The sequence below is a fragment of the Myotis yumanensis genome, unplaced genomic scaffold, assembly GCF_028538775.1.
Source record: "Myotis yumanensis isolate MYYU_CA2020_CCGP unplaced genomic scaffold, mMyoYum1.0.hap1 SCAF_6, whole genome shotgun sequence".
NCBI lineage: Eukaryota > Metazoa > Chordata > Mammalia > Chiroptera > Vespertilionidae > Myotis > Myotis yumanensis.
Genome location: NW_027223757.1, coordinates 75,697,454 through 75,840,134, shown reverse-complemented (window position 1 = coordinate 75,840,134; position 142,681 = coordinate 75,697,454). Strand labels below are relative to the sequence as shown.

Sequence of the window (142,681 nt, the reverse complement as noted above, 5' to 3'; positions counted from 1 at the left end):
GAGGTTATAAACACTACATACATTTTAATTTGTTGTTCCTTATATAGTACCAGAATGTTTTAAGCAAACAAAAAAATAAATAATTCCCCAAAATTTGCTGAATAAATAAGTTTTTTAAGAGTGTCCAAGGCAAGTATTTTCTTTCTTTCTTTCTTTTTTTTTTTTAAGTATTTTATTTCAAATTCCCTGAGAGGGAAATGTAAATGATCTTTACCCTCTGAATGTGCATGAGAGTAATTCTTTATTATTTAGAACGTTCAGTTCTCATAATTACCATGGAGGAGTGTTTAGGAAACTACGCTATATTTCTTACTGGTATGAAAAGAGATACTGAAAAAGAATTCCTTTTAATACTAGACCATAATCATCAGTGGCTGGGATGGGCATCGAACTCACTACTCAGAGAACATTTGTTCAGAGAAGAATTCAGAGAAGATTCTAGAAATTCATTTCTTTGAAATGCAGGGAAAAAAATTAATGAAGTGATTCCAGTTTCTTTTATCTAGCAACTTGGATATATTCTGAAGATATTTGGTCAGGATAACCAGCAAAAAATTGACGTTTTAATATCTATTTTCAGGTAAACCTCTATTTATATGCATGCTTATGAAACACACTTACTATGCTCGCTGCTCTGCCTTCAATCATAGAGACATTCAGTACATCTCACTCCCTTATTATCTCAGTTACCCCCCTCACTCATAACATTCCACTACCATCTAATCCTCGCTTAGAATTATATGAATCTGTACCACCACTGACTTTCTACTCATAACCACTCTTACAACATAGGAAGTAAAACGAAAACTCATTCAATGCCACTGAAAGCAACTAGGGCGTCAGAGATGACACCTGGGCACCAAGAGCCTACCTAAAAATGGAGGGACTAATTAAATCTGGCTTCCTGGAGACTCTCACACCAGGTCTCTGGCCCATTCAGAAAAGGAGAACTTGAGTTTCATTATGTCAGCAGCTGGGTAACAGGCTATTACTCCGATAAACTGACCTGATGCTTTTATTTAATCACAGGGCTCTGGCATTACAAAAATAACAAGTCCTTTTCTTGCAGAAAAATAAAAGGAGGTACAGGGTTAGATCCTAAGACTGGGGAGAGCAATTGAATGTAAGCTTAAAACATAATAAAAATGAAATAATTTTCCAGTTGGGCAACGTGGAGAAACTGGCAAGATTTTTAGGAGCGACTGCTTCAGTAGTTAAAGAGTATATTTCACTTACATATGAAAGGTGATGCATAATATCTTGATTCTGTATATTTTCACCTCTTTCAGTTGTCAGTGCAGGAGGTTCCAGGATATAAAACTTTCACCAGTCCTTATGTTCTATGTTCCTTATGTTCCAATCTGTTCTGTCAGAAATTCTGGCATGCCAAATTGATAGTGGTCTGTAGTTATTGACATACTAGTAATTGTTGAAGCAAAAGATAGAACTGCAATGTACCCAGGCACCTGGTAAGCCCAGGTATGTGTATTTTTTCTGAGTCTTCAGATAAACGATGTAGAAAATATATCAACTAGTCATTAGAAATGATTTTTCCAGCTCTAACATGTCTCCAGTTTCATTTCTAGAAAGCCACTGCCAAGTTCTTGCACCACCTAGCTTATTAAGATCCAATAGATGAAAAATCCTCTATGTTCAGCATCTCTCTTCATTCCTCTGTGACAAATTGTCACAAGTGATTGATTCTTATTTCATTTTATGCCTTAGGTCCTCCATGTTACAATACTTCTGGGATTTCAATGGGAGACAGATCTACTACTGTGCATGAAAGAATTACATCTATTTGCCATTTATGATCTGTAATCCATATAAATCCCCCCCTTTTTTTCTTTCTAAATTAACAATATACTATAGGCTCCTCAATTGCATGAGAGCATACTTTTATACCAAAAAGGTGTTACAGTCACCTCACATAAGCTTTGTAAGTTGTGGCCAAAATAATTGATGAAATAGGAAAAGTTTATTTTACCAATGATGCTGCAAGGATAAAAGATGCTCTATGTTTGTGCATTGGGATTTAAGAGCTCAGCAATTTAACTGGCTCCACACACTAGCTTCTCACACAGCTTTGCTTTCCGGCCTGGGTGGATAAGAAGATCCTTGGGGAAGATCCTTGTGCTCTGTGTGGGGTGAAGAAACCAGCCCCGTGTTTTTTAATTATGAATAATGTCTTGTACTTAACTTAGTGTTTTAGCTTTTACCAGAGTGTTACCATTAAATACACAGAGACTGAACTTTTCATAAGGGGCAATGATATAAAATTGTTCCACAAAGTGTACTATATGAACCACTTTTCACAGTTCAAATAAAATATTTTAAATATAAATATTGTAACTCTAACAACAACCTATCTACACAGGTGGGAGAGGATGGGATTAATGAAAACCCAGTTATATTTCCATACAGCTCATGTTTTACCATTTAAATAGTTAGTTTGTTTTCTTTTTCAAAATCCAGTTACATATAGCCCATAATTGATAGGCTACTTCCTCTCTAAAACAAATAAACGATCAAAGAATAAAGTGATAAATTATAAGAAAGGAAAATATGTATCATTTACTACATTCATTCCCTGGCTCCAAAACTTAGCAAATATGTAAGAAAAAATGATATCAAGTGGATACACTTTAATTTGCAAAGCTAAATTGGAGCAGATGGGTTAACAATATATACAAGAATAGGTATATGTTATTTTAATATTTCCATGTGAAATGAATGTATTTATTTTTTAATTAAAAAATCAGAAACAATGGCATTAATGAGAAACAATGGCATTTACCAACAAGACAACCCACTCCTCCTGTTATGGCTAAATCCAAGAATTCCAGATGTTTCCATTTTCATCTATGTAAAAGAGTGAGTGAAATCAAATTATTGTTATTGGCTTATATAACCTTCAGGCTATATAAACTTGAAGTTAATGATTCTTAAGGACATAGTTTTATTTGGTGTTCTTCCTGGAACATACATTAGGCTCAAGGTTGCATTTAGTCATCTTGGTATAGGTTTTAGGGTGAGAGTAAGGCTCCCAAGATACTTGCAATTCCTTTAATAGGGAGCATGGCTTAAAGTGCAAATACTTCTCTAGGCAAAAGGACAAGTGATTCAAATTTACGCTAGAAACCAAATGACTAGCATCAGTTCCTTCTTCCAGAGCAGACTTGTATGGTGGAAATACACTGGGGCTTGAGGCATGCAGGAAGAAGGGGCTCAGGGATAAACCAAAGGCATCACCTTGACAGCCCCGGGGTGGAATCCCCTTACTTTCCAGTCAGACTTTGCTATAAGCTTTAGGACGTTGTCATGGGATGCCTTTCAACATCCTTCACTCAGTCATGGACAGGAAAAGAAACTGCACTGAAATATGGAATTAAACCTTAAATCTTTATAGAGTTCTATTTTACAATAAAACCTACCAATGACTATTTTCCGCTTCCTAAAGAAAGAGAGGGGGAAATAAACTTGTACATGAAGTCACTTACTCACATAAGTGTCATAAGTAATAAGTACTTAAGCAAAGAGGGAACTTCTCAAATGTGGGTGTAACCGCTATACGTTTGGGAAACATGCCACGGGGAAGAGTGCCTACAACGACTCTGTCTGCCCCCTAGTGGCCGCTGAAGTAAATTCTATTTTTCTTTGTTGGCAATGGCCCAGAATTTTGCTTTAAAGAAAAAAAAAAAAAAGGAGGTAGATCATGTCATACCAGGAATTAAAACCATCAAGACGTATGCCTCGATATATCTTAAAATACGATCGTTGCAGTAAATGTTACATATTTTCCTTTGCGCTAACTCAAAGGCTAACCACGAATAAAGAGTTGTTCTTGCCGCGCCTCCGCATCTACCTGGCGTCAGATACTGACTGGCACGGAGGACACCGAGCTGGCTCGGGATTCCCGGGTCACGTGGTTGGGCATCGAGAGGGTGCAGCAGGACACGCCCACGGTGGCCTCGGGCAGCTCGTCGTCCTCCGTCCACTCGTTGAGCTCGGGGTGGAAGCACTGGATGCACTTCTTGTACTTCTTCTGGCCCTCGTTCCAGCCGCCCACCAGGTAGGCGCGGCCGAGCAGCGCGGAGGCGCCCGCGGTGCTCACTCCCACCGGCAGCGGCGCCGCGTGGCTCCACTGGCGGGTGGCGGGGCTGTAGCACTCCACGGCCAGCACGTCCACGCGCTCCCCGCGCGCATCGACTTGGCTGCCCCCCATCACATACACCCTGTCGCCCAGCGTGACCGCGCAGTGCCAGCCGCGGGGCGTGCTCATGCTCGGCAGCTCCTGCCACGAGTCGTCGGCCGGGTCGTAGGCGCACGCGGAGCGCGAGTACGCGTTGCCGATGTAGCCGCCGGTCACCAGCACCCGGCCGTCGGCCACCGCGCTGGCGTGGCAGCAGCGCGCCACCTCCAGGGGCGCCTTCGGCTGCCACTGGTTGGTGGAGGGCACGTAGCACTCCACGGAGGCCAGGCTGCCCTCTATGTTGCGGCCGCCCACGGCGTAAAGGAGCCCGTTGAACACGCTCAGGCTGAAGTGCGTGCGCTTCTGGGTCATGCTGGCCAGGTGGATCCAGGAGTTGAAGCGGGGATCGTATCTGGGAAGGGCAGAGGGAATGTGACAGCCTTGTGGTGGCAGCCAGGAAACCCCTGTTACTCCACGAACCGCCACGGGGGAACTGTGACACCATCCATGCGAGGAGGCTACTGACTATGCGCAGCACCTCGCCCAGAGGCCGGTGTTTCTCTTTTAACCACGGGTATAAAAGTGTGACACTTGGGGAAAGCAAGGCAGGCATTGGTGACCCCCCTCCTCCTGTTGATAAATTTACTTCCTTTCTTGGGCCCCTTGGAGAAGATCTTACAGAGACAGGTCTGCCACTCCCCTTTCCACTATATTCGAATATCTCTCATCCGGCAGGATTTATGGGTGGGGTTAGGGGTGGAAACTGGGTATTTGTGGCAATCAGAAAAGGGAACACTGCCACATTAAAGTCAACTCCACATATCTTCAGGCACCGACATCCCTAGCTCATTCTCATTGCTTAATTAAGACAGGAGTTGACTAATTGGATTTCTCCCTGTCTCACAGCCCCCTCATACATCTGTCCTGGCCATTGCAGCAGTAAACTGAGTTACTCAACCAAGTCTTCTATCATCTGTTTAGAATGAGATCAATGGGACTCGTGTCCAAAAACATCAACAAAGCCTTAACTTTTGATACTTGTCTATTTTCTACCACTTTTTAGTAGGTAATATTATTTTAGTTGAGGGATATATTTTTTTCAGTGTTCAATGTTACAGTACGTATACCATAAGCATTAAAATCAATATTGCAAAAACAGTGATTTGAGTACCAATAGTTGAATTATCAGTGGAGGGAAATAAGTAGTTATAGTAAAATATGCTTTCCTGAAGTATTGTAAACACAGAATTCACTCCATCAGTTTGATGTTCATTCATCTTTGCCCCTTTTAATCCCTAAGTTGAAACTTAACTAAAGTTGTAAATTAAAGGCTAAAAATCCATTAATTGTTTGAATTCATTAAAGTAACACAATGAAATGAAGAATTGTTTCATCATATACTGTACACATTTTCAGATCTTGCTCATTAGTTATATTCGACTTTGTAAGCATGGCTTCCTGAACATTTCATACATGTGGAAGTTTAATTTTTTATCATAAATATACGAAAATAATATGGCACTTGAGGCTTTTCTGAAGGATTTACTATGTTTTTTACTCTTCTTCATGCTTCACAAATACTTACATTTTCTCTGGGATTAGTCTTCAAATAAGTATTTTAAGTTAATTAGCTGCCACTTTTTTAATGAGCTCATTCTATTTGCCAATTATAAATCTGACAGTCATCAATAAGTCACTTAAAATAAATGTATTATTTTAATCTTTCTTACCACATTAGTGTTAAAAACTAAATTTGTACCCAGTGTCTTTCAGAAAAGCAGGATATTGTGAAGAGCCCCAGACTAGCAATGGGAAAATGTGAATTGCCACTTACTAGGGGTATAACCTCTCTGGGCATCAGATTTCTCACATGGAAAAATCATAATCTTCTCTTCTCTACTCACTTCACACTTATTCAGAAATCTACAGTACATGAATGCACTTAACATAATGTGAAGTGTTATATATAAAATGTCACCTTATTAATATTAATTTACTAAGCTAATGAATGAAGCTAACAGACATGACTAATTTACTTCTATGTCAGGGCAATTTTCTCATCATATTGGACCATTTCAGTTCCTAGCAAAGGATCAAGTACCTGCAGAAATTGCTGACTGCATGTTTGGCTTGATTTCTTGCATCATTCTGGTCTTCACCACCAGCCACATAGAGAAATCCATCCATCACAGCCACGCACTGATTAAAACTCTTGGCGGGCATCTCTGTGAGCTTGCTCCATCCATTTTCAGGGTCTCTATACAAGACGTCTCTACTAAGGGACTTCTCAGTAAGGCTTGGGCGTCCCCCAACAGTGATGAGGACGCGACAGCCCCCGCGGATCCTCGTGCGCCTCGACTGCAGTGTGTTTTGATGATATGGAAGTAAGTGGTAATTCATAGCATCCACAAGAAGTTTATGACAATCAGCATCTTGCATCATTCTTGGTACAGACTGAACATAATTGACCAGGTCTTGTGCAGAGATGGTACCAAAGCGAATATTGCTCAAAAGATCTGCAGCATATTTCATTCTCTTTTGGTCAAATTCTAACCATTTGATAGCAGTCTGGAATGCTACTATTTCAGAAGGCAACTGTAGGTCGTCATCTATAAGAAGTTCGTTAATTTGCTCAAATGTAAGTTTCATAAACTGATCTGACTCTGCAAATTCAAGGAAGTTATCCCGGATAAATTTTTGGGCTGCTGCTTTTGCAGTTTTCAGAGAGTACGTCTCAGCAATGTTAGCAATGTACATACAATTCTCAACATTCATCTCTCGTATCAGAAAATCACTGCACATCTTTACAAGGGTGTGGATCTGAAGATAAACAGCAGCAGAAATAATGCTTCCTATTGTGTACAAGGAGAGAGTCAGCTTTCCGGTGTAGGCATATGCAATGACAGTGGCCAGGCCCAGCGGTGAGATATCGTTGAGATCCACCCTTTGAGTAGATGGGTCTTTTTTTAGGATGTTGTAAAAGTACTCACTGCATGAAGCCATCACTGACTTGTGAACATCAAAGGATTTGGTTTTGGTGCCAATGACTAAGTCGCAAAGGAAGCTCTCTTGGCGCATTTTGCTTAAACCTTCCAGGAGGTTGGGGCCATAAGAAGCATCTGTTAATTCAGAAGAAATGCAGCTAAGGCCATTGCCTCCCTCTAGGATCCCATTCAAAGCATTTAGTTTGCTTAGGGGGCTGTCTTCCACAATTATGGTCATCTCATTGATTTCTCCTTTGTTCTTTCTGACAGTCTTCTTTTTGGGGGCCATGTTGGCAAACACACGGTCACAGTCAAGAGCTTGCTAGAAAAAGAAAAAAAGGAATAGTATTTTATTTCATTTATTTTTTATTTCATTTATTGAGATGATGTCTATAATAATAAAAGGTAATATGCTAATTAGAGTGGACATCTTCCTGACGTCCTTCCTGAGCTGGGGCGGAGGGAAGCCAGCCAGGCCCCGGGTGCCTGTGGGTGGCCAGAGGAGGGAAGCAGCCCGGGTCCTGTGTGCCAGAGGGAAGCCGGTGCTGGCTGCCAGGGGAAGGAAGGCCTACTCTTGCACAAATTTTCGTGCATCAGGCCTCTAGTTGGTTAATAAAACTATACAGATTTCAGGTATACAATTCCACAATACATCATCTGTATATTGTATTGTGTGTTTACCACCCCCAATCAAGTCTCCCTCCATCACTATTTATACCCCCTTTCGCTTCTTCTACCTCCCCCACACCCTCTTCCCTCTAGTAATCACCATACAGTTCCATGAGTCTTTCTTTTTTTTTCTTTGCTTAACACCTTCACCCTTCTCACCCAGCCCCCCACCCTCTCCCCTCTGACAGCTGCCACTCTGTTCTCTGTATCCTCAACTCTGTCTCCACTTTGTTAGTTTATTTTAATTGTTCTTTGAATTTTGAATTGCTACATTATGAAGCATGTGTTTTTTAATAAATTAATTTTTTTAATTCTAAAAAATAGATTTAAGAACTTACATTACACTAGATGCATATTTTATTGACAATTTACTTCAGCATCAAGACAATATTTATCTTATTAAATAAGACCACTCCATAGCCATATTGCCAAGTAATTTTATATAACAGAAAGGACCAAATATTCTCTTATCTAGCTGTACAATAATTATGGAATAGTAGTAAACATCATTTGAAGGGCTTGGTTTACTCTCATGAAATAGTGAGTTATAACTATTTTGAAGTTTTCCTCAATAGAATACTAAAATTCAGGAATCCATATAAAATGTAGAATATATATGTAAATAAATAAATGTAGCACTTAAAAATCAATGAGGAAGGACTTGTAATGATAGCATTAGTTCAGTTATTTCTACTCTACATATTCACTGAGATAATTTCCAAATAAGTTAGATATCTAAATCTCTCTTTCTCTCACACACAAAATTTACACATGAACTAGGGCAAAGTAGTTCCCCCCACCCCCCGCCCCCTTAATCTTAGAGTGAGAAAGGCCCTATTAAGTATAACACAAAATTCAGAAGCCGTAAAAGAAAAGACTGAAATATCTGAATATAGAAAAACAATGAAAACTTCTACAAAACAAAACCAACTGTTTAAAAGACAAGCAACAGACTGTGAAAACAAACATTGGTAACATTTCTACCAGAAAAAAGTCCATAGACACAATATTTAAAGAGTTCCTACAAATCAATTAAAAAACAGACAAAAACTATGATTAGGTAACTAGGTCATTTAAAGAAGATAAAACACAAATAGTTAATAAATATTTTTAAAAGTGAACTAATAATTATTAGGAAATTGTCAACTGAAACCCTTTTATTTTTTGTGATCAAATCTTGTTTGATGGTTAAAATATTTTAAAATATCCATAACATCAAATATTGATGTGGTGCTCTCTATACACGGTTGATGAGAATATAATTCATACAGTCTTTTGAATGATAATTTGGCAGTCTATTATAAATAAAAACTATATTTATACTTTGACACTAAAATTCTAAATCTAGGAATGCACCTTATAGAGATATAAGGGCTTTTATCTTTCTCATTAAGCTCAAATTGTCATATTCACATTTATATCCTATATAATAAAAGGGTAATATGCAAATCAACTGAATGGCAGAATGACCAGTCGCTATGATGTGCACTGACCACCAGGGGGCAGATACTCAATGCAGGAGCTGCCTCCTAGTGGTCAGTGCACTCCCACAGGGAAAGCACAGCTCAGCCAGAAGCTGGGCTCACAGCTGGTGAGCACAGTAGCAGTGGTGTGAGCCTCTCCCACCTCCGTGGCAGCACTAAGGATGTCCAACTGACGGGCAGGGAACGGGCCTAAGCTGGCAGGCAGACATCCCCTGAGGGCTCTCTGAATGTGAGAGGGTGCAGACCAAGCTGAGCCCTCCCACCCCCGAGTGCACAAATCTTGTGCACCGGGCCTCTGGTTTGTTTATAAGACTGGAGCACATTTGTCCTTACTCATTCTTTCTTGCAGGCAACACCAAATGCATCCTTATCTTGTGAAACAGATTTTTAACCCACTGACATTTTAGTCTTCAAATGTATTGACTTATGTGGTAAGGGTCCCCTTGTTGGATTTCTCTGAGGAAAATTTTAAAACTTTTGCTCAGCAAGCAGTTATCATCAACACCTCCTGTGTGGGGGCAGCATTGTGCTGGGGCTGATGGAGTAATTTATGTTAGAGAGACAAAAATGACAAGTACAAAATGACAACAAAAAACTAGGTAAGCAAAGCACAGTGATTCTTTTTTCTAAACAGCAGTTTCCACCATCTAGAGTAGAAGCAGAAATGTATCTTTGAGGAAGCCCTGTCTGTTCTGCTGTAAGAATCCCTTTGGCCAACTTTTTATTCATGTCTTTTTAACTGTGCCTCTTTTATATTTCATTCTTTTATCTTTTACTGTAAAATTGCCTTATGGTCAATTAGTTATGTGGCAAAATGTTTGTGGCAAAGATACTCACAGTGAAACAACCTAGAACCATTTTATTCAACTTACTATACACAAAATACCATTTCAAAATGTAATTGCCAGACAATTATTAATGTGATATTTTACTTGTTTTCCTACTAACTCTTCAAAATCCAGAGTGTGTGTTATACTTACAACACAGCTCATTTGGGACTAGCCACTCTTCAAGTGTTTAATAGCCCCAGGAGACCGACAACCATGTATTAGACAGCAGAGCCCTAGAACAACCTCCTAAAGAATGCAAAGTATATCTGAAAAACCAATAGGTAAGTTTAGATGAAATTTAAAAGAGGGCAGGAAAGTTGAAACAGAGGAATAAAAATTAGAGGGGACAAGCTGAAAAATAAGTTAATGTAATCCTAAATCAAATTATACTAATAATTATTTAAAATGTTAATAGATGAAGCATTTTAATTAAAAGGAAAAAGCAAGACCCAAAAATACATGCTATCTACGAGAGACTTACTATAAACACAGAGACACAGGTAGGAAAAAAAATGGCTAGAAAAAGATTTACCACAGAAATAGTAGGCATAAGAAGACTGGAGTGGCTATATTAATAACAGATAAAATATAATTCAGGAAAAAACAATTAGTGGTGATAAAAAGGGAATTTTATAATAATAGATCATCATGAAGATATAGCAATCATAATATATATATGCAAATAATAGAGCTTCAATATATGTGAAGGGAGAAATGGGCATTTCCTCAGTCATATTTTAAAATGTTAATTAACTCTCTCAGCAACTGATAGAATAACTAGAAAAAATATTAGTAAAGGTATAGATTATCTGAACATTATAATCACCCAGATTTAATTGATGTTTCTAGAACATCCTTACCTAACAATTCTTCTCAAGTGTATATAGTACATTCACCAAGGCAGATTCTGTGTTGGGTCTCAAAACATGTCTTAGTAAATAAATTTAAAAGCATTGAAGTCATACAGAGTATATTCTCTGATCATACTGTAATTAAATTAGAAATTAATAACAATGAACTATCTAGAAAAGCTACCACTATTTGCATATTAAATAATATACTTCTAAATAATCCATGAATCAAAGAAGAAATCACAGAGGAAATTAGATAATATTTCAAAGTGAATAAAAATGAAAATACAATATAATATAAATACCAGCTCCACTACTTACCTGAAGTGTGAGTTGCCATAGATAAATTATCTAACCTCTTAGAGTCTCCATTGACCTATCTCTAAAGTGAAGATAATAATAGTGTCTGCCTATAGGGTTGTCAGTGAAAACTCAGTGAACAAATATGCATACAGCATTTGGAAGAGAATCTGGCAAAAAGTGAGTGTTCAAAAAATTTGAATTATTTTCATTAACATCAACAACTCTTGTTCGTTGTTTCTTTGGGAGTAAAGCAAGTTTAAGCTTTGGTGTGAAGCAAATCAGTGAAAGCTGCCGCATCATGGAGAAGCAATCATGAGGAGCAGGAGGTGACATGGGACAAGCGTCCAGAGTGACCCAGCTTGAGAATAGGCAAATGGCAACCAGGGGAATTTCTGGAATATGTAAACATTTCAAAGGGGTTTTTGAAAATACCAGGGGGAGAAATGGAATTTGTGCAATTATATAGGCTGAGGAACAGATTATTTTTATTTTTATATAAATGATAAGGATAATCCTGGAAGTTTGGAAAACCTGTGACATTTGGTTATAGGTTGTATAAGCAAAACAACAGATTACATGGAATAGACTGAATCTATGGATTTAAAGATTCAAATTAAAGGAACTATTTTGATAGCTTGGTGTTAGGATGGTTAGGTTTGCAGATAAGAATTTTGCCAGTCCTGGTGCCAAAGTGTTTTTAAGAGGAATGGATACAGGAGACAGAAGGCCATTAGAAGTGGAGGAGATACCTGAAGCAGGAAGGCATGACTCAGCATAGGATGCACAGACGAAGATGCCTGAAGTCATGAGGGAGACAGTTGGGCAGATAATATTAGGCCAAGACATACAGGCTCTTGTATGCCAGGAAGGGCTGGAACGTGATAAGTTAGTATGTAATGAAGAAGGATTCAGAAATCTCCATGAAGGAAGAGGTCAACCTGATGAAATCAGTGAAAGTTCTTCCATGGCCTTCCTTCTCTTATTTCCTGTTGCCACCTCTCTTCCCTCCATTGTCTGGCCTTCATGCTGACCTTGGCATTGCCATGAAACCCTCATGCCCTTCTCTATCTGAATGTTCTTGCCTGTGTCCCATTTCTCTAGGGCCCTACTTAGTAATACATTAACTAGTCTGGCAAATGATCCACGCCAATCAATTAATGAGCACATATACTCTTCCTCCCAGGTATGCATGCTTTTTGTTGGATTTTTAAATTAATTTATTTTTTATCAGTGTCCTTCTATGACTCACATACAAATTTCCAAGAGTAGCCACTGTGGAATACACACACACACCCACACCCACACCCACACACACAAACACACATAGGGGCAAAAGTAAGTTTACAGTTGTTTGTATGGTAAATAATACAATAATTAATAAATAATACAAGAATAATAATTTTGCATACTCACAATTATAAACCTACTTTTGCCCACCCTTGTATATATATTTTCTGCTTTAAATAATACTTAAGCCCTAACCGGTTTGGCTCAGTGGATAGAGCATCGGACTGCGGACTGAAGGGTCCCGGATTCGATTCCAGTCAAGGGCATGTACCTTGGTTGCGGGCACATCCTCTGTGGGGAGTGTGCAGGAGGCAGCTGAATTGATGTTTCTTTCTCATCAATGTTTCTAACTCTCTATCCCTCTCTCTCCCTTCGTCTCTGTAAAATATCAATAAAATATATTTTTTAAAAATACTTAATTTTAATAATATTATTAATTAATATTTTAATAGTATTTTAATATCTGTCATTATTTCTTCAAATAGGTTTTCAATATCTATTTTTTAAAAATAAGAAAGGGCTTTTAGAGCCCTCAGAATCACTCTGTAGAAATAACTGGCTTCTTTAGCTCTCTCTAGGGGTGGTAGAGAGAGAAGCTGGCAGGAGACAAATGTGATGGAAGACTAGACCTTGGATGGTGAACACACAGTACAATATGATATACTAGCATAGAATTGTACACTTGAAACCTATATAACTTTATTAACTAATGTAACCTCAATAAATTCAATGAAAAAACCTCTATTATCATACAAATTTAAGAAAATAGGAGTGAGTAGGATGTGAGGTTCTAACTTAACTATCTTCAGATTTTTGACGAATTTTTAATTAATCACCATAAGTAGAGGTGACCTATAATCTCATATACTTAGTAAAATAAATTTTTTGTAAATATGAAAAAAGAGACTATTAAAATCATAGCCAGTGGACAACTTCCTTTCCTGGTGGAAGTATTTTCCCAGATACGCTCATAAATTATCTGTCTTTACTAGAGCTGTTATGACATTATTTAAAAAATATTTTTATTGATTTCAGAGAGGAAGGGAGAGGGAGAGAGAGATAGAAGCATCAATGATGAGAGAGAATTGATTGGCTGCCTCCTGCAAGCCCCACACTGGGGATTGAGCCTGCAACCCGGGCATGTGCCCTGACTGGGAATTGAACCCTGACCTCATGGTTCATAGGTCAATGCTCAACCACTGAGCCATGCCGGCTAGGCTACCATGAAATTCTATTCCTAAGTTCGCACCTTGAGGGTGAAGCTGTCCATCCACCTGCCCAGGTGTTCTCAGTCTGTGCCATGTCCCTCCAATAAGGTCACTGCAGATCCCTCAGAGGAGTCTGAGGATCAGGGCCACTTCTTTGAAGCTGGAAAAGCTCTGATGTCCTCCAGGCTGCAGAGATGTTCACTGGCTGCGATAGCCTGGTAAATGCTCTTCCATTTCCCTCTTGGGGCTCCAGCCACCGCTTTTCTCAATTGAAGGAGGATTGCAAGCCAGTAAGAATGGTAAGGGCAGCTGCACTGTGTGCTCCGGGCCCTACAGCAGAGAAGACTGGCTTCCTCACTATGGGGGATCAAAACCCAAGAGGCTCTGTTCTCACTAGCAGACAGGAAGCCCTCAAGAATTCTGTAGGCCCCTCATACTGGGGCCTTTCTGGAGAGTACAGACACAAGGCGTGTCACGCTGGGCGCGCGCGCGCGCGCACACACACTCACACACACACACACACACACACATTCACCATGCCACTTGATCAACCAGCATTTTTCCACAATCACATTTAAATGAAGAGCAAGGGCAAGCTTAAAAGGAAGAAATTATGACAGACAGCCTAGGAGTAGATGTGTGAAAGTCAAGTGGAACAATTTAATTCACTTCTATTTACTCATTTGGTGATGGTGCTGGGCTTTGAGGCTGATATTATGGGCTGATAGAGGTTGAATAGAAAAATACCTGAATATTTACAAAAAAAGTATTACTCAGTCACTAGGTCATATGTGAGCATGCAGTCAAAAGCAATTTGTACAGTAACTCTCACTGTTTTGCCTACGATTATACAAATGTTCACTCTGCACCCCTGGGTCATATTATTAGTGGTCACTAATGATGGTCACAATGATAGTAAAAATGTGGCTGCAAGAAAAAGGTTACAAAAATGATGTATATATTCATATATAACCTAGAGCATAGCCTAGATATTGAGTAATAAATTCTGAAAGCATTTCATTCTTACTGATTCAATTACATATTAACTAAGAATTAGAAGGGGTTTTAATTATCATTGTTGTTTTTTATTTATTTTATTTTTTTAACAAGTGACTGCTTTGTGGCCATCTGCTCAGGGAATCTCCAGGCTTGGTAGCCAGGGCAATCACCATGGTTACCATACCCAAGGGATGGATTTGACTGGGGTTATGATCAGGATGGTGAGGAGGAAAGCCTTGCTGAGCTGCCCATGGCTGGGAGAGTTTTAAGACTGATTCTCTGTTTTCTCCAAAGCACAAAGGGTTTGATTCTCCTTCCCAACCCAGCGGACTCTAATGAGCTGCCTCTTGGAGTCAAAGAGAGGAAGATCAATACAGAGCCCTCCTCCACCTTCCACCCCTCCCCGACTACTAGTGGCTTGCACTTTTCACACGGCCCCTACCATGGTGGAAAGAATTGGTCTGGCCACAGCAGCTGAGGTTGTGTAATGGGACAAGCAGCCATTTGGAGGCATTTCCAGTCCCTTCCTGTCCCTTCCCTTTTTTTGAGTGAAAGAAGAGCCTTACCCAGGGTGCAGAGGGCTGTAGAAGGCTCCTCATGCTACAGGGCTCTCCCTTCATTCTGTGGAGGGCACCCAGAGAATTCTTCTCTGGTCATGGACACCACAGCCTCCTCCCCTCTCTGCTCCATCCACTATCACCTAGAGCAGCTTCTTGGGTCTCCTCCATTAGAAAGTGGGCAGAAGGGTAACAGAGATGCAATTCTATGCTCTCCTGCCACTGCCCACTGCAGATCTTGGCTCTTGTGTCATTTCTATGACGAACATGTCATATATTCAACACCCAATAAATAGCTGGGCAGATATGTGAGCCATCACAATTTTCATCATCTTTTGTATTTTCCAACTTTAAGTATGCTAATAAATAATTCCTATATATAAATTACCAAGCATGAATCTATATGATGAATCAAATGTAAATTGTTACCTCCATTTCTACCTAGAATAATAATTATATAGCTAGCATTTATTAATTGAGGGCTTGCTGTGTGCTGAGCCCTGAGTATTTTATTTTTTTGAATTTAAGTCTCGCTAAATTCTAAAATGTAGTTTATATTAAATTCATTTTACAAATGAAGAAATTAAGGTTCAGAGAGAGTTTTTAAAATGTACTCAAGGTCACACAAGGTCACAATCAAACCCAGATTGAACCCTGACCCCCTCTATTGCCTCCTGTAAACCCAGGGCAGGTTAAAATCTGTAGCAGTTTAAAAAGTTAGCTCTTTCCAATATGAGAAGATAGAGACTGAGTGAGGTAGGACTGAGATTTATCAATTCAAAATTTGAATACAGAGAACATGAAATGGTTCTTTATAGCTCCAAATATTGAAATAAATGCATTGCCCTTTTAAATGTAAGATACATTTATTTTCGGACAAAGAGTCTGTGGATTTAGTTATGCTATTAGGGGTAGTAAATATATGAAACTCCAGCCCTGGCTGGTTTGGTTCAGTGGATAGAGAGTGGGCCTGTGGACTGAAGGGTCCAGGGTTTGATTCTGGTCAAGGACACATGCCTGGGTATCAGGTTCAATTCCCAGTGGGGGGCATGCAAGAGGCAGCTGATCAATGATTTTCATCATTGATGTTTCTATCTCTCCCTCTCCCTTCCTCTCTGAAATTAATAATAATTTTTAAAAAGATATGAAACTCCAATAGGTGGATTAGCCAAAAATAGAAACAAGATCTATGAATTTGTTGACCAGAGAATAAATACTTCCTTGTGTTAGGTTGAATATAGAATTACCAATTTTTGTTTAAAGACAAATAGTATCAATTTTTTATGGTTCAACTTAGCTAGAGGCCTTTACCTAACTTTTACTGATAAAGTATACAGACTTTACACATCAAGTTAATTTCTATTTTCCAACCCTGGATACACTATGCAAGGAGCCAGTGCTAAAGTTTTTGGTTTTGATTTAGTTGAAAATTTTACTAAAATAGCTCTTTCTCTTTCCTAGTCTGCTGTATGTGTTTAAGGTTGGGGAGAGGAGATTGTTGGGTGGGAGGGAGGATTGGATATATCGTTTCTAAGATTAATGTCTCTTTGGTTGTCATAGAACTGAAAATTGGGTTTAAGTGTTCACTTTGCTCTGACCAGCCGATGAACCTGCAGCAAAACACCCAACCTTTTAGGATTTCAGGTTAGCCACCTGCCAAATGAGGAGATGGGTACCTTCCAGTTCTAAAATTTTACACAATTAGAATAAACACTGGGTTTTGCTGTCAGAATTGCCAAAGTCTGGTCCTGTATGACTTCTCACTCCCCCCGTTCCCCAATATGGCCTTCTAGAATGTAGGAATAGACTCACACATGGATAATCCAACCGAGACAGGGGATACTTCACCTGGAAGTCACACATATGCGTCTGGGTAGCCAGATTTAGCAAATAAAAACACATGATTTCCAGTTAAATCTGAATTCCAGATAAAGCACGAATCATGTTTTAGTATAAGTATATCCCATGCAATATTTGGGACATACTTATACTAACAGCTGGTTTATGATTTATCTGAAATTCAAATGTGCCTGGGTGTCCTATATTTTATCTAGCAACCTTATCTGGGTTGGTGAGTCCGTGCATTCCATGACATTTTCGGGAATACTATGAAATAGGTTGTGCGTGTGTGTTTATGTGCATTTTTCTGTAGCTTGGGCCCAAAGCATTCACAAAGTTCTCAAAAAGGTCCACAACCCAAAACAGACCCAGAACCACGATGCTGCCACGAAACGGGTAACATAATTCTACCCTCTTCTACGAGTGGGCAAGTCCATGTGAACGTATCACCCTTGAAATCAAGTTCCTCCTGGCCTGAAAGAGATCTCAGATGAAAAGCTCCTAGGACTGATTATAGAAAAGAATTGTCACTTCATATTTAAGAACATTCTTTTTCCCGCTGCCCTCCACCCTGGCCTCCAGGGAGCGACTACCCAGGGCAGGCGGGAAAGCCATGTGTGCTAAAGTGTCACTGTCACTCCCATTGCCAGAGCGAGCTGGGATCCCAGCATGTCTCCCAGCCAAAGGGGCGAATCAGCTGCCCCAACTCCCGGTCCCAGCCACATTCCAAGCGCTGCATCTGTCCCGACTCATCAGCACCGACTCCCGGAATAGAAACGCTGGGCTCAGGCCCTGCTGCTTGCCATTTTAAGTTAAGTCCAGCATAAAGGGGGGTGGGGTGGGGGGCTCCCACTTTACCGTTTCATTTCCAACATGATTTCTCATCTAAAACCTATGTCCGTATAACCGTATGTGCACATTTAGAACAAAAACTTGTTTTACAGTTAAATTACAAATTTGTTTGTTTTTGCAGGGGTGGGGGGGGTGGTTCTATTTTGTCAATAGGTTATATTTCTGGGAATTTGAAAAGTTTCCTAATTTTTTTTTTTTTTTTTGCTACCAATATCATTACAATGAATTAATTTTATCTAAAATTATTGGGTACCAAATGTGTACCTGGTTCCTGATTTTTAAAAAAATGGAGAAGAAATGTTAAGCTCTGTGAACAAAACTAAAAATTTTAATTTCCCCATCTTTTTTTCTATAAAATAGAGGAAGAAAAACATACATCGGACTTCAGAGACTTAAAATGATTGTTAGAAATTACAAGTAATGTTGCTATTCTAAAGCATCCTCTCATGAATTTCTATGACTATGTAGGACTTTTGCCTAATGTATCACATTCCTTCTATTTCAAGAAAATGGTTTCTGGTTCCCCAATTCAAATCAGGGACCTGGGCGATCTGACCCAGCTGCAGGCGCCTTCAGTGAAATCGCTCTGCAAACACTCAGACACGCCACCCTCTCCCACACACAGGGCCACACACCCCCAGAATCGGGAAGACAGGAATTAGAGAGTGTGGCCCCAGCTCCTTACCCTCCTGTGTTGAGTGGCGTCCCCGACTTGTGATGATGAAGTGTCAGCAGCGGACTCCTCTTGGGAAGCAATCTGTGGGGAGAGAAGGGAGAAGGGGAGCCACCAGCAGCCACCTGACAAGTCCCAGCAGCAATTTTTAGAGTGACCCTTTGCAGTCCCACTGGCTGAAGCAGCTGAGCCTGCACTGTCGCCCCAGCAGCAGTGTGAGTCCTCCTCTCCCTCTTTGGCCTTCAACTTCAGGCTACCCTGGGCAGGGGGCGGAGCTCTGGTTGGAGGAGGGGAGTTGGGTTTCTTGACCTGCCCAGTTGTTTTTTGTTTTGTTGGTGTGTGTTTTAATTGATTTCAGAGAGGAAAAGAGAGAGAGAGATACAAACCTCAATGATGAGAGGGAATCATTGATTCGCTGCCTCCTGCACACCCCCGCACTGGGGATTGAGCCTGCAACCCCGGCATGTGCTCTGACATAATCGAACTGTTACCTCCTGTTGGTAGGTCGATGCTCAACCACTAAGCCACACCAGCCAGGGGCAGTGGAAGGCGGGGGGAGGTTTGATTTTGTGCTTGTGTGTGGTTATTTTTTTTAATCAAGAGCTCAATCAATCTTGGTGTGAGGAAAGAAAATTAATCAGGTGTGTATTTAATTGGTGGGAGCAGGGATTAGAGTGAATGTACTTTATAAGAGAAAGGGAAGGTTGTGGATAAAAATTAGCTTCTAGAAAGGTAAATCACCTGGTGACCTCAGGTCCTTGGAAAAGACTGCGTTTATAAATGGACTGCTCTTTAGAAGAAGAGCACATGTTTAGGAGGACCAGGTGCTGTCTATGGTACCTACATATGGCACTTGCATTATTAGAGTCGATGTCTAGTTCATAGAGTGAAGTTCACGACCAGTCCTTGATTATCCAGTGATTCATAGGGAGGTCTAGGATTAACACATACTGTGGTACCCATGCAGGATGGAAAAAAATATCTACTTTGGCAACACTTCATGTGAAGAAGAAAATTCAGAGGATTATAATTGACCACAAGCTTTTAATAGGCACCAAGAGTGTGAAGTGGATGCTAAAAAAGTTAGCCTGATATTAGGCTGCAATAATAGAAAAATAGGTCATGGAAAATAAATGTTCAGGCCCAGGTCCATGTGGTTCAGTTGGTTGGGTGTCATCCTGTGCACCAAAGTGTTGCTGGTTTGATTCACCATCAGGGCACATGCCTGTGTTGCAGGCTCCATCCCTGGTAGGGGGTGTGCAGGAGGCAGCCGACCATGTTTCCCTCTCACATGGATGTTTCTCTCTCTCTCTTCCTCTCCCTACCTTCTCCCTCTAAAAAAATAAATTTTAAAAAATTAATAAAAGTCATAAAAAATGTTCTGTTTATTCTTCATTAGTCAGATCATGTGTTAAGTATTGCCTTGATGCCTTGGCACACTGAGAAATTATTCTGCACCCTGAAGGAGATAGCTGGAATGAAGAGAACTTCAGAGATGTGCATACTGGGACCATCTGCAAAAAAGGTAGGACTAAGAGAGGACTTAGGACACATGAGACTTCTGAGTGCTAGTGTTTTAGGGGGGTGTTGTACAGCAAGGACATTCATTTACAATTTTTGTGGCTTAAGGTGTCAAAAATTAGGCCCAAGGGAGGGTTTATAGGGGGATGAGGTCACATATCTAAAACCTTAATCAATAAAGAAATTAAAGATTGAAAAAAAAGAAAAAGAAAATAAATAAAACAAATTAGGCCCAATGGTAGAAATTCCAGGGAACTGACGTAAAAATAAGAAAAGAAAACTCTGATGACAACTGGGTTCTAATGAAGAAAAGGAGCCAGTTTCCAGTGACTAAAAGGATGGAAGTAAAAGAAGCTTTGGGACTGGGGTGATACAGAGGGGACTCTCGCTCTGGCTGGGCACTTGCACTGGATCATCGCTGATATTTTCCAAAACTCTAAGACTCTATGTGTTGGGTTCCAGTTCTCCTGACACCTCTCAACTCATTGGATAGCATCTTAGTTACCAGTTCTATTTGAATTATAGCCAGTTCTTTAGTAGGGATAATTATTTTGGTTGTGTTTTTCATTCTTTACTTTCACCCATAGATCTCTAGCTCAGAATGAATCAGAAGTAAATCAGGAGTACTTAATTCGTGGTTTATATCAAGCTAATAAAGAATGATTCCCAAGTGATCCTTCTTATTTCCACCTCTTCAACTCCAGTAAAGGCCCAGAGCATTTAACTCTATTCTGACTATGATAAAAATCAGCCTTATATCAGTATTTATGATAATGCTGAATGATGATGGAAAGGGCCTTCAAAGAAGTAGGTGTTGGAACCAACACTATTGCCTTCAAGGGTTCAAGATGATTACTTTCAGTTTTACTGGAACAACGCTGAGATACTCCTTTTAATAGAATATTATTTGAGGCAGTGTTATGAACACAATTGGAAGAGTAAGTGGCAAAAATGGAAAATCTAAAAAAATATTTCAATCAAAAACACATTTACAGAGTAGCTACCATATGCAAGCATTCAATTACTGCCGTGGTTGATATGCTAGAAATATTGGGGACATGAAACATGGGTAGATAAGGAGCCTGGACAACTGCAATATATTTGAAATTTGATTTTTATCCTTAAAGCAATGGGGGCCTACTTATTAATGTTTATGTTTTTAAAAAGTGTGCCATAATGCCATATTTCTCCCCACAACATTAGAAAGAATGTTGTGGCATTTGGGGAGTATAACCTCAGCAGAATTTAGTTTTATGAAAATCTATATTATAAAAGGCCAGTGACCGTAACGCCATAACACCATAACAACCAAATGACCAGTCACCGGGAGGTGCATTGATGGGTCTTGCGGCATGGTGGGACTCTGGGTCTCATGTGATTTCATGCACTGGGCCTCTAGTATTAAAATATTAGGAAAGTTATTGGGATAAAGTAGGTGGTATCAGTGGTTTGAGGAGGAGAAGGTATCAAATTGTCTAGAAGAGTGAGGGAGAACATGGGCGAGAATGACCAGGCAGGATAGGAGACCCACTTGAGGGTAACCACCATGACTTTTGGTCTGAGACCTGTCAGCTTGCCTCTATGTTTTCCTTAAGCCAAATTCAGCTGCAGACAAACCAGAGAGTTGAATTTAACTGGAGAAGGAATTTTTCAAGGTGGGCAATTTATTTGTTTTCATTGTTAGTGCCTATCTCTCCTTCAGCAACTTCTTACTACCCTTTGCCACAGATAAACTTAAATATAAGCTCCATGAGGGCAGAGATCTTTATCTATTTTGATAAAACTGATGAATCTCAAATGCCTAAAACAGTGCCTGGCACATAGTAGATGATAAATAATTGTTTATTAACTGGATAAAAGGATGAATGAATTAATGAATATTGAATAAGATGAATAAGATGAAGTGAGAGGACAAGAGAGTTGAGGATGTATACAAGGAACTATTATAAGGCAGGTGTAAAAGTGAGCTAAATGAGGAAAATGAAGTCCCAAAGGCAAGGACTTCTTGTTAACGACTATAACCCCAGAACCAAGAGAATGCCTAGCATATAGTAGGTACTCAATAAATATTTGTTGAATAAAAAAATAATACTGACAACAGAGTGAAATACAAAGATGAAAAGTATTGTGATATTTTGCTTTGTACTTATTCTAGTTGCTTCTTATAGCAATTCACAGGGATTCTCTAGCAAAAAACGAATGTTTTTCAAAAAGAAAAGAAACAAAAGTGGGACAATAACCCATGGTCATCAAAATATACCTATCTGCTATAGATTATAGCTCTGATAATTTAGCAATTTCTCAACTCATACTACCAATAGGAAGTCAATTTGTATGCTGTTTCTCAAACTTTAATGTACACAGAAATTACTTGTGAACCTTGTTAAATATCAATTCTCATAAGGTATGTCTGGAGGGGGTCCAATATCTGCTTTTCTAATAAACTCACAGCTAATGCTGATATTGCTGGTCTAAAGACCAAACTTAGAGTAGCAAGGATTTAGAGTACTTGGCTACTCTTTATTGGAAGGGACAGAGTTTGTCAAAAAGGCAATAGAAGCCATTCCGTCAGAATGCACTCAATATTCCGACACCAAATCTTCAAATCTACCTGGAAGAAGTCCCCAATCTTTCCTCCTTTAATTTGTTAAAATGAAACAGCCCTCCTTCTAAACCCAGCCTCTCTACTATTGCTTTTGATTACAGATACAACCTGTTCAGTTCTCCCCACTCACCTGTACTCAAATCTCCATATCTGCTTAAGGTCTCCTAACTCATCCTTTGCATCTTACCTTAAATATCACTTACTCAAGTTCTTGCTTGAATATTTATCCCACATTCTATGCTTCCACAGTGCCTTCTATTTCCTCTTCCATGTCACAATTCAACAACTCCTCAATGGACAATAAGTGATATAAATAACAAAAGCTAGCACGCCAGCCAATTTCTACCACTAATGGTACTCAAACTTTCCTATTTAAAACAAATACAACAAACACAATTTTTAATTTAGTCTACATTCCTTCCCCTCCAGGTAATGCCATATTCCTCTCCACTTCTTCATAGGCAAAATTCTCAGCTATATTATATGTATCTACACCTGCTGCCCCTATCATGTTGCTTCCCATTTCCCCCTCAACTCAATCCAAGCAGGCTTCCCTGTTTACCCTCGACCAAAGTGGGTTGGCCAAAGTCATAAATAACATGGAGTCACTAAGTTTTTTTGGACATTTGCCAGTACTTGACCTTTCAGAAGTATTCCACACAGTTGACTAATCATTCCTACTAAAAATGCTCTTTTCCCATTGGTTTTTGTTTTCTTCAAATGTCCTGGTTATTTCTTCTCAGTTTCCTTTCCTAGTGGAAGGCCTTCTACCCAACTCTTGAAGATTAAAATACTTGGGAGCTATCCTAGACTCTCTTCGATCCTCAAAACTGCATCCGGCAGATGAGCTCATACACTCTTAAATGTCTCACAGGCTCCTTAAACTCATTATTTCCAAGATGAAAGTCATCCTTTCCCCTCAAATATGTTCCTCCTGTAAGTCATTTTGGTAGTAAACAACCCAGCTCCTTTAAGGGTAAATCTGTGTCATCATTTACCTCTTTCTCACCACCCTGCATTTGCATAGCCACATCTGCTTAATCACCACATCCTGTTATTACATCTGTAATACCCCCGCCTCCCCCCCATCCTATCGTTGTGGTCCAAGGCATCACCACCTCTCACCTGGAACAGTGCAAAATCCTCCTAAATGGCCTTCCTGTATCCACTCTTTCTTCCCTGCCATCCATCTTCCACACAGTGTAACTGAAGTGATATTTTCAAATGTGATCATGTAATTCCCCTGCAGAAAATTCAACAGCTTTGCATTTCCTCAGGATAAGATCCCAAATCCTTCTCTGGCTTGCAGTGACTTTCAGCCACCTGATCCTTCTACATCTGCAATCTCTTCATGCTCTAGCAAAACCAGTCCCCTCCAAGTGCTTCAAATATACCACACTCACTGTCCTGCCTAAGGTCTTCATACTTGCTCTCCCAACTGCCTGAGGGGTCTTTCTCCTCATTCTGCTTAAGGTCTCCTAACTCATCCTTTGCATCTTACCTTAAATATCACTTACTCAAGAAGTCCTTGCTTGAATTTTTATCCCACATTCTATGCTTCCACAGTGCCTTCTATTTCCTCTTCCATGTCACAATTCAACAACTCCTCAATGGACAATAAGTGACATAAATAACAAAAGCTAGCATGTATTGGTACTTATTTTGTACGAGGTCTCTGTGGTAGGTAGATTCTAAGATGACCCAAGTGATCTTTGCCTCTTAGGATTCATAGCCTTATGTGATCTCTTCACATTCAGTAACTTGTTTCTCCATAATAGAATACCTCAAAGTTGAGGGGATGTGACTTCTGGGTTAGACTCCAAAAAATCCTGACTTCCATCTTAATAGCAGTCTTTCTCTCTTGCTGGCTTTGATGAAGCCTAGTGCCATGCTGGAGATGCCCAGGCCAGAAACAGCCAGCTGAAAAAAAAAATGAAGCTCTTAGTTTCAAATCCCCCAAAGATCTGAATCCTGCCAACTACCACTGTATTAACTTGCAAGTGGATCCTTTCTCAGATGAGCCTTCAGTGGCCAGCATCTTGGTTACAGCCTTGTGAAAGGCCCTAAAGCAGAGACTTAGTCAAGCTCTGCCTGGATCCCTGGCCCATGGAAATTATCCTTTTATTAAAGGGTAATATGCAAATTGACCCTAACAGCAGAACGACTGGGAATGACTGGTCACTATGACACACACTGACCACCAGGGGGCAGACGCTCAATGCAAGAGCTGCCCCCTGGTGGTCAGTGCACTCCCACAGGGGTAGCTCTGCTCAGCCAAGCCAGGCTGCCAGCTGCCAGCACAGTGGTGGTGGCAAGAGCCTCTCCCGCCTCCTCAGCAGCACTAAGGATGTTCAACTGCAGCTTAGGCCTGCTCCCCTCTGGCAAGTGGACATCCCCCAAGGGCTCCCGGGCTGCCAGAGGGATGTCTGACTGCCAGCTTAGGCCTGATCCCCCCAGGGAGCAGGCCTAAGCCAGCAGGTGGACATCCCCTGAGTAGTCCCAGACTGCGAGAGGGCACAGGCCAGGCTGGGGGACCCCTCCCCCCCGTGAGTGCACAAATTTTTGTGCACCAGGCCTCTAGTGATATAATAAATGGATGTTGTTTTAAGCTATAACAGCTTAAAACATGTTATGTAGCAGCAATACATGTTTTGCAGCAATTGGTAACTAATACAGTACCCTTCTATGAACTTTTCGTGTATCAACTAATGTAATCCTCATAACATCTTTAACAGACAGGATTCCTGTTTTACAAGAAAACTGGAGCAGCTTTCACCTATTCTAGAGCACATGCTGATCAGAGATGGAGCCAAAATTTGCACCCACATTGTCAGGTTCCAGAGCCTGTGCTCTAAATTACTCAATTGCATGATGGCAGTGACTTTGTCTGAGTTCATAGCTGTAGTCCCAACCAACAACACAGTGTTTGGCACATAGTAAGGCTCAATATCTGATTGATTAATTAATTGATTGCTTCATTTAGATTCTAAATTTTAGAAAATTACTCAATGAATGATGAATAGTGTTTCTGTTGTTTATGTAAGCAAATTTTATAAAGTATTCTCAGTACAACTGTGCCTCTTTGGTTTCAAAGGCTTCTTTCATTTTGTGGTATGGGTTCTCCAGGCATGCTAGTCCACTGAAAATTACAGGTGCTTTTCATTCACTCCCCTCCAGCATTAGTTCTGTGAGCTGCCAGTATCCTTTCAAAAGGTTCCTTTCTTCTTTAGTTACTCAGTAGACTAGCTCAGGAGCTCAGCTCTTCTGCATAATAAAAGGAGGGGAACTAAGGGAGAGAAGCTGAGAGGAGGCAGCCTGGAAGACAGGGAAGGATAGAGATGGTGGAATTCCTGAGAAAGTCTGGAAGGGGGGCGGGGGGGCCTAAGCTGTAGTCTGGAAAGTGAGGAATTTTTGATGGCAGGGTGGCTGAAGGACCTGTAACAACAAAGGTGCCTAATGATCCATATTCACCCGCTTGCATTTCTGCACTGTAAATCCTCCCCATGGCACAAAAGTTTCAGTCGAGTCTGTCATACATAAGTGCCCTGCATAGGTATTTTGAGTGGAAATCAATGAAGTTACCCAGGTTGGCACAGAATAGAGATGACAGGAGAGCTGTGGAGATGGGCTATGAGGGAGAGTTCAACAGAGGAGTAACTTGGAGTCACAGGTAATTGCCCAAGGAATTACCCTGGGCAATCCCCTGAAATCCTGGTGAGGGCATGGAACTTCCCAATGGCTATGACTTAGAAAGGTCAAGCCAATTTTCTTTAAATATCAAAAAGGCTTCGAGACCTCAGCTGACTACTGGGTCACACCAATATTAATCTATTTGTCTTCAGTCAGAAGGACTGGCTCAGGGATCAGTCACAGGGAACAACACATGCTGTTTCCATCTTTCCTGGGGGAGTAGTAGTCTTTGCCTGCAAAAGGAGCTATTAGTGACTCCACAAAACGAATGGGACAGGCAGAGCTAGGAGAGCTCATGCCAAGAATGTTTAGATCATAGGCTGGAAGCATTACCTCTTCAAGGTGACACAGGGGCTATGTTTTGTTATTCAAACATAGATTTTAAGCAGGAAGTATTGATTACGATAAGACCAACCCAAAAGCACAGATATGTTCAAAGGTCCCACTCAACTCTTACTTTTGGAAAATAAACAATGAGTTCAATCAATGAAGTAAAAACCTTTATAGAAACTGCAGTTAATTCAGTGAATTTAGACAGCCTATGCCAATAGCATCTAGAAGTGCCAGTTGTGCTTGGGCTGTGCTCAATATAGTTAAGAGGTTCTTGACGTAAGAGGATACTTGCAAGCCACATGCTCTGTTGTGACATTTTAAAGGTAGCAGTACTGTTAGATAAGACACTTGTAAAGAAGAAAACATGTTCATTGCAAGCATTTCTCTTTTTTCTTCTTTTTTTAAATAGAAGAACTTGAGAAACCTTGTGGGGTGTTTTTTTTTAAGCTTCTCAATATTGATTTCAGAGAGGAATGGAGAGTGAGAAAGAGAAACATCATTGACTGGCACAGCCTCCTACTGGGGATCGAGCCCATAACCTGGGCATGTGCCCTGATCGGAAATCAAACCATGACCTCCTGGTGCATAGGTCAACACTCAACCATTGAGCCACACCAGCTTGGCTCATTGCAATCACTTCTAAAAGTATGACGTAATTTTCAAAAAACAGAGCACTGCTCTTCGATGGATTGTAAGTGTATAGTCACTGAGGGCTGCTGTTAGGTATCAAATAAGAACAATCCACATGTGAAACTGAGGACTCACTCTCATTTGCTGTGGCACCATTGAAGAGTCAACCCTCCTAAAATGCAGAAGCCTGTTATGTGGAGAACTTGCTTTCCTGAAAAGTAGTTGTTTTAATAAATGTTAGAGACTGGCTCCTGTGACCATACTGAGTTAAAGTAATATAACTTTCTTTACTGACAGGTTTTAATTGGTGCATCTTTTCCATTGATTATCTGCTTCTCCTAGACTTTTCCTAACCTTCCTCCTCCCCTTTCTGACCCACCTCCCAGACTGTGTTAGGTGCTCATGTTCCTATAATGCCATGGGTATAGCTGTCTCTCATGGCACTTTACACAAGATAATGTGCCTTTCTCCTCCCTTGCTGTGAGATCCTGGAAAATAAGGTTCTTGTAGTATCCATTTAAAAAATGGTGCCTGGTATATGGCAGCGCTCAAGAAATCTTGTCACTCTAGAAATGACCCGTTTGCTTGAATTAATGGCTAACTCTGGAATTAAACAAGATTGAAACAAGATTAAGCAAGATCCTAAAGATTAGATGTTCATCTTTCTCCTTAGTTGTGTTTTTCAATTACCTTAAAAAGTTAATTGAAAAACTACAAATTTGCTTTCCCTCATTGCTCTGGACAAGTGATGGTGCCATTCTATGTTGCCTGCCAACTTCCCCTTTTCATTCACACAGCTATTTGTCTGAGCTTCGACTGCATTAAAATATTTCTCCTTTGTCATCATAATCAAAAGCTATTATCATTATAAAAATGTATAGAAGCTCAAAGGAAAGATGTGAACCTTTAAAAAAAAGTTTTAGCAATCATTTTTCATTCCTTTCTTTTATAAAGAAGGCCTGCAAATCACAAAACATAGTAGCAAGTTGAGGTCAATTATGTGTTGTCTTAAATACTTTTCAGTTGCACAAGTTATTTCTAAACAGAAGAATTTGCAATTCCTACTCTCTAGTATCTTAGGACCTCCAGGTCATTAGGAAAGCTTTGTTATCTACTTAATGGCCACATAGATTCACTGCAGTCAAAAAGGCTTGAAGGAAATTTGCTTCTTGCAGTGCTAACCATAATATAAAAAGTTGACCAAACAGGACAACAAGGGCCCAAAGGAACTCAACAGGAAGAAGAGGTGGTCTGGCCACCGGCCAGAGATCATACAGGGGGAGCCTGGCTCTGGAGAAGCGTGGAATTGGCCATGCTGGTGCGGTGCTCAGCCTTGGGAAATGTTGCTGAGCCTGGGAGCATGGACCTGGAGAGCAACCTCCTCATGGCTCCAGCAAAGAGGTGCAGCATGTTGAGCAGCATGTCATCATATGACCAAGACCAAAGTAATGATGGTAATGGAGACTTTGGAATTTCTCATTTTCTCTGCCAGTTTATAGGAGTGATGCCTTCATGAGTGATAAAACCATTTTGATTTGGAAAATCTGGGAGTTTGAATGAAGAGAGGGCTAAAGAGAAAGAACCAGATTGTAGCAAAGGCATATACTTAACCTCTCTTAACGTGCTTTCCTGCTTTCCCTTAATAGTAGCATTAAGCAATTTTTAGCTAGGCCCACTGCCACCTAGAATAAAGTATCTATTTCCTAGCTTCTATTGCAGCTAAGTGCATTGTGTGACTAAGTCATTTAAGGGGAAGAGAAAAACTCATTTTTAAAAAAAAAAAATGTATTGGAAGAACTAAAACCTATCCTCCTCAGACTACTACAAAAAATTCAAGAGGAAGGAATACTTCCAAGTTCATTCTATGAAGCCAGTATCACCCTAATACCAAAACCAGGTAAAGACAACACAATGAAAGAGAATTACAGGCCAATATCCCTCATGAACATAGATGCCAAAATCCTCAACAAAATCTTAGCAAATCGGATCCAGCAGTACATCAGAAAGATCATACACCATGACCAAGTAGGATTTATCCCAGGGATGCAAGGATGGTACAATATCCGCAAATCAATAAACGTGATACATCATGTAAACAAATTGAAAGAAAAAAACCACATAGTCATATCAATTGATGCAGAAAAAGCATTTGACAAAATCCAACACCCATTTTTGATAAAAACTCTCAGCCAGGTGGAAATAGAAGGATCATACCTCAACATAATAAAAGCCATATATGACAAACCCACAGCCAACATCATACTCAATGGACAAAAACTAACACCATTTCCCCTAAGAACAGGAACAAGACAGGGATGCCCACTCTCACCACTCCTGTTCAACATAGTACTGGAAATATTAGACATTGCAATTAGACAAGAAGAAGAAATAAAAGTCATCCAAATTGGAAACGAGGAAGTAAAACTGTCCTTATTTGCAGATGACATGATATTATACATACAAAACCCTAAAGTCTCCATCAAAAAACTACTAGACTTAATACATGAATTTGGCAATGTAGCAGGATACAAAATTAACCCCAAGAAATCTGAGGCATTTCTATACACCAATAGTGAACTTTCAGAAAGAGAGACTAAAAAAACAATTCCATTTACCATCGCACCAAAAAAATTAAGCTTCCTAGGAATAAACTTAACTAAAGAGGTAAAAGACCTCTACTCAGAAAACTATAGGACGTTGAAAAAAGAGATGGAAGAAGACATAAAGAGATGGAAGAACATACCGTGTTCATGGATTGGTAGAATCAACATCATCAAAATGTCCATACTACCCAAAGCAATCTATAAATTCAATGCACTTCCCATTAAAATACCAACAGCATATTTCACAGATCTAGAACGAACTCTCCAAAAATTCACCTGGAATAAAAAAAGACCCTTAATAGCTGCAGCGATCCTGAGAAAGAACAAAGTAGGTGGGATCTCAATACCAGATATCAAGCTGTATTACAAAGCCACTGTTCTCAAAAATGCCTGGTACTGGCACAAGAACAGACATATAGATCAATGGAATAGAATAGAGAGCCCAGAAATCGGCCTGAACCAATATGCTCAATTAATATTTGACAAAGGAGGCAAGAACATACAATGGAGTCAAGATAGTCCTTCAATAAATGGTGTTGGGAAAATTGGACAGATACATGCAAGAAAATGAAACTAGACCACCAACTTACACCATACACAAAAATAAACTCAAAATGGATAAAGGACTTAAATGTAACACGGGAAACCATAAAAATTCTAGAAGAATCCAAAGGCAACAAAATCTCACACATATGCCAAAGCAATTTCTTCACTGATACAGCTCCTAGGGCACTTGAAACTAAAGAGAAAATGAACAAATGGGACTTCATCAAAATAAAAAGCTTCTGCACAGCAAAGAAACCATCAACAAAACAACAAGAAAGCCCACTGCGTGGGAAAACATATTTGCCAAAGTCATATCTGATAAGGGCCTAATCTCCAACATTTATAGGGAACTCATACAACTTAACAAAAGGAAGATAAACAATCCAATCAAAAAATGGGCAAAGGACCAAAATAGACACCTTTCAAAAGAGGACATTCAGAAAGCCAAGAGACATATGAAAACTTGCTCAAAGTCGCTAATCATCCGAGAGATGCAAATCAAAACAACAATGAGGTACCATCTCACACCTGTCAAAATGGCCAAATCAACAAACGACAAGTGCTGGAGAGCATGTGGAGAAAAAGAAACCCTCATGCACTGCTGGTGGAAATGCAGACTGGTGCAGCCACTATGGAAGACAGTATGGAGTTTCCTCAAAAAACTAAAAATGGAACTCCCATTTGACCCTGTGATCCCACTTCTAGGAATATATCCCAAGAAACCAGAAACACCAATGAGAAAGGATCTATGCACCCCTATGTTCATAGCAGCACAATTCACCATAGCTAAGATCTGGAAACAGCCTAAGTGCCCATCAGTAGATGAATGGATTAGAAAACCATGGTACATCTACACGATGGAATACTATGCTGCTGTAAAAAAGAAGGAACTCTTACCATTTGCAACAGCATGGATGGAACTGGAGAGCATTATGCTAAGTGAAATAAGCCAGTCACCGAAGGAAAAATACCACATGATCTCACTCATTCATGGATAATAAAGACCATCATAAACTTTTGAACAAAAATAGATACAGAGGCAGAGCTGCCTTAAACAGACTGTCAAACTGCAGCGGGAAGGCCGGGGAGGGGAGGGGGACAGAAGGGGGGGGGAGGTAAGAGATCAACCGAAGGACTTATATGCATGCATATAAGCATAACCAATGGACATAAGACACTAGGGGATAGGGGAGGCCAGGAGATTGTCAAGGGCGGAGGAAAACAGGAGACATATGTAATACCCTTTGTAATACTTTAAGCAATTAAAAAAAAAGAAAACAAAAAAATAAAAAATGTAATGGTGCTGATAATTTTATCTATTTATATGTTAAATCAAGAATCAGTATGAAACTTCAAAGGAAATTAACTAGTCAATCCCCAAAACCTATAGCAGAACTACAGCACCAAAATTTTCTCCAGTGTGGGATTTGCAAAAATCATAGTTGAGCAAGTGATATGTCATCTTTTATTTTCCCTACTGTGAATGAAGAAGTTACTATTTGTTTTATTTCTCATCAAAAACATTTTCTAAATATGATATAGGATCACCTGAACAGGGAGACTCAGATTCCAATCAGCAATGAGGTGACTTAAGCAAGAGAACAGACAAGAGTTATAAGATTAAAAATGGCTCTTGCCACATCCTAGGTGGTTTAAGGGCCATGTTCCTCTGATGGAGTTCAGAGCTATTGCATGACACAGATTAGTAAATATTTGGCCGGACACTTCTTAAACAATTTTTCTAAAGATAGAGCAGTAAGAAACATTAAGACTACTCCATTCTTATGTCTTTTTTATGTCTGCCAGACCAAGTTTTAACAGACATGATAACATAATTTGAGTGAATATGGACATTCAAAGTCAATCTCTACACTAATACGCCCATCAGCCTGGCTCCCTTACCAATCTATCCAGACTAGTTCTGACAGATGTTTCAAGGATAATCTCAACTGTGTTCATGGAAGATAGCATTTCCCTGAAGTATCTCTGCATGGCTGACTTCCTTCTGATGGCTCACCCTCCTTCACATAGTGTTCCCATGTTCAGTAGCAACTGGGTCCACATTTGGTCAGCTAATTTTGAAAGTCACTTCAAAACATGAGTAGTTTCTAATTCATTTGAAGGGAGGTATAAGAACAAACATAAACTCATATTCCAAAGTGCCCCATGTAAATCAGGCGGCCAAAAATCTGTTTGTTTGTTTGTTTGTTTGTTTTGTGACCCTTAGAAGTAATTTAAAATGGAGCTAGGAGGTTGAGAAGAAAGCTAGAGATCAAAGAGACAGGATTTTATGGAGAAGGTCCTTGGAGAGCCATGACATTTCCCACTTTTATTTTTGTTGGTAGAGAGGTGTGCTTCCTCCCTTCTCAACCCATGTGAGAAAGTCTTTGAGGGGGTCACTTGAGGAGCTTGATCTGGGTCCTCTGGAAGTCAGTGGACTAGTGTCTGATCTCTAAGGATGGCTGTTCAGGTTGTGCACTGCACAGCTCTAGACCAGTGATTCCCAAAGTGGGAGCTACCGCCCCCCGGTGGGCGCTGCAGCGATCCAGGGGGGCGGTGATGGCCACAGGTGCATTTGGGGGCGATGAGTAACTGCTATTAAAATTTTTAAAAAATTAATTTCCAGGGGCTGAGTAATATTTTTTCTGGAAAGGGGGCGGTAGGCCAAATAAGTTTGGGAACCACTGCTCTAGAGGGAGCCAGTCACATCAACAACCATGTTTACAATCTGCATAGCTGTACTGGGAAACTCAAGTGTCTGACTCTCCAAGAGGCAAGCTACTGTGGCTAGAGCTGCAGTTATGCAATAACAAGGGAAGCAAGTTGTATTTCCACCAACAATGGGACAGGGAGTTGAGAGTTTCTGGTTGGTTGCGTGGGTCTGTGTGTGGGGGAGGTAGCCTGGGGGCTTCTTAAGGATTCCACCCCTCCTCCAAAAAAACGAGGGTTGCTCAAACTAGAAGCCTGAGGATTGAGGCCTGGCAGTGAAAGTGGACAGGCAGAGGAGTTATCTCACTTGTCCAATGGAGCTTAAAGTGGGGACTCTCCCAAGAGAATCAAACCTGAGCACCCACCAAGTCCAATGAACAACAACACCAGATCATAGATAGAGGAACCATCAATGCAAGACTGTGTCCTTTGTCCTAACCCATTTGCCCAGGCCCAACCCTAGAGGGGTTGGAAAGACAGCTAATGAGGGAAGGTATTGGAAGAGGAAAGATGCCAACCTGCTCTAATGGCCCGTGTGCCTCTAACTCCCAAGACCCCACCCAAGGCTTCTTGGCTTGAAGCAGGTCTCAGTTCAGGGAAGGGAAAAAACTTTGAGTTTGTTTATTACACTACACTGAACATTTTGATTACTGAAACAAGACTTCCTTAAGACCAAGGTAACCTCAGGACATTTAACACCTAAGAGTGCCTGGGAGAGCTGTGTGAGATTTCACACAGGGACAGGGAATGAATCGGCCCATTCAATGGGCAGAAAGGAGGAGAGGGTGGAAAGAACACAATGACCTTTCTCTTTGTACCTGTTGAGAGCCATGCCTTGGGTAATCAGACCGTATGTGAAATCTGTAATAGAAATATCTAGCCATGCCTGAAACCTTTTATTTTGACTTAAAACATAGAAATGTACACTCATCCCCAATCTGTTGGTGTAGAGCCAAGGCCTTCTGTGTGAGCACAGATGAATGGATCTTTCTTAAACTCGCCCACAAAACATCAACTGTGAGTTCCAATTTTGGTTTCCTTACATTGGAGTAAAAATTTTAAGAAACTTGCAAAGTAACCTGAATATAGTAATAAGTGTATACGATTTCTTTGTTTCTTGTGTTTTACAATTGTCTCACCCACGTTCATTTTTAGAAACTTGCATTTATCATGTCTTTTAACAGCATTTCATAGAAATAACTTCTTTTTTGTGCTCACATTTCAGTGATTTATATAATATTTAATGAAATTATGTGATTCAGTAACAAATACAAGTACTACTGGAATAAACAGATTTGGGAACACACCCAGCTGCCTCTGGGCAAACACACATTTGAACTTGTGGGAGCAGAAGCCCATGGGTGTACTCGAGAGTAGCCTCTACCGTGAGCCTTTAAGTGTCCCAAGCATTGGGAGTATATCTCTCAGAGAGAATGGAGAGCACAGGATTATCCAGTGGAGGTCAACTGGGTGAGCCTCTACTTCTGAGGTGCAAAGGTTTGTGAGAATAAACAAGTCATCTTTTCTGTCAAAGAACAGTTTAGACAGCTGCCATTTTGGACTGTGTGACTTGGCAGCCACCACCTTTGGCCGAATGGCTTGCAGCTCCCCTGGGGGCTGCCATCTTGAAACAGCAAAGGCCAATCCCTCCCTTTGAAAGAGCCAATCGTGAAAGAGTGTGTGCCTGAGCTCCAATCAAGAGCAAGGGACAGGTCACTTGGGTCAGGGATTACAAACCCTAGCAGACCACCTGCTCGGTGTGCCTGCGCGTACAGACCATGTGTGCACACCCTTGTACGTATAAGTAAAGATGTTTGCCTTGCTGCCTGGCTCCCAGGTATCTTTTGTGTTCTACCAGGACCTCTGACTTGGGGGCTCACCTTATTTCTAACAGGTTGAAGTAGCCAGCATAAAAAAGCTACCATGTACTGAGAAACTACTATGTGCCAGGCGGGACACTGAGCACTTTTCACAGATATACCCACCCCCCCACCCCCAACGCCACCCCATTTCACAGTTGAGCAAAGTAGAGTGAACTCTAGGCCCATAAGTGAAACAGTCAATACTTCTCAATCTCTAATATGCAAATGACTCACCAGGGGGATATGATTTAAAATGCATATTTTGATGGCACAGGTCTAGGTGGGACCTGAGATTCTGCATTTGTAATAAGCTCTCAGATGCTATTGATGCTGCTGATCTGCAGACCCCTGAGATTCTGACTTACATGTTCTGAGATGGAGCCCAGGCATGGCTCCTTCCTAAAAGCTCTCCGGGGATCTTTGATAAACAGAGGTGAGGTGGTGTGTGGCTTGTACCCCAGTGAGAGTAGGAAAGTTAAGAAGTGGGCTGATACAGAGATACTGAGTTTTGAATACTTAAGCTAAAACAAATATTTGAAAAACACAAGAGTAAAACAATATAAAACAATATAGAAGTTTATAAAATAAAAGGTAATAAACTTTCATTCTTTACATTTTATGAAGAATTTTTTAAAAAATCAAATCACACACACAAATATCAAATCAAGCTGTCTTTGTGATAGGGGCAGAAATAGAATGTTGGGGAGTCAGTTAGAATTGTAAGATATTAATCATGCTTTGTTAACCATGATGGTTTTGTTCTGATTAAAGAAGGCACATTCTAACCTGGCTGGCAGTTACACAGAGGACCTGGGAGCTCACTTGGAAATGCAGCCCATCCTCCTCATTTGGAGCTGCTTATTATCATGAAAAAGATTAACAACTTTGTTGCAGAAACCAGAGCCACCAGCCCTTTGAAGACCCCCAGCCCTTGCATATCACTGGCCCTTTGAAGATCCCCAGCCTTTTTGCATATCTGCAGGCCTTTGCAAATCTCCAGCCTGCTTACCTGTTAACTGCCCATATGGCAAACCCTTTTACATGGGGTTACTTCCCCATATAATCTTTGTCCTACCCAATATAAGCAGCTGGCTTATAGTGGGGTGCAGAGCGGATTTTTGTGGATGACCTGCTGCTCTCCCATATTACTAGGAGTATTGGAATAAACATTTATGGTTCAATCCTGTCTCTGCTTAATTGACTCAAGTAGTGACAGGCAGCACAGACCCATTGATTGTCAGGTGACACTTGCACACACTTATGCAACAATTTCCTAGCTCAATGATGTATCAAGAACCTCTTTCATCGTCAGCACATACAGGTCTACTTTGTCCTATTGACTCTGCATTGTATTCCATAGCACGGAATACCATAATTTATCTCACCAATCCCTCATAGGTGGATATTCAGTTAATTCTAATTTTTTTGTTTTACAAATAATGTTTTGTGCACATACCATGGGTATGCACACAAGTCATTCTGTAGAATAGACTTCTAGATGTAGGATTGTTGGGTTATTTCAATAGCTATTCTCAGATTGCCCTTCAAAATGCTCACTAAATTAATTATACTCCTACCATCACATATAAAAATGCCTCTTTCTCCCACCAGGGGGCCTTATGAAACTACTGGGTATTGTCAATCTTTTCAATATTCACCAATCCCACATATGAAAAATGTTTCATTGATGTTGTAATTTGCATGTCATGATGACTGGCAGAAAGACTGATCTATCAGACTTAAGAATGCCTTCTTTCGTGGATTGCCTGTCTGTATCTTTTGCCACTTTTAGTTACTTATCTTTTTATATTAATTTTTGTCTACTATATATGCCACAAATATTTTCCTTCCAGCCTACTATTCATTTTTCAATTTGTTTAACAGAAGTTTTCAATTTTTATAGAGTCCAGTCTATCAATATTCATTCATGACTTCTCATTTAAGAAAGATTATAAAACATACCCCTGGTTTTCCCACTTACTTCTTGCATAGATTTGTCATTCATTAATCCATCTGATCATTAGTCCATATGCAAAATGCATATTTTATTTATGACTTGAACTAAAGCTCTTATGCTTCTTTTCTTTCCACACACCATTCTCAACCCTATTTATTGAACAGGCATTGTTATTATTCTGGGATTTGAAACGCCTCCTCTATCATATAGTCAATTACACATACACAGGCTAGTCTCCTTTGAACTCTCTCTGTCTTTTTTTTCTGTGACTGTTCAAAGCTGTCACAATTTCTGCAGCTTTACAGAACTTCTGGAAAGACAAGTTTTTCCTCATTATTTAGTTTTTATTCTTTTTTTAAAACAACGGTCTTCTCTACTATTTTCCCCCAGATGGATTTGAAATTCCCATCTCAAGTTCTAAAGCAAATTATCATTGAAATTTTTACTGTAATTTCACTTTAATGGTCCACTAATATGGGAAGAATTGACATTTTTATAGTATTGAGTGTCTCATGCAGAAACAAGGTATTAGCTCTTTATTTACTGACATATATTTTATATTTTGTCATGAAAATAGATCACAAGTCATCATTTAGTAGATTACCAAAAATATATAATAGCTACTGACTTAAATATACTTATCTCCTAGTTATCTTGCTTATCAGACTCATAAGGTCTAACAATTTAATTGATTGTCTATAGAGCTTTGATTTGAAAAAATGCATTTTAAAGTTTCTTTTTTTTTTTAACAATGAAACTAATAAGTATTCAATAGAAAAAAATTCTAAATGTAGAAAAAAATGACCCCAACAACTAAGGACAACTATTATCATTTTACTTGTATCTGTTTTGTTCTTTTTATATTTACACTAGAGGTCCAATGCAGGAAATTTGCGCAGGGGCTCAGCCCTCGAAGCCCTGGCTTCGTCTGGAAGGTCATTCTGCTGTTCAGTCTAATTAGCATATTAGCTCTTTAATATATAGGATAGCTTCTTCTACACGGTATAATTAACTGAGTGTATGTTTTAAAAGAATAAATGCATTCAATATGCCAAAACCATTTTGCTGGAGGTTTGCATGTTTGATAAGGAACCCTGTGCTTCTCACCAATGGGCAGAAATGCTAATGTTACGTCTATTCCTGACATTATTGAGTTCAGTTCAGTCCCTTCTTTTGCTGCCAGTCCAGCTGTCTGGCATTTATCCCACCCAATTATAGTTCAGTGTAATGAAGCCCTCTGTCCCTCGCACCACACATAGCTGCTGACCTCACTGCACACTCAGCCATTCCATTCCAGGCCTCGGCTGGAATCATTCTTACAGCACAGGTGACGTGGAGGTTGCTAGGAGTTTATAATTCCATTTAAAAGGCTGACTAGATCACAATCGATATAAAAGAGATTTCCAAAAACATTAAAAAACACACACATCGTTTCTCTTGTGTCTCCCAGTTGAATTTGGATGAGCTGATTTGTCTTTTCTTTTGTAATGCTTCAAATCTGATTAACTCACTTGCTCATTTTCTTACCTATAAGGATTGCTCTTCTATTCCTTCAACTGTATATTCATTCACCTCACCAAAGAGGATTTCCTTGGCCTGTTTACATAAAATAGGAATCCCCATCCTATCCCCCTGGCCAGACATGCCCCTAACATATACAGGGCCGGAGCAAGAGTGTGAATGGAGACCCACATGTATGTCTAAGCATTAAAAGGCCCAGCAGGGCTTCATGCACACACATGTGAATGCCTGGGCTCCATGTGGACATGACCCTTTGGCACCCAGACTTCCAACCCCTTGGGAAGGGGAATGGCTGGAGGAAAGCAGGAGCCTTATAAAGTGGGGGCCCAGGTTCTCTCTTACCTGAGTCCAAGGATGGTACTGCCCTATTTCCCTTATTCTACTTAACATTTTCTCATTGTATTTATTCCTCTCTGACATTTCATATTTTTCTGATTTTGTTATTTATTTGTCGGTTTCTTATTAAAGTAAGCTCCATGAGAAAGGAACTTTATTTTGTTCACTGCTTTATTCCCAGCACTTGGAAGTGTCTTGAACAAGGTAGATGCTTAATTAGTATTTGTAGAATGAATGAATGAATGAATGAAGTTTGAACTATTTTGCATAACATACATAACATTAGTGGAGGGGATCACACGAAAATCATATGTCTAAGGTAGCCACAGACAATATAATGAGATGTGTCAGCAGAACTATGCAGTATATCCCCTCTCTCTCTGCCTCTGTCATCCCTTAGTTAAATGCCCCACTTTGATGTAACATATAACTGGTGAAGTTGAGAATTAAATAAGACAACATAGAGGTCCAGTCTGATTGTTTTCCAATTGTTTCAATTTATTTGCTAAAAAAAGCAGCTTTTACCACATAAAAGAAATGCTTTCTTAGTAACAAATATTAAATTAACATAAATAGATTCTCATAAATACTATGTACTATTGGTCTGCGTGTCTACTCCTAAGTCAAATACTACACAATTTTCATTGTAACAGCTTCAGAGTATGTTTGATATCCGGGATAGCAGTTGTTCCTTCACTGTTTTTCTCTGTCAAAGTTTCTTACTCTATTCTTGTGAATTTTATCTTCCATACTGTGAAGTTAATCCTCCATATAAACATATTAACAATTTTGAAAATGTTCATAAGATAATTCTCTTGCAAATGTGATTGGCATTATATTTACTTTATTGCTTAATTTGGGGAGTATTGATATCTTTGAATTCTGAGTCATCCAATGCCTTAATTTGTCTCATTTCTGTCTTTCAATAACATTTCTTAATGTTTTTTATGCACTAATGCATCTCCTGGGGGTGTTATTTTTGCTAGCTTTTTAAAAAACCAAATTACGTATTTTTCCATTACTTTATCTAGGTCAGTGGTCGGCAAACTGCAGCTAGGCAAGCTGCTGCTCACGAGCCACATGCGACTCTTTGGCCCCTTGAGTGTGGCTCTTCCACAAAATACCGACTTCTGCGCATGGGCCACAAAGTTTCAATCACACTGTAGGTGCGCGTCCGCACGTGGTATTTTGTGGAAGAGCCACACTCAAGGGGCCAAAGAGCCGCATGTGGCTCGCGAGCCACAGTTTGTCGAGCACGGATCTAGGTGATTGTTGTCGGTTGTAATAGATATTTCTAGGCACTTCCTAATATCTCTTCATCTTTCTTCCTTTCTAGCCTTTCTTTTTCTTTTCTAGCTGAAAGATTACCTTTTCCAAGTTCCCGTGGCCATGTGACTAAGTTCTGGCCAATGAGATGGCAGTGGAAGTTTGATGTGGGACTTGGAGGAAGTCTCTTTCCTAAAAGGAAAAGAACACATCTTTCATTTTAAAGAGAATGTCCTCATTGGAGGTGAATGATCAACTACCTTGTTGTTTTTCTCTGCTGAAGACTGGTTTTCTCTAGTTAGGTATTCCTGAAGAATCTCCTCTTAATTTTTCTTTCTGAGTCTGCAACTTAATTTGTTTATTTGAATAGATGTATCTTTCCTGCCCAGGTCCCTAACAAAATATCAGCGTCTCACAGTGTTTTTGGGGTTGGGGGTGAGTATGGCATATTCCCTTCTCTTCAAACAAATCACATCAATTAATGCCAGTGGGAAGGCAATCATTTGGTTTCCTTGGGGAGCTGTGGCTCGATGGGCTTGCTTCTTGCCACAAATAACACATTGTCAGGTTGGTCAATATGTTACTTGATGCCAAAAATGATAAGGGCATTTGTTAAGAACGTATAGACTTTAAATAAGTAAATTAATCCAAACCGCTGGTCTCGGTGGATCTTGCTATTTAAGGTGCGGTCCGGGAGTCACAAATCATTGCCTGTCCATGGCAACTGTGTTAAGTAATGTGATTTTGCAACATGGCAGCTTGGACACGGTGCTGCTTATGCCAGCAAGTGACATGGATCAGTTTTCCTGCCGCATATAACATGGTGCCTCTGGCAGGTGGGTTATAAGCCTCCAGGTCTACAAATACGACTTTTTAACCGTGATTTAAATGGGGTTCCATGCTTGTGGAATGTTGTCAAGGATTAGGGCCACCAACCCTCACCTTAGAGCAGATACATCCTCGTTAGCACTCAGCATTGTGGGTCTCCACAGGCTTCTAGCAAACCGTAAATGAGCCCTAACTCAACTGTAGGATTCAAGACTGTGGATTCTGCCTGCTTCCAACATATGCCTAACCAGCAAGACATAAATTAACTTCTCTGGACCTGTTTCCTTATCTGCAAATTGGCAACAATAACAGTATGCTCCCATCAGGTTATCAATGGGAATTAAATGAGCTAATACAAGGTAGGCCCCAAACAATGTCAACTGTCCCTATCCACAATGGAGAGATGCCATGAGAGATTAATTTTCCAAATTAAAATAAGTCTTGGATTCACTGGGAGAAAATGTTATTTAAGAATAGAGAGCCCTAACTGGTTTGGCTCAATGTATAAAGCATTAGTCTGTGGGCGAAAGGATCCTAGGTTGGACTCCGGTCAAGGGCATGTACCTTGGTTTCAGTCTAATTAGCATATTAGCTCTTTAATATCGATGCAGCTGATCGATGTTTCTCTCTCATCAATGTTTCTAACTCTCTATCCCTCTCCCTTCTTCTCTGTAAAAAATCAATGAAATATATATATTTTTAAAAGAATAGAGAGACATGTCTAAGAGCACACTGGAAATTCCTGCTTTGAGCAACCCAATCTTTTTGTTGCTAGCCAAAAAGTGACAGAAGCAGAATTACTGTTTTCCAATCATAAGAGGAAGCAAGAAGCCATGGAAGGCATGACGCTGTAAGAAGTGGCCGGTACTGATGGTACTGTCCTGGCACGGGGGCCATGGGGAGTTTGTGAAGGTAAATTTAAAGGAAGCAAACTGACTACACAGAAATAATGAATGCTTATCTTGGAAGAAGTCATCTCTAGATATCCCTGGGCTCCATGATTTTCCAGTAACAAAAGCCTCCAAAGCCCTAAAGAGTCTTCTAGTCCAGCCAATGTGGCTCAGTGGTTGAGCATTGACCTATGAACCAGGATGTCATGGTTCAAATCCCAGTTAGGGCATATGCCTGGGTTGCGGGCTCAATCCCCAGGTTGGGGCATGCAGGAGGGAGTCGATCAATGATTTTCTCTCATTACTGATGTTTCTATCTCTCCCTCTCCCTTCCTCTCTGAAATATATATTAAATAAGGAATCTTCTTCTGAACAGTAGTCCCTCCTTAATCCACAGGGAATACAGTCCAAGACCCCCAATAAATGCCCGAAATCACAGTACCCAACCCTATTATACCATATTTTTTCCTATACATGCATACCTATGATAAATTTGACTTATAAATTAGGCACAGTAAGAGATTAGCAACTATAATTACTAATAAACTAATTATAACAGCATGCTGTAATAATAGTTGGTGAATGTGGTCTCTCTCTCAAAATAACTTCTTGTACTGTACTCACCCTTCTTGTGCTGTTGTGAGATAAACCAATCCTCCTGATGTGATGAAGTGGGGTGAATGCCATAGGCCTTGTGACATAGTGTTAGGCTCCTATTGACCTCCTGGTAATATGTAACAAGCACTTTATGGCTTCTCTTTGGCATATCCAAATTACCAGTCTCGCTACTCTTGCATCTTGGGGCCATTTTTAAATAAAATAGGGTTACTTGAACACAAGCATTGTGATACCAGGACAGTTGGTCTGCTAATTGAGAAGGCTACTACGTGACTCAGGGGTGGGTGACCGTGTACAGTATGGGGACTCTGGTCAAAGGGATGATCCACCTCTCGGGAGGGATGGCACGAGATTTCATCACGCTGCTCAGAATGGCGTGCAATTTGAAATTGATGGATTTTTCATTACTAGAATTTTCCATTTAATATTTTGGACCACGGTTGACCTTGGGTAACTGAAGCTATGGAAAGTGAAGCCGCAGAGAAGGGGAAACTACTATATTAGAGGGTCTGTCTTTTCCCTGTGGTTACTTGACATCTTTCAAATGGACAGTTTGTGGAGGTTTGTGCCCAGACCCTGGAGGTTGGAAATGCCTGGATTTGTATCCTGACTCTGCCTTTCTCTTAGCTTTGTGATCTTAGGCAAGTTAATTAACTTCTCTGTGCCATGGGCCATACAAATTACATCCACCTCATCCAGCTGCTGTGAAAGGAGACAATTCAAATAAAGCATGTCACCACTGACTGGCACTTATTAAGATGCTGTTATTATTCACACCAGTATTTTTTTAATTTATCTTCCATTACCTAAGACCCCTCACCATTTTTATAGATGCACGGCATCATCTGGGTTCTCTTTTCTCCTTACCAAACCTGGTGCTCAGGCTGTGATTTTTTCAGTTAACATCTTCCAAAACTCTGGAATCTGCCACCATGACCCAAAGGTTAGCTGCTGAAATGGATACCATGATAATTGAACTGAATGTCTACCTCAGAGGTCCTCAAACTACAGCCCCCGGGCCACATGCGGCCCGCCGAAAACATTTATCCAGCCCGCCGGGTGTTTTTGCCGCCGCTGCCTGTCCTGCTTAGCAGCCCACTCGTCCCAGGCCCGCAGTGCGCATGTGTGGAATGTCTGAGGGACAGTGAACTGGCCCCCTGTTTAAAAAGTTTGAGGACCCCTGGACATGGTCAAATGGAACATTAACACTTTTACAATGATTATGTGGCCAATACTATTTGAGAGCACCAGCTTGGGAGTCAGATGGACCTCGATTCAAATCCTAACAGCTTACAAGAACGTACACAACATTGTCTCTCTCTGCCTCAGTTTGCTCATCTGCGATAGCTGCTGTGCTGGACATCTTCTATGCGCTCCATCAGATGTCACTCGACCCTTCCCCACCCTGTTCTGTGCCCCAGAGGCATCAATAAGCACTCTTGCCCTCTGGTTCCACATGGGGAGCCCCCAGGGGTCAGTTCACAACCTGACTCCTGGAAGGTCACACATTGGTTCAGACGTCTTCAAACACAGCTCTAATGTCTGAGCACAAAAACTTGCCAGTGGAGGAAGTGTGTGTGTATAGCCTCCAATATAACAGAGCTCCTGATCCGACAGGTATGTAAGCTTTATCTCTTCTTGTTCCTCTTGATGTGTCCTCATGCTGATGAAACCAAATTGCTCACCCGCTATTTCCTGAACTTGCCCATGCAGTTCCCTTTGTACCTCTGCTTCTGCGGTTCTTGGCCAGGACCTGACTGTACCTGACTACATGCTACCTTTTGCTCAAGTGCCTTCAAGGCATCCCCACCCCCCATTCCCAAGCACAGGAAATTATTTCCTTGCAAGAACTCCCATATCGCTGCATGTGTATCTTTCTTTCTGCATTTTATCACTTCCTGCTTGTATTATAACTGCATGTTTATTTCCCATGTTGTTTTCTAAGTGCTATGGGGAAATGTCTGTGTTTTACTCCTCCTGTGCCCCCCCACCATTCCTTGCCCACAGAGGCGAAATAAACACTTCACGAATGACGTGTGTGGCTTTTGTTGGTGAGTGAAGACCAAATGCTGGTTGAAAGAGTGCTGCTGTGAGCTCATGTTAAGGATGTACTTACACAACACTTTCTCACAAGCACTTCTTTGGGGTGTTCTTCAGCTATCTAAGTATTGTGCTCAGGTAGGAGGGCGGGGATGAGGGGTAAATTCATCTCTAGTCTCTCTTTTAGATCATTGCTACTTATAGTTCATGACCAAACACTGTCTAACAAGGTGAGGGGTAACCCTGCATGAATGATGATATTCCAGAACAGATGGCAGGCGCTGGGGGAGGGGAGAGTATGAAGAGAGGGTATAAATGGAAATTATCATTCTCTGCCAACCGGGAAAATAGAATACATCCTCTACGCTGGTATCTTTGCTTCCCCTCTTGATATTAGGACACACCATGATGAATTAATGTTTATGACTCGATAAATTCAGCCAAGATGCATCGTTGTATTAAATTAGCACTGTGTGCCCTGGCCCTGCCGTGTGCTTTGGGGGATACCAAGGACTGCAGGCAGAGTCTCTGCCTCTATTTTAATGCTCAAGCTTATGCCATCTAAACGTCACCGTCCGCAGCAAAGAGGCATATGGATGGGTCCATCCTATGACAACTCTCTGCCCTAAAGCCATTCATGACTTGAAAGTACTTTAATATAATTTGAGTCACATTATATGAGTGAGATTCTCCAGGCCTGAGTTATTCTCTGGAAAGAAATAAGGTTCCTTTAAGGCAGCCAAGGGTAAAAATAGCTTGCCATGGACTTTGAGCTGGGAGCAAGTGTCAGTGACTACCTGCCTTTCTGACTCGACTGGCCCTTTTCTTCTGTCGCTCATCCCAGAAACTCGCACCAACACTGCTGATCTTGGCCGAGTGAGCGATGGAAATGCCCGGAATGGTTTCGGGTCCTATGGGTGGTCTGCGGAGGCGCAGGGGGTCTGCGGGCCGGGGAGAGGAGCAGGGTAGGTTACCAAACACCCAGCCAGTGCAGCACATTGCCTCCTTTCTCCCGAGTTTCCATTTAATTCGTTATTTAAAATTGGTTTACATAGTCTATGACTTCCAAACGAAGAAACACAACTTCACATTTGTAAAGGTCACTTAATCTACTGCTAACTGCTGATTCTATTGTTTTTGCAGCAACCCACTTCACAGGGAGGTGGGGAAGGTGCACTAAAATGGGCTCAATTGCTTAGTAGAGTGAGAGCAGAGTAGGTAACATACTAGGCGTTGTAGATAAAATTCATCACTTGCACTTGCCACTGTGTCTCATTGTATTAACCCCTTGAAAGCACAACATACATTTGACTCCTCCTGGATTACAACCCAGCACAAGGCATAAATTATTCTTTACTTCTATTAAGCCTTTACTACTATCTGATGACATATCCTAAAGAAGCCAATCCTAATATTAACTGCTATATATTAGTCCTCTGCCTTTGCTATGCCTACATATTTTTAATGACTGTCCCTCAATCCAGCACCAGCTGATTCGGGACAGGGAACCCTCCATCTCTCAGCCAGCAGGCTCAGCCATAGAGCTGCATTCGGAGTGGCTCGGGAAGGGCCTTGGCGTTCCCTCATTTGTAAGGTTTTTTAGTCAGAGAAGAACAGACGTCAATTCTTGCAGCTGCTCTCATGGCCCTGCCCAAAGGGAAGCCACCCTAAAAATAGAATCAAAGGGAACAACAAATGGACTGTCTGATAGACTATTCTAAGGGGCAGGTTGGAGGATTCAATAATGAAAGTATGTTATCAAGTGTAATGAGAAGCATATGGAGTTTGGAGAAGTTTGGGGTGTGACTTTAACAAAGAGGCTCAATTGGCCAAGTTCATGGCTATGTTACACCTGGAGATATTAGTTTAAACACATAAAATTGTCAATAGGAGATACAACCGAATGTTTTAAAGTTTTACATGATGCTTCCGATATACTGCAAAGTCCTTGGGACACACTTTTAAGTTTTCAGAGTAAACTACAGGCTATAGGCCTTTAAAATGGTGTTAGTGGCCTGTAAGCTTTTTAACTCTTCAGAGAGCAATTAGGTTCCTTTCCTCCCAGGGACTTCTGGTATTACTGTGGTGCAAGTGGAGTTGTAGCCAAATGTATAATGCTACCCTGGACTTCATCCATGAGCTCACAGCCTAAAGCCTTCCTTGCCTAGTAGTCCCTCTCATTTCTGTGGGCTTCCAATTTCCCATCTCTCTCAGTAAATTGGTGGAGAAGTAAAGCAAATCAAACAGGAGGATGAAATACATACCATTTGAGCGGACTGATGTCATACACAGAAGCCCCTAGCACTGTGTCTGGAGCCCTTGTTAACTTTTTATTTTTAATTCTATTTTATTTTTTTTATTTTTTTTAACAGGGGAAGGTGATAGCCATCTACAAACCAAGGAGAGAGGCCTTGGACATCCAGCCTCCAGAGTGATGAGAGAATGCATTTCTGCTATTGAAGTCCTTGGTACAGTCCTTTGATATCGCAGCCCAAGCTGTTCCAGGTCTCATTCTCCCCAATTAGGAATACAGACTGTAGTGAACATTCTTGGGCATGTGTTTGACGGTGGAAGTCTGAGGACCCTTCTTGATCTCCTGCTTCAGTCTCTTGAAGAAGCTCTTCTGGTCATAGGGAATGAGGCCCATAAAAGTCTTCTTCTTGTAGGAGAACAGCATAAGCATGAGCACCTGGCTGTGGGCCACCCAGGGAAAGTGCACGAAGGCCCAAGAGTTGTTGCCTATAATGCGGAAGAGGCTTCTGTGGGACTCCAGGTCCAGGTTGGTGAAGGAGAACTGGACCATCCTTGATTTCCAGATATAATGGCCCAGTGGGATCAGCAGCCGCAAGGGAAACAACTCCATGATCAGCTTCTGAGGCCACAGGTCTGTTTTTAGGTTCTCACCATGATCCATGTAGACCTGGCAAAGCAGTGATCACATCAGCAGGGTGTTGGTGCCTGGTTTGAGCTTCTCCTTCCACTCGAGGACCCCGCTCCAGGCCAGGGATTTTTTGGAGATTGGCTGCTGCTCACTGAGGGCCAAGACCCCTAGCTGGGCTGGTGAAGGGCCACTCCCCTCACCTTGGGGTACCGTGCCCACCATGGATAGTGACCCAGGCTGTGCAATGGGGGGCAGGCCCTGACCAGGGGTCACTGAGGACTGGTTCTTTTTTATAGTTTCCATGTCCTTTTTTTATGGTTTCCATGCCTTCTTTTGTGGTTTCCATGTACTTTTTTATGGTTTCCATATCATTTTTTTAATCCTTACCCGAGGATATATTTTTTATTGATTCTAGATAGACTCAATGTGGCTTCTTCTTTAAATCTCTAGTTGTAGGACTTCTCTTCAGCGAGATTTCAGGCAGTTCTGGATGATGGTTGTTCTGTAGTTTAGTTGTAATTTTAATGTGGTTGTGAGAGCCAGGCTGTGTTTTTGTGACCGGGTCCCCCCTTGCCCTTCTTCAGCTAAAATCCCTTGTTAACTTTTTAAATGCATGTTTTTGCCCTGGCCAGTGTTGCTCAGTAGGTTGGAGCATCATCCCATACCCAAATGATTGTGGGGTTGATTCATGATGAGGGCACGTATAGGAGGCAACCAATCCATGATTCTCTCTCCCTCTCTCTCAAATCAATAAACATATCCTTGGGTGAGGATAAAATAAATTAATTAATTAAATATATGTTCTTACATAAGGTTTTAAAATAATTATAGAGGTAATTATACTGTACATAGAGTTAGTTATACTTTTTGCTTTTTCACTTATTTCTTAAGTAGTTTTACCCATATTATATTCATTTCATACTTTGTCACAAAATATGCTCATGTATAAAGATGAAATCACATCGAAATGTGTAATTTAAAATATAAAACCTCCCCTTCCTTCTATATCCAACACCCAAGAGGCACTAATCTGTGTATATTCTTCTAGAGCTTTTTATCTATAAGAGTGTGTGTGTATCCCTGTCTACATAAGCATGTTCCATATAGAATAATTTTTATTTACATAAGTGGGTCAATCTAAACATAAGGTTTGAAAACTTGCTCTTTTTCACTTAACAATGTACCTTGGGTTGTCCAATTTAGCAAATAAAAAAGTACAGGATGCCCGGTTAAATGAGAATTTCAGATAAACAACACTTTTTGTGTGTGTGTGTGTGTAAATATGTCTCAAATATTGCACAAGACATACTTATACTAAAAAGTGACTCGTTGTTGATCTGACATTCAATTTTAACTGGGAGTCCTATCTTGTATATTACAAACATCTGTCTATATCTGCATTTAGTTGTCCCTCCATTTGTTTAAGTTGGCAGTGTTCCACATGCCTAAATATGGCCAGGACATATCTCTTGATAGTAGAATTAAAGATAATTTTTCTCTTTTTTTCCTCATTTGTCATTATTAGAAGTTTGTCGTTGTAGGTGCCTCATAAAGACAGTAGGTCCTGCAGATTAGAAGGCCTCTTTGTCTATACAACACTTTGACTGATGGGCCCATGGAAGCCTGGGAGGGAGCATGTGGAATATTTGATTACTTTGCTCTCTAAAGTGGGAAGACTCCAGGGAAATCCAGAAGGAAGTAGGGGAGGAGAAGTCCAGCCCCGTATTGAGAGGGTCCCACACTCAGGTGACATTCTCAATATCTTCTAAGTCATCCTTCATTGCCTGGGACTGATGGGTTTGGTGAAATCTTCCAGCTGGACACCCTGGGCCCAGACTAGGAATTGATGGAGCCCCAGGTTCCCTATGAGCCCTGGTCCCTATTTCCCCCTTTAGGACACTCCCAATCCTCTAGACTGGTTGACTAGATGCCTGAGGAGCTTGGGGGACTTCATGCCTAAGGGGACCTTGGGGCCTGGCCCTAGTTCCGGAAAGGAAGGTTGGAAAGTGGATCATCTCCACTGTTCAGCACAGAATTTATTACATAGCATTGCATGAGGTTGGGTAGCCAGTATGGGGCTGACACACTAATTCTGAATGATTCAAATTGTTTATATAAACAAGAGCTTGACAAAGAAATATTTGTCCTCCCTACCCACATATCCATCTGCCCTAGGAGTGGCGCTGGAGAAGATGAGTGAGAGGAAAGAGAAAGACATGGGAGAGCTGCAAAAAATAGGATGCCCTGTTGACAAAGGACCTGAGAGAAACCAAGAAACCCAGCTGAGAAGGATTTGGGAGAATGTCTAGTAATAATAATATATAATAAATGATAGCTAATAAACAATATCCTTATCATGGCCAGGCATTTAAGAATTGTGCATATATACTTGTTTAATGCTCACAACCCTAGCGGGTAGGAGCTATGACACCCCCAACTGACAAAAGAAAAAGGAGAGAGGAAAAGAGAGAAGAAAGGAAGGGAGGGAGGGAGGGAGGGAGGGAGGAACAGAGGCCCAGAAAAATAAAAATTAGGCAACTTAGCCAACGTCACACAGTAACCAGGAAGTGGTAGAGCTGGGGTTTGGCTCATTGAGTTGACTCTAGCATCCATGGTCTAAAACACTTGGCTATACAGATTGTGTTTAATAAAGATTTTTTAAGTTGTCGACTATATGGTGTGGGATATGACCACTTCCCATTACCCCCAACTTTCCAGCAAACTCTACTATACCCATGAATGACTTATTATTATTATTATTTCATAATTTTGCTCTGTTTAGAAATCAGGAAAGAGGCTGTTTCTTGTTTAGATCTGTAAAAGGAAGAAGCAGAAAAGCCTGGTCAGGAATGAACCTGTGACCATAAGACTTCCTGGAGTCCAAAGAAATCTTTGGGAACATCTATATATCAGTCAGGATGCCAACAGGGAAAGAAGACATCCCCCCCTCCACACACACAGGGTTTAACCGAGAAGAGTTTAATGGGGTTGGGGAGCAAAGTTAAGGGAACCAGCAAGGGAAGGTGAAGCACCAGGGACTAGCAATAGAGAGAAGCCTTTACACTCCTAGTGCTTAACCAGTTAACTGCCACACATTCAAAACGGAAACCATCCCCACACGCCACGATATTTTCAATTTAATTGCGTCTATAGATGCTTGTGGCATACAAAGGGTTATGGGGTAGAGGGAGGAAACTGTTACTGAGTCCACAGAGAGCTTGGAATCTTGGAAGACAGCTGCCTGCCTGGAGCACTGACTATAGGATATAGAGCCATGGCTACACAGGTAAGAAGCAGAGGGAATGAATATCTCTTCCTCTTTCCATTTCCACTATTTGAGTTCCTGCAGATGTTGTCTTTTAATTGAATTTACTAGGGTGACATTGGTTAATAAAATTATATATCAGGAGTACAATTCTATAATACATCATCTGTATATTGTATTGTGTACTCACCATCCCAACTCAAGTCTCCTTCTATCACATTTATGCCTCATTTACTCTATTCTACTTCCCCATCCCCCTTTCTTTCGGGTAATCACCATACTGCCATCTGTGTTAATGAGTTATTGTGTTTTTCTTTGGTTTGTTTTTTGGGTTTTTTTTTTTTTTTTTTTTTTTTTTTGCTTAATCCCTTCACCTTTTTCTGCCAGCCATCCTTACCTCTGTTTTCTATATCTATGAGTCTGTTTCTATTTTGTTTCTTAGTCTATTTTGTTCATTAGATTCCACAAATAAGTGAAATCATAAGGTACTTGTCTTTCTCTGACTGGCTTATTTCACTTAGCATGATACTCTCCAGGTCCATCCATGCTGTTGCAAAAGATGAGATTTCCTTCTTTTTTACAGCCACGTAGTATTCCATTGTTAAATGTATCACAGTTTTTTTTATCCAGTCATCTACTGATGGGCACTTGGGCTGCTTCCAGATCTTGACTATTGTAAATAACACTGCTATGATCATAGGGATACATATATTCCTTTGAATTGATGTTTCAAGGTTCTAAGGATATATTTCCAGAAATGGAATCACTGGCTCAAAAGGAAGTTCCATTTTTAATTTTTTGAAGTAACACCATATTCCTTTCCACAGTAACACCATATTCCTTTCCACCAGGCTGCATTCCCACCAACATGAGGGTTCCCTTTTCTCCACATCCTCACTAGCACTTGTTGTTTGTGGATTTATTGATGGTAGCCGTTCTGACAGGTGTGATGTGACATCTCATTGTGATTTTAATTTGCATTCCTCTGATGATTCATGATATTGAGCATCTTTTCTTATGTCTATTGGCCATCTGTATGTCTCCTTGGCCCATTTTTTAATTTGGATTGTTTTTATAGTATTGTGTTTTATAAGTTCTTTATAAATTTTGGATATTAACCCCTTATCAAATATATCACTGACAAATACGTTCTCCCATACAGTGGGTTGTATTTTCATTTTGTTGATGGTTTCCTTTGTTGTGCAAAAGCTTTTCAGTTTGATGTAGTCCCATTTGTTTATTTTGTTTCCATTGCCCATGGCAATATATCAGAAAAAAATATATTGCTATGAGATATGCCCAAGATTTTACTGCATCCCAGAAACAGCCTGAAATACCTGAAAAAGAGCAAGGCTGCCACCAACTGGTGGGCCCTGTTCATATCTGCTCTACTGTCCAGTTAAGTATAACCTACTTTTGTATTTTTAGTGCTTAAACTTTGGAAATTTCCTGTCTTTTGAAACAAAAGCTCAAATCTACAACCATATTTTAAGCATTCCAACTGGCTGCCTGTTACTATTCTCCACCAAATAGATACGTGTCGCAGCTCATTGGGAGCCCACTCCTGGTGTTTCGAGAGAGGGTTTTGGTGACTGTCCAATACCTAGTAACCATTAGATGAGTCGAGTGAGAGTCCTTATACTCTAAGGTCAGAAATTCAACTTAAAGTGGCTTACATCCAAAATTTGAGTTTATTTGCTTCTGCAACTAGGAAGTCAGCTCTGGAACTGGTCTCAAAAACTCCCAGCACTCAAGTAATGTGCAAGGGGAGTCATAAAGCCAGATTCGCTTTGTGTGTTTTTTAATCCTCACCCAAGGACATTTTCCCACTGATTTTTAGAGAGACGGGGTAAAAAAAGGGAAAGACAGAGAGAAATACTGATGTGAAACACATTGATAGGTTGCCTCTTGCATGGACCCGGGCAGGGGAGGAGCCTGCAACCAAGGTATGTGCCCTTGACCGGAATCAAACCCAGGACCCTTTGGTCCGCAGGTTGATGCTCTATCCGCTGAGCCAAACTGGCTAGGGCTCATTTTGTTGTTCCCTTTCTCTCACACTCAGCACTCTCACCGAGTCAGAGGTAGCCTTTCCCCAGGAAAGGATAAGGAATGTTAAAGGAGGACTGCAAAGAGAAAGAAGCAATTGGTGTTGATATTTTCAATGCCTAAATTTGAAAATCTCATAATAGAGATTGTGAAAGACAGATCTTTGGATCTGCAAAAGCAGAGAATTTTTGAGAGAAGAAATGATTTTGAGACCCCAAAGAGCTAATCCCTGAAGGAGCCAGGGGATAGGGGCTGCGCCTGAACAGTATGGAGGAGAGGAATAGTTGGCCCGGCCCTGCAGACTGTGTCAGGATTGTCCAGATGTGGAGGTGGGGAGGTCGGGGGGAGGCTTGGATGGACTGTGATCTGGAGGAAGGTTGGTGACCCCACAAGAGGAGAAGAGCACCAGGAGGGACTTTCCGAAGAGGAAATGGGGTTGGCTTTGGGATACTGCCCAGGCTTTTGCTCCAGCAGGATTTGAGACCTGGATTGAATCTCCCACTGAAAAGGAAATGCATCTGTTTTAAACAATCTTCATAGAAGCATTAATTTCCTGGAATAAAGTAAAAGATATTCAAGACAAAAGGTACAATAGGAACATAGAGGGATAAGTGCACAGAAGCTGCTCTTATCAAACAAGTGAATGTGAACTTTGAGTTTTAAGGGACTTGCCAGTTACAGGGTACAAGAGAAAAAGCCCATAAAATAGGAGGCATCACCCTATAAAGCTGGGGTCCCTAAAGAGCTATACTCCTTCTAGGACCAGCTATATAATGTGTGGGCTCCAGTATAAAAGGAAAATGGGGGGTTCCTTGCTCAAAATTATGAAGAATTTGCTCTAACCGGTTTGGCTCAGTGGATAGAGTGTCGGCCTGCTGACTCAAGAGTCCCAGGTTCGATTCCAGTCAAGGGCATGTACCTTGGTTGCGGGCACATACATACCCAGTTGGGAGTGTACAGGAGGCAGCTAATCAATGTTTCTCTCTCGTCGATATTTCTAACTCTTTATCCCTCTCCCTTCCTCTCTATTAAAAAAATCAATAAAATATATTTTTTTAAAATTATGAAGAATTTCAAGATGGCAACAGCAGAGCAATAAACCAAGTAAGGGCTCTTCTGAGCTCATTGCCCTGGGCAGCCCCTTGTGAAAGGGCAGCCTAGATGCAAGCCTGACTCCCACAGCTCCAGCAGGCTACCTTGAAAACATCCACAACCCAGCCTTCATGAGGGTTTGCAACTGAAATTCCGACCATCTGGGTAAACCCAACATACCTGCAGCCAGCAGTTTGGGATAAAGGAGACCTGGGTTGGTGGTGCCACAAAGAACCAGTCTGAAGTAAAGACTAGTTCTCTCTGGTGGAATCCAGCTCCAATCCAAGGGCCAAATCAACCCCCCTGCTTAAAGTTCCAGATTAAAACAGTTCATGCCGGTGGTCTTAGAAGGGTTTAGGAATCTGGAGAAGCGCTGTGTGTAAATTAATCAAGAGTCCAGAGAGGAAACATAATTTTGAAAGGCATTTGGGGGCCAGAGGAGCTTGGCTAAAGAAACCAAGTTCTCCTGGTCTCAGGACCCCTTACTCTTTATTCACACAAATTGTCCTAAGGCAAGGTAGATATACACATCAAAGGCCAGGGCTACTATACAGAATCCATTGTCAGATTGGTGGAAATGCCTACGGCGTTTCAGGTGTTTGGCCAGCAGGAGGCAAGAACATGTAGATTGAAATGCCTTCAGCTGTCTGGCAGCAAGCAATCAATTTATGCATCCTTTTCAGGTTTGGGGAAATACCCTCGGCCATCTCCAGATGATTCAGGCCTGACGACAGGCTGGAACTGGCTTCCCGCAAGTTCACAGTCACAATCGTGAAATACATAAGAAAGCAAGTCACTATGAGCAAAAACCAACAGAAAAAGACGGTATTAAACATACCGATAGAGTGTCGGCCTGCTGACTCAAAGAGTCCCCGGTTTGATTCCAGTCAAGGGCATGTACCTTGGTTGAGGGCACATACCCAGTGGGAAGTGTACAGGCGGCAGCTAATCAATATTTCTCTGTCACCGATGTTTCTAACGCTCTATCCTTCTCCCCTCCTCTCTGTAAAAAATCAATAAAAAATATTAAAAAGAAAAAATTTCGTGGGGCGCCTATGACCACCGGCCCTCTCACAGAACTCACTGTCCTCCCAGAATCCGCATCGGGACTGGAGGAAAACGAGAAGAACCGGAGCCGGCGCACGACCTTGCCGGCCCCACCTACGGAATTCCGCGACTTGGCAAACGGCCGAAAATCGAGTCCGGTGACCGGGCACACTGGGGTACACGCCCGCCCGAGTAGACCTGGCGCGCGCGCCACCTCCGGATCGGGACTTTGAGAAAATGTCGCGAAGGCGCCTCTGACGACGGGACCCCAGGAGCGGAGGCGGACCTGCGGCACGGGTGGGTCGGCACATCCCGCTGACACGCGCCGGCGCCAAAATAAAAAAAAGTGGGGTGGGGGACGGTGGGGAGGGGCTGCCGGTCAAGGCACGAGGTCCCAGCCATGGGCAGGACGGCGTCCTGGTGCAAGCCACCCTCTCCGGCTACGCGCGCGGCGGCGGTCACGGTCTTCCCCGCGGAGGGGCAACAGCGAGGGATGGTGGACCGGTCCAGGCGGCCCGCACACATCCCCTCCCAGCGCACCGCCCCTCCCAGCGCACCGCCCCCCACAGCGCACCGCCCCCGCAGCGCACCGCCCCCGCAGCGCACCGCCCCCGCAGCGCACCGCCCCCCGCAGCGCACCGCCCCGGCAGCGCACCGCCCCCCACAGCGCACCGCCCCCGCAGCGCACCGCCCCAGGCAGCGCACCGCCCCCACAGCGCACCGCCCCAGGCAGCGCACCGCCCCCCACAGCGCACCGCCCCCCACAGCGCACCGCCCCGGCAGCGCACCGCCCCCCACAGCGCACCGCCCCAGGCAGCGCACCGCCCCCCACAGCGCACCGCCCCCGCAGCGCACCGCCCCCCGCAGCGCACCGCCCCGGCAGCGCACCGCCCCTCACAGCGCACCGCCCCGGCAGCGCACCGCCCCGGCAGCGCACCGCCCCCCGCAGCGCACCGCCCCGGCAGCGCACCGCCCCTCACAGCGCACCGCCCCCCGCAGCGCACCGCCCCGGCAGCGCACCGCCCCTCACAGCGCACCGCCCCGGCAGCGCACCGCCCCTCACAGCGCACCGCCCCCGCAGCGCACCGCCCCGGCAGCGCACCGCCCCCGCAGCGCACCGCCCCGGCAGCGCACCGCCCCTCACAGCGCACCGCCCCCGCAGCGCACCGCCCCGGCAGCGCACCGCCCCCGCAGCGCACCGCCCCCGGCAGCGCACCGCCCCCGGCAGCGCACCGCCCCGGGCAGCGCACCGCCCCGCCCCGGCACAGCGCACAGCCCCAGCGGCCTCGGCAGCAACTCATTCCCTCTCCGGAGAACGGACCCGTGCGCCGGCAGGATCCCGACAGCGCCTGGGGCACCGCGGCCGCTTCCCCCAGGCGGCTCCCGACAACCGGCGCGAACTCAGCGGAAAGGATCCGGATCCCGGCCGGCAGGAGCATCCCACCGCCTGCCCGGAGGGCCGATCGCGTCCCGGGCCCCCACCCCCAACCCCCTCTGGGCCTGCACGGCGCCACCGACCGTGGCAGCGGAAGTGGGGGCTGGGAAAATCTTTTTCGGGCGGTGGCCGGAACAGGGGAGCCGGCTGGGCCACTCCGAAATCAAAGAATTTCCCGTAGTCGCTGCCGGCAGGTCCAAGACATCCGGGCACCATCCTCCCTCCCGGGAGGACATAACAAAAACATTTTTGCCGCCAGGGATCTAAAAATCTAAAATCTAAACCAAGCAGTACCCATGGATCCTCTCATCTTCCCCCCATTCTCTCTCCCTCCCACCCCCACGTTGAAATTATTGGGGAGATACCGGGTCATAAAACCATACGGGTTTTAAAATTTAAAAAATGAATAAATAAAAATAATGAAGGTCCTGGTATGACTCTGTGCTATGGTTTTGCAAGAGGTTACCATTGGAGGAAACTGGGTCAAGGATACACAAGATCTCTCCATATTACTCCTTGTAACTGCATGTGACTCCACAGTTATCACAAAATAAAAAGGTTAATAAAACTTAAGAAAACACTAGAAAATATGAACCATGAGGTGAAAGACCAATCGGGAGCCAAAAACCAGGATTACAGGCTTTATTAGGAGAGAAAGACCTGTCCGGCTGTCTCGAAAGGGGAGACCAGCAACCGGTGCAGAGGTGAGCGCACCATTTGAAGGGAGGAGTGGGAATGTTATGCCCAGATTTCAAAATCCCCAAAGACAGACCACTAGGGAGCCAAGTCCGTTGCAAAAGCAGTCTTTATTCAAGCTGAGCTTAGTCCCTCTGCATCCAGTAGGATGCAAGAGAGTCCGAGTCCCAAGAGAACATAGAATTTATAGGGCTTGGGGGGGGGGGGGGGCGGCACTTGGTCGATTCCGGTTGGTTGAGTGAGGTGGGGGGCTAGTTTCCCTTGCTTTCCCATTGGCTGAGATAAGGGCAGGCTGAGTAACTGATAACATTCTGTGGCTTTCCTGGGAGAGGAGTTATCAGTTCCGTTCTGTCCTTTCAGGAAGGAATGGGGGCTTAGGGTATTCGGAGTGCGCTGCTTGGTGGCTTAATGTATGGTCCATATAAGGTACATGGTTAGTCACTCCGGTATTTCTGGACTGCAGGTTACTTCATATTCTGCCCACCAGTTGGGGGAAGGGATGATCTATCATGAGGATTATATATTTTTAATAAAAGTAAATGGAACTTCTAGAAATGGAAAAAAGAAAAGAAAGAAAAACTCATAGGCTGAATATAGAATTAGTAAACTAGAAGAATGTTCCAAAGAAATTTTGCAGAATGCAGTACAGATAGAAAAAGAGATGGGAAAAACCTGTTAGGCTAACAGAGTAGGATAGAGTAAGGAGATAGATTCTCTTCTAAAATCTTTCCATAAGAATAATCCTACTTTGGCTTAAAGAGAATTATTTTTTTTTAATATATTTTATTGATTTTTTCACAGAGAGGAAGGGAGAGAGATAGAGAGTTAGAAACATCGATGAGAGAGAAACATTGACCAGCCGCCTCCTGCACATCTCCCACTGGGGATGTGCCCGCAACCCAGGTACATGCCCTTGACCGGAATCGAACCTGGGACCTTTCAGTCCGCAGGCCGACGCTCTATCCACTGAGCCAAACCAGTTTCGGCAAAGAGAATTATTTCACAAATACAGAAATGTCTACTGTCATGAAGGACCACCACTGAGAGAGGTGGACAATCCTAAGTGTACAGAGGGTTTTCACAGTGAACGTTGGGATAAACAGCACCCACAGAACATGTAAGGCACTCCAGCAAGCCCTGTTAAATCTTAGTCATAAACTCCCCACCCCCATCCCGAGTAACGACTACCTTGATTTCTAACGCCACAGATGAGTTCTGTCCGTTTTTGAGGGAATGGACTATTACAGTGGACATCCCTCTCTACCTGGCTCTCACTCAACATTATGTCCTGAGTCTCATCCCTATGGCTGTGTGGGGTTGTAGTTTATTCACTCTCATGGATATAAGGGGCTCCATCATAAGAACAGACCACACTTCCTGTCCTCGACTGCTCATGGGCATGTGTTGAACCCAGATTTTACAAATCGTGCTGCCATAATTTCTTCATAAGTTTTGGCACACAGATCATGCATGTCTACTGGGTATATAACTACGAGTGGAAATGCTGGGTCATACTTTTAGCAAATGTTTGGGTGTAGTATTTTTCAAAGTCTTGGAATAAACTTACTGTTATAATCTCAATATATGAGACAGAATTAGTGCCAATGATTGCGAATAGCTGATTTTTTTCTGACTTTTTAATTTTAGTCATTCTGGGAGTGTGCAGTGAAAGCAGATTATGACCAAATTTGAATTTGCACTCTGACTAAAAATGTTGTACAATTTTCGCAAATATATTGGCCATGTATACATCATTAACAAGATGGACTGGTCTAATTGTTAATGACTGAATGGTACTCTAGTAATGTGCCAGCATCTTTTAACTATTAGGATCCTTTTGTTATGAATGGATGTGCGGTCAAAGATCTTCATTATAATAGAAAATATTTGATCTTTGCCCCTGGTTCCTGACACAGAGCTCCTAAATCTCTTGGGATCTCCTGAGTGACAGGAGTGTCTTTGGGACGCTAATGAGATGGCTCTTGGCTGAGTAGCTTCAGGCTGGGACTGGCCGCCAGAAAGACCAAGCTTGATCAGAGGGCTGGAACTTTCAAGCCTCCCTGCCCAACCTCTGGGGAGAGCGGCTGGCAATCTATTTCAGTGACTTAATCAATCAGATCTACGGAGTGAAAGTTCCATCAAAAGTCCTTAACAATGGGGTTCAGGGAGCTGCTGAGTGAACACATCCACACGCTGGAGGAAGGGGTGACACATTCCAGCTCCATGTTGACAGAGGCTCCTGCACTCGGGACCCTTCCCCACCTGGCCCAGGTACATCTTCCTCTGGCTGCTCACTTGTACCCGTTATAATAAACTGAACAGTAAGCACAGCATTTTCCAGAGTTCTAGGAGTTGCTTTAGCAAATTAATGAACTTTGTAGAAGAGTCAGACAGAAGGACAGGTAACAAGGGGCTTGAACCTCAAACCTTTATCGGAAGTGAGGGCAGTCTCATGGGACAGAGCCCTGAGAATGTGGGGTCTGATGCAAACTCTGGGTTGTTCTCCTCAAATTGAGGTGAATTGTCGGAAACTGCCGGTGTCCCCGAATGAGAGAACTCAATGAAAGCAATCTCTCACCATCCCACAAAGAAATTCAGAGTCAGAGCAAGCAGGTAGCCCTCTGGAAGGGATGTCATCTATTGGCACTTGTTTTTTCAGCCAAACCTAAGTGCCTACAAAGTACCGACCTTCTAGTCTTAGAGCTTTGCTCCAAGTTTGAAAATTTTCATCCTTATCCGTCTCTCACCCCAGCACCTGAATTCTCTTCCTACATGAGAATTCAACACATAAAGAGACTTGGTGGGAAGCAGAGACCACGTACCTCCATAAAAAAAGAAAACCCACATCCCCCAAAATTCGTGCATCTGGACACATCCCGAGGCACCTGTTGTCCTGACTCGGGACGTGGTGATGCAGAGGCTGGGACTGTGCAGGCTGCACTTGGTAAGGGTGCCAGGAGTGGCAGTAACAGTGTCAGGTGCCAGGAGCAGCGGAGGTGGCAGACCTAGCACAGGGCCCAGGGTCCAGCATCAGGGGTCAATGGTGTGAGCAGTGGCATCGGTGCCCAGCAGCAGGGCAGTGGCTCCTGTGTGGGGCCCGACCTGGGCTGAATGTGGATCAGTTTCTGGCTGTGTGACCTGAAGCCTGTCGTTTTCCCTAAAATATTATTAGAGTTCAATATTATATATATATAGATAGATAGATAGATAAATTAGAATAGAGTGGGATTCCATTGTTTGCTCCAAGAACTGTATCTGGAGAACAGTTTCAGAGAGCAAGCCTTCAGAGATTTTATTATGGAAACCCATGTCCTAAATCTTCCACTTGACTCTACCCCATGGCAGAGAAAACTACAAGTAACTCCCAACAATTATAGCTCATATCTGGTGATAAATGTCCTCCCTTCTCTTTCTGAGGAAAAATGAAACCTTTAAATGTGGATGTAAAACCCCTCCCCACCCTGAGCTCTGGCACTGGCCTCAGTGGTTCCCAGGCTGCCTGAGCCCCAGGATTGCTTGTGAGCTTCTTACAAAACCCCCAGCCTCTCCCAGACCCACAGACCCAGAGAATTAGGCACAGACAGGAACCACCTGTGTAACACCTGCAGGCGAGGCTGACACACAGACACGGAGATCCTGGTCTGGGTTCTCGCTACTCAATGTGGGATCTGAAGACCAGCAGCATCAGCACCTTGGGATAGAGCCAGACTCTCACACTCTGCTCCAGACGTCCTGAGCCAACAAGAGGTCCAGGTGGTTCATGCGCACAGGAACGCTGGGGGCTCTGTGGTCCCTGTGCCTTCTAGACCCGGAGACAGAACTGCACAGCTGGTTCTGGTGTGTGGTCTGAACAGATGGCTCAGCAATGGGTCCTGGGTTCAGTCCTTCCTTGGTCTTCTGTTGCCATCAGTCCCTTGGTGACCTCGTCCATCCTCAAGGCTTTAAATGTCATTTATGTCTCACCACCCAAGTGTGTTTCTCCTTCTGACATCTCTCCTCATCCTCAGAATTGTCTGTCCAACTGCCAATCCGATGAACAAGCGAAGCCCTCGCTGCCCATGGTCCTGGAGATGTTCTTTATTAGGACGATTTACAAGGACTGGTGATGTTTGAGTCCCTGTGAAGGCAGGTCCTGGTCTGACAAGGTTCTACTGAAGAGAGAAGGACAAAGGAGCAGAGAGGTGTCTCAGCCAAAGAGTAACCAAAGCCAGGATGCACTGGGCACAGCCCCGACCACACTTGGGTCTCACAGCCAATCCTGTCCCCACATGTAACAGACTCAGCACAGCAAACACACGGGATCTGACAAGTACTAGGTGCTCACAAATTTTAGGGTCTTCTTTAATTTTTTTTAAAACATGTTTTTATTGATTTTCAGAGAAAGGAAGGAATAGGGAGAGACAGACAGTAACAACAATGATTAAGGAGAATCATCCATCACCTGCCTCGTGCACACCCCCTACTAGGAACCAAGCTGAAATCCAGGCATGTGTCCTAACAGGGAATCCAATCATGACCTCTTGATTCATGGTTGGACGCTCAACCAGTGGGCAACACCAGCCAGGTTTTTCTCCTTTGATGAATCCATCAGCCCTTCATGGCAAAAAGTGTGTGTGTGGCGGGGGGGAACCTCATATATATTCTTATTTCAATAAGGAAGTGAGAAGTTGCAGCCCAGCACACCAGGAAGTAAAGACAGGGATGGGGAGGGCCCAGCTCTAATGGGGAAGTGTGGGGAGGGGTGTGGTGAGTCACAGAGTGGGAGTGTGAATACATCTTCCATCACTCAGTCCCCGACAATGAACTTGCCGAATTCTGTGGAAGAAAATGATCATGAAATATTCAGCTCTGTGGCTGTCAGTGGTGATATTCTCAACAACCCATACAGGCTCACTATATCCCAAAGAATCCCCATCACCCAGACCTGTCCTTTTTGTCCCAACCCCTCTTTATATCAGGGTTTCACATTTAGAAGCAGAGAGAGATTCATCAGAGCCCTGGGCACCATTGCTGCCTGAGGTAGAACAAAACAGGATGGGGTCAGAGCCTCCAGGAGAGGGGAAAGGAGGAACTATGGGGGTGAGGTCGCCCATAGGCTCCTCTATGCACTATCACATGGTCTCAGGGGTCACCCCTCCATACTCACTGGCAGCGTGAGTATAGTAGCTCCCTCCTTTTCCACCTGTGGGAAGAAAACATCCTGTGAGAAGACAGGGAGGAGGCAGGGTCATGAGGTCCTAAATGAATTCTTAGTCCTGGAGCCCAGAGAAGTTTCCAGAACTGTGACTACAGACCCAGGGCAGGATCAGGAAACCCGAGGAAACTACACGTGTGGGGACTGGACCAACCACCCTCCCCAGAGGTCTGTCCTCAGCAGGGACCTTCCTCCCTGACCTGGGAGTGCTGGGAACTAGGCCCCATCACTAGAATCATCAGGTGATGAATCTGTCCCTCATTTCCACACGTGTCTGACTAAAGAGTGAGTGTCAGCAAATAGGGCCCCACATGGGCAACCACACGTGTGGGGATGGTACTTGCCATTAATGAAGCAGAACACACTTCTACCTGGGCTTGCAACCCCCAGTGAGACAAGAAACTCAGGCCCCACCCCTTCCCTACCTGAGCGCTTCCTCCTCCACATCATCAGAGCTCCAGTGACCACAGCAATATTGAGCACAGCTCCAAGGATGGCCAGGCCCACAACCAGGCCCACAGTGGGGATGGTGGCCCAAGGAGGCGGCTCTGGGAAGGGAAGGGGAGGTGAGGGCCCTGACCCCCAGGCCTCCGCCCCGACCCCACTGAAGTCCCCCACAGGCCCCTGCTTCCCTGAGAACAGGCTCTGTGCCCAGAGCCTGTTCTCAGGCTCCTCACCCCATCTCAGGGTCAGGGGCTGGGGCAGCCCCTCGTGCTGCACATGGCACGTGTATCTCTGCTCCTCTCCAGGGGGCACCACCAGGGCCGCCCACTTCTGGAAGGTCCCATCCCCCGCAGGCCTGGTCTCCACAAACTCCGTATCCTGGGTCTGGTCCTCCCCATCACGCTGCCAGCTCAGGCTGATGTCCGCAGGGTAGAAGCCCAGGGCCCAGCACTTCAGGGTGACCTCACGGTCAGAGATGGGGTGGTGGGTCACGTGTGTCTTTGGAGGGTCTGAGGAGAAGGGTGAGGAAATTCAGGGACTTGGCACTGTCAGGGGACCCTCCAGCAGCCCTCATGTGACCACCTGAGCGTGGACAGGGCACCTGGGGTGTTTGAGGGAGCACACAAGCACCACCAGCCTGGACAGAGCATCTGGGGATGGTCTCTCCTCCTTAGAAAGTTCTAGTCAGAGTGACACAGCCCAGGGCAGGAGGCAGGTCTCAGGGGGAGAAAGGGATTTCTGGTCCTGACCTGGGTGGAGGCCAAAGGACTCAGAAAAGTCGGTGTCAGACCTCAGATACACTGGGTGAGGGGCAGGGAGCAGGGCCTGAGAGAGCAAGTCCCCCATGGGTCCCAGAGCTCCTGAAGGGTCAATGGGAACCGCTGCTCAGTTCCTTCAGGCTTGGTCTCCCCTCTAATTGTCCCTGAGAGACTGCACCCCTAGGTGTCCCTGAGAGAAGGGCGGGCGTCCCTGGATCTGAAAAGCCAGGCGGACTCAATCTCCTGGCCCACAGGTGGGGGGTCTGACACTGATCCTGTGTCCTGTCTCCTTGTTGAGCCCCAGTCGCTGGTCTTGGTCCTGCCCATTGAAGGGGACACAGGCGTAGAAGCCACCATCTTCCACAGCCTCTCGCTGATAATCAGAGAACCATCGGGCTACTGCTGGTGTCTGGGGAACCAAGCAGAGTCACGGGGGGCTCCAGCCCATGCAGATGGAGATTGGTGAGGGGGTCTTTTCCAGATGAGAGTGGGTCTGACAGGGCCAGTGGGCAACCAGCTGCCAGCACGCTCATTTACTTGAAGGTGAGGGAGGCCCCAGGCCCCAGGCCCCTGGTACCTGTGCGCTGCAGCGCCTCCTTCCCCATCTCCAGGAATCTCCTGAGCCACTCCGTGCACTCCTCCTCCAGGTAGTGTCTCCTTTCCTCAGCCTCATCACTTGCCTCCCACTTGCGCCGGGTGATCTGAGCTGCGGTGTCGGCCGCGGTCCAGGAGCGCAGGTCCTCGTTCAGGGCGATGTAGTCGGTGCCATCGTAAGCGTACTGGTGGTACCCGCGGAGGAGGCGGCCGTCGGGTCCCATGTCACAGCCAACCAGCAACTGGAGCGTGTGAGACCCTGACCCGCCCCGAGGTCAGTCTCGTCCCCTGAACCCCCCCACCCCCCGCCCTTCCCACTACCAGGAATTGAACCCAAACTGAAAGTAAAACCGGGTCCAAATCCCCGCGGGCTCTTCCAGGGTGGGAGCTGCACAGGGCCCACAGACTCGGGGTGAAGCTCGGACCCCGACACTTGGGGCGACCCCCGTCCGTGGGGATGAGGGTCGTGACCGGCCCCAGGCCCCGTGGCTCACCGTCCTCGCTGTGGTTGTAGTAGCTGCGCAGGGTATGCAGGTTCCTTCGGAAAGTCTGTGCGGAGTCCCTGGCATTCAGCCTGCTCCTGGCCCAATACCGAGGCTCCACCTGTTCCATCCATGGCGCCCGTGGCTCCGCCCTCTGACTCTCGGAGTCGCTGTCAAACCGCTCGAACTGCGTGTCGTCCACGTAGCCCACGATGATGAAGCGGGGACTTAGCTGGTACGGCCGGGACACCGCGGTGTAGAAATACCTCAGGGAGTGGGGGCCTGGGGGGCCGGGAAAGGGGGACAGGACGGAGAAGAGAGGGGTCAGGACGGTGGGGTGGGGGTGGGGTGGTGGAGACGCCCTACCCGTGGTTCCGTGCTCCCTGCCGGGTCCCCTCGCTCCTCCTCCCCGCAGAGGACGGTCCCTCCGGACCCCGCACTCACCGGCCCAGGTCTGGGTCAGGGCCAGGGCCCCCCAGAGCAGCAGGATAGTTGGGGGCTTCATGACCCGCATCTTCCGGGTGTAGGGAGTCTGAGTCCAGCAGACTTGCTAGGAGACTGTGTTGTGCAGTGACCCTAATTGGCTTCTGTCTCACCTGACACCCAATGGGAGTGAGAACTGGGGCCGCGTCACGAGTATCCAGGAAGGAGTGCCCCACACAGGCTGTGACAGGGAGAAATGAAACTGTGGGGAAGTGGGGATTCCCCTACACTGAGTTTCCCGCTTCAGTCTCCGCCCTCGCGCTGGGCCCTGAGACCAGGTCTGGGACCTGGGACCTTGCCCTGACCCCTCCCCCTGCACGGAGAGCTCTGTCACACCGTCTCCCTCAGTCCTGCTCAGGGGCTGTGTGAGAACCAGGAAGAATCCCCAGGCTGGGACCAGCCCTTTCCTCCCCTTCTCCTCCTGGAACCCCTCTCCCTGGAATGCTCTCTGCCTCCCACCCTCACCTCTGCCCTGGACTCTTCTAGAGGAAAACTCTCCCTGAGACCTTGATGCCAGAGAGCGAGCTCCCTGTGAGAGGAGGCGGAGGACAGGGTCTCCTCTGTAATCCTGGAGGGTTTGGGCCTTAAAAGACCAGTGAAGGGCAGGGGGACCACAGTATTGGGAAGCCTGAGCATCAGGAAGCTAATCTGTAAAATGAGTGATTTCAGAGGCTTCATAGGCAAAGTGTCTAAACAGCCCAGCAGCCAGAGTGACAAAGCTCCTCAACTCTCCTTCCCAGGAGTGTGTGACTGGGGGCTGTTACATTGTGAACTGACCTGCATTCCCCAGCCCTGAGCTTGTCCCTGTGAGTCCCTCACACCCTCCCTACAAAGGAGCCCAGGGAGCATGTGTGACTGTGCATTTCAGCAGGAGCCTGTGCATCTTCACAGTCGCAGGTGCTCAGTGGGTCACAGTGCCCTTCACCAGCGCTCCTGCCCTGCCCATCCTTATGAATTACTCACATGGAAGCAGTGAGCACATTTTATCGGGACACATTATTTTTTGAACTGGTTAACATAAGGTGGCAATTACTTTTTAGGCAGCCCCACAGAATGTATTAAGTAACAATGGCAAGGAACATGCTGCTAGCTCTGTAGGTATATTTACTATAGATCTATAAAGCAGATTTAAATCTGAGAGTTCCACTGCTTTAGAATATCTACCTCCACTTCTTTTCCTCACCCCTGCTTCTCTAGCCCTTCTCTAACTCTCATCCCTCAGGCCTCTTCACCCCTTTGTCTCTATCACCCTCCCACCCTAGACTGTGGCATTAGCAGCACCTCCTCACCTGCCACCCCAGGGACTATTCCCCCCACAGGGTCAGCAATCCTGCTAATGTGAGTCAGGTTGTGTCATTTCCTCTCTAAAAATGCACCAGTGACTCAGTCTCATTCTGGGAAGCCTCTAACAAGTAAGACACAGAAGCACAAGGGCTTTGGGCTGTTCAGGTCAAAGTTGTCTCCCAGCACATGAAGCTGCTTCTGGTACATAGTAGACATTAAATTAATTGTTGTTGAATGAATGAATGAATGTCAATTGTATTACATTTTTAATTGTATTAAATAAAATCATAAAAAATACAAAAATGTTAGCAAAGATTTTAGTACACGTATATATAATACTGCTGTGCATATCAGTTCATAAATTTATTCTGAGGGAAAAATGCTGTGTGCTTCTCTGTGGCAGAGTTGAGCCTGTGTATTATATAAATGCTGTGTCACATATAAACACAACTATATAAACATCACCACAGACTTGTGGCTCAAAACAGCCCTCATTTATTTGCTAACATTACCTTAATGGTAAATGCAGGTGTGGTGTGGATGGGTTCTCTGATCAGAGTCACAAAGCTTTGCCCTCATCCTGAGCTCAGACCCTTGTCTAAGCTTATATACAGACTAGTAGCTGAGCTAGTAGCTTGCCAGTAGCTCACTGCCTGACCCTCGCACCCCCTACCCCTTGCCCCCCTACATAGCTTGCTGCCCTGCCCCCTCCTGTAGCTCTCCACTTCCCACTTGCAGCTAGCTGCCGCACCCTCCTGCTGATCCTTGATCCAGTGGTTATGATGTCGGTTGGTCGGTTGGTCGGTTGGTCGGTCGGTCGTTATGCTTCACGGGCAGGTGTAATGACCATTTGCATATTACATCTTTATTATATAGGATTGTCAGCAGAATTCAGTTTCTTCAGTTGTGGGTCTGAGGTCCCTGTTTCCGTGACAACTGTCAGGGAGGAGGAGCCTGGGGAGGGCTGCTCCCAACACCTGGTGGCACCAGCAGTCTTTACCATGTGGCCCTTTGTTTTCAAAGCCCCCAGTGGGGAAGATGGCTCACATTGAAGTCCTCTCACACTTGGTATCTCCTTTGATCAGGAGGAACCCCAGTCAGCTCTCATCTCATTGGGACAATGCCATCCAGGGCAGTCTAAAGGTCAACTGATTTGAGACCTACTTCCATCTGCAAAATCTCTTCCCAGCAGCCCTAGGTTAGTGTTTGGTTGAATGACTGGGGAAGATGAATAACCAGGTTGGTTACTGGGGACCATCAGAGCACGAACTGTCCTTCCGCTAGTGTTTATTGGTTATGGTTGGAAATGGAAGTGCAAATAAATAGATTGTTGTCAATGGTAATAAAATGCATCCTGCCTATTAGCCATGGAAATTCTCCTCCTCCTCCTCCTCCTTCTTAATCATCCTCCTCCTCCTCCTCCTCTTTCTCCTCCTTTTCCTCCTTCTCAGGCTCCCTCTCGCACTCTCTCCTGCTCCTTCTTCTTCTGTTTCTTCTTTTTTCCTACCCACGTAAATTCTTACATCTTAAAAGGAAATTATATGTTTATATATCTTATAATCATTTCCCAACAAATGAAAATTAAAGTGCAATCATTCATTCTCCCTTTGGAATCTGTTTTCGTCATGTATTGCAGCATAACAAATTACTTAACACTAAATATTGTTTCAGGATTTTGCAAGTCAATGCTTCCTTTATCTGATTATTTTCTTCAATACTTTAAATTACACGTTGGAAAGAATGGTTAAATGAGACAGAGTAAGAAGGAACAATAATATTTGTAAGTCGTTTTTAGAGAGACCTTTAGAGGTAATGTTCCCTATAGTAAGTGACAGCACAGTTGAGAACACACAGTAGCTGGATCAAAGAGTTTAAAGACTGGGCATCTCAAATAGGGGATTCCTGTTCGTGTTGAATTGGTGCCATCAAATAACAGTTGACACTCACAGATGTAATCTCTATCCCATCCCCCACATGTAACCTCTATCCTGAGTCCTATGCTTCTTATACTCTTGAGAATCTCTAAAGATTTTCAATAAGTGTGTACTTATCTTCAAACCGAATGTTATTTCGTTTTGCCAGTTTTTAAATTTCCTGTACAGAGGACTGGTACTGCATGGACACACTGAGACCCAGCATTACCTAAGACAGTCATCTCTCACCTGTGAGGCTGTGCTTACACTTTCAGTGCTGAAGTCTTACATTTTATAGTGAAATTTTGCTATTTTCCTATTGATGAATATGTGGCTATTCCAGTTTGGCTGTAACCAAGAGTGTATATGTCTCCTGGGGCACAAGGCAAGAATTTCCCCAGAGCAGGTGGGCAGGGGTGGGGATGCTGGGCCCTGTGAGGCCTGTATGGTAACCAGACTCCATGACGCTCAGGTGATTTCCAAAGTGCTCCTGGCACACTGTCATTTCTGATGTGGACAGCGTGGCACAGTGTCAGAGGTTTCTCTTTGTCCTTCAGCACAATTACAGCCCTTACTCCACAGACAGGAACCCAATGTGAAGGTCACACCAAGGACCACCTATGCTGATGCCGATTCTGTATGTGGAAAGTGGGACCGTAACCCTGGGACTCATCCATGGAGCCAGCAGTCACACTGGGAGCTTGCATCTGTAAGCCCCGCTGTCATAAGGGCAATGGTGATGCTGTGAGAATCGGGTGTCAATGCCAAGTCTAACCCAATGTGCAATACTCAGAGTTTTGGCCATTTCTCTCCCTGGTGGAGAGTCACTGGAGTAAGGGCTGCATGTCCCCGTGCAGAAGGGTTGAGGGGATTGTCCCAGCACTTACCACGGCTTCTCAGGGGCCGACCTCCTAGGGCAGCGGTGGGCAACCTTTTTGTGAGTGCGTGCCAAAAACCAGCAAAATCTCTGATTCAAAATTCTTCTGCGTGCCAACCCTAATTTTTTGAGAACATGTTACGCCTCCTTGTTATCTCTTAAGGTGTACATATGTGAAGAACCTTGAAGAAATAATAAAATTCATTCGAGCGACAAAAACACAGTATATGATGATGAAAAATACATTTATTTTTAAATGTATACATGTACACTGATAGTCTGACAGAAAACTTTATGACTCCGTTTGATATTATCAGTGGGACTTTTGCTGCTGCACCACTGATGACAGAGATTTTACATCAGGTTTATATTTCGTGACCTTCAGAGATATGCACGAGCTACTACTTTTATCCGTCAGGCTACTCCTATTACGAGACTTAATAAAATTCATCACTGAGAACAAAGATTCACAATTGTAAATGGAAGATTATAAGAGAGGGTTTCCCATGCCAGCAAAAGTTACTGGCGTGCCATGTTTGGCACGCGTGCCAGGAGCTGCCCACCCCTTTCCTAGGGATTTGGACACCTCTTCAGCCAAAAGAGTCTCATTTGAACATTGGCTGAGGCTTGGGTACTCAGCAAGGGACCCTGGCTTTTTATTGGGCCAAACACCCTCAGCCTCCTGCCCCTAATTCTTGCCCTGTTATCTACAGTAAGCACCATTCTTGTGGACTACCCTCCGCCATGGTCTGAATTCATATGTTTAAATCCTAACCCCCACGGTGCTAATATTAGGAGGCGGGGCCTTTGGGAGGCTGGAGCCCTCATGAATTGGATTAGTGCTCTCATAAGAGACCTGAGAGAACCCCTCCCACCTCCCGCCACCTGATGTCACAGCTAGAAGGCACCATCTATGAGAAAACAGGCTTTCCCCAGATCCCAATTCTGCCAGGGCCTTGATCTTGATCCCAACCTCCAGAACTGTGAGAAATAGACTTTTGTCGTGTATAAGCCACCCAGTTATGATATTTGTTGTAGCAGCCAATACGCACTAAGACACAGTCTGTTCTGACCCAAGCATCCCTCTGCATCAGCTTCTCCACAGCTCCCTGCAGGTCCAGTGCCCGCCCTGCCTGCTCCACTGGGGTTGTGGTGGTGGTTGTGGCTTCTGGCTGTGGTTGGTTAACTGTCACCCCTTGGTCCCTATGTCTTCAGGGTCATATCCTTGCCCTGATTTCACGAGCCAACTCTGGGACCACCTTTCCTACTGTCATCCCAGCTGCAGAGGACACAACACCTTGCTGATGGCTGTGGTGAAAGGTGAGCCTTCTGGGCCCCCTTGTGGAGCACAGTCCTCCGGTGGGTGTCCTAGCCTCACATCCTCCACCACGTGCCAGGGAAACTAAGTCATGTCGACCTCCACGTTGCAGTTGGACCTAATTTTTTTTTAAATATATTTTATTGATTTTTTTACAGAGAGGAAGGGAGAGGGATAGAGAGTTAGAAACATCGATGAGAGAGAATTATCGACCAGCTGCCTCCTGCACATCTCCTACTGGGGGTGTGCCCGCAACCAACGTACATGCCCTTGACTGGAATCGAACCCGGGACCTTTCAGTCCACAGGTCGACACTCTATCCACTGAGCCAAACCAGTTTCGGCTGGACCTAATTTTTTCCAGGTTATGAAGAGCTAGCACTGCAGGGAGGCCCCATGTCCTGGGGTTCTTGATAAACCTACAGCCTGTGAAAGTGCCTGACACTTTCACATGACCCAGTCTGACATCCTGGCCCCTTGTTTCAGCGCCCACACAACCCAATCCCAGAAGTGTTCCCTGGGCTCCTGCACGTATGTGCTGCCCCTTCCTTGCCAGGATACTCATTGCACAGAGGGCGAGAGCTCTGTGGCATCTGCCAGCAGAGGGAGGAGCTGACCTTTACTAGAGAAGGACAAGCCTCCACTCCATACCCAGAGAGTGCAGAGGGCATCCATGACGATAAACCTGTTCCATCCAGTTTGCAGAATCCTGGCTTCTGCCCACCAGGGCCCTGACTTTCACATCACAGACCTGCCTTGGCTGAGTATCTAAAATCTCTAGATGTTGTGTGACCCTCAGAATTATGCCTTCAGCTGCCATCCAACTCTACCTGCCCTCATGTGCAGGAGATAAGGTTTCTCTGTGATCCCCAGCAGAGGCTCTCACACTAGCCAGCAAAGATTTGTCCTCCCCCTCAGATTCCCATTGTCCTTCTGTAGGGCCTCAGCACAGCTTGTAGAAGCAGTCTTCTCCCTGTCTTTGTCGGTAGCCCAATCCCAATTTTTTTTCAAAGGCTTCTGTTACAGAGAACCGGAATAAATCAAGCAATGCTCAGAGAGTTTGGAGTTACACTTTATTCACTGCGGTGGGCTTAGAGAAAATGAATTCAAATTCTAAGCAGAGCTACAAGCAGAACTTCCCTTTTTATGAAAGAGCCAGCCCTATGTGTGCTTAGTGGTTATCTCGCTGGTAGCCTTGAAAACTACACAGTTCTATCCAATTAAAAAATGCACCTGGCATGGCATTGAGAGTATGGGCGTATCTAGCCTCTGGCCTACAAGGCTGGACAGCTAAGTTTATCTTCCTCATTATTCAAGTAGGCTAAAGCAGGCTAGAAAGCAAAGTTATTTTTTAGAATAAGAGGCCGTCTAAAGAATAGCAGAGAATTCCAAACAGTAGTTTTACAAAATAGCGGTTAGCCTTCTCACTTCTATCTTCACACCTCTGATAGCATTCCCCCAAAGCAGAACATTGTCTCAGGTGATCACCAGTGACATCTAGCAGTTCCACAGCCACCAAGTGCCCCACCTACCAACCTGGACGCTGTCCTCTTGGTCTGCAGGCAAGGGGTGAGCTAGTCTTAAATCCCCACCTGATGCCTGTGTTCTTGGACCACTCATGATGCTACTTATGTTAGTGAGGGTCCTGTGAAGTGCAGACACCAATGCAGTATTAAATGTGTAAGATATTATTGGAGGAAACACCCACAAGAAAAAATGGGGAGGGAGCCAAAAAGATGGAAGAGCCATCAAATCTCAATGGGTGCCTGCATCCCAGTGAGGGAGAGAGAATGAAGGTTGGCTGAAGGCCTCCTAGACCCAGGGCAGAGGAAGGAAAGAGCAGGGAGGGTGTCCGGGAGCCTGGAGCCCAAGTCAGCCTACAGAGGAGCAATGGCCCTGCCCTAGTTGCCCTGCTGTTCCCAATCTGTGACGGGAAGAAGCCTGTGAAGAGCGAGGTCCCTGAACAAGTGAGGCATCAGAGTTGAGAGCCCAGCAGCGAGACCACCAGTCAGTTATACCCCCCAGGCTTGGGTCTGGGCGCTTGTTCTCATGCTGCCACCTGGTCTAGTGGAGGGAGAAAATGATGAGAGGAAAAGGGAAGAACTGCTGGAGCAGCACCTTTAGCAGACAAGAAGGAACGAGGTCACGTGGACAGCTGACATTTCTCTTTGCTCCGGTCTGAGTCCCTTTGGGCCCGCTCTGTTCTTAGTCCCATGGGGGAATCAAGGTGTTGTGATTGTTTTGCCCGTCTGTTTCATCCTCTTCAAGTTAATCTCTCTCTCTCTCTCTCTCTCTCTCTCTCTCTCTCTTCACTATCTAACATAGTTGTTTTAAATATTTATGCATTAGTGAATGAATGAGTCAGCAAATAAAATGAACTGTGGGCTTGGAAAGTTAATGAAACTCTCATGTGCTTATGAAATGTGCATTTTAAATAGCCATCTCTAAAAAAATAACAAATAAAACAGAAATAAATAAATAACCATCTCTGTTAGCATGTTAAAAAGAATTTCTCAAATTTAAACACCAGATCTAGTGTATACATAACTGCTGAGATGTCACTTAATTGCATATGTGGTGGGCTGCAGATGTGTTTTTATTTATTTATTTATTTATTTATTTATTTATTTATTTATTTATTTTTATATACATATATGTATATATGTGTGTGTACATTTATTATTATTATTATTATTATTATGCAGAGGAAGGGAAGGGAGAGAGAGAATTATTGATCAGCTGCCTCCTGCACGCTGCACACTGGGGATTCAGCCTGCAACCCCTGGCATGTGCCGAATCCGGTAATCAACTGTGATCTCCTGGTTGATAGGTGGATGCTCAGCCACAGAGCCATGCTGCACATGTGTTTTTAAATAGGATGCTCACCTGTTTGCTCATCCCATCCGGGGAGAACTGGGAAAGGGTCAGCCACCCATGAGAAGCAAAGTCCTGCTGCGGCCCAGCCCGAAATAAGGGAGCCTCCCGGAGGGTAGAGGAAAGTAGGATGGAGGTTCAAGGAGCAAGAAGGGGCTGCCTTAGGGGCGATCTGCCTGCTACCTCTGTCACCATAGTGATGGCCAGAATAACTGGTCCATCTGGTGAGTTCTGTCCTTCCTCCTGCCCACTGGAGCTGGTGGCAGAGGGGAAGGGCTGGGCTAGCCTCCGGGGCCCCCAGAGAAGACTTGTGTCTACAGTGTCATTGCTAAGGCGAGATCCCACTTCTTGGCTCGGGTATCTGACCTGCCTCCTCCCCTGGTGCCTGGTGCCCCAGTGCCTGGGGCCACAGCCCCCTTTTTAGCCCAGAAGTCTATCTCATTCTGCCAGCCATATGCCTCTCCCCACCCAACTGCCCAGTTCTCATGTGTTCCCGGCATTGTAATCAGTTAGTCCCAGCTTCTCCTCCACATTTATCAGTCAGGGAACATTTGTCAGTTTAGAAAAATAATTTTGAGACTTTTGCAGGTGACATTTACCCTTTTAGAGTGGAATCTTACCTGCTGTGATGAAACAGTACTAGGCACCATGGGCAGCCTGTGCTCGCCTCCTGCCGGACATGGCTCAGTATCACCCAGACACTGCTCTAGCTTCCTCTCTCCCAGCCTCTTCCCTCTCCAATTCCAGGAAGGGCAAATAGACACAAGTGATGAATAGGTTCTTTGGGTGATTTAAATAGTCATTATTGTACAAGAACAATAGTCTTTGTGGAACCCTTGAAGGAACGCTCAGTTGCCTAGCATCGTTTTCAACGATGTAGGTTAAGTCATCTCTGATTCAGAAGGGAATATTTAAAAAATAACTACTGGGGCTGTCCGAGGGGCGATATGTCGCAAGAGGAACATGCTGCAGGTGTGGGCTCAGGTCCCAGCTCTGCCGCTCAGCTGTGATCTTGAGCACAAAGGACCTAAGCTTCCAGTTCCTGAAATGTCAACTAGTCATAACACTGTAATAACACCTTGCAGGACCACCTGTGTGACATATGTGGCATGTGTCAGCTCCCTTCCCCTTCCCAGGTGTGGTCTGTTCTCACATGTGTGCAATTCTGAAGGAACTCATGGGAGAGATGGACCAGTGCAGCCCATGGCCATGGGAAAATCTCAAGAGGAGGAGCCATTTGACTGGACCTTAGTGGTTGAAAGGTTTTGTTGACTGTTTGAGGGCTAAATCTTCCCGTTTCCCGTTTTCCCCAGTGGATTTATTTACTTGGGAGATAAGAATGGCCAAAGAGTAGGTACACAAAAACTCACACCCACAGTCCCTTCTGCAACTGCCCAGGTGGTGTGACAGGGAGGACTTGGGACTGTGGCCAACAGCCCTGGGGTAGTGAGTGTGGTGAAGGGGGAGCCCCAGTCCAGAAAACTCATTTCAAAGTGTCAGAGCTAAAAGGATGTCACCTCCATGAGTGGTTTCTTCAAGCTGGTCTGCTGCCTCACTTGCTCACTAGGGTTGACCCCCTCCTTAAGCCCATGTCTGCCCTCTGAGGCCTGTTCCCCTCTGCCCTGTCTGAGGTTGGGGACAGAGCAGGAAGGGTAGGTAGGGCGTTGTACAGTCGCCCTGCCCACTCTCCCCACATCCTCCGTGACTCCACCTCCTGTGGCAGCAGGTTCTTAGTGAACATTTGTTCTGGCAGGGTGCTCTGGTAACCTACCCTCATCCCTTCCACACACCTGCTCATTTGCATCTCTTTCTCACAAATCTCAGTGCACTTGCTGCCCCCCACCCATCACCCAGACCCTGTGCTCTCTCTTTATCCCAGGTCGGGGTTTACTTGATAGCTGCCACCACTGCCCATTGTCCCACAGAACAGCTTTCCTGCTTCCTGGCCAGCAACTCCTCCTGGGAACGCACCTTTTCCTTCCGGGCCTGGCGGGGGAAGAGGGGGGGGGGGGGCGGGCAGTGAAGGGATGGGTGGAGAGGGATCGAGGGTCAGTGCTACCCTGGGCGTCCTAACCCCACTGTTGGTCCTACTGCAGGTGACACGCTTTCTGGGACCGAGGAGGACATATGAGAGGCCCATAGCCATAACGCCTGTGTGTGACAGAGTTGGACATGGCTGGTGGCTTCCTTGTACCCCCAGGGCCTTTCCCTGGTCTCTCTGCACCTTCAGTTCCCTGGGAGCACGTATCCTGGGCCTGCCATGGGGTGAGATACTGCAGCTTCTGACCCTGCCAGGAGGTGGGTCTAGAGAGCATTGGCCTCAGCCGGGGTACTTATCAAGCCTACAGCGTGGGGCACAGTTAACAAGGATGGTCAGTGCTCACTATGGGGTTGATTTACTCTGAACTATTCCTCACGTCACCTGCATGCCACTGCTCACCTCCTTAGACACTCCTCTCTTATTTCACCACTTCCGGGCTCTGACCTTGGGGTCCCTTCTTCCTCTAGGCAGTAGCAAAGACCAAACTCCCACCAGACCCACTGTTTGCAGGAATTTGCACAGTAAAGGTGCTAAGCCCTTCGTGACTCAATGTCCTTCACTCCACAGCACAGACACATCTAAGGTGGGGCTGGGTCCAGGAAAAGGACAAGCACAGGCTCATCTGGAATGTACCCACTGGTGCCCTGGTCCCCACCCTTCCAGCTCCACTTCTCCCCCCATTTTCTTTCAGGAGCAGCCACACCACTTTGGAGATCCCCAATGTGCTAGCTGGTTTACTCACGTTTCAATCCCAGCTGGGGATTAAGGTCCTATCTCTCCCACCAGGCACCTGGCCCAGAGCAAAGTGTGGGGACATGGATGTGTATCTGTGTCAGTTGGGAATTCTAACATAAACTTTCCCCTATGATCTTGGTGGGGCACTGGAACTAGAAGTTAAGAGGTGCTCTGAGGAGGTGATACAGGAAACTAGAAGTCACAATATTCAATTTTGCAGAAGGGGCAGCTGGAGGAGGAGGCCATGTCCCGTTTCTCAGTCCCTCTCTGACACTGTCCTAAGGTGCTGGATGTGAGGGAGGATGCAGTAGGTGCCCCGTGGGCCTGACCTCAGCTTGTCCTCACTGCCCCCTTCTAACCATCACTGGTCATGGGCTGGCCCCCCCTGGCTCTGTGGAAGGGCCTCCACCTGAGATCCTGGACACTGCAGAGTACCTGTAGTTTCCCCTTTCCAACCTTTGATGTTGAAATCTCAATCTCTCTCTCTCTCTCTCTCTCTCTCTCTCTCTCCCTATTTTTTAATTCTTCTTTTTGTCTTTTTTTGTGAAAAATTAAGATAAAATACTATATTAGTTTCAAGTGTTGGTAAGAGAATGAAAGTTCTCATCATAAGAAAAAAATTGCAAAAAAAAAAAGAGAAAAATTGCAACTATGCATGGTTACAGATGTTAACTAGACTTACTGTGATGACCATTTTACAATACGGTATATATACAAATATCAGATGTTTCTGTTTACTCCCGAAATGCTATCTTAACCTCTCTGTGAGAACCTTGTCCCTCCAAAATCATTCCAGACCACCAAGTACTATTGTGTGCAACACACACACACACACACACACACACACACACACACGTCTTCTCTTCCTGAGCCAGGCCCTCAAAGAGCAGCAGGTCTGCACTCACCTGGGGTCTCTCTGCCCTGAGCCAAAGGGGAGCTCAACACCACCAAGGACACCATCAGAGCTGCCATCCAGGGGGCCCCAGTGACCTGCAGGACCACCATTCTGGAGCATTTGAAAGGACGGGCCGGCCGAGAGAATCTTGGTCACAGGTCACAGCAGCGCTCACTCTATGGGCCTCCCTCCTAAACTATTAGAGTTAATGAGCCAGGACAGCCTCCTACATCCCCTGGGTGTGGCCAGATTCTAAAAAGGAACAATTAGTAGGAATGGTCACTGTCCAGGCAGAGGGTTGGGGTAAAACTCAGGATCCTCCAGGGATTAAGATTCACTGAAGACAATGTTAGAACAGGGATCCTTCCTGAGCCTCATGGGTCTTGTTTATGCTTTCCTTGATCTGGAGCAGATACCAGGAATATCATTCCCCTCCATGGTGAGGGCAATTCTCTCGCAACCCCTGCCCCCCGCATGTTCTGGGAAGAAGTCCTAAGCAGTGTGTTAAGATCCAGGGGGATTAGCCCCCCCTACCTCAACACTCTGAGCACCATCCTTTCTTTGCATTTCAGTATTATTTTTTATAATTTTAAAATACCAAATCATTCTCCCAAACAAATTTACAGATGGTTCCTGGTAGGTGGTAAATATCCTCTTACCTAAATATAAAGCCTAAGGGACAAAATGAGTATGTTTCCAACAAAAAATTGTACCATAAAGATGTGGATACAGTAAACAAAACACTTAAAATTATTTAACTAGAGTTATCTATTTCAGCGAGGATGTGTTACAGGAAGGCAATCACACAGGTTTGAGTGACATTTCCTGTCTGTCAGGCCTCTCTGGCTACTTCCTGGCTCTCTGAACATGGACTAGTTGTGTAAACATCTGTGACTTAGTTTCCTCTCCTTTAGAATGGAGATGATTGTGGAGCCTATGTAACTGGTTTAATTGTAAATCTAATTGGGATAAACTCAGTATTTGTGATTCTCATAAAACAGAGCCTTGCGCATAGGAAGATATCAAGAAATGTTTATTATAATACAAGACTAGTTCAAAGCAGAAAAACATTTGTTGGTTGTTGAATAAATATAACATAATTACTTTTAGTAAGTTCTATCACTTTGTTAATAAGTAACAGGCTTTTACTACACTTCTACACCAATTTATGATAAAATAAATAATTTATGAAGCAAAGAATAAACTTCACATTCAGTGGAAAAATATTAGAGAAAGACATGAAATAAAAGGATAATTAGAAATAAAGTAATTTAAAATTTTACATTTTGATTATATGTCTGGAAACATCCATCCATCATCAAATTCCTCCAAAATTATCAAAGGTATAAAATAATAAATGTAATACATTTGATAACAATAAAATGAATTCCTATATGATACTAAGAATCAACATAAAATTATAAAGATAATTATCTATTCGGAACAGTAATTAGACATAAAAAATACTCAAGGGTCCACTTCAATAACATATTTCCATCCCCCCCCCCCCCCCCCCCCCCATTAAAAGGAAGGTGATCATAAAGTCTCCTTTCAGGGTTCTGCTTCGAACCTCCCATCTCAATGCAGGCCCTGACAGCCCTCTCACCTCCTTTCCCAGCAGAGCCAGCATCTTGTTGCCTATAGAGGTGCCCCTTCCCAGGTTGTCTGATTGGCTGAGCCCCATTATGCTGACTTCTCTCCCCCTCCTCCCTCCACAGAGGAGGGAAGTAAGTGCAGGAGTCAGCTCCTCCCTGCCCTTCCCTGCCTCCTCTCCTCACTGTCTGGCTCCTGTGGCCACAGCAGATGCTCCAGGAATAGTAAGGAAAAGAAGACAAGCCTGCCCTGCCCTGAGTGAGGAGGGTTGAAGGAAGCGGTGCAGGCCTGTGGTCGCAGGAGTCACGGTTGATTTGCCACATCCCCTGGCCACCCTCACTTCATCGCTCCATCCTTTCTGCATAGTAGGAAGGAGAGTGAGAAGCTAGGAAACTTCCTGGGTCAGTGGGAAGGGGACACTGAGACAGAAAATTAAACAAGGCAAACAATTTGAACCACTACAGCCAGCTAATGAACTGCAAGACCTTATCTTCTCTAACCAAGGACACTCCCCTCCCTAATTGGAGAGGACATAGCTTAAATCACCCTGGCCAGGGAAAATAGAGAACAAAGGCCCAACTAGTGCCATTATTGCCAGATAATCCCAAGGACAGATGAAGCTGGGGTGCAAATAATAAAAATCCGTTACAGCCAGATGACCCAAGATAAAAGTAAAATAGTAAAGCCGACTGAAAGGGCGAGGGCTATGCCCTCCATCTTGCCCCGTATCCTCCATGTTGGGGCAGTAGCCATGTGCTCAGGAAGGTACCTTCTTCCCGGAGGCCCAGGCCTCTGCTGGCCACGCCCGGGATTTCTTTAAACTGACCAATGACAATCAAAGGACTTGTGCGCCATAGTCTGTGTAACAAGACCCGGCTTGCACCTGGCCAATCAGCAAGGCCCACAGTCAGCTCTCCTCCCCTCACTCCACCCCCTATTAAAAACCCTGTTTTTTCTCACTGCGGTCTCTCTCTCTCCTCTTGCCGTTGCATCGGAAGAGGCTGGGAGCCAGACCCGGGTCTGTAATAATAATAAAGGACTCTGCTTTTGCATCGGACTTGGCTGGCTCCCTGATGGTCTATTGGGGATCTTGAAATCTGGGCATAACACCGACCAAAGAATAATCCCAAACTCCCTATAGGCTCATTTTGATGTATCAACATATTAAAAACTCACCTGGAAAGCTGATGAATATTTCACTGGAACCCTCCCCTATGATTGTCGCTGTTAGGTTAGGTGGCTCAGGAGGTGGCTGTTAGGTTAGGTGGCTCAGGAGGCGGCGCAAAAAATAGAGTCCAGTGAATCAGAAAAGAAAGGAAAGTTTATTCTGCGTCCCCGGGAGACCCATGTACCCCCAAAGACAGGGCACGTTGATTCATGCCAACATGGAGGGGGGCGCTTTTTTATACTGCAGTTGGGTGAGGGGCGGGGACATGAGCTGAGGTATTCAGTTGAGGAAGCTTCAGCTGCAGAGGGCTCAGCAAGGTATTCAGGAATGAGTCAGCATCTTTGTGGGGGTATGTGGATTCAGGGAGAAGAAGCCGGTATCTGTGTTTGGCACGTTGATCTGTGAGAAATTCCAGGGGGAGTCCATTGTCTCATCACATGTCCGCATGTATCCGATCCTGGGCTCTCTCCGACCTAACATCCCGGCCTTTTGGTGATAAGGGACGGCGACTCTTTCTGACTGCTTCCAGCTGAACATGGACGATGAGGGGGGGCGGTGGTTAAAAGCCAGGGTTAGGCAGAGGCAGGTCGGAGGGGAGCCGAGTGTAGGGATGGAGCAGGAGCTGATTCACAGTCACCCGTGACATCTCCGTGATCCAGGAGCAGATGAACTTGAGGAGGCAGGGGGCTAGAAGAAAAAAGACACAGATGAGAATCAAGGGCCCTACCATGGGTAGGACCCAGGTAGCTAAGGGGCTTTGGAACCAGCCGAAAGGAGAGTTGTCCTGGAAGTGTCTTGCATGTAGTTCTTCACTCAGCTTAGTCAGGGTCTGTACGTTTTGCTCTACTACTCCGGCCTCGATGTAATTAATAGCATTCTTCCTGAAGGAATATGCAGGTTCCTCCTCTTTCTGCAGTCAGAAGGTCTGAGGTACGCTGGTTCTGTAGGGCTACTTGGGCTACTGATGTCACTTGCTGCTGTAGGGAGGCTAAAAGAGGCAGTAGTAGACTCCAGGGCTAGCTGGAGCTTGTCATTGAAATCCTGAGCAGTGACCAAACTGTTCCCGAGGGCCTCCCCGTGAGGCCTACTGAGGCAGTGATACTCACCCCTAACATGACAGGGAGGAAGACAGCCCGGCGGGTCCGGGGGTGGGATGGAGGGAGCAGCCAGGCGAGCTCCCACTCTCCATACAAGGTTAGTTGGGGAACTACTGTGACCACGAAGCAAGGCCCGGGGTCAGAGGAGTTCATGCAGTTGCTTAAGGTGCTGTTGCACCAAAAGAAGGTACCTGGGCTGGCCTTGGTGAGACTGAATGCGGTGTGGTTTCGGGTACAGTTCTAAATGACTTGTCCCCCAGTTACCGGATTACTGGTCTGGTAGCATATCTGTGGGGGCAGGGTGGGCTCTGGAGTTTTGGGTTCCCAAAGGGGAATGCCAGCCACGGGAGGCTGACATTCACCTTTCCCTTGGGTTCTTGGAGAACTCGTGAGTGGGACAGCAGCCAGCTGTCTGGGTTTCGCTGCCAGGTGACTTTTTGCTGTTCTGGTAGTAGGTTTCACAGACCTTGAACCTCCACACAAGAGGGTGGGGGCGTGTGTAGGTTGCTCAGGGCCTGGAGGAGAAGGAGGAGGGCGGGGCGGTTAAGGCAGACGTTAATGGGGCCCAATACATCACATTTATAGAAGTCATGCTGCCCTGGGGTCCTCTTGAGTCTGGAGAGGCAGTGCCAGGACAGGTCGTCAAGCTGGGGTCACCAAGCAGCTTGGCCACAGTGGGGGCTGTGAGGATTACAGTGTGAAGTCCCGTCCACCTAGGCTCCAAGGCTTGTGGATGTAGGTTCTTAAGGAGGACCGAGTCACCAGGGTGAAGGGCTGGTCCTTGGGAGTCCTGGTCAGTTGGCTCTGGCTTGAGCAGAAACCTGTTCTCATGTTCTCGGAGCAATTGCCTGGGTAAGACAGATATGGGAGATATGTACCCAGGGGAGGGGGATCAGTAAGGAGACGGTGGTTGAGCAAGAAGGGTCAAAAGGGCTCAGGAAAGTGGGGCTCCTTGGTGTAGCCCGGACTTCTGGTCGGGGCCATGGGCAGGAGGCCGGCCAGGAGCTGCGAATTTCTAGAGAGAGTTTAGTTAGATGGTCCAGTAGTAGACTCCTGGAGTAGACTGGTTGGAATAGAGTGGCTATGATGAGAGTTCGAGTCAGTGACAGACAAATCCAGCAGGATGTAGAGGAGTAGGGATTGATGTTGGAGAGTAGATGGAAAGTTGTGTTGATGAGGGTGGGCATAGGAGGAGGTCCAGGGTTTGTAAATAAAGAGTGACACTAGAGGATTTCCCATCCCAGACAGTAGAATTGATGACTCCCTCATCATTCCGTATCTGTTTCCCCTGAAAATATGAAAAACCTGAGAAAAATTGGAGGGTCGCTTGCCAGGTAAGAGCCTGTGAGGAATGATGAGTCATCTGGTCCTGGATGGTGTCGGAGAATCTTCTTCGGAGATGGTGGGAGGCACTCGGTGAGCCTGAGAGAGGTAGGTATTGCAGTGAAAGTGGGAGGAAATGTTAGAATACGCTGCTATCCAAGGGAAAATGGAAGGAGCAGTGGAAGCCAGGGACCTGGAGGCTGGAGAAAAGGCGGGGATGGGGAGGGAGCAAGTCGTGCAGCCTGTTCCCAGGCCTCTAGCCGCTTGGATTTTAAAACTGCCGCATTTTTCCTTTGGGAAGGGTGGAGGGGGATGGGTCGAGATTAGAGCAGTTTTCAGTTCAGAGGAGGAGACAGTGTGGAGGAGATAAAGAGATAAGGCATTCACGGAGGCGGAGACTGAGAGACTGAGCTAGGCGACTGTGGTCTGGGACAACTGGGCCCCATGACAGGACGCATGGCAGTGGGGAATCGGTGTCCCTGTAAAGGGAGGGGGCCAGGAGTGGAAGGAGCAGGGAAGCTGGAGTGGGGAGGCTGAAGGGCAGAGTGGCCGCTAGGATGGTGAGGATATCTCGTCCTAACAGGGGCACGGGGCATGAAGGCATGACTAAGAACGAGTGGGTTATAGGGCTATGGTGGAGGCAAGGAAGGGGTCCGGTGGCCAGAAGAAAGGTGGATTTGCCGTCAATACCCATGTCCGAGATCTTGGAAGGATAAAGGGGCCCTCAAAGGAGGGCAGGACAGAGAAGGTAGCCCCCGTATCGACGGGAAGGTGACCCACTACCTTCATTGTGACCCGAGGCTCAGCGAGGGTGAGAGGGTGATTGGAGTAATCGAGGCTGAGCTTCTTCAGTCTTCAGCCAGTTTCAACATGGCCAGCGGTCATGGCCTGGAAGGGCGGCCCCCCCATGCTGAGGCGTAGAAGGCCTGCCACTTTTCCAGGGCAGTCACTCTTCCAGTGACCATTTTGACCGCACGCTGGGCAGGGCTTGCCTGGAGCCCGGGACCAGGGGCACTGCTTTGCCCAGTGGCCTTCATCTCTTCATTTGAAGCATTCTCCGGTAGCGGCGTTCCTTTCGTTGCACCCCCACCGCTCACAGCCCCCTCAGGGCCATGGCGGCTGCCGTCAACCACAGGGCCACAACAAGGCGTGTCTGCAGGTCTACTCTCTGTGGAAGGCAGGCCTTCCTTTCTGACTGTGCCTGCTCCTCACGGGCATTAAGAACTTTCAAGGCCATTTTTCACTTGATCTCGGACCTGGGTTTGAGGACCAATAAAGACCTTAAAGGTCGGGTTTAGAGAGTGGGGGCATAGATTCAGCTATGCCCTCAGTCCCCACTGCTTCCCTCAGGGGTAGAATGGGTGCAGAAATGGAAGAGGCTGTTCTGGAGCTAACGTTCTCAGGATTTGGGCTCTCGGGGAGAAGGAAGCTGCTTGTTAAAAGGGTCTGAAGAGAGTCCAGCTGCAACCTCTTGCAAAGGGAACTGGCAGGCCACCTGTGAATGTAAAGTGCTGGCAGTCATGGGGGAGGAGATTCGGCAGAGCGCACAGTGGAAGGCGGGCGGTTAGAATTTAGAGAGGGCACTGCGTGGGGTACAGGTTACTAAGGCAGGCCTGTAAGGGGAGGGGAGAGCGCAGGAGAGGTGGCCTGGGTGGGCGTGGGAGAGGCACTGGAATTCTTTGTTGGATGCAGTGGGGTTGGTGGAGAAAGACACCAGGTGCTTTTCAATTGCGGTTTCAAGTCGAAACCTCCCAGGGGCGGGGCAGAGGGGAGGGCAGAAGGAAGGTAGAGCCTAAGGACTGACAGCCGCGCGTATGTGCCTACTGGGGAAGCAGGCAGGTCGGGGCAGAGTTTCCAGCAGAGGCTAAGGCGTTAGCGGCTGCGGCAGTGCGCGGACAGAGGGACTGCACGGCGGCGGAGTGCAGGGGCATGGGGTTCTAAAAGGCGGTTTGAGTTTCCAGCCGCCATGGGGGAGGGCGGAAGAGGGGAGGCGGGATCAGGAGGCGGTGGAGAAGGCGTGGCTGGAAGAGAGTCCAGCAGGGAGGGAGGAGGGGAGAGTGTGGACGGACAGGGGCTTATGCCGAATTTGCGGTGGTCTGGTCTCCAGTGGAGGGAGGGGTGGGAGAACGCGGAGATGATGGCGGTGCCATTGCCGCCACACACACAGCACATGAACCTACCCCCACACACATACACCACACACACCGCGGGCTCGGTGGTGCACGGTGGGGGAAGCGCAGGGACAGCCCGGAGGGAGGAGGAAGGACAGAGCGAGGAGAGATGGCGGAAGGAACTTTGGGGGAGGGACGGGGAATGCAGAGAGATGGAGAGAGGCTGAGAGAGAGACTGAGAGAGAGAGACTTGGACACATTTCCCAGTTTGCTGGCAGAAATTACTGAGATCGGTGCGACGGTAAAGTCAGGGTCCCGTTTTCAGACTGAGGCCATGCTACGTTACAGAAAAAGGATGCAGGTCCGGGACAGGCCCCGTGTTTAGCCAGATCTGCGAGCTGGCACCCTAGAGGTGTGCTCAGGTCAGATTTGGAATTTGGATTCCCCGTGCTCGATACCCGTGGCCTGTAGCGGGGCTAAAGGCTGGCGTCCCAGCGGTTTAAACCACGCTACGGACAGACAGAGGGACCGTGGGTGGGGTAGAGGCGTCCCTCTACCTTCCCAGGTCTGAAGGAGCCTTCCTGGAAGGTTCCGGAGAGGCACTCCCTGACGCAGCCGCGTTTTATGGACAGAGATGTCGGCGGGTGGGCGGGCGGCCACATGGGACCGGCACGGGGGCGGGGCGGGACTCACCGCTGATGCTGCCAAACTGGGAAAAGTTGCTGAGCTGAAGAGATGAGGTCCTGATGGGTCCAGAGCCACGAGGAGGGAGAGGCGGGCACCCCGAGCCGCGGAGGGACGGCCAAATGGAGTGCTCGAGCCACCCGGGTTTCAAGGCACCAAATGTTAGGTTAGGTGGCTCAGGAGGCAGCGCAAGAAATAGAGAGTCCAGTGAATCAGAAAAGAAAGGAAAGGAAAGTTTATTTCTGCATCCCCGGGAGACCCATGTACCCCAAAGACAGGGCACGTGGATTCACGCCAACAGGTAGGGGGGCGCTTTTTTTATACTGCGGTTGGGTGAGGGGCAGGGACATGAGCTGAGGTATTCAGCTGAGGAAGTTTCCACTGCAGGGGGTCAGCAAGGTATTCAGGAAGGAATCAGTATCTGTGGGGGGCGCGCGGGGGGCGGGGGGTCCTGTTGATTCAGGGAGAAGCCATTATCTGTGTCTGGCATGGTGATCTGTTAGAAATGGCAGAGGAAGTCCATTATCTGCATGTATCAGATCCTGGGCTCTCTCCGACCTAACAGTCGCCTGCAGGAAAAAAGATAAAAAAAAAACCAAGACAAAGACCCAGTGCAGCTCACTCTAGAGCACACCCATGCCCCTTCGCAGGCATGAAGTTTTGACCTCCTCCTAAACTCTAAGGGTCCCCAGGAGACTTGCTGCCAGAGGAGCAGTGGGCAGCGGGATCTCATCCTGGGCTCACCCCCTGACCCTGTCTCCAAGGCCCACTTTCTCTCACTTACCCGTGAGCTAACATCAGCCCTGCCTTAGCTACTTCTTGTTAGGCCAGAGAGAGCCCAGGATCGGATACATGCAGATAATGGACTCCCCCTGGCATTTCTAACAGATCAGCGTGCCAGACACAGATACTGGCTTCTCCCTGAATCAACAGGACCCCCACACAGATACTGACTCCTTCCTGAATACCTTGCTGACCCCCTGCAGTGGAAACTTCCTCAGCTGAATACCTCAGCTCATGTCCCTGCCCCTCACCCAACTGCAGTATAAAAAAAGCGCCCCCTCCCTGTTGGCATGAATCACATGCCCTGTCTTTGGGGGTACTGAAAGGGCGAGGGCTAGGTTGCCCCAGGGTAGGGGGCCACATCCTACTCTGCTAGCCACACCCAGGCGGCAGAGCACAGTTCTTTCTCCTCCCCTTTCTCCAACCCCCCCCTATATAACCGGTCTTCGGGCGGGGTTGGGGCGCTCAGCCATTTGGTTTTGCCTTGATATGGATGGGGGGCCCAAGCTAGCTAGCTTGAATACAGATTCTTATGTTTTTACATCGAATTGGCTCCCTGATGTGGTTTCTTGGGAATCTTGAAATCTGGGCACAACATTTGGGGGCTCGCCCGGGGTTCCCAAGACCATGTAGGGACTTCCCCAATTCGTAGAATCTGCATGACCGCGGTAAGTGTCTGTATTATGTTTGTCTGTTCTGTGTGAGCTCACTTCTGAAATCTGTATTCGCCCACATTGACCGTGGACGCACATGGAGGTCAAAGGGCGGGAGGAGTCGGGGGACGCCTCGATCCTCCATCTGTATTGGTAGCTTTGCTCCCGAGGTCGGGGGATCTGTAGGCGAGTAGCTTCGCCATCTGTATTGGTAGCTTTGCTCCCGAGGTCGGGGGATCTGTAGGCGAGTAGCTTCGCCATCTGTATTGGTAGCTTTGCTCCCGAGGTCGAGGGGTCTGTAGAAATCCCAATCTGAAAAGGTTTGGCATAATGCCGCCGTCTGTTTCTTCCATGGAATTGGAAGGCTGTTTCGAGCCCTGTTTGTCTGTCTGTGTTTTTGTTTTCTGTGGACTCTTTTGGGTATTGTGATTGATCATTTCAAGGAGATTGCGGGAGGCTTTAGAGCTCCCTCAGAAATTGGGAAATTGTTAGAAATTGAATGGATTGTTTGAACTCTGAGTAAATATCTGGTGAAAATATATGAATGTGGAAGCAGGGGAGAGGTCCCTGCCCGCCCGCGCGCCTCCCAGGCAGGGAGGGTGATCGGGTGTCACTGTGCCTGGGGCCCCGGGAGCCGCTTGCTCTGCAGCCGGGGGCAGGCGTGCGGGAGCGGTGCGCGGCTGCCCCGGAGCCCGGCCACGCCGCGGGCCGGGTGGCTCGGCTGCGGCGCCGGCGGCCCTGGAGGCTCGGCCTCCGGCCCGGTCGGCGGCAGGCGCTGGGCCGGAGCCAGAGCCCGAGCGGCGTGGCCTGGAAGAGGCCGGAGGCCGGGAGAGGCGGCGGCAGCCCGGGCAGCCCGAGCCCCGCAGCCTGCGCTCAGCACCTTGAGCGGTGGCGCGCCTTCGGGGGGCGGCCCTGGAGGCTCGGGCCGGGCGCGGACAAGCTCGTTCGCGGAGCATGGCCGCGGTGGCGGCGGCAGGGTGTTGACCCCTGGGGGCTTGTGTCGAGCGAGTGGAGCTGGGCGGAGCACAGGGGAGCAAGGCCGGCGGGTCGCTTGCGGGATGCCGGAGCAGCGAGGCCCCCGGCAGCGTCGGGTCCGGGGGAAGGTCTGGGAAGGGTCCCCCGCGGAGCCTGAGGGCCGGACACCTAGCGGCGGCGGCGGCCGCGCGAGCTGGCCTCTTCCCATGGAGATCGCCCCAGCTAGAAATGTAAAAGTTTTAAAATGCATCCGGGATTTCTGTGCACGTGTAAAGGGAGAAGGGCCAGTTTAAAAACGAATGAGCATAGTTTTGGGCTGGGCCGGACTTTTGCTGTATGCAGAGTAGAGGCCCAGGACTATTTTGGTCTTGAAGGGATGGTCCTGGGAAATGTAATCAATTTACATCTGAAAGAAGGGAAAAAAAAAAAAAGACCAGAGGGGCCAGAGTCTGTTTACGGGACTCGAATGTGGTTTTCCAGAGCCCATTGGAGATAAAGAAATGGTTTGCTCTAGTTTACCTGATGAAAAATCTAAAGAACTGAATGTTTAACTTACCAGCTAAAAGTTTAAAATCTTTTTTAAGTCTGAAGTTACACCTTTTTTTGGTGGAGAGCAGGGCAGACACGCCCTTTCCCTAGCATGCAGGTGGTCCAATTCCGCCTGCAGTCATCTTTAGAAATGTTAATTTGCATTTCAATGGCTACACCTCTTGCCAACCAACATTCAAGCGGCCAAGAGGTGGCTCCTTTAAAATCAGCTTTCTACTAGTATTGCTATCAGAGAACAGTTTAGAAGCTGCATAACTTGGCTGCCGCCATGTTGGCCACATGGATTGCCGTGCCCCTGGGGGCCGCCATCTTGAAACAGCAAAGGCCCCGCCCTCTGATTTAGTCGGGGGTAGAGCTTTAAGGCAAAGTTTTCTAAGGCTGCAAGCGTGCTTGCTTCGCGGATTTATTTTTAAACTAATCTCTTAAATCTAGAAAACCCTGCTTTCCTTAAACTAAAGACAATTAAAGGTTATAGCCAAGTCTTTAAAAGAAACTGATAGCAGTAATCCAATTTCTAAAGTACAATTATTTCAGGTAGAAAAGATAAATTCTGATAAAATGCTGACATTAGTCCTGGATGTCGATGCGTTTTCCATTCTGAGGCTGCACCAAGTGACCTGGCCTGAGGCAGCCAAGGAGCAACACAAGAGGGTGCTGGTCGGAATAGGAAGCCGGTTGGCTATGTAACCTGGTATATTTTGGATATCAGATGAAATGGGGAAAAAAATGGCAAAAATGGCTCCCAGGCGTTTATTTCCTGGGTACCGCTAATTTCATGGGCATGCCTAACAATGCTAACTGGAGCTTAGGGCTTATTTTCGCTTTATTACAGATGGACTTTATCTTTAAACATTGCATTTTGAAAATTTCTATGTCTCTTACATAAAACCTAAAAATTAAGGCCAAGAGTTCTAACTGGAAGGCATGGCTTTAATATAAATAAATGATAAACCAGTAAGCTGGGACTGGTCACTGGTGAATTGTGAGAAGGACTGGACACTGCCTAACTTCTCCTTCCTTGGTATCCCTAAAACATCAGAGGGTACTTCTGGCCTTGATTTTCTTGGTTTTGGATTTGTTTGTTTGTTTGTGATAAATACCATTTCTATCTAAATAAGACATAGATCAAGAATCCTGTCCTGAGATGTGGGAAAGGGAAGACCCTCACATCTGTTCCTATCAGGCCCCCAATCAGGGGACTCGGGTGGTATTCCTGTTATCTGCTCAAGAGCCCAAGGCTGTAAAAATACTTGTTCACTAAAAAGGTGTAAGTATAAATGTTTATTTGATGTTTATAAGCATCTCTGTTGTTTACTGGGAACTTTGATTTTCTATGTGATATTCTGTGCTAGGTTAAGATTTTAAAATTCTAGGGTAATTTAAAAGGTATTTTATGGCTTTTCTAATAACATTTAAAGATAGGGCTCAGTTCCCCGAGGCAAAGACTTAATAGGCCTTAAAATCTATAAAGATAAGCGGGAATAAAGCTGATAAAAGGTTTAGTCCTAGCGCACTCCCTTGAAAGAGGCCTGGTTGCTGAACCTGGTGAGGGCCATGGAGTAAAACCCTCGCAAGGTCTGAGAGTCACTGGAGCAGCCGGCCACCATGGGGCCCTGGGGAGAACCAGAGCTCCTGGTGTGTCGCCCAGAGGCAGTAGCCTCGGCTCCCCCACTGCCTGTGGGCCTGGAGGTGAAATTAGGAGCCCGGGTGCTCCTGCTGGTGCTCATGCTCATCTGCAGTCTGGTGCCCATCTGTGTGCTGCGCCGACCGGGAGCCAGCCCGGAAGCCTCAGCCTTCTGCCAGAAAGTCCTGAGCCTGGTAAGCTGCTTTGTCGGAGGTGTGTTTCTGACCACCTGTCTCCTGGACCTGCTGCCTGACTAACTGTCTGCCATAGACAAGGCCCTGGCAGCCCTGCACGTGCGACCTGGGTCCATCACACCCACGTCCGGTCAGCGGACCCATCCATGATCCGGAAAGACTTCATTACCAAATAGAGCATCGATCGAGATCAACGCAACCTGCTATGGCATGCTCGACCTGCCCGATGCTAGTAACATTGAATAAACTTAGATAATGCCTGCATCTTCATGGACATGGCTCCAAAGAGACAAGGACAATTCATAGGAAGGTCAAAAAATAGACTTTAGTATCACATATTTAGTAGCAGAAGATGTGGCTGCCTAAAGCGGCCATGATGCCTATATTATATTTCATTATATTAATATATTATATTGACCTTTAATTCTCTTGCAGGTTTGAATGTATGTTGGCTATCCTGGAAGGATACTATATGGGGTGAACCCCAAAAAGTAAAAGGTGCCTAGCTGCCAAGAGGGCAGGTGCCCACCTGGGCAGGGAACAGTGCCCATCAGGTTTTGGTCTCTGTTGAGAGACAGCTAACAGTTGGCAGCCTGTATACTGCTTGCAGGCCTTTATGACCATGCCCATGTCAGGGGTAGTCTGAAAAACAGCCTGTTTAGAATAGAAGGTCTAAAGCATGGTTACGCATAGAAAGAAAATTTAATGCCAACAATTAAAAGAAATTAGCAAGGAAAATCAGCAAATCTTAGAGTAAATCATTATGTCTTTCTTCTTATGTAATTCCTCCAAAAGTTGGCAATGCTAACATAGCAATACATTTCTTTGCATAAATTCAATAAGACCGGTTCCTAATAGTGATTTTATTAACGGAAAACTTTGACTGGAGTATCATGTTTTAAAGAGCCCTATCTGAGCTCTAAAGACTTGAAGCCAGTAAGAATGCCACGAAGAAAGCCTGGTATCCTGCTTAGAAACCCTGAAGATGGCTGGCGCTAGAGTATCAGGCCAATGCCCTACCATCACTGGCGGTTGGTAAAAAGGGAAGCAGTAGGAATGCCTCTACGTTCCTGCAAAACCCCCACACACTCTGGACCGCAATGGGTAGGAGAGCTACTGAAATGGGCCTTAAAGCCTGGAGCGTGGGCTCAGGTGGAATACAGGTGAAGAATTCACCTAACTCAGCAGATACTGCAGGCGGGCCTGATGGCAGCTGGATGGCGTGGCTTCCTGGCCCTACGGGGCACATTAAGATTCAACCATGAGATTCCAGCAAAGGTAGTCAATCACCATTCTTGTTGTATTTATGCAAACATCAGGACAGTAAATAAATTAATCTTGATTTGGCTTTTTGATAGCCATAGAGGAATTTTAAAAAAAAAAATCCTATTTCAATAGAAATTGTTAAAACTAAAATGGTTTCTTTCCCCTCCACCAGACCATTTGTTAAAATATGCCCAGTACGGGCCTCTAGCAACGGTGGAATCAGTCCGTCTCATGATTGAGCCGGAAGTTCCAAGACAAAGGGGGGAATGAAAGGGCGAGGGCTAGGTTGCCCCAGGGTAGGGGGCCACATCCTACTCTGCTAGCCACACCCAGGCGGCAGAGCACAGTTCTTTCTCCTCCCCTTTCTCCAACCCCCCCCTATATAACCGGTCTTCGGGCGGGGTTGGGGCGCTCAGCCATTTGGTTTTGCCTTGATATGGATGGGGGGCCCAAGCTAGCTAGCTTGAATACAGATTCTTATGTTTTTACATCGAATTGGCTCCCTGATGTGGTTTCTTGGGAATCTTGAAATCTGGGCACAACAGGTACGTGGGTCTCCCGGGGACGCAGAATAAACTTTCCTTCCTTCCTTCCTTCCTTCCTTCCTTCCTTCCTTCCTTCCTTCCTTCCTTCCTTTTCTGATAAACTCTATTTCCTTCGCCGCCTCCTGAGCCACCTAACACTTCTTTCTTCTGTTTCTAGTGTTAACGCAAAAACATTCAAGAATGTTAAGAATTTTTGTGAGTTAATTTGATCCAAACTGTCAACAATTGTGAGGAAGCAGAATCTCAACGGATTGGGATAATGCTCCAGAGAATGGCGGTTTTTCACCTTGTTTTATAGACGTAAGTAGGATACATGAAATCCATTGGTGATAGGTTAGGAAGGGGGCAGAAAGCAAAGTGGGGAAACCTCTGGGATTGGATAAAAAGTAAAATCATAGACACATACTTCTTTTACTTAGGTGAGTGCAGAATAGTTAATAAACAATTAACATGATAACAATAACAATGAAAGAATTTATGGTCTCTGGTGCATTTGATTGTGCCCTCAGGGGTCCAGAAAAAGGGAAGTTACAAGTTACCCAGACATTTCATAGTTATGTTTTTGTAGATGCAAAAAGACAATAGGCTCAGTTAAATGGACCTTGTTAGTGAAGATACTGGCCTAGGACATAACTACCCACCATCAGTGCTTTTAGTTAAATTTCAGACCATCCTTTGTGGTTGCTTCAGGTCTTTAAGTTTGCAAGACCACCATGCAGGCCTTTCCTGAGCTTGTCAGGTTCCCATGTTATTGGTTTTCTTTGTAAACGGTGATGCTGAGATGAGCTCGGCGTGCAGGATTGAGTTTAGAGAAGCAGAGGGCTATTGCTAGTCAGGCAAGTAGCAAAGCCCCCAAAGCTCTCATGGCTTTTATTTGGGGAGCACAGCAAATAACAATGGAGTACAGCAAGTAGCAATGATTAACAGGCATGCTTATGAGATCATCAGAGCTAAGTTATACATTAAACTATTAATTTCCTATGTTATACAAAGACCCTTTCCACCTGCAGCAGTGTACCCTCCCTTAAACTTTCCATGCCCTCATGGACTATTTATCACCTCAAGGAAAGTTCTGCCTCTGAACAATAAGTCTGGCTTGCAAGACTTTGTTCTGATGTGGCCTGCTTGCAGGCTCCCGCCTTTTCTTGGCAGAATGTCCTCTTCTAGTTAACTTCTCATTCCACTTGTCCAGCTACACACGTGGCCTTTTTTTCCCATCCACTCTAGGGAGCCAAAGCCAAGTGCCACCTAGGCTCTCTCCTGTTGCTTCTTCTCCCCCAAGTCCTTCCTTTGTTTCACTGCCCCCAGCTTTAATAAATGTCCTCGCAAAAGCTCCTGGACTCATTTCATGAAATCTTTGCTACACCAAGTCAGGTAACACTGCATCAGCAATTTGCAACCTTCTCTATCTCCTGGCACACACCAAGTAATGACTGAAATTGTGCAACACACACTGCAGGCCAGCCTGAGGCAGACCCGCTTTGTGTCAGCCCCTGTCCTGTAACATACAGAACCCTCTACATATCCTTCTGAGTCAGTCACACCCGTCTGCACCTTCAGCCTCCACTCTCCTGGAAATGAGGGGAGCTGGTCCCAGATGCAGGGCATGATTTGGGTGGGAGCTGTGACAGGGGAGTGTGGCACTGGGCGCTGACTGGGGCAGGGGTGGGGGCAAACAAGATGCAGGAGCTGCTCATGAGCAGGGAGAGAGGCACCTCTGTGGGTGTCACATCTGCTGAGCCTTCAGCATGTGCCTCGGGGGGGGGTCTCACTGTGCATCAGCGATTTGCACTTTTCCATCTCATGGAGCACACACTAATGACTGCAATTCTGCAGCTCACCAAAAATATAGTGTACTTTTCCAATCTGACTCTTTAAAAAGGTATAATTTGGATTCATTCACACCAGATGGCCATTTTGTGTCGGTTGTTGACATTTTTTTCATTTGACAACCTAAGGGAAAAGAAGTCAGTGCCCTGAGTAAAGTCCGGTATTGCATGTTTTAAAAATTGTGTCGGCCAAGGGTGGAAGTAGAATGTCCAAGGCTGCAGTCATGGCGCAGGAAGAGGAAGATACTCTGGACGACAGTTTGAACGAGAAGCAGAAGGCGACCAAGGCCAAGTATCTTCCAGTCAATGGAAGTTCGAGTACTGGATCCTACAGTGGGTGTCCAGGCACACTCGTGGGGAGATGCTCCGGAGAAGCTTTCGAGCAACATGCAATGGCCACGTTTGGGCCCATGACAGATACTGAGACGGTGAAGCCCCTCCTAGCAATACAAGTAGAAACACAAGGAGTGGGTTTCTGTTTCACTTTTTGGATGATTGGCTTTGTAAGTTCAGTGCTGAGGAATTCTTCCTGCCTCAGAAAGTGAAAGTACTTATTCTTGAGCAAGTAAATGTCAAATTCTGGTCAACTGGGTGTGGAGAAGCGTTCTCATTGCCCAAGCATCCTCAGGGAATGGAAGTCAAGGCAGTAACATAGTCAGCCATGCAGGTCTACACTGAAGGGAAGCCAGAGGGTTTGTGATCATTGACATTTAAGATAAACAAGAAACTCCTATGAAGAACTGTTTTGTTTTCTCTTCCTTTTGAGAAGATATAAATTCTATAGTCTCCGACGATATATGATGGTTTGCAGAACAGAAATTTTTTGCTTAAAGTGTGACTTTCACAAATGGAAAATCAAGGCACAGCCTTGGTCTGTATTAAGCAGATATTCGAATGTTAAAGAATTCTTCAGGTGGCAAGTGTTGTTCCTTATTTATTAACTCCTTGCTGTGTCAACAGGTGCCTCACTCCCTTCAGATGGAATGCCAGCCCTCCAGCCTGGTCCCAAAGGGAGCATTCGTGTAAACAGCAACCTGAGAGATACTGAAGCCTTACGCTCTTATCAAATCCAATTTAGGAGAAAAAATGATAATTTGTGGAATTTTATAATCAAGATTTCACTTTCTCTCCAAATTGGTCAAGACATATATTTTCAATATGTATATTAAGAGAGGTTGTATTTCAGATGGCTGTAGGACAGAGCCATCCTGTATTCCAGTTGGATATCTTAGAAGAAATAATTCTAATTGGACAATTGGGAGACTTCTCTAGAAAGAGCCCTGAATTTCTATCTCCTTCTCCTTCTCCCTCTCTGAAATAAATAAAAGTATATTTAAAATGGAAAAAGTAAGTAAATCAATAAAAATTGTGGCGGCACATGCATTAAAAATCACTCTCTCAGTACTGCTGTGCCGGGTCAACCTCTTTGCAATCCCACTCAAACCATCTCCTCCTGGGTTCAAGTTGCTCCCAGCTAATTTGTCCATGGCCTCCAGGGTGGAAAGGAAGGCTTTACGTGCCCTGCACCTGAATTCTTCCTCCTCCTGCCAGTTCTTTTCAGGTAGAGATTTCTTCAAAAGATTCCTGAGTTACTTTGAATCCTGACTCAATCTCTGTTCTTTCCTTTGCAAGTTTAATGTACTGTATGTCTCAAGAATATCAATTCCCCACTATGTGTGCTTTTCTAAGCTGCCGACTTGGTCTCAAAGTCTGGTTTCCCAGCTTGTGATGCAGGGGGAAACCCCTTCACACCCCAATCTCCTCAATCATCCCCTAGGTGTCCTCAATGCGTCTCCTCTCAATGGCTCCTCAGCAAATGGTTCCAGGAAGCAGCAGTCACAGTGCCCCACACCCACCCGGAGAGACAGGGGAGGAGGAGGACTTAACATTTTAAACTGCAGATTTTCCTTACTGTTTATTTTTATTTTTTCACTAGAGGCCCGGTGCACAAAATTCATGCATGGGGGTGGAGGGGTGTCCCTCAGCCTGGCCTGTGCCCTCTCGCAATCTGGGACCCCTTGGGGTATGTCTGACTGCCAGATTAGGCCCGATCCCACAGTTGGACATCCCTCTCGAAATCTGGGACCTTTGGTGCTAACCACTGGCCTGCCTGTCTGCCTGATTGCCCCTAACCACTCTACCAGCCTTCCTGATCACCCCTAACCATGGGTGGCTGCCTAGCTCCCTCCCTCTCAGCCGCAGGTGGTCACCTGGGCTGGGGTCCCTCCCACCACCTTGCCCCTCCCTCACAACCTCAGAGGCTTCCTGGATCCTGCGGCAGCCACCTGCTCAGAGGAGCTGGAAGGTCCGGAAGGACGAAGGTCCATAATGACTTCCACTCTAATTAGCATATTACCCTTTTATTATATAGGACTACAGGCCCAGTGCACAAAATTCATGCACTGGGGAGGGAGGGAGGTGTCCCTCAGCCCAGCCTGTACCCTCTCAGTCTGGGACCCCTTGGGGGATATCCACCTGCCACTTTAAGCCAGCAGTCAGACATCTCTCTCGAAGTCCAGGGCTCTCGCAGTCCGGGACCCCTCACTCCTTACTTCCCGCCACAACCACTGGGCTTGCCAGCCATGAGCCTGGCTTCTGGTTGAGCGGAGCTCCCTCTGTGGGAGTGCACTGACCTCCAAGGGACAGCTCCTGCATTGAGCATTTGCCCCCTGGTGGTCAGTGTGCATCATAGTGACCATTGTTCCACTGTTCGTTCTATTTGCATATGCTTTTATTATAAGGGATGTTTTTACTGATTTTTTTTTTCTCTTAGAGAGAGGAAGGGAGGTAAAGGAACATGGATGAAAGAGATACATGTATAGGTTACCTCCTCCACAGCCCCTATTGAGAATCAAGCCTGAAAACCAGGCATGTGTTTTGACCAGGTTCATTGACCCTGGGATATCTTAGTGCAGGGGCCCAGGCCTAGCCAACTGAGCCACACTGGCCAGGGCCTTCTGTTTATTTTGAAGTAATTCTGTATCTTACTTTGGGTTTGTGGCAGTATGCCACCTGGAATCAACTGTGGAGTCAATAAGTACAGAAGGCAGCTAATCAATGATTCTCTCATCACTGACGTTTCTATTTCTCTCTTCTCCCTTCCTCTCTGAAATCAATAAAAATATATTTTTCAAAAAAGGAGCAGAGAGATGACCCAGCTGAGGAGTGACCACTTCAAAGCCCAGGATGCACTGACCAGGAACTGTACACAGCTCCTGACCACACTCAGTGCTCACAGCCTCTCCTGTTCCCACCTGCAACAGACTCAAAACAGCAAACACATGGGTTCTAGGAAGTTCTCAGTGATTCCAATTATTCCCTCTCAAATTTTAGAATCTTCTCCTCTACTTAACCCATCGGCCCTTCATGGCAAGAAACGGGAAAACAAATTCACATCCAGAGTCTTATTTCAATCAGGCAGTAAGAAGTTGCCACTCAGTGCACCACGAAGTACAGACAGGGATGGGGAGGGCCCAGCCCCAGCTGTGCTGGACAGGAAAAGTGGGGGGAGGGGGGGAGCCTCCCACCTCCTCATGTTATGCTGATAGGAAGGCACACACATTCAATGCCCTTTGCAGAAAGAAATCAGAGCTTCTTCATTTATTTATTTATTTATTTTTTAAAATGTATTTTATTGATTCTTCACAAAGAGGAAGGGAGAGGGATAGAGAGTTAGAAACATCGATGAGAGAGAAACATCGATCAGCTGCCTCCTACACACCCCCTACTGGGGATGTGCCCGCAACCAAGGTACATGCCCTTGACCGGAATCGAACCTGGGACCATTCAGTCCTCAGGCCGACGCTCTATCCACTGAGCCAAACCAGTCAGGGCTATTTTTTACCTTGAAAATAATTTTAATTGATACATCACAAAAGCATTGAACATGCAAGTAATGTTAATAAAATTTTTTAAATGAAATATTTAAAACAAAACAGTAGTGCAGAAAATAAAATGTGTGCATAATAACACGTATTTTAACACTTCCACATTCATTTGGGAACTCGGGCCTTTAACTTTTGGAACCATGTTAACTTACAGGCAAATGAAGGAATGTAATGAACATATTCTACAGAAAGTTATAACCTGGAAAACTACTTCCGTAGAGTATTATTGCCAGGCAGTGATTAAATGTTTTTGAGAATCACCAATCTGAATTTATTTTTTTTTAAGTCAGAGGTTCTTGATGTTTGGGCTATCAGACAATATAATCCTTAATGGCCATTTGTACGCTTCCCGCCACAGGGGAGCAAGAGCAGGAACAACTTGCTAGACACCAGGAGTTAGACCATGTAAGCAATTGAAATTTTCCAAAAGGCACCTGATCCCACACCTGCATTCTATCCCCATTCCAAGCCACCTATTCAGCCCCGAGACCCACTCCTGCCAGTGACTGCATATAAGGATGAAACTCCACATCTTGGGTGTTGCCATCATCCACCCAACCTCCACTTGGCTCGGTGCTGTGCAGCCCTTCCCTTTGGGTATCCCATCCCCCACCCTCTTTCCTTAAATAAATTCTTTTTTTTTTTAATTTCCATTCCAGATGGCTATGAAGCCTGCCCACGTATCACCATGCTAACCTTTCACTTGAGTCACAAAGTGGGAGTTTGGACAAATGTCCCATGACTCAGTCCCCCACTGAGCACCACAAAGTAAAGACAGGGATGGGGAGGGCCCAGCCGGGCTCTGACGGACAGGAAAGTGTGAGAAGGGTGAGTGGTGGGCAGGTGTGGGCCAGCCTCCGACCTCCTCACGTTATGCTGATAGGAACACACACATTCAAATGCCATTTGCAGAAGGAAATCAGAGGTTCTTGAATCACAAAGTAGGAGCTCGAACAAATCTCCCATCACTGGTTCCCCCACAAGGCACGTGCCTCACGCTGTGGAAGAAAATGATCATGAAATATTCAGCTTTGTGGCTGTAAGTGGTGACATTCTCAACAACCCATGCAGGCTCACTATGTCCCAAAGAATCCCCATCACCCAGACCTGTCCCCTCGTTACATCGGGGTTTTCCCTTTAAAGGCCAAGAGAGATTGATCAGAGCTCTGGGTACTGTAGCTGCCTGAGGTAGAACAAAACAGGAAGTGGTCAGAGCACCCAGGAGAGGGGACAAAAAGAAGGAACTATGGGGGTGAGGTCCCCCATGAGCTCCCCTATGCACTATCATATGGTCTCAGGGGTCACCCCTCCATACTCACTGGCAGCCTAAGTATAGCTCCCTCCTTTTCCACCTGTGGAAGAAAACATCCTGTGAGAAGACAGGGAGGAGGCAGGGCCATGAGCTCCTAAAGCAGCGGTTCCCAACTTGTAGGTCACGACCCTTTGGGGGTTGAAGGACCCTTTTACAGGGATCACCTAAATACATCCTGCATATCAGATATTTACATTACGATTTATAACAGTAGCAAAATTACAGTTATGAAGTAGCAACGAAAATAATTTTATGGTTGGGGGTCACCACAACATGAGGAACTGTATTAAAGCGTCGTGGCATTAGGAAGGTTGAGAACCACTATGACCTAAAGGAATTCCTAGTCCTGGAGCCCAGAGAAGTTTCCAGAACTGTGACTACAGACCCAGGGCAGGATCAGGAAACCTGAGGAAACTACATGTGTGGGGACTGGACCAACCATCCTCTCGGAGGTCTGTCCTCAGCAGGGACCTTCCACCCTGACCTGGGAGTGCTGGGAACCAGGCCCCATCACTAAAGTCATCAAGGTGATCAATCTGTGCCTCATTTCCACACGTGTCTTACTAAAGAGTGAGTGTCAGCAAATAGGGCCCCACATGGGCAACCACACGTGTGGGGATGGAACTTGCCATTAATGAAGCAGAACACACTTCTACCTGGGCTTGCAACCTCCAGTGAGACAAGAAACTCAGGCCCCACCCCTTCCCTACCTGAGCGCTTCCTTCTCATCACAGCTCCAGTGACCACAGCTCCAGTGACCACAGCTCCAGTGACCACAGCTCCAAGGATGACCACACCCACAACAAGGCTCAGGGGTGGGGGGGGGATGGTGGCCCGAGGAGGCGGCTCTGGGAAGAGAAGGGGACGTGAGCGCCCTGACCCCCAGTCCTCAGCCCCGACCCCACTGAAGGCCTCCACAGGCTCCTGCTTCCCTGAGACCAGTCTCTGTACCCACGCCCCTCCTCACCCCATCTCAGGGTCAGGGGCTTGGGCAGCCCCTGGTGCTGTACATGGCACGTGTATCTCTGCTCCTCTCCAGGGGGCACCACCAGGGCCGCCCACTTCTGGAAGGTCCCATCCCCCGCAGGCCTGGTCTCCACAAACTCCGTATCCTGGGTCTGCTCCTCCCCATCACGCTGCCAGCTCAGGCTGATGTCCGCAGGGTAGAAGCCCAGGGCCCAGCACCTCAGGGTGACCTCACGGTCAGAGATGGGGTGGTGGGTCACGTGTGTCTTTGGAGGGTCTGAGGAGAAGGGTGAGGAAATTCAGGGACTTGGCACTGTCAGGGGACCCTCCCGCAGCCCTCATGTGACCACCTGAGCGTGGACAGGGCACCTGGGGTGGGTGAGGGAGCACACAAGCACCACTAGCCTGGACAGAGCATCTGGGGATGACCTCTCCTCCTTAGAAAGTTCTAGTCAGAGTGACACAGCCCAGGGCAGGAGGCAGGTCTCAGGGGGAGAAAGGGATTTCTGGTCCTGGCCTGGATGGAGGCCAAAGGACTCAGAAAAGTCGGTGTCAGACCTCAGATACACTGGGTGAGGGGCAGGGAGCAGGGCCTGAGAGAGCAAGTCCCCCAGGGGTCCCAGAGCTCCTGAAGGGTCAATGGGAACCGCTGCTCAGTTCCTTCAGGCTTGGTCTCCCCTCTAATTGTCCCTGAGAGACTGCAGCCCTAGGTGTCCCTGAGAGAAGGGCGGGCGTCCCTGGATCTGAAAAGCCAGGCGGACTCAGTCTCCTGGCCCACAGGAGGGGGGTCTGACACTGACCCTGTGTCCTGTCTCCTTGTTGAGGGCCAGCCCCAGGGGAGAGGAGGGAGGCCCCAGGCCCCTGGTACCTGTGCGCTGCAGCGCCTCCTTCCCCATCTCCAGGTATCTGCGCAGCCACTCCAGGCACTCCCCCTGCAGGTAGTGTCTCCTTTCTTCCGCTACACCTTCCGCCTCCCACTTGCGCCGGGTGATCTGAGCCGCGGTGTTGGCCGCGGTCCAGGAGCGCAGGTCCTCGTTCAGGGCGAGGTAGTCGGTGCCGTCGTAGGCGGACTGGTCATAACCGCGGACGAGGCGCCCGTCGGGTCCCATTTCGCAGCCAAACATCAACTGGAAGGTGTGAGACCCTGACCCGCGCCCCTCGAGGTCAGGTCCCGCCCACCCAGCCCGGACTCCATCCAACCCTCAGGATGAAACCGACACTGAAAGTGCAACCAGGTCCTCCCGGGTGGGGGACCAGGAGGGTCACGCGGCCTCAGGGTGAAGCTCGGACCCGGACACTCAGGGCGACCCCGGCCCGGCCGTGGGGATGAGGGTGGTGACCGGGCCCCGTGGCTCACCCTCCCGGCTCTGGTTGTAGTAGCCGCGCAGGATGTCCAGGTTCAGTCGGAAACTCTGTGCGGCGACCTCGGCGTTGCGCGTGTTCACGTCCCAGTAGCCCGGCTCCTCCCGCTCCATCCACGGCGCCCGCGGCTCCATCCTCGGGCTCGCGGAGTCGCTGTCGAACCGCACGAACTGCGTGTCGTCCACGTAGCTGACGACCACGAAGCGGGGCTTGCGATGTCCGGGCCGGGACTCAGCGGTGAGGAAATGTCTCAGGGAGTGGGGGCCTGCGGGCCGGAGGGAGGGGCTGACACCCGCGACCCTCCTCCCGGCGCCGTTCGGGGCCGAGGTCTGTAGGACAGGGTGGGGTCCGGGTTTGGGGGTCTGGGCGCGGGGGGCGGGCGTGGAGAGGCGCCCAACTCGGGGTCCTGCGCCCCTTCAGGTTTCCCTCGCTCTTCCCCGCAGAAGCCGTTCCCTCCCGACCCCGCACTCACCCGCCCAGGTCTGGGTCAGGGCCAGGGGCCCCCAGAGCAGCAGCAGGAGGGCTGGGGACCCCATGACGCGTCTTCGCTATCTGCCGTCTGAGTCCCGAGGAGGCCCTGGAAGCATTGGACCAGGAGCAGCGGGGACGCTGATTGGCTTCTCTAGAAACTGCCCACCAATGGGAGTGAGAACTCGGCTCGCGTCACGAGTATCCAGGAAGGAGGGCCCTTCACACGTTTTGAGAGTGTGAAGTGAAACTGCGGGGAGGTGGGGACTCCCCTACACTGAGCTTCCCGCTTCAGACACCGCCCTGGGACTGGGACCCTGAGACCAGGCCTGGGACCTGGGACGTTGCCCTGACAACCCCCCGCCCCTCCTGCATGGAGAGCTCTCTGTCTCATGGTCTCCCTCAGTACTGCCCAGGGGCTGTGTGAGGAACCAGAAGACTCCCCAGGCTGGGACCAGCCCTTTCCTTCTCTTCTCCTCCTGGAACCCCTCTCCCTGGAATGCACTCTGCCTCACACCCTCACCTCTGCCCTGCACACTGTTAGGTCGCCGAAGGAGGAACGCAGGACTACCCCAGTCATTCCACCAAATAAAATATCGCTTGCTTTAATTGATTAGTTTCTTCAATGCTCTAAATTTCACTTTTGTAAAAATTTGAGATAGAGAAAGGAGATACAACTGTATTTCTAAGAATGGTGAGGGATTACGAATTTATTCTATCATCCGCACACCAGCTGGCTGAGCCCCAGATGGCTTCAGCACCCAGTGAAAGTAGTCAGTTATTTTTAAAGGACTTTTGGCAGTCTTTTCTGGGTGGAGAATTCTCTGTGCAGGTCTGGAGGGGAGAGATAACAGAATGTGGTCTCAGCAAGTAAAATGTGGCCTCAGCAAAAGGGTATGTCCATAGTGAAATGGCCTGAAAAGTCATTCCTGGGGGAGGGGTAATAATTCAATTGCTCAATCAAACCTAACTGACACTTCTAGAAAAAAACCTCTCCCTGGGAACTTGATGCCAGAGAGTGAAGGTTTTCTCTTTAATCATGTAGGAATCTTACCTGAAAACATTGGATAGAGATTCTCAAAGATAAGTCAACTGCAGTGGGGAACACAACCTGGGAAGCCTGAGCATCAGGAAGCTCATCTGTGAAATGAGTGATTTCAGAGGCTTCATATGCCAAGTGTCTAAGTAGCCCTGGAGTGAGAGTTACAAAGCTCCTCAATTCTCCTTCCCACACAGTATGTGTGTGACTGGGGACTGGTTATTCACCTTCCCCAGTCGTTCCACCAAATAAAATATTGCTTGCTTTAATTGATTAGTTTCTTCAATGCTCTAAATTTTATTTTTTGGAAAAGTTTGAGATAGAGGAAGGAGATACAACAACATTTGTCAGATTGTCTTAGTAATGCCGTTAATAATGTTCCCTACAGTAAGTGGAAACAAAGTTGAGAACACACAGTAGCTAGATCAAATAGTTTAAAGACTGGGCATCTCAAATGGGGCACTCCTGTTCATGCTGAATTGGTGCCAACAACCATCAGTGGACACAGTCTTGTCCCCCAGATGTAACCTCTCACTGATTCCTGTGCTTCTTATACCCTTGAGATACTCTAAAGATTTTCAATAAGTATATACCTTTGTCCAACCAGAATCTTAGTTTTGCCAGTTTTACATTTGCCTGCACAGAGGACTGATACTGCATGACCCTCTGAGATTCAGCGTTACCTAAGGGTCATCTCTCACCTGAGAGAGAAGGCTGTCCTTCCATTTTGAGTGCTGAATCTTACATGTTATGATTATCCTGAAATCTTGCTATATTCCTATTGAGGTATATGTGGTTGTTCCAGTTTTTGCTCTAAACATTAGTGTACATGTCTCCTGGAGCACAAGACAAGAAATTCCCCAGAGGGTGTGGTCAGGGGTGGGAATGCTGGGCCCTGTTCGGCCTGTACTTTAACCAAACTCGAAGATGCTCATATGATTTAAAAGTGCCTGTGCCAATTTAAACTTTTACCAGGAATGTGGAAGACTTCATGTTGCTGATATAGTTGTTCTGAAAATAAACCAAACACAGCTTAAGTAGAAGCATTAATGCTGGGGTCCAACCCCAGTAGGTCCAGGGGTCCCCAAAGATGTGGACGGAGTCGGCGAAGAAGGAATGACACGGAGACAGCCTTCAGTTGATCAGCAGCCTAGTCAGGACCTCTAGCCAGGATCTCCAGCCAAAGTTCTGGTCGGGATCTCCAGCCAAGTTCTGGTTAGGATCTGATTAGGATCTGATGTTTATTGTCTTGTTACATCTGTATTTATACCAGTCGATTTTAATCCTGTCAATTTCTATTCCAAAGGTTAGGGCGTTTCTTATCTCCATTCCAGGGAGTAAAGATTATGTAGCTTAAGCGTGATTGTTTGTAGTTAAAGTGATTAACTACCCGCCTGGCACTCAGTTAAGGGGTTGTATCCCCTCCCTAACTTCAGGGAAAAATCCCCACCTGGGGAAACAACCTTTCTCGGAGAGGTGACCTTGGTTAAAACACATGGCGCTAAGAAGAGCAAACATATTAAGAACAATATGCTATATATGCCAGGTCCCTTGAAACACATGCTGTGCAGATGTTTCTTCCCTGCAGCGACTGTGTCAAGCAGCAAGGATGGACCGGCTCCCGGCAAATTCCCCCTTTTTTATTTTTTAAATGATAGCGCACGTAAATCAGCGGCCACCTCTCAGATTGGGTTGTTTAAGACTCGGAAGAAGACTGGCAAGCAATGACAGTGAGCATAGCTATAAACATAGTGGATGGAGCGCACAAGGAGCCCCGTTCCTGTAGAAGGTTGCCGGCCTCTTCAGTCAAGGGATTTCAGCTCTCCTCAAGTTGTTGGTTTGATTGTCTTTGTTGATCTGGCTAGCGGGTGGCGTCACTGCCGACAGGCTTCCCGAAGTGTCAGCGAGTTGAAGGGCTGCATCAAAGGGTCCTTCAGGGCCGTGCTTGATGGTGGTGTCGGTGTCCAAGGAGGAGTAAGCTGTGTCCTCTGGGTCAGCTGTTATGGAGGAGGGAGGGTAGTAGAGAGAAAAAGAAAAGAAAGCAAAAGAACTACAAGGCATGGAAGTGTTTAGAAAAAAGAAGGAGAAGAAAGGGAAGAAGGCAGCATCCTGACACAGCTCTTTCCTTCAGCTGCCCCTTTCCTGTGCTAGGGTGAGGGACTGTGGCATGGAAGGGTTACAGAATGTTACAGAATGTGCTAAGGGGAGGAAATAAGACATGAGAAATTGAATGTGCTTGGAGGGAGGGGGATGTATGAGGAAGAATTGTGTTGCCAGGATATGAAGAAGGATTGTGTATGTGCTGGGAGGAGGGACTGACATATGGAGGGTAGTTGCAGGGTTAGGAACCATGGAAGAAAAATTGCTAGATTGTCTTAGACTAGTCAGGTGTGACTCTGTTTACCCCCCTTTTTGTGCTTATGAACTTTCTGTGAATTTCTAAGGTAACACTGTTTTGCTTCTAAGGTAACACTGTTTTGCTATAAAAATCATAATGCACACTTGCTCTTTGCCACATGCCGCGAGGCTTCCCAGAGGGGGAAGGTACAGGCTGTGGTCAGCTGGCCAGCTTAATAAATGGCTTTCAAATTTAAATTCTGAGTCGGTGGTCTATCTCGTTGAGCCAACCCATAACATTCCCTGTGGTCCAAGGTAGAAATGGGAAACAAGTCCTGTTGCAGGGAAAGGGCAGTTGCTGTCAGCTACTCTCTGTCTTTACCTGGGTCCCGATCTGAGTTGGGTGTGGGAAGCGGGAAGCAGCCATGGGGGCAGGAGACCTCCCTCAGAAGGGGTGAGTGTTCAAGCCCCTGCATAGTTTGGGGGGGGGGGGGAGGTGAGGTTCTGTGCCCCACCTCTGTTGACCCCCAAGTTCTCTCCTGCCGGCCCCTCTGCGACTGTGCCTGTCTTAGGTCGTTCCTCCCTGAGGAATCTTACCTGTCTTTGACTAACCAGCCATCCTCCAGGGCCAAGCAGGGTGATGTGAGGTTCAGTTCTGTCTCCTTGGTAGCCTATGCCCCCGTGGCCACCACGTCCAGCAACTGCCTTGGGATCCCCTCGCCTGCTGGTGGGGACCCGGCATTGATCACATATCTTGGAGAACCCAGGTTTCTTCTCCAGGGAGGGCCCAGCTCATGCCATTGGGTGAGAGACAGATCCATGGTACCAGCCACCATGAGGCTTCAACCTCAGCATGAACAGAGAGCTCAGGCAACAGCTATGGGCAATTGGATTGTAAGAAGAGGGTCCCTCTTGACACAAGGGTAAGAGGGGCCAATACAGGACAAAGGAGAGTCCTGGGACAGGGCTTTCTCAGCCCAGGATGTCAGGCTCTTGGCACAAGACAACTCCATGTATGGGACATATACCAAACACCTCCAGTCATGGCAGAAAAGGGAGGTGCCCTTCCTGGAACAGTAGGGTAGGGAGATTCTAGAAAAGGCTGTGTTCAGGAGAGAAGGAGAAAGGCCAAAGAACCAGCAAACAAGTAGTTAGGTTTAAAAAAAAAGGAAAAAGGAAAGAAGATGTGGGGCAAAGCTGGGACATATGGAGGCACATGTGATCCTCCCAATGGACAGATTGTTCCAGCTCAGGGCTGCACATCTGCTGCAAGCAGGCACTGGTCAGGTGTGCTAGGGTGAGGTGGAGACGGAGGGCGGTGAGACATAAGGTCGGACTAGACGGTCTGGAATCCACACAGGTGAGTCTGCGTCCTGTGGAAATATACAAGCATATCCTCTCCCCCAGGTTAAAAGTACATCAGGTCCCTTCCAGGCTCCTGTAAGCAAGTCTCTCCATTTGACGAGGGCTTTAGGTTTAGTTAGATCAGGGTTCCAATGTCTACATTGGGGAATTTCCCTCAGAATCTACATTTAGTATATTAATTACAAATAGAGTATGTTGTAGAACATGATGAGGAGAGGAATATTTAAACTCATTTTCTTGTAATTTTTTAATTTGTGTTTTTAAAGTTTGGTGAGCCCTTTCTACTATTTCTTGGCCTTGAGGATTGTAGGGTATTCCTGTAGTATGTGCGATGCCGAATGTAGAGCATAGGTTTTTAAAAGCTCTAGAGGTATAGGCAGGCCCATTGTCTGTTTTAAGTGCCCTTGGTATTCCTAGGTAGGAAAAACATTGGAATAAATGTTGACTTACATCTTTAAAGGCTTCTCCTGTATGTGCAGAAGCAAGGATAACATGAGAAAAGGTATCAATACAAACATGTACATAGGAAAGTTTGCCAAAAGATGGGACATGAGTAACATCCATCTGCCATAAGTCACAGGGTCTAAGTCCTCTTGGATTAACTCCAGTAGCAGGGCTAGGAAAATGAGTAGGACAATGGCCGCAGTCACGTACAATACTTCGAGCAGCTTCTCTAGATATGCGATAATATAGACGGAGGGCAGAAGCATTTTGATGGTGAATGGCATGAGACCGCCGGGCTTCTTCTAGAGCTGTACAAACTACTGGGCGAGTTAGTAAATCCGCCTGATAATTTCCTTCGCTTAAGGGTCCTGGTAGGCAGGAATGAGCTCTAATATGTCCAATATAGAAAGCCTTTTCTCGTTTATGAATGTAAGTTTGTAGCTGAGTTAACAAAGAGAAAATGGCTATTCTTCCTTGTGGGAGAGAGGCGGTCTCAATATGAGGAAATAATTTAACTATATATTGAGAGTCAGTGTACAAGTTAAAGGGAACCTGTTGCAATTGTTCAAAGGCATAAATGACTGCCAAAAGCTCTGTTCTCTGGGCTGACGTCTCTAGGGTTTGTTGAACATGGGTTATTGAGTCAATGATTGTTACTGCCCTACCATTAGAGGAGCCATCTGTGAATACTAAGGAGGCAGGAGGTGATAATGGCTCTTTTGAACGTTTAATAGGAAATATAAACGGACGTAGGGAGAGAAATTGCAATATAGGTGATCTTGGCAAATGATGTAAAATTTGTCCTGGGAAGTTACCTATAGCTATTTGCCACTCTTCTTCAAATTGTAATAGTGTGTCTAATTGTTCTCTTTTATAAGGTATTATTATCTCAGTAACTTCTCTTCCAAAGAGTTCGATACTGCGTCGTCTACCTTTGATAATGAGAGTGGCCACCAGGGAAGGATAGGATGGTACAATCTTCCTAGGAGTGACAGGTAAATGTATCCATTCTAATGGTCCTTCCTGCCATAAACATCCTGTAGGAGTATATTTAGTGGCTAGAATAATTAAGGCCCAAGATTTGGAATAATCTAGATACTGTAGTTGCTGTTTATTGATGGCCTGTTCTATTTTTGCTATAGCCTTTTCTCCTTCTACAGTTAATTGTCGGGGAGACTTAGGGTTAGAATCTCCCTTTAAAATGTCAAATAGAGGTTTTAAGTCAAGAGTGGTTATTTTTAGATATGACCTGACCCAGTTGATATCACCTAATAGTTTCTGATAATCATTTAATGTGTTTAAATGATCTTTTCTTAATTGTAAAGGCTGATTGATGGGTGATAGTAGAGGTATGTAATATTCTGCCTAAGTAGGAAAAGGAAGGTTCAGTCTGAATCTTTTCTGGGGCTATTTTTAGGCCATGTTCTTCTAAAGCAAGGACGGTCTGAGTAAGAATTTCCTGTAAAGTAGCCCGATCTTTATGAGCTAGTAAAATATCATCCATATAATGAATAAGGTATAGATCTGAAAATTTCTTTCTAATAACTTGCAATGCCTGATCTACAAACTTTTGACATAATGTAGGACTATTTTTCATCCCTTGTGGGAGAACCTTCCATTGATATCTCTGATAAGGCTGTTTAAAGTTTTCTGATGGTATGCTGAATGCAAATCTTTGACAATCAGCCGGGTGAAGAGGTATAGTGAAAAAACAATCCTGTAAGTCAATAACAACAACACAATACTCCTGTGGAATTGCCACAGGGGAGGGCAATCCAGGTTGTAAGGAGCCCATATCTTCCATGGTGGCATTTATGGCTCTTAGATCTTGCAAAAGTCTCCACTTGCCTGATTTCTTTCTTATTACAAATATGGGTGTGTTCCAGGGACTATTTGATGGCTCTATATGTCCCTCTGCCAATTGCTGATCAATTAATTGTCGGGCTGCTGATATTTTCTCAGATGTTAAGGGCCATTGCTCGACCCATACTGGTTGTGATGATTTCCAGACTATGGGATCAGCAGTCCTAAGGGCAATGGCCCCAATTATAAATCCTGTCGAGGAGTGTGAGGTATAACTTTCTTTTCCTAATCCCTTTTCTGGATTAAATCCCATGTCTAGCATCTGTGATGTTACTCTATCACTGGGGCTATATAATAGAACTCCCATTTGAGACAAGATATCTCTTCCCCATAATGTAAAGGGGATAGTCGTAATTACATAGGGACAAAATGTTCCTGAATGTTGATCTTCATCATCCCAAGTTAAAATCTGAGAACTCTTTTTTACATTAGATGCCTTGCCTAGTCCTACTAGGGAGGTGGAGGTGGTATGCATGGGCCATGAAGAGGGCCAATCCTTCCCTGCTATGCAGGAAACATCTGCTCCTGTATCCAATATACCTTCAATTGGTTTTCCCTGAATTTGTAAAATTTTTGTAGGTCTAGTAGCATGGATTTCTTGTATCCAAAATGCTGCATCACTAGATCCAAAGCCTCCGGCCCCTCTAGCTTCCTGGGTAACAGCTGTCCCTATTTTATGTATTGGTAACAGGAGTAATTGGGCAATTCTCTGGTTGGGCTGAATCTGTATCGTTGTGGTGGGTGGGGAAAGTAAAATCTGTATTTCTCCTGTGTAGTCTGCATCAACAACTCCTGGGATGACTAAGATCCCCTGTAACGAGGTGGAGCTCCGCCCTAATATTAATCCTACAGTTCCCTCAGGCAGCAGCCCGGACACTCCTGTAGGAATGGCTGCTACTGGCGAGTCTGGGGTTAGTATTGCGTGGGTGGTTGAATGGAGGTCCAATCCTGCACTGCCTGGGGTTGCCCTGAAGAGGTCACTGACTGATTGAAATTTGCAAAGGGGTTGAGGATTGATGCCCCTATTATTGCAGGGGCCTGGGGCTGGCCCCCTCTCAAGTTTCCCAATTGAGGTGATGGGATATAACCTCCTTGGGAGCGGTTTGTAGAATTTAAAGGCCGACCATTTTTATGGTATTTTGATCTACATTCCTTTGCCCAATGGAATCCTTTCTGACATCGGGGACAAACAGTTTTTGGAGGATTAATATTATTCCCTGATGTATTTCCAGGCTGTCGAGGAGCTTGCCATCTGGCTTGAGTATTATTATTTCTATTTGGGCATTCTCTGCTAAAGTGCCCAGATAAGCCACAAGAGTAGCAGTTCATATTTCTTTTATTACCTGTATTATTGCTGGCTTGACATATGCCCTGTACATATTGAGGGTATGTCTCCTCTTTGAGAGCTGCAGCTATAGCTACACCCTGTATAAATGCTGGACTTACATCAGCACACTGTTTTATAAAATCATTTATAGTTCCCGTTCTGCGAATCGGCCTTAATAAAGCCTGACAGGTATTATTAGCATTTTCAAAAGCCAGTTGTTTGATTAGGATATCAGCTGCCTCTTCATTATTGATTACTCTCTTGACTGCCTGTATGAGGCGAGAAAGGAAATCCTGATATGGTTCCTCGACCTTCTGTTTAACCTCTGTAAGGGTGGTTGTTTTTCCTACTGTATAAGGTAGGGATTTCCAGGCATTTACTGCACAACTGGTTACTTTAATAAGTGCCTCTTTGGGCATATACATTTGCTCCTGAGCCGTGTTAAAATCACCTTCTCCTAATATCATGTCTAGGGTTATTCCTCCTCTGGAATTTTTGCTAGTGGCTACAGCTCTCTTAGCAAGATCATCATATTCAGTTTTCCATAATAAGTAATTGCCTCCTGAGAGACAGGCTTTACAAACCTGTGACCAATCATAAGGAGTCATCCATTTACTGGCTAGGGTTTCTACCAAGGTTTGTGTGTAAGGAGCTAGAGGTCCATATTCGGAGCAGGCCAATTTTAATTCTTTAAGTATTTTGTAAGGTATAGACTCCCAGGTGAGGTTTTCGTCCTCACCAAACTCATTCTCATATGCAACTGGGAAGCAGAGTGAGAATTCAAGATCTCCATTAGCTTCAGCTTCTCTTATCGCCCTTTGAAATTTAGACATGGAGCTCATAGGAGCCGCAGGACCTGGTTTAGGCTTCCTTTCTAATTTAGGGAGCCTGTTCTGAATGGGAGGGCCTCTCTCCTCTCTACTGACTGGAAAGGACCAATGGTCATGTTTATGATATTTATTCTCCTTCCGATCAGTAGGCATAGTTAAATTGCTCTTAGATTGAGCTGGAGCCGAGGGACTATTTAAAGTTTGAGAAAGTTCAACCGTTTCTGCCTCTGGTGCCAAGGTGTCACGAATTGAATTCCAGAGGGAAAGGGTACCTGCCGGGACCTTCTCAGATCCATGGTAGCTGTAATAATTCTTTAATTGCTCTCCTACTTTAGTCCAAGTTTCTAAATTAACAGTTCCATCCTCAGGAAGCCATTGACATACATCTTCTATAAAACTTTCTGTCTGACTGGGAGTAACCTTAACTCCTCTGCTAGCAAGCATATGCGTTAAAAGATTAATACAGAGTCTTTTTTCTTTAGACTCAGTATGACCCATCTTGTCAATCTAAGTTCTGTACTAACTACCCGATTACCCTACTTATCCTCTATAGGGGGGGTCTGCAGCACCCTACGGTGCAGTCCCAAGTACAGGGGGACTTACCTAGGGGTCCCTGTTTGGGCGCCAAATGTTGGGGTTCAACCCCAACAGGTCCAGGGGTTCCCCATAGGTGTGGACGGAGTCGGTGAAGAAGGAATGACAGGGAGACAACTGTGTCAAGCAGCAAGGATGGATTGGCTTCCAGCAAATTCCCCCTTTTTTATTTTTTAAATGATAGTGCATGTAAATCAGTGGCCACCTCTCGGATTGGGTTGTTTAAGACTCAGAAGACTGCATGCACTATCATTTAAAAAATAAAAAAAGGGGGAATTTGCTGGAAGCCAGTCCATCCTTGCTGCTTGACACAGTTGTCTCCCTGTCATTCCTTCTTCGCTGACTCCGTCCACACCTATGGGGAACCCCTGGACCTGTTGGGGTTGAACCCTAACACATTAAGAGTTGAAAGTCAGTTCTTTGGTTCCTGGCATTGCAGAATCATGGAGACATTTTCTTTTCAGAGTAAAATTAGTTCCTTTACTTTTATTCCATAGCCCTTGTATTTATACTTTTAACATATACACCCACGTAATGCTTCCCTTGGCATGACCACAGAGCATTATTTTATACAATTGGGAGATCTGATGACAAGCACAAAGGAAGGAGAGAAGGAAAGATGGAAGGGAGAAGGGAGAAAAGACAGAAAATATAGGAGAGAATAGGAGGAGAACTGGAAACAGCGAGTGTAGGTAACATTTGCCAAGCGCAAGGAAACCAAGGTGTAGACTAAGAGAAACTGCAGAGAGCTTTATTACTTATCCACTGCCGAGCACCAAACTACCCCACACTTTAGTGGCTCCAAACTATAAGCCACTAAAGAAGAGATGAGGTCAGGTGGACAGCTGACCTGTGGTAAAGGTTTTGAAGCAGATGGTGTTGGAAAGCTGTAATTGTCCTCTAATGTGTTTAGTGTTCTCAGTGAAGCAGGAACAGGGCACTAGCAGTAACAGATGGGGAAGGAGGGCGGCTGTTTGAGCAGAGGATGGGGGACTGAGGGAGCCGTGCGTAGACAGGATGGTTGTGGGCAGCGGCGTGGACACCTTTGTGGTCTGAGTCATGACCTTAACGTGACAGTGTCGGTGTGGCTGTATTGTTCTCCAGCCTCCTGTAGCTGCATGGGGCCAGGTGCACGGTAGACAGAGGTAGAATTCACAAGCAAGAGTGACACAGCAAGGGAGAGCCAAGGGAGGGGTTGAAAGGGTGAATCATGGAATTTAAATGAGTGAGGAGGGAGGAGGGGACATGGAGGGTGAGGGACAGTGAATAGATGGCTGAATAATCAGCTCGGATCCCAATGGGCTCAAAGGACTGTTGGAGTTGATGTACCTCAGGGAGGACTCATGCCTGGGAAACAGGCACATCTGTGATGAATGGTTTACTGATATTGCATTACAATGTATGATGAAACTAGAGGCCCGATGCAGGAAAATTAGTGCAAGAGTAGGCCTTCCTTTCCCTGGCTGGCGGCACTTGCTTCCCTCCTGCAACTGGGACCTGGGTTGCTTCACTCTGGCCCCTCTGCTGTCCTTCTGGGGGACAGAAGGCCCTGGAGACCCTTGCTTTAGCCCCAATAGTCCCAATGTGCATCTCCTCACTGTGGAAGATTGTGTACACATTGAGATGTTGTTCCCAAATAAGAGATGACTTTATTTTGAAAACTGAGTTTGAAAACAAAACAAAACAAAAACAAGAAATAGGTAGTAGAAGAAAATGCTTCTACTTTTCAAGTTTCCATGGTGTTGTCCTCTAGGGATTGGAGAGAGGGATGTCAGTGAGGAGATGGAATCCTCAGAGATGGCTCCTGGCCCGGAGCACTCTTCTTAGTCAATCCCTGTCCTGTCCTGACCTTGACACTGTGGAGCCCAGGACTCTCCAAAGCTTCTTCATCCCCCCCCCCCGCGGATGCCATGCCTTCAAGTCAGCCCCCTCTGACCTACTCACAGCACAGCCCCTTCCAGGGCGCAGGCAGCCTAGGGAGCAGCGCGGCGGCGCCCCCGTGTGGCCACAGGGCTGAGGACAGAAGAGCCAGCTCCCCTTTCTGCTGCTCAGCCAAGACCTCCCAGGGTCTCCCTCTGCTCCCAGCACCAGAACAGGGCTTTGAACGCAGGAGGGGGGCCCTGTCCTATGACAAATTCGGGGTGCAAAGTGTTTTCTCCAAATGCACACTGATGTGGATGCTTCCTCCCCATTGAGTCACCGTGGATGCTGCCTCAGGAAAGAGCGAGGTCTCCTGGGCCATCACCGCTGGCTCCCAGGTCCAGCTGCACCCCACAATCAAACTAGGAGACCTTAGTCCCCCAGATTGGACCTTGGACACCCAAGCACCTGTCCCCTGTTCCCGCTGCTGCCTCTGGAGCTAGAGCACCTTCCCCCTGGGAACTAGTGCCACTTGTCTCAGAGCTTGGAATGGGGTGGAGCTGGGCTGTCAGGCCTGGGAAGGCAAGGATGCCCCTGAGTAGGTCAGGATGGGGGGAATCAGCATGCAGAGGGGTAGAAGTTTCAGGGAGGAGAGCACCAGGGGAGGGTGTGCCACGGGGACCCCTGCTAGTGTTTGGAAGGGGTCCTTGGGTCACAGACAGCAAAGGGCTGGACTGCCCCTGTAGGGATGAGCCCTGGTCCCAAAGTCCTGGGGTTTACAGGGTCCCACCAACTGGGCCAGTACCCCTTACAAGTCTGAGCCCAGCCCTGAGCAGCAGGCCGTCTTGGCCTTCAGTGGTCCCCTTGTCTCCTGGGACAGGACAGGCCTCGGGTCAGGCCAAGGGCCCTGAAGACCAGGCTCTGAACCTGGGTGTGGGCTGTGCACCTCGCTGGGCAACAAGGACCTCAGTGTGAGGGCCCAGACTGCCCATGGCCCAGCAGCTGTCCCTGCACCCTCCGCAGCCTGTGGCCAGAGGACTCTGGTGTCCCATCTCTTTCCACTGCTCAGCCCCAGGAAGCCTCTCTGGCCTGGAGCCCCTCCCAGCCTACTTCTGCCTCCCCACTGCCCCCTAATCTCCCAGGTGTTCTCAGATCAGCAGCCACAGTGATCCTTTAAAGAGGGTATCAGGCCAGGCCTCTCCTGCTCTAAACTCTCCTGTGGCTCTTTCCACACTCAGAGCACAGTCCCCGCCCTTCTTCCATCCTCCAGGCCCAGGAGGTCTGGCCTTGCCTTTATCTCATGTCCATTACTCTCTGCTCCATTCCCACACTGGCCTCCTCCCTCTTAAACCAGACACACTCCTGCCCCAGGCCATTCCCATTGGAGATGCCACTGCTGGAAAGGATTCCCTTCCAACATCCTCAGGGATAATTCCTCATGTCCTTCAATGCCTTCCTCAAGGTCACCTTCCCAGGGAGGCCCCACTGACTGGCCACCCAAGTCAAACAGACATGTTCTAGTGGTTTCGCTCAGTGGATAGAGTGTCAGCCTGCAGACTGAAGAGTCCTGGGTTGGATTCTGGCCAAGGACACATGCCTGGATTGCGGGCTCCATCCCAAGCAGGGGACATGCAGGAGGCAATCAATGACTTTCTCCCATCATTAATGTTTCTTTCTCTCTCTTTCTCTTCTTTTCTCTCTGAAATCAAAAATATATATGTCCTATCTAATAAAAGAGGAACATGGTAATTAGCCGTACGACCGCTACCCTTCCCATTGGCTAATCAGTGAGATATGCAAATTAATCGCCAGCCAAGATGGTGGCTAATTTGCATATGTCAGCTCCAAGCCACGGACTGAGGCTTTAGGCCTGGGTAAGGGAGGAGCCAGTCAGCGATCATTGAGCCAGCGATGGTTGATGGCGGCGATGGCGGGGGAACCGGGGTGGAGCCAGCCAGTGATCCTTGATGTTGGCAGCGGCGGGGAGCTGGGGGGTGCCCCAACCCAGGCCTAACGCCTCGGCCTGAGGCTTTAGGCTTGGGCCAGGGAGGAGCCAGCCAGCGATTGCCGATGGCAGCGGCAGCGGCGACGGCGGTGGGGAGCTGGGGGTGCCCCGGCCCAGGCCTAAAACCTCAGCCTGAGGCTTTAGGCCTGGGTCAGGAAGGAGCCAGCCAGGGATCGTTGATGGCTGCAGTGGCAGGGAGCTGGGGGTGCCCCAGCCCAGGCCTAACACCTCGGCCAGAGGCTTTAGGCTTGGGCCGGGGCGCAGCCAGCCAGCGATCCTTGATGGCCACAGCGGCTGGGAGCTGAGGGTGCCCTGGCCCAGGGCTAATGACTCGCCAGAGGCCTTAGGCCCGGGCAGGGGCCAAACCAGCAATTGGTGTGAACTACAGAGGAAACACCTTTTCTGACTGCTGATTGGTTAAGCTCCCTGTATGCAACTGGTAATATTCTTAGTAACTTGGGTAATAAGAGTCCAAAAAGTGATCTAGGGTTTTTTTTACCACACTCCTGGAGAAAAAAAGGAAGGTCTGCTGCTGGAGGGTTAAGAAATGTCATATCCTGTCCTAGCCGTTTTGGCTCAGTGGATAATGCCTCGGCCTGCCCAACGCAGATTCTGGGTTCAATTCTGACCAAGGGCATGTACCTAGGTTGCAGGTTCCTCCCTGGCTCTGGCCCCAGTCAGGGCTCATGCAGGAGGCAACCAATCAAAGTGTTCCTCTCACTTTGATGTTTCTCTCTGTCTTTCCCTTTCTCTTCCACATTCTCTAAAAATCAATGGAAATCAATGGTGATGGGGCTAGTGCCTTCCCCTGATCAGCCCGGTCGACTCCCACAAAGGGAGGCCAGACTGTGGCTTAGGCCCGCTCCCCAAGGGGAGCAGGGAGCAGGTAGTAGGACATACCCTAGGGCTCCTAGTATGGATAGGGGGCAAGCTGGGCTGAGGGAACCCCCTCCCCAGTGCACAAACTTTTGTGCACCGGGCCCCTAATATATATATATTTAAAAAACACACAAATAAACCAAAAAAACTGCTGGGGTCCAGCCCCAGCAGGTCCAGGGGTTCCCAAAGGTGTGGACGGAGTCGGCGAAGAAGGTTTTACACAGAGACAGTGTTCAGAACTCTCTAGCTTTCCTTAGTCTCCGTGGATCTTCCCTGTGCCTGGCTGAGGCCACAGAGAGAGGATCCCAAGGCAAGCTGAGCCTTTATTTTATAGTGAGCGGTAAACAAGGTAGTGGTTTCCATAGTTACACAGTAAGTTACACTGTTGTAAGTTTTACTTATTTTTGTTCTTGTAAGTTTCACTTGTTTTTGTTCTTCTTGCACTTCCCTCAGCCCATTAGCTTCCCGAGTAAGATCTAGGGAGCTTTATACAAGGTCAAGCCTAATTATGCTAAGAGGACTGTGCTCTCTAAGCTGGGAATTGTTTATGACTTTGCCCACAGGTCAGTCCGAGGCTTAACCCTATATCAGTTCCCCACAAAAAACACCCATGTTCCATGTCCCTCACAGCCACACTTGGGATTGCCTTCCCCATGGCGTATTTTCCCACAACAGTTACCCCTTGTCACACAGACGCCTTCCTTGTTTACTGTGCTTTTTCATTCACTCTGTTTCTTCCCACCCAATGTATGTCCCACAGGAAAGCAGCTTTTCTGATTTTCCTTCAATGTTCCCCACATGCAGAAACACTGTCACACATCTGGCACACAACTAATACTGGTTTATGAATGGCCAGTGTAAAGACCACAACTGTCCTGTGGCAGCTACAGCACAGCGAGCTCTCACATTGACATCAGGGCAGCTGCTCTTCCCACAGAGCGGCTCTCCCTGAATCTACAGGAGACTCTGCTTCAGAAATCCCAGGGTTCCCACTTCAGCCAGCGCTAGAGGGAAGGGCAGGGAGAGAGGGTGGGCGAGCAGAGCAGAATACCAACAGGAGCTTATCTAATATGACCAATTACAGGACCCCTCCTCCCTGTTAATTCCAGGACCTGGTTCCTTGGAGAGTTTAGGAAAAGATGGAAAGAACAATGAAATCTTAGAAGAAGCCAAGAGCAGGATGAGACTGAAAATTCATCTCTCCATACCATGTGCAGGGACCCCTGAGCCTTGTGGGCACAATGACAGACAAGTCACATCTGGCTGATGTTGGATAGGGGACACTCAAAAGAAGAATGAGGCCCAAACTTATAACAAGAACACAAACAGGCACAATCCTCTACACAAACAAAGAAACAACAAATACAGTCCCAGAAGATGAGGGCTGAGGGCAGGATCCAGGCCTGAGCCTAGGCCAGCTGTGGGCAAACTACGGGCCCGCGGGCCGGATCCGGCCCATTTGAAATGAATAAAACTAAAAAAAAAAAAAAAGACCGTACCCTTTTATGTAATGATGTTTACTTTGAATTTATATTAGTTCACACAAACACTCCATCCATGCTTTTGTTCCGGCCCTCCGGTCCAGTTCAAGAACCCATTGTGGCCCTCGAGTCAAAAAGTTTGCCCACCCCTCGCCTAGGCTGACCTGGACACAGGAAGGCCTTGCTGCCCACGGGTTTGGAGATGTTCCTCATTAGGACAATTTACAAGGCCTGGTGAGGTTTGAGTCCCTGTGATGGAAAGTCCTGGTGGGACAAGGTTCTTCTGAAGGTAGAACAAAGGAGCAGAAAGGTGACCCAGCTGAAGAGACCAGGGAGCCAACTGGGCACAGCTCTGACCACACTCGGTCCTCACAGCCTCTCCTGTCCCCCCTGCAGCAGCCTCAGCACAGCAAACACACAGAACCTGACAAGTTCTTGGTGCGTCCATTTATTTCCTCTCAAATTTTAGGATCTTCTCCTTTAATTTTTTCCATAAATATGTTTTTATTGATCTTCAGAGAGAGAGGAAAGAGGGAGAGACAGATTGAAACATCAATGATGAGAGAGAATCATCCATTGGCTGTCACTTGCACGATCCTGGTGGGAACTGGGCTGAAATCTGGGCATTTGCCCTGAAAGGGAATCCAACCGGGACTTCCTGGTTCCTGGGTGGACACTCAGCCACTGAGGCACAACAGCTGGGCTATTCTCCTTTAAGGAACCCATCACCCCTTCATGGCAAGAAGTGAAGAAGAAGGCATATCCAGACTCTTATTTCAATCAGGCAGTAAGAAGCTGCAGCTGAGTGCACCAGGAAGTAAAAATGAATGGGGAGGGCCCAGCCCCACCTCTACTGGACAGGAAAGGCTGGGGAGGGGGTGTGGCCAGCAGGGGTGGGCCAGCCTCCCACCTCCTCACATTATGCTGATAGGAACACACACATTCAGATGCCGTTTGCAGAAAGAAATCAGAGGTTCTTGAATCACAAAGTGGGAGCGTGAACAGATCTCCCATCACTTAGTCCCCGACAAGTGCCTCATGCTGTGGAAGGAAATGATCATGAACAAAGTCAGTTCAGTGGCTGTAAGCAGTGACCTTCTCAACAGCCCACCACAGGCTCACTATGTCCCACAGAATCCCCATCACTCAGTCCTCTCCCTTTTGCACCAACCCCTGTTATCGTCAGGGTCTCACCGTTAGAAGCCGTGAGAGATACATCAGAGCCCTGAGCACCATCTCGGCCTGCGGTAAAACAAAACATGACGGGGTCAGAGCCCCCAGGAGAGGAACTATGGGGGTGAGGTCCCCTATGGGATCCAGTCTGTACTGTCACAGGATCTCAGGGGTCACCCTCCATACTCACTGGCAGCCTGAGCATAGCTCCCTCCTTTTCCACCTGTGGGAAGAAAACATCCTGTGAGAAGACAGGGAGGAGGGAGGGCCATGAGGTCCTAAAGGAACTTCTAGTCCTGGAGCCCAGAGAAGTTTCCAGAACTGTGACTACAGACCCAGGGCAGGATCAGGAAACCTGAGGAAACTACACGTGTGGGGACTGGACCAAGCACCCTCCGGAGGTCTGTCCTCAGCAGGGACCTTCCACCCTGACCTGGGAGTGCTGGGAGCCAGGCCCCATCACTAGAATCATCAGGTGATGAATCTGTCCCTCATTTCCACACGTGTCTTACTAAGGAGTGAGTGTCAGCAAATAGGGCCCCACATGGGCAACCACACGTGTGGGGATGGTACTTGCCATTAATGAAGCAGAACACACTTCTACCTGGGCTGGCAACCCCCAGTGAGACAAGAAACTCAGGCCCCATCCCTTCCCTACCTGAGCGCTTCCTCCTCCATATCACAGCTCCAGTGACCACAACTCCAGTGACCAAAAATCCAGTGAGCACAGCTCCAGGGACCACAGATCCAAGGTTGACCGGGCCCATAACCAGGCCCACAGGGGGGATGGTGGCCCGAGGAGGCGGCTCTGGGAAGGGAAGGGGAGGTGAGGGGCCTGACTCCCAGGCCTCAGCCCCAACCCCACTTAAGTCCTCCACAGGCCCCTGCTTCCCTGAGAAGAGGCTCTGTGCCCACGCCCCTCCTCACCCCATCTCAGGGTCAGGGGCTCAGGCAGCCCCTCGTGCTGAACATGGCACGTGTATCTCTGCTCCTCTCCACGGGGCACCACCAGGGCCGCCCACTTCTGGAAGGTCCCATCCCCCGCAGGCCTGGTCTCCACCAGCTCCATGTCCTGGGTCTGCTCCTCCCCATCACGCTGCCAGCTCAGGCTGATGTCCGCAGGGTAGAAGCCCAGGGCCCAGCACCTCAGGGTGACCTCACGGTCAGAGATGGGGTGGTGGGTCACATGTGCCTTTGGAGGGTCTGAGGAGAAGGGGGAGGAAATTCAGGGACTTGGCACTGTCAGGGATCCTGCAGCAGCTCTCATGTGACCACCTGAGCGTGGACAGGGCACCGGGCCAGGGAGCACACAAACACCACCAGCCTGGACAGAGCATCTGGGGATGGTCTCTCCTCTTTAGAAAGTTCTAGTCAGAGTGACACAGCCCAGGGCAGGAGGCAGGTCTCAGGGGGAGAAAGGGATTTCTGGTCCTGGCCTGGGTGGAGGCCAAAGGACTCAGAAAAGTCGGTGTCAGACCTCAGATACACTGGGTGAGGGGGCAGGGAGCAGGGCCTGAGAGAGCACATCCCCCATGGGTCCCAGAGCCACTGCAGGGTCAGTGGGAACCGCTGCTCAGTTCCTTCAGGCTTGGTCTCCCCTCTAATTGTCCCTGAGAGACTGCACCCCTAGGTGTCCCTGAGAGAAGGGAGGTCGTCACTGGATCTGAAAAGCCAGGCGGACTCAGTCTCCTGGCCCACAGGAGGGGGGTCTGACACTGACCCTGTGTCCTGTCCCCTTGTTGAGCCTCAGCCCCAGGGGAGAGGAGGGAGGCCCCAGACCCCTGGTACCTGTGCGCTGCAGCACCTCCTTCCCCATCGCCAGGAATCTGCGCAGCCACTCCATGCACTCTCCCTGCAGGTAGTGTCTCCATTCCTCAGTCTCACCAGCCGCCTCCCACTTGCGCCGGGTGATCTGAGCAGCCATGTCGGCCGCGGTCCAGGAGCGCAGGTCCTCGTTCAGGGCGATGTAGTCGGTCCCATCGTAAGCGAACTGGTCATATCCGCGGAGGAGGCGGCCGTCGGGTCCCATCTCACATCCCAACAGCAACTGGAGGGTGTGAGACCCTGACCCGCCCCGAGGTCAGTCCGGTCCCCTGAGCCCCGCCCCACCCTCGGAGATGGAACCTAAACTGAAAGTGAAACCCGATCAAATCCCCGCGGGCAACTCTGGGTGGGAGGAGCGCAGGGCCCGCAGCCTCGGGGTGAAACTCGCACTCGGACACTCGGGGCGACCCCTGTCCGTCCGTGGGGATGGGGGTGGTGACCGGCCCCGGGCCCCGTGGCTCACCGTCCCGGCTCTGGTTGTAGTAGCCGCGCAGGATCTGCAGGTTCAGTCGGAAAGTCTGTGCGGTGGCCTTGGCGTTCTGGGTGCTCAGGTCCCAATAGCCCGGCTCCATCTGCTCCATCCATGGCGCCCGCGGCTCCGACCTCTGACTCTCGAAGTCGCTGTCGAACCGCTCGAGCTGCGTGTCGTCCACGTAGACGACCTCCAGGTACCGGGCCTCCCCGCGGCCGGGCCGGGACACGGCGGTGAAGAAATGTCTCAGGGAGTGGGGGTCTGGGGGCCGGAGCGGAGGGGCTGACACCCGCCACCCTCCTCCCGGCGCGGGTTCAGGGTCCGGGGTCGGAGGGACTGGAGAGGGGAAGGGCCCGGGAGACGGAACAGGGGCAGCGAGACGGAGAAGAGAGGGGTCAGGACGGGGCGGGGTGTGGGGTGTAGGAGGGGTGGGGGACGGTGGTAGTGGAGACGCCCTTTCCCGAGGGTGCCCTCGCTCCTCCCCAGAGGCTATTCCCTCCCGACCCCGCACTCACCCGCCCAGGTCTGGGTCAGGGCCAGGGCCCCCCAGAGCAGCAGGAGGTGGGCTGGGGACCCCTTGAGCAGCATCCTCCAGGTCTGGGGAGTCTGAGTCCTGCAGAGTCCGAAGAGACTTATAACTGGGAATGGAGGTGACGCTGATTGGCTTCTGTATCGGACCTGGGACCTGGGACCTGGGACCTGGGACGTTGCCCTGACCCCTCCCCCTGCAGGGAGAGCTCTCTGTCACACCTTCTCCCTCAGTCCTGCCCAGGGGCTGTGTGAGAACCAGGGAGACTCCCCAGGCTGGGACCAGCCCTTTCCTCCCCTTCTCCTCCTGGAACCCCTCTCCCTGGAATGCTCTCTGCCTCCCACCCTCACCTCTGCCCTGGACTCTTCTAGAGGGAAACTCACCCTGGGACCTTGATGCCAGAGAGCGAACTCCCTGTGAGAGGAGGCGGAGGACAGGGTCTCCTCTGTAATCCTGGAGGAGTTGGGCCTGAAAAGACCAGTGAAGGGCAGGGGGACCACAGTCTTGGGAAGCCTGGACATCAGGAAGCTAATCTGTAAAATGAGTGATTTCAGATGCTTCATATGCAAAGTGTCTAAACAGCCCTGCAGCCAGAGTGACAAAGCTCCTCAACTCTCCTTCCCACACAGGAAGTGTGTGACTGGGGACTGTTACATTGTGAACTGACCTGCATTCCCCAGCCCTGAGCTTGTCCCTGTGAGTCCCCCACACCCTCCCTACAGGAGCCCAGGGAGCATGTGTGACTGTGCATTTCAGCAGGAGCCTGTGCATCCTCACAGTTGCAGGTGAGCAGTGGGTCAAAGTGCCTTCACCTGCGCTCCTGCCCTGCCATCCTTATGAATTACTCACATGTAAGCAGTGAGCATATCGTATCGGGACACATTATTATTTTTAACTGATTAACATAAGGTGACAATTAGTTTTTAGGCAGCCCCACAGAATGTATTAAGTACCAAATGGAAATAACACACTGCTAGCTCTGTAGGTATATTTACTATAGATCTATAAAGCAGATTTAAATCTGAGTGTTCCACTGCCTTAGAATCTCTACCTGCCATAGACCAATTCCAGCATGTCATAATTTTAAGAGTTTCATCAAAAGGTTGATGAGACTTGGGGACTCAACAGGGTTGAATCACACATGTAGTCACCTTTTGGGAATGGCTAAAGGCATTTCCCCAAACCTGAATAGGAAACTTATTGTGGCTGCCAGACAGTTAAAGGGCATCTTAATCTACATGTTATTGCCTCCTACTGGCCAAACACCTGAACAGCTGTAGGCTATTCCCCAAACTGACAATGCTTCTGTACCCTTTGAAACCTTACCCTTTGAAGTGTATTATCTCCACCTTGCCTTAGGACAAATTGTGTTAACAAAAGCAAGGGTCCTAGGCAAGGAGCAACACTCTTCAGTTCCTTTAGCTGAAGGTCCTCTGACCCCCAATGCCTTTCAAAATTATAACTCGTCTCCGGACTCTTTATTAGTCTCTGGATTCCTATGTCATCTATGCGCAGCCCCTTTTCCAGATTCCTGAACCCTTCTTGATGCTGGGACATGAACCCCGGCATCTACCTCCACTTTTTTTCCTCACACCTGCTTGTCCAGCCTTTCTCCGTTTCTCACCTCTCAGGCCTCTTCACCCCTTTGTCTCTATCACCCTCCCACTCCTGACTGTGCAATAGTGTCACCCCCTCACCTGCCACCCGGGGTCTGTTCTCCCCACAGGGTCAGCAATCCTACTAATGTGAGTCACGTTGTGCAGTTTCATCTCTAAAAATGCCCCAGTGGCTGCATCTCACTCTGGGAAGCCTCTAGCCTGTAAGACATGGGAGCACAGGGGCTTTGGGTCAGAGTTGGCTCCCATCACATGGAGCTGCTTCTGGTACATAGTAGACAGTAAGTTCATTGTTGTTGAATGAATGGATGGATGGATGGATACCAATTGTATATTTTTTTATCCTCACCTGAGGATATTTTCCCATTGATTTTTGGAGAGAGTGGAAGAGAGAAGGAAAGACAGAGAGAAATATCAATGTGAGAGTAACACATTGATTAGTTGTCTCCTACAAGGGCATTGACCAGGGTCCGGGCGACGGAGGAGCCTGCAACCGAGGTACCGTTCCTTTACAGGAATTGAACCCAGGGCCCTTCAGTCCGCAGGCTGACACTCTACCCACTGAGCCAACCCGGCTAGGGCAATACCAATTGTATTAAAATTTTAATTGCATTACATAAGATCATTAAATAATAAACAGAAAAACGTTAACATAATGACATTGTAGAATAATATCATGTAAGGATATTCTTTGCTCTAGGCAATTCAATTTTAAACTGGCTGTCAATTTCTTTTTGTATAGACAAGCTCTTAGTTACATTTTCCTTGACCTGTTGTATGAAATGAGAGGTCTGAACAGTCTGTACCATAGATGAAACAGCAATGCCCACAGAAGTAAGTAACGTTACGAGGGCAAAAGATTCCTGCAATTAACGTTCCAAGAAATCTTTTTTGTCTTTTTAAGATTTTTTACTAGATCATGCAACAGTTCGTAGGTTTGATGAGGTTCCCATGGTTCAGTTAAGTTAGTGGGAACCCAAGCAAAAGCTGGTTGTTTTAAAATCATGAGGGAGTTCTTTTGAACAGTAGAATTGATACAATGGGATAATGTACAATCTGCGTATGACACCTCATACAAATGGCTTGTAACATTAAGATGCATCTGAATGGGGCCTGATAGGAGCACAAATGGATCAAACACACAGGCAGTAGCAAACACTCTTATTGAGAGTTCCTCGTAAAGCAAAAATGGAACTATTTGAGCTATAATTGAAACTATACCATTTTATAGGTGCAAGTGCAGCAGCTAATTTCAACTGTGTACTTTGTAGAGGCCAGTTGTCATGTTGTAATTGAGGCCCAACAAAGTCTCCTCCATGAGATGGAGTGATTTTCTTCAACATATAGATAGGATGCGTTCCCTTTCCATTTAAGGGTGCGGTTGTTACTATACAGAGAACCATAAGGGCTCCAGTCTATAAAAGAAAAAAAAAAGTATTAAGTTTGCTGGTGGTAGGATAATTACTATAACAGTCTTGCCAATTAACTTCTTCCTCAGTGGGATTCCATACATAAGACCATTTACATAAAGGCTTAATGGGGGGGGGGGGGGGTGCCTTAGCACACTTATATTTTCTGCACCTTTCCCCGGAGCAAGTAGAGATAATACATGTACTTGAGCCGTTTCTTCCCGTTCTTTGGGGTCCAGGCTTGCTGGAGTCCAACCCCAACAGGTCCAGGGGTCCCCAAAGGTGTGGACGGAGTTGGCGATGAAGGAATGACACGGAGACAGCGTAGAGTTGATCAGCAGCCTAGCCAGGATCTCTAGCAGGATCTCCAGCGAAGTTCTGGTTCTCCAGCCAGGTTCCGTCGCTGTTGGGGTCCAACCCCAACGGGTCCAGGGATCCCCAAAGGTGTGGACGGAGTCGGCGAAGAAGGAATGGCACGGGGTCAGCGTTCAGTTGATCAGCATAGTCGGGTTCTCTTGTCAGGGTCTCCCGCCAGGTTCTGTGTAGGTTCTTTAGCCAAGTTCTGTAGTCAGGTTCTGGTTTTCCAGCCAGGTTCGGTTGCCAGGTTCTTTTGCCATGTTCTGTCTAGGTTCTCCAGTGAAGTTCTGTAGCCAGGTTCTGTCCAGGATCTTTTGCCATGTTCTCTGGCTAGGTTCTGGTTAGGATCTGACGATGATCTGATGTGGATCTGATGTGGATCTGATGTGGAGCTGATGAGGAGCTGATGAGGAGCTGATGTGGATCTGATGAGGAGCTGATGAGGAGCTGATGAGGAGCTGATGAGGATCTGATGTTTATTGTCTTGTTACATCCGTATTTATACCAGCCGATTTTAATCCTGTCAATTTCTATTACAAAGGTTAGGGCGTTTCTTATCTCCATTCCAGGGAGTAAAGATTATGTAGCTCAAGCATGATTGTTTGTAGTTAAAGTGATTACCCGCCTGGCACTTAGTTAAGGAGCTTTATCCCCTCCTTAACTTCAGGGGAAAATCCCTACCTGGGAAAACCACCTTTTTCGGAGAGGTGACCTTGGTTAAAACACATAGCGCCAAGAAGGTGAGCAAACATATTAAGAACAATATGCCATATATGCCAGGTCCCTTGAAACAGCAAGGATGGACCGGCTCCCGGCAAATTCCCCCTTTTTTATTTTTTAAATGATAGCGCATGTAAATCAGTGGCCACCTCTCGGATTGGGTTGTTTAAGACTCGGAAGAAGACTGGCAAGCAATGATAGCCAGCATAGCTATAAACATAGTGGATGGAGCGCACAAGGAGCCTTGTTCCTGTAGAAGGTTGCTGGCCTCTTTAGTCAAGGGATTTTAGCTGTCCTCAAGTTGGTGGTTTGGTTGTCCTTGTTGATCTGGCTAGCGGGCAGCGTCATTGGCGACAGGCTTCCCAAAGCGTCAGCGAGTTGAAGGGCTGCATCAAAGGGTCCATCAGGGCGGAGTCAGCTGTGTCCTCTGGGTTGGCCGATATGGATGATACCAGGAGGAGGAGGATGAGGAGGAGACGGAGGGTGGTGTGATATAAGGTCGGATTAGACGGTCTGGAATCCACACAGGTGAGTCTGCATCCTGTGGAAATATACAAGCATCTCCTCTCCCCCAGGTTAAAAGTACATCAGGTCCCTTCCAGGCTCCTGTAAGTAAGTTTTTCCATTTGATGAAATAAGTGAGTTTCTGCTAAGTGAAAGTTTCTTTTGCTGATTTACCCAGAGTCCTCGGACTTGGCTGAGAGAGTAGCTTCCACTTCTTGCTTTTCTACCATCTGTTGGGCCTCAGTTAACTTCTTCAGCTGACCCCATGTTGGCACCTCAGTCCCTTGCATAGCCTTTCTTTTCTTCTTTTTTCCACTTTTCTGTCATCGGGGCAACTCTAAGTCTTTGGAACGATGGGACAAGGAGCTCCTCTGGGTCCATTGTGGTGACGCACGTAATGCATTTACTCAATCCAAGGCAGGCATTAAAAAGAAAAACCCCAAATGCTCTCTTGTATCCATTTTAAGAGTAGGATTGGCGCTTTCCACTATTACCTGAGTCCTGATCTATCACCCCAGGGAGAGCTTTCCAATCCTGCACTTTTCCGGGGTGGAAAGGCTGCAGTGGGGTTAAGGATAAGGCTCCTTGGGCCTATCTTCTCCCATGCCTCTACATTTACCTTTCCGGCACCTTTCCTTCCTCAGAAAAGCATGGACATACTTCTTGTACAAAACATTCCATCTGACTGGGAGTAACCTTAACTCCTCTGCTAGCAAGCATATGTGTTAAAAGATCAATACAGAGTCTTTTTTCTTTGGACTCAGTATGGCACATCTTCTTAATCTAAAGATCAATACAGAGTCTTCTTTCTTTGGACTCAGTATGGCACATCTTCTCAATCTAAGTTCTGTACTATCCACCTTCTTACCCTACTTATCCTCTATAGGGGGGTCTGTAGCACCCTGGTGGAGTCCTATCCGTCCCGAATGTGGGGGTTCTCAATGGGGGTGGGGGGCTTACCTAGGGGAATCCTGTTCCAGGGGTTCCCAAAGGTGTGGACGGAGTTGGTGAAGACTATCCACCCTCTTTCTACGGTGGAGTCCTATCCGTCCTGAGAGTGGGGCTTACCTAAGGGAATGGGGGGCTTACCTAAGGGTCCCTGTTTGGGCGCCAGTTGCTGGGGTCCAACCCCAACAGGTTCAGGGGTCCCCAAAGGTGTGGACGGAGTCGGCGAAGAAGGAATGACATGGAAACTAGGTTCAGTTCATCAGCATAGCGAGATTCTCCCTCCAGGATCTCCAGCGAAGTTCTGGTCAGGATCTCCAACCAAGTGCTGTGTCCATGTTCTCTTGCTAGGTTCTCCAGCCAGGTTCTGTCCAGGTTCTCCAGGTTCTCCAGCCAGGTTCAGTCACCAGGTTCTCTAGCCAGGTTCTATCCAGGTTCCTTGAAACAGCAGGGATGGACCGGCTCCCGGCACGTCGCCAGGTTCTATCCAGGTTCTCCAGCATGTTCTGTCTAGGTTCTCCAGTGAAGTTCTGTAGCCAGGTTCTGTCCAGGATCTTTTGCCATGTTCTCTGGCTAGGTTCTGGTTAGGATCTGATGAGGATCTGATGAGGATCTGATGAGGAGCTGACGAGGAGCTGACGAGGAGCTGACAAGGAGCTGACGAGGATCAGATGATTATTGTCTTGTTACATCCGTATTTATACCAGCCGATTTTAATCCTGTCAATTTCTATTACAAAGGTTAGGGCGTTTCTTATCTCCATTCCAGGGAGTAAAGATTATGTAGCTTAACTACCCGCCTGACACTTAATTAAGGGGTTGTATCCCCTCCCTAACCTCAGGGAAAGATCCCCACCTGGGGAAACAACCTTTCTCGGAGAGGTGACCTTGGTTAAAACACATGGCGCTAAAGAGAGCAAACATATTAAGAACAATATGCTATATATGCCAGGTCCCTTGAAACATATGCTGTGCAGATGTTTCTTTCCTGCAGCGACTGTGTCAAGCAGCAAGGATGGACCAGCTCCCGGCACAGGCTGGCCAAAAACCTCTCTTTAATTTTACACACAGGGAACAGTGGCTTCATTTAGAGTCATACAAAAGGGAACGTGGGTGGCAACAGCTGTGTAATAATACCTTGTCCATATGTTTCCTTGCCCCTCGTAAGGGTTCTTACCCATGAAGGGTCAGGAGTATAAGTCTGAAATACTTCCACATTTGCCCTAGGTAATATTACCGTATAGATGATTACTGCTAGTATGGCAAGAAAGACGTTCTACCATCTTCTTTACCATGCCCCAGGTGGTCTCCAGGCTGTTTGTTGTCCTGCTCATCCTCCTCCTGCTGAGTAAACTTGGAGAACTTCAATTTAAAAAGAAATCTTTTTTTTTCTTTTACACTAAGTAACCTATAGTGTTACTTCCTGGATGTTGACTGATAGTGCCGCAAGGCCATGTATTTCAAGTCAAAGTCATTAAACATTTATGGTGGCTATACTTTCAGATTTGGTATTTTAACAGCAAATCATTAGATTATCCTATAAATATTTGTGGAAGATATTACAAAATTTTAAAATTTCTCCTTTTTATTAAATTTAAAATATTTTTAAACAGCATTCCCTTTTGGCTTATTTGCATATACAGAGGGGTCATGGGAAGCCTTCAGTAATTTTTTTAGAAGAATTTTACTTTACTAGGATTCAATTGCTTACAAAGATTAGTAAATTTAGTAACGTTTTATTCTGATACACGAGGTGCAAACGCTGCCCCACCTCCAGCCTAATTTAAAATGCAGCGGCGAGGAGCTTTTGTTATTTTAAATTACATCTTAAAATTCTACTGCTGTATTTTAAGAAATATCAAACAAAATAACTTGTTTTGCCCTTTCTTACAGGCAAAAACTTAAAATATATTTATTAATTTATATTTGATAAAGCTTTCCATGTGATTTCAAGTATATTAAATTGGCTTTATTAAAAAATCCTTTAAGAAGAGAGAATAAACTTTTGAAAGCATTTCAGGGCCTGTGAAATGTCTCAAAGTCATTCCTTGGTTATGGTTTTGAAATCTAACTTGAAAGACCATCAAATATATATGTGTATATGTGATTTAAAGATTATATACCTTTTATAATTATTAAGAGATATCAATTAAATTTAAACTGATCTTTGTCTTTAAAAATTTCGGTTGGGATTACAGAATTTATCCTCTTTTTTCAATTAGACAAATGTTGAAATTTTACTATAATTATATGATTTCTCCCAATTTATTTAACCAGAACTTTAAAACTTTAGCTGGCAAGTTAAATATTTAGCATTTCTCAATCAGTAACATTTTTAAGAATAAACTTCAAAAATACAAGACATAGCCGAAACCGGTTTGGCTCAGTGGATAGAGCGTCAGCCTGCAGACTGAAGGGTCCCGGGTTCAATTCCGGTCAAGGGCATGTGCCTGGGTTGTGGGCACATCCCCAGTGGGAGATGTGCAGGAGCCAGCTGATCGATGTTTCTCTCTCATCGATGTTTCTAACTCTCTATCTCTATCCCTTCCTCTCTGTAAAAAATCAATAAAAAAAATATATATATATATATTAAAAAAAAAAAAAATACAAGACATAACCCTAACCGGTTTGGCTCAGTGGATAGAGCATCGGCCTGCGGACTCAAGGGTCCCAGGTTCGATTCCGGTCAAGGGCATGTACCTTGGTTGCGGGCACATCCCCAGTGGGGAGTGTGCAGGAGGCAGCTGATCGATGTTTCTCTCTCTTCGATGTTTCTAACTCTCTCTTCCTCTCCCTTCCTCTCTGTAAAAAATCAATAAAATATATTAAAAAAAAAAAAAACAAGACATAATCAATAGATTTAATTCTGTCCTCTAGATTTAGTACGAGGCACACTCAGATCAATATTTCAGCATTATTTCACTTCAAAATACCTAGGTATAAGTCTTTAGATTCAAACCCAATTATTATTTTAAGGCAGTTGCTTTGGCAAATTTTCTGTAACAGACAATTTTACTGAATTTCTTTGAGGCTTTTAAGATTAACTTTGGAACAGGCTTTATTAACATTTAAAAAATCACTTTATTATGGAAAAATAACAATCTTGTTGCTAGAACCAGCCTGCATTTCTTCCCTGGGTCAAATACACCATTTTTCTTAGGAAATAATCAGTCTTGGGGTTTATTCTGTACATTTGTAAAGACAATTCAGCTCAAAACTCCATCTAAATGTCCAAAAACAGGACAGTTGTGCGCATTAGTTTTAAGCCAGCTTTTCTCTTTACACGTGCACAGAAATCCCAGACGCATTTTTAAATTTTGTAAAACTTTTCAACTACGAGAAGGAGATTTCAAATTAGAATACTTGGGGAGGGGGCGTCCATATTGGATCGCCATGTGCTCCCTTCTTCGTTTCCCCCACATCCTGCTTTGGGGGGAGTTTCAGCAAATGACTCAGATGGCATATTTTTCCCCAAATCATGCTTAATAGAAAACACAGTATTTAAATTTTGTCCTTTTTCGCTTTCCAAAGTTATGGCTAGCACCCAAGGTTATCCTAGCCAAAGTTTGGTTGTCATAAGATGTTCTCCCGTAATTTTTAAACAAATCATTAAGTAATCTAATTGCGGGAGAGCTTACAGCTCTGCTCTCTCCTGCCACCTTTGAATCTCTCCACACCAGAGGCGGACTCGGCAGCAGGGTTTCATTTCTTATTACAGATTTTAGATTCCAAATACAAATTAAGATTTTAATTTGAACAAGAAACCATATTAAGATGACCATGGCGCTCTTTTTTTCCAGCCTGATTTAAAAGAGTACCCTTTAATATTCCAATTTCTTTATAATTTGGCCTTTTAACACAGGTGATTCTATTAACGGAGAATTAATTAGGACATGGAGGAGGAGGGAGCCATGAAGGCCATTCCTCCCATTTTTTTCTTTTCTTTCTGCTCCTCTTTAGGAGCGGAGGGTGTAAGGGGGGGAGATTTATCCTCCTTGGCCTCTCTCAAAGGCTCTAGTAAATGAAATACTGTGTTTCACAAGGAAAAACAGTTTTTTTCCTGCTGCTGACCTTTTTTCAAGTTCTGACTTTTTGGCAAACATTCAAGATCTAATGTACCTTTTTTAAGAAAACCCAAAAGTTATGTTCTATAACAACATGCAAAAACTATGAGATTACCTTCTGAAACTTTAACTACTTAAGCATGCAACTCAAAAGTCTATAATAAAGTTTTACTTTTTTAAAAGCCCAATCTACTTTTTTAAAGCCGAATCCTGCCCCATTAGCCTGATTGAGAAATTGTTCCCACACCGCCTACAGCTCCGGACCACTGTAGCTGATTGTGGGCGTTTGTGTGCGGTGAAATAACCCCTCACCTTTACGGTGAATTTTCCTACCTTTATGGTGAATTCTTTGTTCCTCACTTTACCAGTGAAACTTCGTTTTTTCGCTCTAGCGAAACCTTCACTTCCAGAGTTCCCGACAGGTGCCAGATGTCGTAAGTGTTTCCCTCCACGTCCTGCGTGGTTCAGGGTTCGGGTCTGGAAGAGGAGCCACACAACAAATGAAAAAGAAAAGACACGAGATAATTTGGGAATATTGGGGGACCAGGCAAGTAAGTCCAACTCAAGAGGAAGGACTTCCACTGTGCTCAGGCCTCACCAAGCTTTTTATAGTGAGGGGTAAACAGGGTAGTGGTTACCATAGTTACACAGTTCTTGTGAGTTTCACTTGTTTACACTGTTCTTGCACTTCCTCAGCCCATTAGCTTCCCAGATAAGATCTAGGGAGTTGCCAAACCGGTTTGGCTCAGTGGATAGAGCGTCAGCCTGTGGACTGAAAGGTCCCAGGTTCGATTCCGGTCAAGGGCATGTACCATGGTTGCGGGCACATCCCCAGTGGGGGATGTGCAGTAGGCAGCTGGTCGATGTTTCTCTCTCATCGATGTTTCTGGCTCTCTATCCCTCTCCCTTCCTCTCTGTAAAAAAATCAATAAAATATATTTAAAAAAAAAAAATCTAGGGAGTGTTATAAGGTCAAGCTTAATTATGCTAAGAGGACTGTGCCCTTTAAGCTAGGACTTGTTTGTGACTTTGCCAGCAGGTCAGTCCGAGGCTTAACCCTATATCAGTTTCCCACAGAAACAGTGAGTGCAGGTAACATTTTCCAAGTGCAAGGAAACAGCGATGCAGACTAAAAGAAACTAAAGAGAGCCTTGTGACTTATTCACTGCAGAGCAAGGCACTACCCTGAACTTCAGTGGCTTGAAACATAAGCATCTGTTACCTCAAAAAGACAATACAAAGGCCAGCACAAGGGAGCCGATGCTGGTGGAGAGATTGGGGAAAGAGAAGGATGTTACCCGATGGAGTAAGAGATCGCTGGCAGAGAGATGCGAATGATTTTGTTAGTCCGAGTCCCCAAGCAGCAGATTCTAAGGTGGGATTGCCCTCAGCAGTGTATACCAGGGGGACACCTGTCAGAGCATATGGAGAAGGAGCCAGAACTCGCTGGGCGAGCCAGCAGACCCAGATCCAACCCGATGGTCAGGAAGAGGAGGTTTGTTAGACGTGTCTTAGGTCACTACTGGGTGATCTCAGTGACGTTGAGCGAGGCCACAGGACAGTCCTTGAGCCACTGTCAGCATCAGAGGAGGCCCTGACCCCAGGAATGGCTGCCTGGGTCCCTGCAGTGCCTGGTCACTGTCGGGGAACAGCCGGTGGGAAGGGGGCCTCTGCACAGGGGCTGCCATGGATTTCCCAGCTCAGGGGTGGGACCCCTATGACTTGCCTGGGGTGTGACCCAAACCTTCCTCCTGAGGGGTCTGGGTCCTGGAACTCCAGCCCTCCTCATGCTGGGCTGCTGTGCATGTCCATCCACAGGCACAGGGAGCAGGAGGGAAGTCCTGTACCGGGTTCCCCACATGCTCCTCCTGCCCCCACTGAGTGACAGCAGCCCCACACCCTGTGGCTCAGGGTCATTCCTCCTGCCTCACGGAGAGGGGACTCCTCCCCTACTGGTCTCCACACTTCCCTGGAGTCCACACTTCCCTGGTGACAAACATAATATAGTTTGGGTGGCCCCTTGTAGAGCACCCCCACTTCTGAGAACCTGGACCTCCTACCCTGGAGAGCCCAGAGATGTGGAGACAGGAAGTGCAACATCCCCAGTGGGTGATGCTGAGTGATGGGCAGTGGGGTCACCTTGCTTCCACCCCTTGGTCCTGGGCCCTCACACTCTTCCTGTTGAGAAGCCGGCACCACACAGAGGTCCCTGGTAAGAGGGAGTCAGTGCTGCTGGCCCTCATCTCTGCCATGAGGTCCCTCCTTTCCTGGGCCCGTCCTGCCCGTCCTGGGCTGAGCGGTGATGCAGGCTGGCTGAGGCCGTTCTGTCTGCCTGGTTGCTCAGAGCCTCATCAGGGGAGGGTGTTTTCTGGTGGGTGCTGATGTGATTCAGTCTCAGCCATCGATGCTCCTTGTCCACCTTATGATGGGCTGGTGGCCTGTGGAGTTATGACCTCATGGGGGACCTAGAACCCCAGGCATGTGGGCACTTGTAGTCCCATGGCTGCTGGTGTCCCATGGCCACATGCTCTGTCTTCTCAGGTCCCAGTCACACACCCAGAGCAGCTTCTGAAGGGGGATATGTGTCTGCTGTGGATGGTGGGGCCTCACCCAGAACCCCTGGGGCCAGCACTGTGCTGCTCCACTGGTGCCTGGCTCAGCTCCACACAGTGTCTTTCACACCACTAACCCCAGCGCCGGGGGGTCTGCTGGATGGAGGCTGACTGCACCGGGATGTGGATCTGCTGCCGTGTCCTGCCAGGTCCCCATCCCACTCAGAGCTGGCAGCCTCCCAAGTCACCCTGAATGTGGGCCAATCAGCAGATGCTTATGGCATACATTGGGCTAAGAGATAAATGCTCTAATGCTCCCAGTTTTCCAGAAGGCGGGGAGCACTGAGGTACATAGTTCATACCATAAAGTAACACAGCGAGAGCCACCTCCCAGGGCACAGAGCACTCCTAGATGAATACCTTTGAGAGATACACAAGCATAAAAGAAAACTGAAAGCAACATTGTTTATAATTTCCACACCCTGAAAACAAACCAATGGCCACGACAAGTGGAAGGATAATATAAAGTATGAGTCACTTATTCAATGTTCTGTTACACAGCAACACAGATGAACACTCTTCAGATACATATAATGACTTGTCAGGCATACTGCTGAGCTAAAACACAGCGTCAAATGTGTGTATATGGCATGCTTTTATTTGTATTAAATATTCAATATTTACATAAAACTCAAGATAATCCGTATTGCTTGGAGACGCACACATCGGGGTAAAAGTAGAGAGAAGCTTGAACATGACGACTATGAAATCAGGTGGGCAGGAGGCCTTTGCTCTTGGGGGCTGTGGTGCTCGGATACTGTGACCCACAGACAAGAGGCAGCTCGTCCCGCTGTCCTCTGCGCCTTGTCTAGCCTGTCTTCCCAGCTGCCAGTCTGACCTGCCCACAGCAGCCGGCCCTTGGCTGAAGCCCACAGGACTGGGGGCCTCTGGTGGTGACAGTTCCCACAGTCGCATCTCAGCAGCCAACACAAGCAGTTTCTCACATGCTCCCCAGGCGTGGGCCCAGCTGGTGCTGCAGCCCCTGGGTGACTGTTTCTCTGGTCCCACAGCTCTCCATCCAGATCTTCCTCACCCCCCGCCCCACCCCAAATCCCCTCCCATTCTGTGAGCTCTGAGGTCAATTGTGCCCCCACACCCCTGTAAGGCTTGTAATGGCTGTTTTCCTGTTTGAACTCCAATGGAGACTTGCTACTTTAGGTTTGACTTTGGTTAAGAAAGACAAACAAACTACTTGGTTAAGTGCTTAGGGATGAAGAGATCTGCTACCATGTACTAGATCAGTGATGGCGAACCTTTTGAGCTCGGCGTGCCAGCATTTTGAAAAACCCTAACTTAACTCTGGTGCCGTGTCACATATAGAATTTTTTTGATATTTGCAACCATAGTAAAACAAAGACTTATATTTTTGATATCTATTTTATATATTTAAATGCCATTTAACAAAGAAAAATCAACCAAAAAAATGAGTTCATAGGTTCGCCATCACTGTACTACAGTCCCCAATGCTTTAAGACAGCTGTGTTCACTGTGGCTTCATCAATTAATAACCATGCCATTCTGAACAACTTATTTATTCTTTCAGAGCCTCATTGCCCCTCTATAAAGTGTGAGATTGATCATTCCTTCCTGATATGATTGTTTTGAGGATTAAATAAAATAATTCATTTAGTATTTAGACAGTACCTGGCACAAAGTTTAAAAACAAAAACTAATATCAGATTTCTTTTTTTCAGATCTGAAAGTTTCTGGGCATATTACAGAAAACAAGTCTAAAAATCTATGTTTAGAAGATTTTTCAAAATGAAGAGTTAAAACTGATATGGGAATGCCCAGCCAGGTGGCTCAGTTCGTTAGAGTGTTGTCCTGTGCACCAAAAGGTTGCAGGTTTGATTCCCGGTCAGGGCACATTCCTGGGTTGCAGGTTCTGTCCCTGGTTGGGGCTCTTACTGGCCGCAACTGATCCATGTTTGGCTCTCACGTCGATGATTCTCTCTCTCTCCCTTCCTCTGTCTCTAAAACCAGTAGAAGTATATCCTCGGGTGAGGATTAAAACAACAACAACTGAGAAGGGAAAAAGGAAAATCCATGCATGCAAATGTACAGAAAACAAAATGCACAGGAAACTGTGCACCAAAGCCACAGGCTGCTCTAAAGACAGCCGCTGGGACCTAGAAGTTTGATTTTAATAATATACCAGATGCAGGGCTACATGGAAGACAGGGTGCAAAAGCAGGCAGGGACTTTGCAAGGTGAATATGTGGGTGCCCCTATTTAGCCAGAATCCCAAAAGAATGCCAAAAAGATTAAAAGTAGGGAACCTTGCTGGTCTCTCCTTTTCCTCTTAATAACATGAGAAACAACAAACACTTCTATTAAGAATGTGTAACAGCAGACAGTTCCCATGCCAGTTTGGAGTTCAAACACCCTATCTGCATGGCCTCCAAAAACCCAAACCAAGAAGGTGAGGTTGCACCACAGGCTGGTAGTAGCCCATCCCCCATGTACCCGCCAAGGCAAATACAAATCCTTTTTAGAGAAACCACCAACACCAGCTATCAGAGCATTCCTACAAATGAGGTTCCAAGAACTCTGACCTCAAAATCCAAATAATTATTTTTTAAAAATAAAAAGGAAACCAGGCCCAAAAGTAAGCGTTAGGTGAGATAACCTGCTGAGGAGTCAAGTCTACAGAGGCTTCAGATATTGAAGTCAGTGTTTCTAGAACATACATGTCTCACATTTTTGAAGAAAGAAATGAGAATTGTGACTAGAGAAAAGACCATCCACTGACAAGGTAGATTTAAACAGAAGCACATTGTACACCCACTCACTGAACACACAAGAAACAATGAAAATCATATTCAGTGAACGTCCTGAGCAGCAGGTTGGGTTCAGGCAGAGCACTGGTGTACTGGAAGGAGCTGAAGAACTACACAGACTGCACTCTGGAGAGACAAAATAAATATAAATATCACAGACAGGTTAACAAACAAAACAGAAAGATCCAACATGGAAGTTCCAGAAGGAGGAAAAGGGAATGAGGTAGAAGATATTCACTAAGAATTTTCCAAAAGTGACCTGATAGGATGTGATATTCCAGGGATTCCAGAAGCCCCAGGAGCCTCAAATAAAATAAATAAAAAGAAATCCTCACCAAGACACATCATAATAAAATTTCACGTTATCAAACATAAAGAGACGCTCTTAAAAACTGCAAGAGAAAAGGTAGATTACCTGCAAAGAACTACACAGACTGAGAACAACTGCTCAACATTCTGATTCCTGGGAAGAAACAGTTTCCACAGACCAGCCAGCGGCCCTCATTACTCTCTGGCGACCAACCAGATTGGCTGCAGTGAGCCCAGGTGAGCCTCTGCATGCACCATAGGGATGACGTGCAAATGGCTTATCTGAGGTGAGCGTGATTATGTCCAGCCTGATGTCTTCCCCAGAAGTCTGACCTAAAGGATTCTCCCATCCGAATCCCTGGCCCTCTGGCTTTCCATTAGTCTTGGCCAATGAGGACCCCAAAAGGACCTGGAGGGAGGGAAGAGAGTAAGGCCAGCATTGTTAGAGTCACAGGCTACATAGCGAGGTATCTGTCAATCAGGGACCACATGTACAAAGGAGGCCCCATAGCTTACAATGGAGCTGAAGAATTCCTATTGCCTAGGGACACTGTAGCTGCCATAAGGTCATAGGGCAACACATTACTCATGTGTTTTGGGGGATGTTGGTGGAAACCACCTACTGGGCTGCCAGTGGCATAAAAGTATGGTACATGCCATTACACACAGTACATAGTACTTGATAATGGGTGACTATACTACTGGTTTATGTATTTACTGTTCTACAGATTTCATTTATTTTATTTTATTTTTTAAAATTACTTTTATTGTTGAAAATATTACAGATGTTTCCTTTGTTTTCTTTTACAATTGAACTCCTACTCCTGGAACTGCCCGTCCCAGGCCTTCACCACTCTATTGTCTGAGTCCATGGGCTGTGCATATATGCATGTAAGTTCCCGGTTAATCAGTCCCCATCCATACCCCCACCACCACCTTCCCAGTGTCACTGTTATTTTAGAGTCTACTCTTTCTACTTATGAAAAAATGTTTGCTGTAGAAGTGTTATTCTGGCAGCAGCCTCATATATCTCATGGCTATTATATCCCTTGATGAAATCATTTTCTCTTGTGCTTGATTTAATCCTGTGTTGTTTTTTGCAGTAACGTATTGTACAGTATGTAGCCTAGGAGCCACAGGCTCCACCCTATGGCCTAGGTGTGCAGTTGCTTTACCATCTGGTTTGTGTAAGTGCCCTCTGTGATGTTGGAAACTGACAGGCGACACATTTCTCAGGACGGTGTTCCCCTGGGCTCCCTGTGGGGTCAGCTGGGGCTGGCTGCCACCTTGCCAGTTCCTCACAAGGAGGCCTTCTCTTCATGACTCTCCTGTAGCCTCCCCATTACTACTGCCTCCTTTTGTCCCAGATTCAGGGGCAGTAACTGCTCTGCTGCTAAAGCTCTGGGTTCCTTCCTGCATGCTCTCTGCTGGGTCCCTGCACCTTCCCACACATTAGTGCATAAACCCTCTGTGAATTACCCTAAGGTGGGCATGCCACCTGCTTCCTGTGGGGACCCTGCCCGAAACTCTTTCCAGCTTGTCCAGGACTCTGTGGAAACTCTCAGAGAGCAAGAGCACACATCCCCTTGCTTTAATTCTCTTACAAAGCGCTGTGCTCAGGGGAGAAATGTTCAGTAAAGGATGAGGTGGTCCCAGTGTGAAACAGCCCTATGTCTACGCTTCCCTTAGGGCTTGCTGCATGACATTGGGGCAAGTATGAGGAGTGACTGGGAGTGCTTCCTGGGACCCAGGAAGGCCAGCGTGGCCCCGGAGCAGCTGACTTATATCCCTGCAGTGGACGTGTGCCCTGTGCCTGGTGAGGGAAACCACTTTCACAGATGACCTCACATTCCCTTCTCTCCTCATCTCTACAGGAGCCCACTGTCCTGTTCACGGCAGGAAGTCTCATTACTCAAAGTTGTTGAAAGCAAATGTCACCCTTTCCCTCTAGTTTCTATTCTTCTCCTGGTGAAATTGTAAAGGTACCTGCTGTAAGGACAGGAAAAAGGCCTTTCTCTTTGCGGTGGCCTTCCACAATTTATGAGAAGCTCCTGGTAATTAAACCCCAAATTTTAGTTCCTCTGATTCCAACAGCTCAGCAGGACCAAGAGAAGCTACTCTCTAGGCTACATTCTTGCACCCCCCTCCTCCTACCTACTGTTGTCACAACTCAGGGAAAATTAGCACCAAGGAGTCTCAAGTTAGCAGAAAATTCCCTTCCCCTGCCCCCTTCAAACAAGCCTCTTTTGCTCTGAGCTGTAGAGGCTTGGATGCAGGGGGTGGGGAAAATACTGATGAGACACCTCCTTAGGACATCTCCAGACTGTCTCCTGGAAAGCAGAGAAAATGTAACTTTTCAAGACAACCCCGGATATCTGCTCACCCTCAATAGAATTCCCCTCCCCTCACTGTCCCTTAGCAAAAAGCCTCTGCTTTATAAGAGCAGGAGATCCTTTATTTCCTGCCTGTGTTGACTAGCAATACACAGGCCCTTACCTCCTTTGGAAAGTAGACTAAATTTCCTCCCGGCCTCTCTCTGTTCTCTCAGTTGTGAATTCTTTTCCAGCCCACATCACTGGCCAAACCCTAACACCTTCCTTGCTGGATACTTTATTCTGTGCCTGTTTGATGAGCAGCTCCAGTCCCTGACAGCCACAGCTGCCCCAACAAGGAGCTCCCAGCATCCAGTGCTTGAGCTGCGGCTCTGCCCCGCCCTCTAGTGGCAGAGACGTGCCAGAGCAGCGGCTGCTCTGCCTTTCAGCTGCACAAGGCTCAGGACCCTGGCTATTTCTCAGTAGAGCTCTGCTGGAGCTGGTGCTTGATGCAGCTTTCTTGGCAGAAGAGGACACTTTTAATGGACAGCAGCCGTCTTGGGCCCCAGTTTCAGTCAAAGTGCCCACGACATCCTGCTGCACAGAACACGCCACTTTGGAGTAACAGTTATGGGACTCGGCCCCTTGCCCTGAGCCTCCCATTCAGCACACTGGAGGAGGGATTGCTGGATATCGGAGACATGTGTCAGGGCCAGTCCCCTTCTTCCCACCGCCTCTACCTCTATTCTCCTCTCACACTCTGCCCTGATGGGAAATGTATCAGAGAGAGAGAGAGAGAGAGAGAGAGAGAATTTAATCTTTAGATCGTGCCTGCCCACCCTGACAGGACAATTTGCTTTCCGCAGTCCACTAAGTCAAATGCTTATCTCTCCTGGAAACATCCTCACGGACACCCAGAAATAACATTTCACCAGATTATTTGGGCGTCCCATGGCCCAGGCAAGTTGACATACCAAGTTAACCATCACAGGGGAAAGTTATTTGAAAGACTAAGTCACATGACAAAAGCAAGTAATGTGTTAGCGTAATAATGAGAGGAGGTAACTGATAGCAAAAGAAAGTCTTGCAGATGCTCTAAGATGAAGAATTCCACATGGCTGTCCCCACATGTTCTCTATAGGAAAGCACAGCGGCGCTGCCACCCACAGTCCAGGAGGAAGCAAGAGGGACCTTGGGAGGCTGAGCATCTCCCGCTGCTGTTCAGAGGCGAGGCTGGGACCCCCGGGGGGTCGGGGGGGGGGGGCAGAGCAGTACACAGAGCATCCTGAAGGGAGGACCTGACCATGCCCAGCTGAGGGGGAGCTCTAGAAATGAAAAGGTGCCTCATGAGATCAGTAAAAATAAATACTGTGCAGCATTCCCAACCCTACTCATATTTATTTTAATGTCATATTATTTGTGATAACAGATTTTACCTACTAAACACTCCAGGTATTGAAGGTGGAAGGAAAAGAAGTTCCAATTCATTCCTGGGGCTCAAGAGAAGAAAGTGGTGATGCCCATGTCCTAATTGGGATTTTTTGTTTCCCTGTGAAATATGACCAGTGTACAGTTCAAGAGGCCTCCATCCTGCCTTTACGTTAGAATAATCTAGAGAATTTTCAAACATGAAATCAGAATGAAGGAGGGGTGGTGGGCTGGACATCTGTGTTTTTCAGAAGCTCCCCAAGTGAGGGTGTAGCAGGATGGAGAACCCCTGTGTTAGCACGTAGCACTCCAGCACGGCGTGGGATGAAGTCACGTGGGGCATGGGGGAGGGGAGGTGGAGAGATATCTAAGTGTACAGGTTTGCCCAGCCTGTAGTCCTTAGAACTTTCTTGCAACTTCACCCCTGGAGAAAGTGCTTGAAAACTGAAGTGGTCTGCTCCGCCCTCTAGTGGTGGTCACGTTACAGAACACCTTCAAGGATGGAATTACTATGTAAAAGCTCTCCAGAAGGTACTGGAGGCCAGCCTGTAAATAACCTGAGCACTGCATACCCAGTTGTCTTCTCAGCCTTCTTTTGCTGCTTTCTAGGACAGGTTTGTGAACCTTTGGTCAAGAGTCTGTAGTCACATTCAGCAGGAGGGCTTCCCAGGAAGGGAGTCAGTGTGTTTAAGAACAGATTTCCCGCCACACTAAATGTGAGGGTGCTAGCAGCATCCCGTAGGCCACTCTAGATGTTTCCTTCCTCTTGTACCACAGGTGTTTCCCCAGATGCATGGGACACCTGCGTAGAACAAGCTTGGCAAGGCTCTGGGTATTAATGTCTCTCAGGGTAAATATTCAAATACAATTCCACAGTAACAATGCAAGGTATCCCAACTCTAATGACCCAGTACGCACCAGAGGTCTTTCATCAAGCCTCATCAAGCTAAAGAACGTTACTTTTGGCCCTAGATGGTTTGGCTCAGTGGATAGAGCATTGGCCTTTGGACTGAAGTGTCCTGGGTTCGATTCTATTCAAGGGCACATGCCCAGGTTCCAGGTTCCATCCCCATTAGTGGCCCTGCAGGAGGCAGCCAATCAATGATTCCCTCTCATCATTGATGTTTCTATCTCTCTCTCCCTCTTCCAAATCAATAAAAATATATTAAAAATAAATAAATAACAAAGTTATCTTTGTTTCTGAGTTGTTGTTGGCAGTGGTGGTGGTGTGGTAATTTTTTGGATTTAAAAAAAAACACATTATTATTGAGGCACCCCCAGGCAATTATGTTTCCCAGGGTGCAGTCTTCGGGTAATCTTTGTTTCAGGGCCATAAACCTAGCAGCTCTTTGCACTGCTGGCATCGGTCATGTGCCTTTTCTCAGAACCAGTGTTGCCTCACTGCTGTCATCTCTGGCCCGTCCTGTCAAACTGTACTACGCACACAGGACAAGTTAGAACACAGACCAGGAACTGAAAAGCTTTCTCGTGTATCCACATTGCATTTTGGGTTCTGTTTTACTTAGGAAAAATGGGGAGAAGATGTAAACAGGCAATTCAGAAACGATTGTTCCCAAACCGAAATATCAGGGAAAAAACCAACACTGAAGGACTGCCTATGCATGAATCTGTGACAACCTGCTTTCCTGTCCTCCATCGAGTCAGAACTAGCTATCTGTAGGCTCTTCCTCATCAAAACAGCTATGTCTGTAATAACTCTTTACTTCTTATAGATAGACTGTTAAAGACATTCTTTCCCCCAACACTTCAGATTGAGAAAACCCACCTTGTGAAAGTGGATTTAACAAATGGGAACCTAACAAACCACTATCAATCAGAGAAATGCTAATTAAAAGCAAATATTTCACAGCTATCGAGGGGTGACGATTTAAAGTCTAATAGTGTGACAGTGATGAAAAGGAAACTCTTAGGCTGCAGATGAGATTGGACACTGACTTGACCATTCTGGAGTGCGACTTGGTAATAGCTTGTCGAGCCAAAGATGCACCTACCCATCAAGACAGATACACCACTTTTAAGTTGGAACTGTGCAGAGATTCTCAAACTGTCTATAAGAAAAACGAAAGTTTTTTTTTTTTAAATTCCAGCTTGTTGAGGCTCAATATTTTTATAAAATACAATAAAAATGAAAAAATAAAAAACAGACATATAAATTAAA

General features: G+C 46.3%; 3 protein-coding genes, 1 long non-coding RNA gene and 1 pseudogene across 10 annotated transcripts in view; 2 read left to right on the top strand and 3 right to left on the bottom strand.

Moving 5' to 3' along the window:
• Positions 1–24,719, bottom strand: part of KLHL31 (kelch like family member 31) — a 25,099-nt gene extending 380 nt beyond the window's left edge. Inside the window, exons 1-4 of the mRNA XM_070418402.1 lie at positions 24,638–24,719; positions 18,741–18,812; positions 6,294–7,498; positions 1–4,604 (exon numbers count right to left, since the gene is read on the bottom strand). The exon at positions 1–4,604 is cut by the window's left edge and continues 380 nt beyond it. Of these exons, the coding sequence (XP_070274503.1) occupies positions 3,872–4,604; positions 6,294–7,498; positions 18,741–18,812; positions 24,638–24,694 (2,067 nt within the window). The 5' untranslated portion in view covers positions 24,695–24,719 and the 3' untranslated portion in view covers positions 1–3,871. The remainder of the gene's footprint in view (positions 4,605–6,293; positions 7,499–18,740; positions 18,813–24,637) is intronic.
• LOC139012429 (uncharacterized) lies at positions 20,133–49,070 on the top strand. Its single transcript, XR_011471867.1, has 2 exons — positions 20,133–20,253; positions 47,056–49,070. It is a non-coding gene; the product is annotated as an uncharacterized lncRNA (long non-coding RNA).
• Positions 49,071–61,482: 12,412 nt separating this feature from the next.
• LOC139012427 (patr class I histocompatibility antigen, A-2 alpha chain-like) lies at positions 61,483–101,534 on the bottom strand. 4 transcript variants are annotated; one of them, XM_070418399.1, is made up of 8 exons: positions 101,430–101,534; positions 100,953–101,222; positions 100,464–100,739; positions 99,597–99,872; positions 99,376–99,477; positions 62,765–62,788; positions 62,292–62,327; positions 61,483–61,960 (listed from the first exon to the last, which is right to left on the bottom strand). In XM_070418399.1, the coding sequence occupies exons 1-8, from the start codon at positions 101,491–101,493 to the stop codon at positions 61,932–61,934; spliced, it is 1,077 nt and encodes a 358-aa protein (XP_070274500.1). In that variant the 5' UTR covers positions 101,494–101,534; the 3' UTR covers positions 61,483–61,931. The 4 variants fall into 4 exon arrangements, with proteins under 4 accessions (XP_070274500.1, XP_070274499.1, XP_070274502.1 ...); XM_070418398.1 differs by lacking the exons at positions 99,376–99,477; positions 99,597–99,872; positions 100,464–100,739; positions 100,953–101,222; positions 101,430–101,534 and adding exons at positions 63,017–63,292; positions 64,119–64,394; positions 64,630–64,899; positions 65,062–65,191 and having other exon boundaries at positions 62,765–62,887; XM_070418401.1 differs by lacking the exons at positions 61,483–61,960; positions 99,376–99,477; positions 99,597–99,872; ... (1 more) ...; positions 100,953–101,222; positions 101,430–101,534 and adding exons at positions 62,002–62,204; positions 63,017–63,292; positions 64,119–64,394; positions 64,630–64,899; positions 65,062–65,195 and having other exon boundaries at positions 62,765–62,887.
• Positions 91,876–94,130, top strand: LOC139012793 (protein archease pseudogene; annotated as a pseudogene).
• Positions 101,535–116,200: 14,666 nt separating the features above from the next.
• On the bottom strand, positions 116,201–131,645 carry LOC139012425 (patr class I histocompatibility antigen, A-126 alpha chain-like). 4 transcript variants are annotated; one of them, XM_070418397.1, is made up of 11 exons: positions 131,395–131,643; positions 123,145–123,264; positions 121,831–121,980; positions 121,434–121,531; positions 120,910–121,254; positions 120,411–120,686; positions 119,550–119,825; positions 119,281–119,430; positions 118,813–118,845; positions 118,644–118,691; positions 116,201–118,490 (listed from the first exon to the last, which is right to left on the bottom strand). In XM_070418397.1, the coding sequence occupies exons 4-11, from the start codon at positions 121,504–121,506 to the stop codon at positions 118,486–118,488; spliced, it is 1,206 nt and encodes a 401-aa protein (XP_070274498.1). In that variant the 5' UTR covers positions 121,507–121,531; positions 121,831–121,980; positions 123,145–123,264; positions 131,395–131,643; the 3' UTR covers positions 116,201–118,485. The 4 variants fall into 4 exon arrangements, with proteins under 4 accessions (XP_070274498.1, XP_070274495.1, XP_070274496.1 ...); XM_070418394.1 differs by lacking the exon at positions 116,201–118,490 and having other exon boundaries at positions 118,548–118,691; positions 120,910–121,179; positions 131,395–131,645; XM_070418395.1 differs by lacking the exons at positions 116,201–118,490; positions 123,145–123,264 and having other exon boundaries at positions 118,548–118,691; positions 120,910–121,179; positions 131,395–131,645.
• Positions 131,646–142,681: the final 11,036 nt, after the last annotated feature.

Coding starts and splice junctions, on each gene's coding strand:
- LOC139012425 (XM_070418394.1), bottom strand. CDS start 121,506: ATGCTGCTCAAGGGGTCCCCAGCCCACCTCCTGCTGCTCTGGGGGGCC. Junction 121,180..121,433: donor CCTGACCCAGACCTGGGCGG/GTGAGTGCGGGG, acceptor TCCGGCCCCCAG/ACCCCCACTCCCTGAGACAT. Junction 118,846..119,280: donor ATGGAGGAGGAAGCGCTCAG/GTAGGGAAGGGA, acceptor TTCTTCCCACAG/GTGGAAAAGGAGGGAGCTAT.
- LOC139012427 (XM_070418401.1), bottom strand. CDS start 65,131: ATGCGGGTCATGAAGCCCCCAACTATCCTGCTGCTCTGGGGGGCCCTG. Junction 62,888..63,016: donor GCCCCTGACCCTGAGATGGG/GTGAGGAGCCTG, acceptor TTCCCTTCCCAG/AGCCGCCTCCTTGGGCCACC. Junction 62,328..62,764: donor GTGGAGGAGGAAGCGCTCAG/GTAGGGAAGGGG, acceptor TTCTTCCCACAG/GTGGAAAAGGAGGGAGCTAC.